The sequence below is a fragment of the Chiloscyllium punctatum genome, chromosome 41 (genome assembly GCF_047496795.1).
Source record: "Chiloscyllium punctatum isolate Juve2018m chromosome 41, sChiPun1.3, whole genome shotgun sequence".
Lineage (NCBI taxonomy): Eukaryota > Metazoa > Chordata > Chondrichthyes > Orectolobiformes > Hemiscylliidae > Chiloscyllium > Chiloscyllium punctatum.
In genome coordinates this window covers 16,990,136-17,134,314 of record NC_092779.1, presented here as the reverse complement: position 1 = coordinate 17,134,314, position 144,179 = coordinate 16,990,136, and the positions used below count along the sequence as shown (strand labels likewise).

General features: G+C 39.9%; 2 protein-coding genes across 7 annotated transcripts; one reads left to right on the top strand and one right to left on the bottom strand.

Moving 5' to 3' along the window:
• Positions 1-32,091: 32,091 nt before the first annotated feature.
• LOC140464880 (uncharacterized) lies at positions 32,092-69,912 on the bottom strand. The gene is made up of 7 exons (XM_072560451.1): positions 69,802-69,912; positions 62,014-63,174; positions 53,887-53,983; positions 50,755-50,997; positions 40,693-40,826; positions 38,954-39,077; positions 32,092-35,248 (listed from the first exon to the last, which is right to left on the bottom strand). Exons 2-7 carry the CDS (start codon positions 63,152-63,154, stop codon positions 35,011-35,013), a joined length of 1,977 nt encoding a protein of 658 aa, XP_072416552.1. The 5' UTR covers positions 63,155-63,174; positions 69,802-69,912; the 3' UTR covers positions 32,092-35,010.
• A 13,210-nt stretch (positions 69,913-83,122) lies between these two features.
• LOC140464879 (serine/threonine-protein kinase PRP4 homolog) lies at positions 83,123-133,380 on the top strand. 6 transcript variants are annotated; one of them, XR_011955006.1, is made up of 17 exons: positions 83,123-83,272; positions 94,847-96,073; positions 98,869-99,039; positions 102,938-103,099; positions 104,761-104,842; positions 106,372-106,582; positions 109,117-109,190; positions 111,324-111,414; positions 115,069-115,216; positions 118,236-118,373; positions 119,686-119,839; positions 121,507-121,621; positions 122,429-122,580; positions 124,180-124,266; positions 129,242-129,990; positions 130,497-131,737; positions 132,053-133,380. XR_011955006.1 is itself a non-coding variant. In XM_072560450.1 (15 exons), the coding sequence occupies exons 1-15, from the start codon at positions 83,172-83,174 to the stop codon at positions 129,443-129,445; spliced, it is 3,117 nt and encodes a 1,038-aa protein (XP_072416551.1). In that variant the 5' UTR covers positions 83,123-83,171; the 3' UTR covers positions 129,446-133,380. The 6 variants fall into 6 exon arrangements, 1 of the variants encoding a protein (XP_072416551.1); XR_011955008.1 differs by having other exon boundaries at positions 129,242-131,737; positions 132,053-132,106; positions 132,910-133,380; XR_011955009.1 differs by having other exon boundaries at positions 129,242-131,737; positions 132,053-132,145; positions 132,910-133,380.
• Positions 133,381-144,179: the final 10,799 nt, after the last annotated feature.

Here is a 144,179-nt window from a genome sequence, read left to right as displayed (position 1 = left end):
ACATAGGCATTTTCACTCGCATTCTATCACTTTCAAACCTTCTTACACTACATCTACCCTCAAAGTCTTTATTCTGACTACCATTGTCCATGTACTGATTTTTGTGATTGCATTTTATTATTGCCCCATCTCCTCCGGGTCTCTGATGTCATAGATTTAATCTGTCAGCAGGTTCCTTCAGTCTCCGTGATTATGTTTTTGATGAACCTGGATGATCAATACTATTTCTTTATAACTCCTTTCTCTCTTGGTTTGAAGGTTTTCATTGGAATCTATAGAAAATGCTTCTTTCTGGTTTTAGGTTCATCCAAATAGATGCTTGCTGTGTTTCAAAATATTGGAGTAAAATTTCACCTATCACTTAGAGTCATTGAGTAATAGAGATGTACAGCATGGAAACAGACCTTTCGGTCCAACCCATCCATGCCGACCAGATATCCCAACCCAATCTAGTCCCACCTGCCAGCACCCGGCCCATATCCCTCCAAACCCTTCCTTCTTATTATACCTTTTGGTGTGAGTTCCAAGAAAGATTGTTGTTGATTTAAATCTCTCCGGACAATAAACCTTTCTCTGATTTGATTTCTGATCCATAGTCTTTGACATCATTTAGTTTTGGTAGGTTCCTAGCATGGTATCTCCTATTGTAGCTTTTAGCTTGGGGAGTTCGGGAAGATTTCTCTTTGTCTTGCACACTTCAATAAACTTGGATGTTTAGACTCAGAGAAACTTCTATGTTGTTTTGAACCTCTGATTGACTCACTGGTTATATTGGTTTGTTTTCAGAGTGAGATCTTCTTTTGACTGTAATAAGTCTGAGAGAGATGCATCAGCTTTTCAAACAATAATGCAGTTGCTAAAAAATTCTTTTTCAAATCTCCATAGTTGCATTCACCCAAATAATCTATATGAATCATTGATTAAAATCTGCTATTGATTCACCTGGATGCAGAATTCTTCTATTAAACATGTGTGTTTCCAAAAGTTTACTTGCTCTGAGGCTGAAATAACTATCAAAGGCTTTTAAAGCTTCCTTAAATTGGTCTGATTCTTGCTTGAATTGCCATCATATCTCCGATGGAGTAAGTCTGTATGTTAACGCATGCTTCAGATTTGTTGTCTTGAAACAGTATTATATTCCAAGAATCACTTTCTGCTCAATGTGCAATCTTATGTCAGATTTGTTTTATCTTTGTGTTTAAATCCTCTTTTTTGAAATTGCTTCTTTCTTTATCTGGCATTTTAGTAATGGAATTTCTTCCTTGTTTCTGAGTTTCACTTTGGCTATCAGTTTTTTCATTTAGATTGTCACTGTTGGATCATGTTCTTCACTCAAAAAGCCATGAATGCTTTAAAAGCTTTACTGAACTTATGAAACATTAATCTTATTTTGCCTTATGCTTACAGCAACATTCTAAACTGCCCTTCTTTATGATATTCCGAACTACACTTTATATGCCAACTGTAGTCATCTTTATGTTTTGCTCCACCAGTTCAGTCTCATGGGTTTGACGAGATTTTAAATTTTTAAAGTATAACTTTTCAGCCTGGGTATTTTGTGTTGTTTTCCAAGCTGTTTTGTTTAAAAATTATTTTATATTTTTACTTTTTTATTTAAATGTCTGTTTGAGGTTTCTTACCCAGACCTCAACCTTTGTCTCACCAATATTCATCTGGGATCAGGATCTTTCTGTTCAGTTGAATGTTTATGTTTCATGTGTTTTTCTCTTCGGGTCTGTTGTTGGTTCGCCTTTCCTATAGGGTCCATGCATTTTCCCAAATCAACTTATCTTTTATGGGTATCAAAGGAATGTTCGGAGACATTGTAATGATACTGTGGCTTTAAGAAGTATGTTTTGTCTTGGTTTCTTTTAAAGAGAGACTGAGGGACAGGCAAAGAGCAGTTTATGAGAAGATAAACCACTTGTGTGGCCTTGGGGATATTTGCAAAAATTGGAACAATAGAAGTGGCCTGAGTGAGTGTGGTCACGTTCTCACAGATCCAGAATTTCTTGCTAGCTTTCTGCCATTATTGCTGGGGTCTCAGCAGAGTTGGAAGGCAATGAATCTCTCCCAGCTGCTACATTCTGTCTCTGAGTTTTCTTTGCATGTTATCCCTCCTGGGAGTAACATGTGAGACAATTCTGTCTTCTGAATTTGCCTTTTTGCCAAGGGTGTGTTAATGGGATGTTGCCATATTGGAACAGTTAATTAGTAATAGTTACTGTATCTATTATTCTGTTAAGTTTTCCAGTAGAGTTAAGTTATTCCAATTCCTTCTTTCTTTTGTTGTATTTTAACTACAGTGTTTGAATAAATTACACTTTGCTTAATGTTAACTAGTTTGACCAATTGAATTACATCTGGAACACAGCACCTTGTATTTACCTTGTAAATAAGAAAACGTTAGGGTCTTGGCTACCTTCTTAATATATTTTGAGGGGCTCTGGTCTGGTCTGGTCCATAACAATACAGCTTAAATATCTGAAATCAGCCATTCATCTGTGACTTCCAATGATCTGCCATCAATGTTTTGGCAGCTTAATGGGAATTCAGAAATGTTCTCTTTACACAGAGGGAGGTTAGGGTGTGAACTCCTCTGCTACAAGCTGCAATTCAAACAGAAATGGTCCAAATATGTAATTGAATTGACAACATTGTCAAATTCAGCAGCAAAATTGCATTCAACTTGTGGCTGACTTTGAGGAAAGCATTAGCACAGTCTAGATACCTGCAGAATGCCAATTGTGCCACGTCCATTTCTCAGGCACAAGAAGCACACCCAGGCACAGTGGGCTCAATTTTGTTCAATGCCTCCGAAATGCAAAGAAGATAAACACCAGGTTAAATATCTGAACAGGAGCTTGACTTTAAAATCCTGCTCTGATGCTTAATTAATCACACAGAGTGAGCAGGCAAAGGCAATGAAACACTGAAGAGTTGAACAATGCAGGCAGGCCATAGACTCTCATAGAGAGCTGGCAAAGCACTGCTTTCCATATTGGATCAGACCGAGTCATGGGGATTCAGAACTGTTTCAGTCTCTGATTAATATATTCATATTAGAATCCTACACTTGTTATAGAATCCCCATGTGAAATTGAGCTGGAAAATAGCTGACTCTCCCAGAAACTAGTGGCAGTAATAGACAGGAGGGGCCTGCAGCATTTACTATTTTAAGGGCTTATCCACTAATTGCAGGCCAGTTACTAGTCTATCATTTGACGTTGCTGGCTGACCTCCAAGTGTATTTTGGCTTGTTTCTGAACAGAGGACTGATTCCTGACTCATTAGAGCCATAGAACCATAGAAATAGTACAGCAGAGAAGGAGGCCATTTGGCCAGTTTGTCCAGGAGAAAGTGAGGACTGCAGATGCTAGAGACCAGAGTTGAAAAGTATGGTGCTGGAAAAGCGCAGCAGGCCAGGCAGCATCCAAGGAGCAGGAGAATCGATGTTTCGGGTATAAACCCTTCTTCAGGAATGAGGCTGGTGTGCCAAGCGGGCTGAGATAAAAGATGGGGGGTGGGGGGGGCTGAGTTTGGGGGAGTGGCGCTGGGAATACGATAGGTGGAAGGAGGTGAGGGTGAGGGTGATAGGCCGGAGAGGGGGTGGGGGCGGAGAGGTCGGGAAGAAGATTGCAGGTCAAGAGGGCGGTGCTGAATCCGGGGGTTGGGACTGAGATAAGGTGGGGGGAGGGGAAATGAGGAAGCTGGAGAAATCTACATTCATCCCGTGTGGTTGGAGGGTTCCTAGGTGGAAGATGAGGCGCTCTTCCTCCAGGCGTTGTGTGGCCAGGGTCTAGCGATGGAGGAGGCCAAGGACCTGCATGTCCTTGGCGGAGTGGGAGGGGGAGTTAAAGTGTTCAGCCACGGGGCGGTGCGTTGGTTGGTGCTGGTGTCCCAGAGGTGTTCCCTGAAACGTTCCGCAAGTAGGCGGCCTGTCTCCCCAATGTAGAGGAGACATCGGGTGCAGTGGATACAGTGAATGATGTGTGTGGAGGTGCAGGTGAATTTGCGACAGATATGGAAGGATCCATTGGGGCCTTGGAGGGAGGTGAGGGGGAAGGTGTGGGCGCAAGTTTTGCACTTCTTGCGGTTGCAGGGGAAGGTGCCGGGAGTGGAGGTTGGGTTGGTAGGGGGTGTGGACCTGACGAGGGAGTCGCAGAGGGAGTGGTCTCTCCGGAACGCTGATAGGGGTGGGGAGGGAAATATATTCCTGGTGGTGGGGTCTGTTTGGAGGTGGCGGAAATGACGGACGATGAAACAATGTATCCGAAGGTTGGTGGGGTGGAAGGTGAGGACCAGTGGGGTTCTGTCCTGGTGGCGATTGGAGGGGCGGGGTTCAAGGGCGGAGGTGCGGGAATTGGAGGAGATGCGGTGGAGAGCATCGTTGACCACGTCGGAGGGGAAATTGCGGTCTTTGAAGAAGGAGGCCATTTGGGCTGTTCGGTAGTGGAGACTCGATGTTTCGAGCATAAGCTCTTCATCAGGAATGTGGGGAAGGCCCCAGGGGGCTGACAGGTAAGTAGGAGGGGGATGGGGCTAAGACACCTAAATGCCCTTCCTAATCACATCTTCCTGCACATGGCCCATAGCCCTGCAGTTCAGGCAGCATCCAACGAGCAGCGAAATCGACATTTCGGGCAAAAGCCCTTCAGGCTTTTGCCCGAAACGTCGATTTTGCTGCTCGTTGGATGCTGCCTGAACTGCTGTGCTCTTCCAGCACCACTAATCCAGTATTTGCTTTCCAGCATCTGCAGTCATTGTTTTTACCCCATAGCCCTGCAGCTTACTGCACTTAAGGTGCAGATACAAGTACTTTTTCAAAGATTTTAAGGTTTCTGCCTCCACCACCAACTCAAGCAACAAATTCTGGACGCCCACCACCCTCTGCATGAACAAGCTTTTCTTCCTGTCCCCTCTCATCCTTCTGCCACCTAACTTGAATCTAAATGACTGCCCATTTTTGAACTCTCTGTATCTCTATCCCTCGTAATTTTGTATACCTCAATCATATCACCCCTCGGACCTCATCCCAGATCCAACCCTCCATCTTGGCACCACCCTCCTGAACTGTCCTATCTGTCCATCTATCTGCTCCCCCTTCCACCTATCACCATCGCTTCTCACCTTCATCTACCTATTGCATTCCCAGCTACCTTGCCCTCAGCCCCATCCCCCTCCCATTTACATCTCAGCCTCATGGGGCCTCCCCCACATTCCTGATGAAGAGTTTATGCTCGAAACATCAAGTCTCCTCCTCCTCGGATGCTGCCTGACCAGCTGTGCTTTCCCAGCACCACACATTTTGACTCTGATCTCCAGCAGCTGCAGTCCTCACTTTCTCCAACATTCTAGTAAATCTGTTCTGCACCTTCTCCAGAGCAATTACATCCTTCCTGTCATGTGGTGACCAGAACTGCACACAATATTCTAGTTATGGCCTCACCAGTGTCTTACACAATTTCATTATTATATTCCTACTTCTGTATTCTATACCTCTGTCAGTGAAGGAAAGCATTCCATCTGCCTTCTTTACGACTTTATCTTCCTGTACTGTTACCTTTAGAGACCGGTGCATTTGCACACCAAGATCTCTCACTTCACCTACCTCTCTCAGTAAATTTCCATTTCTTGTGTATTCCCTTTTCCTGTTTGACCTTCTTAAATTCATCACCTCACACTTATCAGAGATGAACTCCATCAGCCACCTTCCTGCCCACTTCACCAGCCCTCCTGTATCATACTGGACCTTACAGCTATACTCTACACTGTCCGCTACAAAACCAATTTTTGTGTCTTCTTCAAATTTCTCAGTTGTACCCCCACATCCAAGTTCAAATTGTTAATGCATAAAACAACAGCAAAGGTCCAACACTGAGTCTTGTGGAACATCCCTTGTGGAATGTCCGATCCCTTGTCCTGGATTTTCTACAGGCTGAATGCTGAGCAGTTTTATTGCGGTTATGGGTTAAGCAAACCAGGCCCTGCTGGGAGACAAGGCAGAGTTGGAGCATGATGTGTAGGAGAGAGAGGACAGTAGGGGGGCACACCAATTTCAGGTCTTGTGGAAGCACCATGCCAACATGAACTATCTTGGCAATACCCTCTTGAATGCCTCAGTTGAACCTGCCTCCACCACATTTCCATGCCCTAAATATTTACTTGTTTCTGTTATCACTCGTGCTTTTTGCAAATCTCTTTAAATCTATGCCCTCTCATTCTTGTTCCTTTCACCAGCAGAAATAGTTTGGCCCTATCTTCTCAATTCAGCCTATACATGATTTTGAAAACCTCTATCTTTTTAGCAATCTTCTGTCAAAGGTGAGGAGTCCCAAATTCTTCAATTTGTCCTCTTAAGTGAAGTTTCTCATAACTGGAGCCACCCTTATAAATCACTTCTGGACTCCCTCCAATGCGTTCACATCCCTCCTATAATATGGTGCCCAGCACAGTTCAGAATATTCCCTTTGAGGTCTAACAGGTGTCCTACGCGAGTTCAACATCAGCTCCATACTCTTGTACTCTGTCCCCCTATTAAGAAAACTGAGGATATTGTAGGCTTCATTAAGTGGTCTCTCCACCTGTTCTGCCACCTTCAATGATCTGTGCACATCTGCACCCAGATCCCTGTGCTCCTGTGCTCCCTTTGGGATTGTACCCACTATTTTATATTGTCTGCTAATGTTCTTCCAGCAAAATGCAGAACCTCACACTTCTCTGCAGTGAACTTCATTTGGCACGATGTATTCACTCCACCAACCTTTCAACGCCTTTTTGAAGTTCCACACTCTTCTCATCACAGTTTTACAATTCTTTCAAGTTCATTGAAAACATTGAAATCGCACACCAAGATGCCAATCATTAACAGACATCAGGCAAAGCAAGGGACCCAATACCGATCCCCTAGGGAAGTCCACTACAAACCTTGTCCCAACCCAAACAAAATCCAATGTACATTACCCTGTTTCCCATCACTTAGCCACATGAATTTTGCTTTTATTCAATTACCTGTAACATTCCTCACAAAGACGTCATGTGGAAAATCTGAAAGCACTTAGTATGTAGCTTCAGCTTCACTCAAAGGTTTTTGGTGCCACTGCTCTGTCTCATAAAGTATCCACCTCCTACTTCTCTGAAAAGTAACAGAGAGGCTGAATGCTCTTGGCCTTTGAAAGGAACTGGGTAATGATGAGTTAGTTGGGAAAATACGGCGAGATCAGAAAAATAATACTCCCAACATTAATGAGAAAAGTATGCAGATTGGAGGGTGGCTAATGTTGTCCCACTTTTTAAGAAAGGTGGGAGAGAGAAAACAGGGGATTATAGACCAGTCAGTCTGACCTCAGTGGTGGGAAAGATGCTGGAGTCAATTATAAAGGATGAAATTACAACACATCTGGATAGCAGTAACAGGATAGCTCAGAGTCAGCATGGATTTATGAAGAGGAAATCATGTTTGACTAATCTTCTGGAATTTTTTGAGGATGTAACTCTGAAGATGGACAAGGGAGATCCAGTGGATGTAGTGTACCTGGACTTTCAGAAAGCCTTTGATAAAGTCCCACATAGGAGGTTAGTGAGCAAAATTAGAGCGCATGGTATTGGGGGCAAAATACTGACTTGGATTGATAATTGGTTGGCTGAGAGGAAACAAAGAGTAGTGATAAATGGCTCCCTTTTGGAATGGCAGGCAGTGACCAGTGGGGTACCGCAGGGATCAATGCTGGGACCGCAGCTTTTTACAGTATACATTAATGATATAGATGATGGTATTAAAAGTAATATTAGCAAATTTGTTGATGATACAAAGCTGGGTGGCAGGGCGAAATGTGAGGAGGATGTTAGCAGATTACAGGGTGACCTTAACAGGCTAGGTAAGTGGACAGATGCATGGCAGATGCAGTTTAATGTGGATAAATGTGTGGTTATCCACTTTGGTGGAAAGAACAGGAAGGCAGATTACTACCTAAATGGAGTCAAGTTAGGTAAAGGGGTAGTACAACGAGATCTGGGTGTTCTTGTACATCAGTCAATGAAGGTAAGCATGCAGGTACAGCAGGTAGTGAAGAAGGCTAATAGCATGCTGGCCTTCATAACAAGAGGAATTGAGTATAGAATCAAAGAGGTTCTTCTGCAGCTGTACAGGGTCCTGGTGAGACTGCACCTGGAATATTGTGCACAGTTTTGGTCTCCAAATTTGAGGAAAGACATTCTGGCTATTGAGGGAATGCAGCGTAGGTTCACGAGGTCAATTCCTGGAATGGCGGAACTATCTTACGTTGAAAGATTGGAGAGACTGGGCTTGTATACCCTTGAGTTTAGAAGGCTGAGAGGGGATCTGATTGAGACATGTAAGATTATTAAAGGATTGGACACTCTGGAGGCAGGAAGCATGTTTCCATTGATGGGTGAGTCCCAAACCAGAGGACACAGTTTAAAAATAGGGAGTAGGCCATTTAGGACAGAGATGAGGAGAAACATCTTCACCCAGAGAGTGGTGGGTGTGTGGAATGCTCTGCCCCAGAAGGCTGTGGAGGCCCAGTCTCTGGATACTTTCAAGAAAGAGTTGGATAGAGCTCTTAAGGATAGTGGAATCAAGGGTTATGGGGATACGGCAGGAACAGGATACTGGTTGAGGATGATCAGCCATGATCATAATGAATGGTGGTGCTGGCTCAAAGAGGAGAATGGCCTACTCCTGCACCTATTGTCTGTTGTCTATTGATTTTACATTCAAAGTTTAATTGGTGTGATGAGAATCTTGCTGCTGAGCTATGAGAGTTCTATTTGAAACAAAAACAGAAATTGCTGGAGAAACTCAGCAGGTCTGGCAGCAGAGAGAAATCAAAGTTAATATTTTGAGTCCAGTGACCATTCTGAAGAAGTTGACAGATTTTCCAGCACCACTGTAATCTAGACTCTGGCTTCCAGCATCTGCAGTCTTTGCTTTTATCTTGATGACAGATCCTGCTGGACCTCCTGAACTTCTCCTACAATTTCTGTTTTTCTTTCAGATTTCCAGTTCTTTGCTTGATTTGAGTTCTATTTGCAAACATTTACATCTCATTGGTACCTAATCTCGTGTCATTTACACGCACTTTGCTATTCGCCCCTGTAGTAGAGAGAAACAGGACAGAAATGGCATCAACGTCAGACTGGGTACCCAGCAGCGGCAGCAAATTTATGGGGAATGGTGCTTGGTCAGGTCAAAGGTCATTAGTCAGGTGGTGTCACCACAGTCAATCGATAGCAGTGTGTGATCTCAGTCCAGGGCTTGGACACAGTCAGTTGGCGGCTTGGGGAAGACCAGGATCAGAGGTTCTGTATTGGTGCAGTCCAGGGAGTCACAGTAAGTCAGTTGGGAAACTGCACAGAGATCAATCAGAGCTGTCTGTCCAAGCTGGGAGTTGAGGCGGGGGAAGGGGGCAGAGTGGGTATCAGGCAGTCTGAGGGGTTTGCACCATGAAAGTCAAGGGGTGAGGCCGAAGTATCAGAGGCCACTGTTGCGGTCGAACGTTGGGAAGTTAATTGTGGGGATTGGAGGCAGTGTATGGGGACACATAGGGGGCCATAACCCTGGTTTCTCACACAGTTTCATCTTCTCCAGTAAAACCATACACCAAACTTGATTTTCAAGTTGCAGACAAAAACAAATTGTCCTGGTGTATGTAGTGATATAGCGGTCTGCAGCTTCCATTTTCTAATTTGTGGGCAGGAAGAGATAATGTCAGAAGGAGCTGTATTTCCAGGAAGGGAATGGAAATAAAGGTGAGGAAGATCCAATGTGAGGGGTTTGAATTGTTTGGGATGGGGAGAGGTTGAAGTCCCGGCACTGGGACTAAAAGTGAGAGCGTCTCCCATTCTGCCAGCAGCAGTCAATTAACAGGCCACGAGGACCAGTGAGCATCCAATGGAGGATGGTGACAGGTCCCTAAGAAGTGCAGGCTCAACCGAAAGACCAGCACTGCCACTACTAGTGGTGGCCATTGCTGGGACTGCACCTCCAGGATACTGGCTCCTCAGTTCAGTAATGAAAGTCCCTTAATGATAGATACCATTGGAGTGGTTAGCGCCTGACCGACAAGTCCTGGTGACAAGGTGAAGGAATTGGTGATGCTGCCTTGGCATGGGGGCAGCCATAGCCATTGGAAGGCCTGTGACTCGGCCATGGATGCTCCTTAAGGAAAGCACCTATTTCCATCTTAAAGTTGCAGGGAAAGGGCAGGGGATTGTCACTAAATGATTTGATCTTTCACAGAAACAGCATGGACATGACAGAATTTCACGGTTCCAACTCATGTTTTCACAAAAAAAACTTGTTTGCAATACCACTACACACACCTACATACACACACACACACGTGCACATATTCACACACAGATACATATACTGACAGACATGCATACACACACACAGAGACAAACACACATACTCACACACATACTTACAGACACACACAGACACACATATACATACACACAGACTCACATACATACAGCCAAACACACACACACATATACAGACAGGTGTAGAAATGCTTACAAACACTTGAAATGAGGCATTTTAGTTAATCTTTATGTAACTGCTGCACCATGGGTAAAAGATTCCATGTCTCTATTTTGAAGAAGAGTTGTGAGTTAACCCTTTTGCCCTCGCCAATACTTATTCTTCAACAATCCCAAAAAATAAGATTATCTACTCATTATCACATGATTGCAGGTGAGAGTTGGCTGTGAACAAGTTGGCTGCTATGTTTCAAATATTAGGGGGTTGCTCAGTGGTTGGTACTGCTGCCTCACAGCGCCAAGAACCTGGGTTCGATTCCAGTCTCAGGCGACTGTCTGTGTGGAGTTTGCACATTCTCCCCGTGTCTGCGTGGGTTTCCTCCGGATGCTCCGGTTTCCTCTCACAATGTGCAGGTCAGGTGAATTGGCCATGCTAAATTGCCCATAGTGTCGGGTGCATTAGTCAGGGGTAAATGTAGGAGAATGGTTCTGGATGGGTTACTCTTCAGAGGGTCAGTGTGGACCTGTTGGACCAAATGGCTTGTTTCCACGCAGTAGGGAATCTAAAAAAAAGTCACTACATTTCAAAAAGTAATTAATTTGTTGTAAAGCACTTTGGGATATTTTAAGGACATGAAAGGCACTATATAAGTGCAAGAAAGATTTTTATTCGTCTCATATACTTGAATCCAACAAAATGAAAATGTTAGAATGAATTGAACACAATAAAGAAGAAAGTTAGATACAAACAGCAAAATTGAGAATAAATCAGGCTGTATTGAACCATAACAGAATGTGAATAAAGTCAGCAGAGCTTGGCGTTTAAATGATAATGTGTGTTTTCAATGTCACTGTCAAGCTGTGCTGGAAATAGTCTGTGGGATGAGTATGCTAGTTGGTGGGTGTATGCTGGAAAGCAAGGCTGAAGCATCAGTTTAGGCAGAGTAACCGCCAATTGCTCTCACTCATACAGTAGCAAACAACATAATGTTGTGTCTTCTTACTGTGTGTGAGGACAGAAGCATTGTCAGCGATAACTAGGATCAGTGACAATTTTTTTATTGATCTTTACTGAACAATTATTCATGAATTACTGGTAAAAGGTTGGGGTGAGGGGTGTGGGGATGAAACCACACATCGTGCAACCATTGAGAAAATCATAACCTGCAAACTATTTGATTGTACAAACAACTGTTAGCGGGGGAATGGAAGATTAAAAATACAAAAAGAATACAAAATAGCTCACACAAAGAAAAAGTCATGGAAAATTGCTCTCTTTCAACATCTTCCATCATGGAGAAGGAGGTCATGTTGCGGCTGTACAGGACATTGGTTAGGCCACTGTTGGAATATTGCGTGCAATTCTGGTCTCCTTCCGATCGGAAAGGTGTTGTGAAACTTGAAAGGGTTCAGAAAAGATTGGAGCGTCTGAGGCTGAGGGGTGACCTTATAGAGGTTTACAAAATTATGAGGGGCATGGGTAGGGTAAATAGGCAAAGTCTTTTCCTTGGGGTAGCGGAGTCCAGAACTAGAGGGCATAGGTTTAGGGTGAGAGGGGAAAGATATAAAAGAGATCGAAGGGGCATCCTTTTCACGCAGAGGGTGGTATGTATGTGGAATGAGCTGCCAGAGGAAGTGGTGGAGGCTGATATAATTGCAACATTTAAGAGACATTTGGATGGGTATATGAAAAGGAAGAGTTTGGAGGGATATGGACCGGGTGCTGGCAGGTGGGACTAGATTGGATTGGGATATCTGGTCGGCATGGATGGGTTGGACTGAAGGGTCTGTTTCCATGCTGTACATCTCTATGACTCTATGACTCTATGGAGAAGATACAGAAGCTTGAACATATGCACCAACAAGTTCAGGAACAGGTTCTTCCCTGCCGATATCAGACTGATGAATGGATCTCTTTAATTTCAAATATAATGTTGACCTTGCTTTGTGCACTTCCTGTGCAGCCGTAACATTGTATATCTCACTCTGTCTAAGCACCCTATGATCTGTATGTCCTTGTTTGCTATGATCTGCCTGCACTGTTTGCAAAACAAAACTTTTCGCTGTACTCAGGTATTGGAGGCAGCACAGTAGCTCAGTGGTTAGCACTGCTGCCTCACAGTGTATGGGACCTGGGTTTGATTCCAGCCTTAGGTCTCTGTCTCTGTGGACTTTACACATTCCCCTGTGCGGGTTTTCTCTGGGTTCTCTGGTTTCCTCCTACTGTACAAAGATATGCAGGTTAGGTGCATTGGCCATGCTAAATCACCCACAGTGTGCAAGGCTATGCAGGCTAGATGGATTATCCATGAGAAAATGTGGGAGATAGAGGAGGCAAGGTGGCTGTTCGGAGGGGCGGTACAGACTCGATGGGCTGAATGGTCTGCTTTCACACCGTAGGGCTTCTACAATCTATGACACATGACGACAATAAATCAAAACAAAAAAATTGGTGAAAATGAAAAATAAAACTGAAATTTAGAAGTTCTGTCATGCAAGAAGAGAAAACTGCTGGGAAATCAGGAGGTGCTAGCGTCAAAGATTAAAAAGAGGTCAACTCCATGATGCAAAATTCGTAACAACTTGCATTTATTTCGTGCCTCTCATGAGGAAAAGATCTCAAGGTGTTTCACATGAGTGAAGTTGACAAAATTTGATGTTAAACCACACAGGGAGATCTTCGGACCGATCACCAAAAGCTTCCTCAATGATCTACTTTCAGGGGTTTCCTAAAAGAAGAGGGATAGAGATGGAGAGATTTAGGAATAGAATCCCAGAGTTTAGGCTTGGCAGCAGTAGGCATGGTTGTGAATGGTGGGGACATTAGTCCTCATTATTTCTGATGAAGTATCTAATCCTTTCCCAGACCCACACCATCGCATCACTCGCTCTTCCTACTGAGAGGAACTGGAAAGGGTGATAAGCATGTTCATGTACTCACGTCAATATTCAGAACAGAGGGCTGCACAGTGTCCACACAAATACAATTCCTGAAGCGAGCAGTAGGATAGGAGGCTAAAGACAGAGATCAAGGTGGGAGTGGGAGAAGAAATCAACTATTCATGCCCTAAGAGCTGGAATCCAGAAAACCGCCTTAACTGGTCTTTTTGACATGTGACTCCAGACCTACAGCAATGATTGACTCTTAATTCCCTCTGGGCATCAAATGCTGGACCAGAAAGCAATGCCCACATCCTGCGAATGAATTTTTAAAAAATTTCTGTCCCAAAACTTCTCCACTTCTGTACCTCACTAAATACTGGAATTCCATTCCTTTCCTCCTCATTTCCTCCTTAAGACACATCTCAAAAACTGCCTGTCCGAGCGAAACTTTGGGTCATCTGTCCTAATATCTCCTTATGCTTAGGGGCCAATTACTCCTGTAACATATTATTCATTAAAGACCCTATCTGAACCGATATTAAAATAATGAGTTGGGTCAGGATCACACACTTGTAGATAAACCAGGTATTTGGCAAAACAATCATCAAATATACACCATAGTTAGATCATTCATTTCCACTCAATGGAGTGGAACATCTTTCTATTTTAATGTATCTGCATTTCATCCATAAACAAATGTTTACTAATGCCAATCTTCCTACTCTGTGACCCAAAATGTTAACTAGTCTTTTCTCTTTCCTGAGATTGACTTGCTGGGGGAAACAGTATTTTAATTTCAAATTTGCAGCACTTGCAGATCGGTTTTCTTCTTTACATTTCAGTAATGTCTCTTAACCTGCCAAATAAATACATACTTAACTAAAGCCCCCATTAGGATTGAATGGTCTAGATTTTTGTTTCTGGGAGCTGTGCCAGTGTAACTGTGGTAGAGCAAGACTTCTGTCTGCCTCACCGATTCACCTCTGACTCTGGGTTATTCTGAGTAAGTGAGCTTCCAGTGGTGTTTTAGCACATTTTGGGAAGGGGGGTGCTGAGAGATGGCAGATGGAGTTTAATTTAGATAAATATGAGATGTAGTATTTTGGGAAAGTAACTGAAGTCTGGACTTATACACTTAATGGTAAGAACAAAGTGACCTTGGGGTACAGGCTCATAGTTCCTTGAAAGTGGAGTCACAGGTAGATAGGATGATGAAGAAGGTCCGCTTGTCTTCATTGGTCAGTGCATTGAGTACAGTGCATTGGCAGGTCATGTTACGGCTGTCCAGGACATCGGTTAGGCCAATTTTGGAATACTGCATTTACTTCTGTTCACTCTGCTATAGGAAGCATGCTGTTAAACTTGAAAGGGTTCATAAAAGACTTACAAGGATGTTGCCAAGGTTGGAGGGTTTGTGTTATAGGGAGAGGCTAAATAGGCTGGGGCTGTTTTTCCTGGTCTATTAGAAGCTGAGGGGTTTATAAAATCATGACGGGCATGGTTGGGTGAATAGATAAGGTCTTTTCCCCAGGATAGGGGAGTCCAATGATTTAAAAAGGACCCAAGGAGCAACTTTTTCATGCAGAGGGTAGTACATGTATGGAATAAGCTGTCAGAGGAAGTGGTGGAGGCTGGTACAATTACAACATTTAACAGGCATCTGGTTGAGTACATGAATAGGAAGGGTTTTGAGGGATATGGGCTAAGTGCTGGCAAATGGGACTAGATCAGTTTAGGATATCTGGTTGGCATAGACAAGTTGGATTGAAGGGCCTGTTTCTATGCTGTATAGCTCTACGACTCTATGTATCATGTGGAAGGGGAGATGTGGAGGATTCCCGGATCTGTACCAGAAAACAGAAGTTGTTGCTCTCCCAGTACCAGGACCTTTGGGCTCTGGCAGATCCTTGTGAAGTCTCACTGGGAACTATAAATAAATCACCTCACAACAGGTACAATCATTATGAATGGCTTTTATCTGTTTAAAAAAATAATGTGCATATAAATGTTCCTTAAATGCAATATTGATATTGTGATACTGACAAAGAATATGCCATTTGCACCTTATTTTAGGTCACATTGTCACTACATCTTTGCGTTACACCCTATGTCAAAGTTACCCAAACCTTTCCCACTAGGACCCTATTCTCAGACTTGAAAACCATCACAAACCCCTCAATGAGGACTGGGAGAGTAGGGGCATGTTAGAATGGACTTCATTGCAGCCATTGTTGCCCGGGAACTTGTGAACACAAAACCTCAGCTCGGAGGCCTGGACCCCAATCCCTTGTTCCAAGGGAGAACGATACCATCTGGGCAGGGGTCCTTTCCAAATTTCCATTCTGAGCAAAAGTTATGCTGCAAAACTGGTGTCACTTCAGTGGAAAATTCTCTCTGTGCATTAGGACAAAATGGACCCTTCAGTGTGAGTGCAGCTTGTTTTATACAGGATCCTACTTACTCTGTATTGAGAAGGAAACTGATGTCCTGACACAGAGACAAAACTGTTTCAATTTTGTCAGCTATGCTGTTACAGATCTCCATGTCAGTTCAGCACTGCCTTGTTCATTAACTGGGAGCATGTTCAAAATTACCTAATTCAACTGAGTGAATGAAGACTTTCAGAGATTTATTCAAAAATGCACCCAGGTTATCTAATTCGATAGTGGGAATTAACAAATTCAATAATAAACCTTCCTCTATTCACCTAAAAACCTGGCTCGGAGAGGAAAGTCTCAGTTGGAACATTTGTTCTTTTGGAACGCTTGTCTTTTTGGAAACCATACGAGACAGACACTGTTTTTAATAACAGTTTCAAATATTTCCTTTTTTAGTTTTCTTCTGGAAGCCGGCTTTTGTTTGAAGAGAGACAAAATACATTCTTTGTGGGATAGTCTATTAGAATTAGATGACATGTCAGTCCAGCACTGGAAGGGCATTCAATTGAAATTAGAGAAAATTATAAGATGACAAGACCTTCCTACTTTCCCCGAAAGAACTGGGGTTAATTTCCAACAAGGCAGGGCTTATTCATCCCAGACAGCTGAAATGAGCATTGCTCTTAATAAATGGGCCTGACAACACTTATATTTGATACACATGTCCCTGGGCCTCTGCCAGAGAATGGCACAAGTCTGAGAGTTGTCAGAGGTTTGCCTCTTTAAAATAAATGTTTGTCGAAAAACACTCTCAAAGCGTGTACAACCTATATGGGCACTCGTCTCCCCTAGTGCAGCTTCTGTTGATCTCACAATTTTTTATTAACCTTTCATTGGAAGTACATATCATTGCCAAGCTGCCTGAATGGTACGCTGGACTACTTCAGAGGGTAGCCAAGGTTTAACCACATTGCCATGGGTTGTTGGAGTCACATATAAACGTGGCAGATTTCCTTTCCAAAAGTCCTTTGGTGAACCAAATGAGTTTTTCCAGTAATTGCGGATAGCTGTCATTGTCACCATCACTGAGACTCACTTGCAATTCCAGATTAATTCATTGGTGTTCAAATTCTATTAGTTACCAAGGGATTTGAACCCAAGCCTGGTGTTAGTCTGGCTCCTTGCTTTGCCAGTTAGGTGACATTACTGCTGTATCACCATCCACCCCTTTACAGGATGATCAGGGCGAGAAGGCAGCCCTACTATTCGGCCAGTGCGACAACTCAAACCATTCGGAACACAGCAGGTGTGGTTAGTACAACAAGGCTAGTCAAGACTCACACCAGAGAGGCAGCAACACAGCAAAGTGTGTTCTCTGTCCAGGGACAGGGACAGAAATCATGGGGTCCAGTGCTGCTCAGAGGCCCTATCTCCCACACTTCACCCCAATCCCAGCTCCATCCCTGACCTGAGCACAACAGGCCCTGCTCATAGGCCCTGAGCCTTAGGCCCGGTTTCTGCTCACTCCAACTTCACCATAAATGCCTCCATAGATTCAGCGCCAGGGGTAAGATGTATAAGAAAATAAATAAGCATTGCTGATACAAGACAGCAACAGGGCTGTCTGGCTGATATCGCAGTCAACCTTCGACTGCCCATTAGCCAAGTAGCCTCCTGGGAAGGAGTGTTTAGTATAAATGATGTTCCACTGGAATGTAATCCATTCTTGGTCATTACAACTAATGGGTTCAACAAGAGAGTACTGACGCCACAAAATGATTTGTTTATTCCATCCTCTTTCGATCCTCTTCCTTTTCTGAAAGCATCGACACCTAGCTGGAGTATGGTTCCCCCATAAGTCCTGGATGTTCTCTGATATTTCTCCAAATTGTCCAGTCTTCATACAGGAGTCTGGTGAGTGGACATGGGTAATTTGACATGGAAAGTATTGGATGCCAGGTCAGCCATTTGCACAGCCAGCCTCTATGTGCATTTGTACAAAATGTCAGAGGGGACAGCCCTGGCTGGTTTGTCGTTGCCTATTTACAGGAGATTGAGGTCAACAGTATCACACTTTAACCCCACCTGCTAAGATCAGCTAATGCAACCCAAGACAGAAATGTGCAGGGGACTGTTCAACTGGAAGGGTTCAGTATCAGAATGTCTCAACCAAATGAATGATGTGGATTCACAAACGTAGTCCATTTGTTGATGTGAATCCCTCGCAAAAAACAATCATCATGCTAAAGGAACAACAAGGTCTGATAGACTAGGAACTCTGAACATTATTTGCTGCAAGTAATGACACCAAGATTGCTGGAGAAAATAGAAAGAAAGTTATTTAACTGCATCACAAGGAAGAGTTTGAAGACTGCAGGTTGGTCAGTGCAGCATTCCTTTTGCCTTTTAAACCATCAGGAGAGAAACAGAGTCGCTTTACTTCAACCAGTCCGCTGTTCCAGGAGCTCGATGGAGAATCACAATGAAAGTATTTAACTTATTTAACTCGGACAAGTTGGTGAATGAGGCTGATCTTTTTCAAAAACCTAGTTAAATTTTCTTTATAACATTTAAAAGAAATGTCCATATCATCTTGAAAAATGATCATATCATCCTGATAAATGTCCATATTACAAAGGAGGAAGTGATGGATATCTTAAAATGCATAAAAGTGGATAAATCCCCCAGGACCTGATCAGGTGTACCCTAGAACTCTATGGGAAGCTAGAGAAGTGATTGCTGGGCCAACAGGCCGAGGAGTGGCAGGTGGAGTTTAATTTAGATAAATGCAAAGTGCTGCATTTTGGAAAGGCAAATTAATGCACAATTCATACATTAAAGGTAAGATCCTGGAGAGTGTTGCTGAACAAAGAGACCTTGGAGTGCAGGTTCCTTGAAAGTGCAGCCACAGGTAGATAGGATAATGATGAATGTGTTTGGTATGTTTTCCTTTACTGGTGAGAGCATTCAGTAACTGAGTTGGGAGATCATGTTGCAGCTGTACAGGACATTGGTTAGGCCACTTTTGGAATATTGTGAACAATTACGGTCTCCCTGCTATAGGAAGGATGTTGTGAAACTTGAAAGGGTTCAGAAAAGATTTACAAGGATGTTGCCAGGGTTGAAAGATTTGGAAGAGGCTGAATAGGCTAGGGCTGTTTTCCCTGGAGCGTTGGAGGCTGAGGTTTATAAAATCATGAGGGGCATGGACAGGGTAAATAGACATGGTATTTTCCCCAGGATGGGTGAGTCCAAAAATAGAGGGCCTAGGTTTAAAGTGAGAGCGGAGAGATTTAAAAGGGGCCTAAGGGGCAACATTTTCATGCAGAGGGTGGTGCGTGTATGAAATGAGCTGCCAGAGGAAGTGGTAGAGGCTGGTACAATAACAACATTAAAAAGGCATCTGCATGGGTATATGAATAGAAAGGGTTTAGAGGGATATAGACCAAATGCTGGCAATTGGGACTAGATTAGGTTAGGATATCTGGTCGCCGTGGGCTAGTTGGACTGAGGGGTCTGTTTCTGTGGTGGACATCTCTATGACTCTATGATGATATTTAACTTTGTTTGCCACAAAGACTGAAACAAATTAACCTCGTGGCAGCTGTACAGTTAGAAATTAGGTGCAGAAACAGAACTTGCTGGAAAAGCTCAGAAGGTCTGGCAGCATCTGTGCAAAGAAATCAGAGTTAACATTTTGGAACCAATAACCCTTCTTCAGAACATTTTATAATTATCTCAAATGATGATAACACTGGACAACTCAGATTCTAGAATGGAACCTGGCCTGATAGATCATATGTTTACATTTGCATGAAGGAACCTTAGCATCAATCTGCATCTATTATCATAGAGGGAGAGCCGTACAGCACAGATACAGGCCCTTTGGCACACCTGGGAAGGAGTGTTTAGTATAAATGATGTTCCATGTCTATGTTGACAAACAAACAGCAAACTCATTCCATTTATCTGTATTTGGTCCATAGCTTACTATGCCCTGAAATTGTAAGGGCTCACCCAGATGCTTCTTAAACATTGCAAGAGTACCTACCTTCACTTGCTTCTCAGACAGCGCATTCAATATGTCTACCAATATTTGGGTGAAAACATTTTTTCTCAGATTTCCTCTAAATCACTTAGTCCTCACCTTAATCCTAATCCCTCTGGTTTTATATACGTCTGCCACAGAGAAGAGATTCTCATGATCTACTCTGTCTCTGCCTTTCATGATTTTAAAAACCACACGACACCATGTTATAGTCCAACAACTAGCGACCTAATGAAGGAGCAGCGCTCCGAAAGCTAGTGCTTCCAAATAAACCTGTTGGATGATAACCTGGTGTTGTCTGATTTTTAACTTTGTCCATCCCAGTCCAACACCAGCAAGTCCACAACATTTCATAATTTTGTATACCTCAATCAGATTCCTCCCTTGGCCTCTTCTGCTTCACGATTAAACAAACCCAGTTGATCCAGTCTCTCCTCATAACCAAGGCTTTCCATTCCAGGCAACATCCTGATGAATCCCCTCTGTACCCTCTTCATTGCAATCATGTCCTCCCAATTGTGTGGTGACCACACCTGCACACAGTATTCCATCCGTGGCCTAACCAATATTTTATAAAGTTGTAACAAGACTTCCTTAGTCCTATATTCTATGCCCTGGCTAATGAAAGCAATCATCCCATATGCCTTCTTCACCACCCTGTTGATCTGTGCTAACACCTTCAAGGATGTCTGCACTTGTACACCATGGTCTCTCTGTTCCTCAATAGTCTACCATTCATTGTCCATATCCTTCCCATGTTAGAGATCACAAAATCCTACACTGTTCAGGATTAATTTCCATCTGCCATTGCTCTGCCCTATATATCAGCTGATCAATATCAGACTGTAGCCTGACATTCATCCTCCTAACAATTTGCATGTCATCTGTCAACTTACTAACTATACCTTCTCCATCCACATCCAAGTTGACTTGACGTGAACTTGACGATTTGCTCTTCTCCTCTCCTGCTGCTGCTACAACTGGAGTTTCAAAGAAAAAGAGATGACCAGATTGAAAAACATAAGATTGTGAAGGAGCTTGTTGGAGCAGACAGTAAGAGGTTGCTCCTGCAGGCTGGGTAACCTAGAGCGTGCAGGCAGACTCATACAAGGGGCTGATCATTTAGGACTGAGATGAAGAGAAACTTCTTCATTCCGAGGATTGTGAATTATTGGCATTCTTAATTCTGGCAGACTCAGGATGCTCCATCACTGAATACATTCAAAACTGAGACTGACAGATCTTTGATCCTTCAGAGAATCAGAAAGTGGCGTTCAGTCTGAAGATAAGCCATGATGGTACTGAATGATGGAACAGGCACAAAAGGTGAATAGTTTAGTCCTGCTTGTTTTTTTCACGTTCAGGAGAAGGAACATAAAATTAAAATAAATCAGTAGTAGAATTAGGTGGGCTTCATTCAGGTCAGAGAATATTTCACAAATCCAATTTAGAGTCTCTGCTCATTGTTTATGCCTGGACAATAGAATTGGACACTTCTGCCATCAAGTCAAAGTTATTTCAACAACAGGGAAATATAACCCAATTTTCTTCATGCTGCTGAAGGTGAGATAGCTTTCTGGTATGAGGCGGGTTGCAGACAACGTAACAGCCATAACATGGAATTAAAATTAAAACCACAATTGCCGTGTCAGCAGTAGCAACATAGACAGCAGCCCATTCTGTACATAGTAATTTTTCTCTGATGAGGTAAAATGCTGTTTTCAAATCAAACACAAAATATTGTTACTCTGACCCTACTCAGTTAGCAAGAGGGTGTGTGAGAATTGTGAATCATTTAATTTTGTACTTTTTATTTCAAATGACTAAGAAATGAGTTCACCACAACACCATAATGGCCATTTTACTGAATTTTACATGCAATTACTTTTGTATGTATTCATATAAAATGTTATGGGACAAGTTAAGTGGCTGTGTATTTCAGTTAGAGAAGTAGAGATTACAATAGGGCAAGTCAGTCTGAAGCCTATTTCAGAAAATGTTGACAGGCACCTATTCTGCAGCCAGGCTATGATTTAAGAGCAATAAGTGATTTCCATTTTCCAGATAACTTCTTAATTAAACCATTGAATATCCTACTCTAATTTAAAGTACATATTGCCGTTTGGATGTTCAGTACCCTTGTGAGTATCCTTCAGACGTTTTGGTCACAGCACCTAAGAAGGCAATTTGTTTTGCGTCAGCACTTGGTTTATAGTGTTGGCATGTATAGTGCTTTGCTTTTTCTGGATCTGTCTCTGACTCCACCTGCAGCTTGTTAACTTTCTGGAGTTTAAAGTCCATGCATAACATCAATGGACACCCCATCGAATTTACTTTTCTGTCAACTGGCCATTTGCATCTACAGATCCAAAAGCAGCTGCTTGGCAGTGTCATAATAGAACTGCCTTTTCATCCTTTACAGAATTTGAGACACAGACCCAATAATATTTGCCAAACCTCAAAATGTGTACCAAGACAGGAAAGTGTTCAATATTTTTTTTAAGGGGCTGCATCATTTTCTCTGCTACTGGATTGTGACAATTTGTTTTCCAAGTTGGCAATTAGCAATGCACTTAATTCATCCAGCGAATGGCAGATATAGGGCTAAATCTTTCTGAAGTGCCGGTCTGTCCGATGCATAGCGGTAATATCCACGTTAAGTCCAGAAAAGTGGACTGTAACACATTCATGCCTTCTGCTCTGCATTAGTCCTGTCATTTTAAAAAAAAAAATAGGTACATTCCCTGAGAATGCAGCACAGATTGGCAATGATCCATCTCCAGATCTGAAAAGCTAAATGGCTGGCTGTTCAGTGTCAATATCTGCCAGCCATAAAGAAAGTGATCTAGTGATTCCTTGTGCTGAGTAATGAGATGGCTGTCCAATTGTTGTCAACTGATTCTAACTCATTTGAATGGAGTTACTGGAATATCCTCTTATCTAAAGAAAAATATACAGGGGTTCCCCCACATTCGCAGGTGATATGTTCCAAGACCTATCGTGGATGCCCGAAACTGTGAATATTAGCGAACCTATCATTCAAACGGTAAAGTCACCTTCACGACAGTCCCCTGGAATTTTTTCTGCAATGTTCCATGTAATACTTTTGGGCTGTGGTAACCACAGATAACCGAAGCCATGGAAACCAAATTCACGGATATGGGGGTTCTACTGTACTGGCACTGGAGACAGACCAGAGAAGGCTCACTCAGTTGATCCTAGTTTTGGAGGCATTTTCTTCCGAGGAAAGATTAAGTTGGGCTTGTATTCATTGGAATTTAGAAGAACAAGAGGAGAAGTCACTGAAAAATATAAGATTTTTAGGGAGCTTGACATGGTAGATGCAGCAAAGTTGATTCCCATTTATTCGATTTACTATTGTCACATGTACCAAGACACAGTGAAAAATATTGTTTTGCGTGCTGTCCAGACAAATCATCCCTTACATAAGTACATCAGTGTAATAGAACAGAATGCAGAATATAGTACTGCAGTTACAGAGAAGGTGAAGAGAGAGATCAACTTTAATATGTGAGAAGAAGCTGTTCTTGAATCTGTTGGTAGATATTTTCAAACGTTTGTATCTTCTGCCTGATGGAAGAAGTTGGAAGAGAGTATGACAAGGGTGAATGAGTCTTTGATTATGTTAGCTGCTTTCCCAAGGCAGTGAGATGTGTAGACAGAGTCAATGGAAGGAAGGCTGACTTTCATGATGGACTAGGCTGTGTTCACAACTCTCGATAATTTCTTGTAGATTTAGGCAGAGCAGTTGCAAGACCAAGCTGTGATGCATCGGGTAGGATATTTTCTATGATGCATCTATAAACATTGGTGAGTCATCGTGGACATGTGGAATTTCCTTAGCCTCCTGAGCAAGTAGAGGCATTGGTGTGCTTTCTTGACTATAGTGTCGATGTGGCTAGACCAGGATAGATCATTGGTGATACTTACACTTGAAGGTCTTGACCACCTCTGCCTCAGCACCACTGATAAAAACAGGGGAGGGGGCATCCTCCATTCCACTTCCTGATGTCAATGACCATCTCCTTCCTTTTGCTGACATTGAGGGAGATATTGTTGTCTTTACACCATGCCACTAAACTCTAAACTCTTACTTATACTCTGCCTTATTGTTGTTTGAGATCCAACCCACTATGGTGGTGTCATCAGCAAATTTATAAATGGAGTTAGCACAGAATTTGGCTGCACTCTCATGGGCATATAAGGAGCACAGTGACTAATGTAACTGCCCTGTGGGAGAATCCACAAACAGAGGGCAGAAACTCAGCATAAGTTTAAGACAGAGATGTGGAGCAATTCTTTTCTTTCAGAGGGTAGTGAATTTGTAGAACTCGTTATTGAACAGAGCTGTTAAGGTAATCATTAAGGCGGTCAAGGGCGATTGGGAAACAACAGCAATGTGGAATTGAGAATGATCAAATCAGCCTGATCTCATTAAATGGCAAGGCAGACTGGAGGGGCTAAATATCCCACATCTGCTCTTATATATTATACAGCGTTGCTCTGTGAGAAATATTCAATACCTCCACTGATTCCTGTGTCTCCCCTACTGCCGCCCACGCTCCCTCATCACATCCAGAAATCTCCGTGGAAAATCAATACCCCAGCACTTTGTAACCAGGTGAGGAAGATGCTATAGTTTGGCACCCAATCTAGCTATAAGCACAACCCGAGGTGCTTCAAAGAGCAGAATTATCGGTATTGCAGTACTCAACATCACAGCTCAACTCAGCTGGAGTGCACATAGGAGCACCAGAAATAGGAACAGGTGTAGGCCATTTAATCCATTGATGCTGCTCCACTAATCAACTAGATCAAAATTGATCCTGTACCTCACTGCCATTTTCCCCATTGCTCCCTATACCCCTTGATATCTTTAATATTTAGAAATTTATCTGTCTGAAATAAACTCAATGATTGAATCTCCATACACCTCTGAGACATTGAATTCCAAAGATTCATTACTCTGAGTAAAGGAATCACTCCTTATCTTAGTGCTAAATGGCCTACCTTGTATTCTGATACTGTAACCTTTGCTTCAAGGTTCTCCCAACTTGAGGAAACATCCTTCTTGTATCTACTCTGTTGAATCCTATAAGAACTTTGTATGCTTCAATTCAATCTTCTCTGATCCTTCTAAATTTTGGAAATTATAGGCTCAATCTCCTCATAGGATAATCATGTCACCCCAGGAATCAGTCAGGCGAATCTTCATTGCACTTCCTCAAAGGGAGTACATTCTTCCTCGAGAATAAGACAAAACGCTACATAATACTCCGAGTCTGGATTACAGTGGTGCTGGAAAAGCACAGCAGGTCAGGCAGCATCTGAGGAGCAGGAAAATCGACATTTCGGGCAAAAGCCCTTCATCATGAATAGAGGCAGGGTGCCTGCAGAGTGGAGAGATAATACAACAGTTTGATGAAAAATGAAGGAGAGCATGCAGACCTAAACATGAGCTGCCATGTTGGGAAAGTTGCAAGACAGGGCTCATTTTTGATTTCTTGCTCATGTATGGTCATCTGTTGGACTTCCTATTTTATCTCTCCACTCTGCAGGCACCCTGCCTCTATTCCTGATGAAGGGCTTTTGCCTGAAACTTCGATTTTCCTGCCCCTTGGATGCTGCCTGACCTGCTGTGCTTTTCCAGCACCACTCTAGTCTGGACTCTGGTTTCCAGCAACTGCAGTCCTTGCTTTTACCTATAATACTCCAAGTGCATGTTCATCAAAGGTCTACACAACAGCAAGATTTCTTTGCGTCTGTACTCAGAATGACAATAAAATCTCTAAGGCAGTTAAGTGCTCACTACTTAAACTTTGGCACGAACTGCACAATAGGGCGAGATTAAAGCTAAGGACTCCTTGGAGGTGAATTCAGGAAATGCTGCATAATTAGCACAGACTCTAATAAAAATGCACAAGAAAAGCCACCTGGGGAGTGATCTCAAGTAGTCACATTACTTTCTTTGAATAGTAAAGAATGCAGGCAGCTAGGGATCAAAAGACAAACTAGAAAAAATGGGTGATGCAATATCAGACAATTTGTCCTTACAAGCATTGTGAAAAGCCATGTCAGTCTGCAATTGGACTCAACAGACACAATAGAAAGTCCAACAGATGACCATACGTGAGCAAGAAATCAAAAATGAGCCCTGTCTTGCAACTTTCCCAACATGGCAGCTCATGTTTAGGTCTGCATGCTCTCCTTCATTTTTCATCAAATTGTTATATGAGAGATCTGGCTCTATGGAGGACAAAAGGGAATTTGATGTCATTGGTCAGAGATCAGTTAAAAACTGGTCCATAGGTGCAAAAGTTGCCAAAAAGACTAATGGGATGTTAGCTATTGACCTAAAATTAGTTGGAAAACAAAGTTTTGCCCCACTTGCTTTTTTTGCCTTCCTAAGCTGGTTGATAAAAATCGGGGAAAATAATAGTTTTTTTAAGAAAGCATGGTTCATTTTTAATTGTGAGCAACAGGCGATTGAAAGTTGTCGACCTTCAGGTGTCATGGCTTACAACTGTAGCTGTGTGCCTGTATGTATGCTAATCTGCTCAGGAAGTGCAGTGAAATTAATTTCAAAATAAAGTGTATTCAGCCCTTTGTGTAATTTACACTCCAGTCATACAGGGAGTAAATTTCACTTCAGACATTGTTACTTTATTGCTTTTGTTTTATTCCTTTCTGGGATCTTTTCATTTTATTTTTTTTTCCCCACTGCTTCCTCCTTTTGTCCAAAATCGTCACTGTATGAGTCAGTAAGACAGATGGAACACAGACTCAGAGAATGCTGGAGAAACTCAGCAGGCCTGTCAGCATCTGTGCTTTGAGTCTTGTATGACTTCTTCAGAACTTCAGATGAGGGATGTGTCTATGCATTTTGTCTGTTTACGTTCAGACCCTAAACAGAGATAAGTAGCTCATTGAAAGGCTATATCCGAAGTACAGCATTCCTGCAGGGTACACTCCACTACAGTAGTTGTAGAATGAAGTGAACATCATTGGAGCTGGATTTATTGGCAATTTTGCAATAAATTTTACTCGTTATATCTTACATAGGTTTTAAAAGACATCCGGGGAAGTGACTGCTAAATGTTGGAGGCCTACTTTACTTTGGTAAAATATGGAATAAAATTGGAAAGAAATGAATCAGAATTTTATTAAATGGCAAAAAGATTAAAGAACAAAAATGTTGAAAAGGTCCAGCTGTGACATAATGTGAACAGTAAACATGATAAAATCATTAGAAAGATATAAGTATTTATGTACACAGCCTTCAAAATTGCCAAAAGCATATTATATTCGAGGCAACTATTTGGTATAACATGGAAAAAAAGTTTTGAAAGATACTGTGATCCAAAGCTTGCTGTAGTCCTTTTTTTCACTATTCCTTTTCTGTTTCTGTAGTGCTCTGTGATTTTCCTTAAACAGCTCCTTCTGCTGCCAATTCACAAGCTCCATACACTTCCTACCCCCCTTTGACCAGAAGCCCCTGAGACCTTTTTCTCAAACACTGCTAATTATGAAGAACTGGATTACATTCCAGTCAGGGTCAACACTGCTGTTGTACAATGTTCCTTGCTACACGTCAGTATAAATTCACCAAGGGCTCTTTGTGTTGTTTAAACAATACAGCAACTTGTGCAAACAAGGAATTCAAATTAAAGCTGCCTAACTTGGGTTTTACTTTGTCTCTCCTAATAAAAATCACCTTGTTCAGTTGAAATGACAAATTCTAGTTATTTTGTACATTTTCAGACAACAGAGAAGGAGTAGCTCAAAACGTTCACTTGATTCCAAACATGCTTTTTCATGCCAGTTACAAGGTATTAATGTGATATATTAAAGAGAAATATTGTCACATATGAGATTTCTAGAAACACTTTATCGATCGGTAAAAATCATTTTCACATAAATTGTTAATCAGATCAATTCGTTAGCCTCCTAACATACCCATTCAATAGAGAACAAACAATTACAGTCACAAATCTTAATGAGCGCAGTTGATCAATTAACATGATGAATCACCCCAACTTCAAATAGAAACACTGCTGACACCACGTAATTAATGTGCAATTGTAACATAACATTTCCCATTAAGATCTCGCCATGTTGTGGCCTGACAGTATATCTATTGTTTCAGAAACCTGATGCTCACACATTTAGGTTTCAATGAGCACAGATAGGAATTATTTATTCCTGACTTTGTCAGTCTCAAGGATCCAGGCAGGGGTAAAAGTTGTTTGTTTTGATGAAGATGACAGAAAACAGACAGAACAGGAACTCAGTTTCTTGTTTATTCATTCATGGGATGTGAACATCACTGGCTGGACCAGCCACCAGTCATAGTTGCCCAGAGGACAGTTCAGAGTCAACCATATTGCTGTGGGTCTGGGATCCCATGAAGGAAAGACTAGATGTGGATGGCAGCTTTCCTTCCTTGAAGGACATTAGTGAACCAGATGAACTTACTTTTAATGACAATTGGTTTCATGGTTATCATTAGGCTATCTTCTTATTCTAGATTTATATTTATTTCAAATGTCACCATCTACCATATCACCAGATTGTTTGCCTAGATTTCTGGATTACTAGTCCAGTGACATTACCATTACACCACTGCCTCTTACCAGGGGTAACTCTGCTAACCTTCTCTGTAAGATGACCACAATGCCACTCGTCATTAGTTTCAGATTATTTTATGTTCAACTACAAAAGGAGCATAGATATATAAGAGTTGCATAATTGTATCACATACAAACAGCAAAATACTGTGCAAACTGGAAATCTGAAATAAACGCTGCAAGGACGAGCTAACAGACCAGACAGAATCGGTGGAGATTAACAAAGTTAATGTTTCAGGTTGACATGGCTTTTCATCAGAACCAAATACATTAGATTCCCTAGAGTGTGGAAGCAGGCCCTTCAGCCCAACAAGTCCACACCAACCCTACGAAGAGACCCATTTCCCTCTGACTAATGCACCTAACACTATGGGGCAATTTAGCATGGCCAATTCACCTGACCTGCACATCTTTGGACTGTGGGAGGAAACCCACGCAGATACGGGGAGAATGTGCAAACTCCACACAAAGGGTCACCAGAGGCTGGAATCGAACCTGGGTTCCTGGCGCTGTGAGGCAGCAGTACTAACCACTGAGCCACCGTGCCACCCAAGTCCGTTACTACAGAGAAAGTTACATAAAAAGTGTTAGTAGCTATCATCTCTTCACGGAATTCTTAAGCTAGAAGAAAGGAAATTAAAATATCCAGACCTAAAAATGTGAGATTAGATAATTTCCTGACAACTTGTCTGCTAATGCGTCATAAAGTGGCATTCAATCAGATTCATCCATCCTGCTCCTCTCCCAGTTTGACTGTTGTTAACATGATGCCCAAAGTGGCATAAAGATTGCTAGACATATATACCCCTACACTCCCTTATAGACGTGATCTATATGGACTTCAGTAAGGCATTCAACAAGGTTCCCCATGGGACACTGGTTAGCAAGGTTAGATCTCATGGAATACAGGGAACTTCTGCATCCAGTTCTGACATCTGGATACAGAACTGGCTCAAAGGTAGAAGACAGAGGGTGGTGGTGGAGGGTTGTTTTTCAGACTGGAGGCCTGTGACCAGTGGAGTGCCACAAGGATCAGTGCTGGGTTCACTAGTTTTCATCATTTATGTAAATGATTTTGATGTGAGCGTAAGAGGTATAGTTAATAAGTTTGCAGATGACACTAAAATTGGAGGAATAGTGGACAGCGAAGAAGGTTACCTCAGATTACAATGGGATCTTGCTCAGATGGGCCAATGGGCTCAGGATGGCAGGTGGAGTTTAACTTAGATAAATGCAGGGTGTTGCATTTTGGGAAAGCAAATCTTAGCTGGGCTTCTACACGTAATAGTAAGGTCCTAGGGAGTGTTGCTGAACAAAGAGACCTTGGAGTTCAGGTTCATAGCTCCTCAAAAGTAGTCACAGATAGATAGGATAGTGAAGGCGGTGTTTGGTATGCTTTCCTTTATTGGTCAGCGTATTGAGTATAGGGGTTGGAAGGTCATGTTGCGGCCGTACATGACACTGGTTAAGCCACTGTTGGAATCTTGCGTGCAATTCCGGTCTCCTTCCTATCGGAAAGATTTGTGAAACTTGAAAGGGTTCAGAAAAGATTTACAAGGATGTTGCCAGGGTTGGAGGATTTGAGCTAATGGGAGAGGTTGAAGAGGGTGGGGCTGTTTTCCCTGGAGTGTTGGAGGCTGAGGGGTGACCTTATAGAGGTTTAGAAAATCATGAAGGGCATGGATAGGGTAAATAGACAAAGTCTTTTCCCTGGGGTGAAGGAGTCCAGAACTGGAGGGCATAGTTTAGGGTGAGAGGGGAAAAATATTAAAAAAGACCTAAGGGGCAACTGTTTCACACAGAGGGTGGTACGTGAATGGAATGAGCTGCCAGAGGAAGTGGTGGAGGCTGGTACAATTGCAACATTTAAAAGGCATTTGGATGGGTATATAAATAGGAAGGGTTTGGAGGGATATGGGCCACGTGCTGGCAAATGGGACTAGATTAGGTTGGGATATCTGGTTGGCGTGGACGAGTTGGACCAAAGGGTCTGTTTCCGTGCTGTACACCTCTATGACTCTAAATGTGTATTGTGAATGCTTTGTGGAACACCAACGTTCCGTCCGTAAAATGATCCCAAGCTTCCAGTTGTCTGCCTCTTCAACACTCCACAGTGCTCCCAATGCCAACATTTCTGTCTCAGGCCTGCTGCAGTTTCCAGCAAGACTCAGTGCAAACTGGAAGGAAAAACCTCCTCTTCCGCTTGGGGACCTTTCGGACTTCAGGACTCAACATTGAGTTTAATAATGTTAATGCATGAATACCTCTTTCCATGTCTTTTACCCATCCTACAACACAGGCCCTGTCATGACATGGGTTGCTTGCAGCTAAACCAACCCTATCCCAAAAGCCCTGTCATAGAATCACAGAATCTCGACAGTATAGAACAGCCCATTCAGCCCATCGAGTCAACACCAACCCTCGGAAGAGCATCTCAATCAGACCTACCTTGTACTCTAACCCTGTAACAGTATATTTCCCATGGTTAATCCACCTAGCCTGCACATCCCTGGACAAAAATGGGCAATTTAGCATGGCCAATCTATCTAACCTGCATTTCTTTGGACTGTGGGAGGAAACCGGAACACCTGGAGGAAACCCATGCAGACATGGGGAGAATGTGGAAACTCCATACAGTTGCCTTCGGGTGGAATTGAATCTGAGTCCCTGCTAAACACTGAGCCACCATGCTGCCCACATCATCAGCATAAATACTACCTTGTCCTGTCTACTATCAGTTCTGAAGAAAGGTCACTGGACTTGAAACATTAACTCTGCTTCCTCTCCACAGATGCTGCCAAACCTGCTGAGTTTTTGCAGCTACCTTGGTTTTGTTTCACATCTCCAGCACGTGCAGTTTTTTTGGTTAATTTAAAAGATTGCTAGAACTGAGCAACTAGTTGGGGATTCCTGCAGCATAAACAACCAGAGCCCTTACCTATAATCACAACGACACAGCATTCTCAGTCATATGGCATCCAACATACTTTTACTTCTATTTAAGTGAATGGTTGACCCACCTCCTCAGAATTGTTGCATCCAAGAAATTCTTTCGGTTCTTTTTTGCAAAGCAAAATCTTTTGGGGAAATTAATGCATAATGCCTATGGAACTGTACACCAAGAGAAGTCAAAATCTTCAGGGAGAAGGGGACACTAGTACCACAGTGTTCTTCAAACTGTTCATCAAAGCCAATCATGCTATAAAAACAATCATTTATTTGAGATACTGGGCAGAGATCCTGTCTGCCCTCAAGTCAAAGAAAAAGTAAAAGACTTCCACTTGTAAAATATCACAGAACATCCCAAAATGCTTCATATCCAAGTAAACACTTCTGAAGTGTAATCATTGTTATGATGTAGGAAAATCAGCAGCCAATTTGCACACAGCAAACTCAGACCAGCAGCAAAGTGAGAGTGAACAGACAATCTGTTATTCTGATGCACAGAATTTTTTAGATTAGATTAGATTAGATTAGATTACTTACAGTGTGGAAACAGGCCCTTCGGCCCAACAAGTCCACACCGCCCCGCCGAAGCGCAACCCACCCATACCCCTACATCTACCCCTTACCTAACACTACGGGCAATTTAGCATGGCCAATGCACCTGACCTGCACATCTTTGGAGTGTGGGAGGAAACCGGAGCACCCGGAGGAAACCCACGCAGACACTGGGAGAATGTGCAAACTCCACACAGTCAGTCGCCTGAGGCGGGAATTGAACCCGGGTCTCTGGCGCTGTGAGGCAGCAGTGCTAACCACTGTGCCACCGTGCCGCCCACGAATGTTGACTAACAGCCCTGCTCTCCTTTGAATTGGTGACGAGATTGTTTACTTTAATGTCTGATCCAAAAGATGCAGCTGAGACTGTGCAGCACCATTCAGTATGCTATCAGAATGCTAGTCTAAATTTCTGCACCAAAACTGACATGGAAGATCCCATGGTAGTATCTGAAGAAGGATTCTCCTGGTGTTCTGGAAGATATTTTTTCCTCAGTTAATGTCTAAAACTGATGATCTGGTTATTTGATAACCATTTGCATGGAGGTGGCTATGTGCAAATTGGCAGCAATGCTTCCTACATTATAATAGTGACTGCACTTCAAAATCATTATAAAATTGACTACAAAGTGGTTGGAATGATCTGAAAGTCACCATTATAAGTTCATTTTCCATTCCTCAAGCTACCATTTAGGAATGAAAAATAACTTTCCTGGCATTTGTCTCATTGCATGAACAAAATAAACTTTCATTCCAGCTAAGATCAATTTGTGCAACTCAGGCTAAATACTGAACCTAGGGCCTTTTTTTATCACTGTGTATTAGCAGTCCATATACTATTTAGCTCCAAATTTTATAGAAAGCATTTAATACATAGAATATATTCTGAAAGATGCTAAACATTGCAAAGATTACTGCTTGTTTGTATGTCTTTTTCCAGCTTTGTAAACAAAATATTCTAAGCATGCATCATTTCCCAAAAGCATAGAAGGAATTCATTTCGAATATCTCATTTGAATAAATACCCTCGGTTGGGAACATTAATCTGTAAAATACGGATGGCTACAGGTTCTCTCTCTCTTCTCTGCTGACTTAGTTGAGCAGCTGAAGGCTGGCTGAGGAAAATTTACAATCAACACCAGCCTGCCCAGATGGTTCGATGGGTGAATTCACTGCCTCGTGTGGTATCTAGCCACACAGATTAGAAAGTTCACATCTTCAGCCAGCTTAGGACATTCTTAAGACCCTTGGTAGAGACATTAGTGTTAGATCAGGGGGCCTGCAGTCATGTGGACACCACAATATTTTTGTTTCTTCAGTGCTGTCAATTGTGCACGGAGTGCAGAGAGAACTAATGTAAGGCAACAGACTTGAGTTGTTTCAGAAATGAGAAGCAACAATGGAGCTGGGTCTTTGCCAACTCCAAATGCATGGACTCTCAGGGATGAGGTTTGCTTCTTTCTGTATTTCATAAAAGATGCTGAAATCAGCAAATTAGTATGCAAATGTAACTTCCCTTCAGAATACTAAATACTGTCTTACAGAACTGAAAGCCAAGCTTCAAACAAAACAAACCTATACAAATACGTGAAACTGTTCCAAAACCTTAAAAGGAGAAAACACAATGGTTTTGCAGGGTAGCTCTCGTGGGCACATTAAGTTAATGACTTAAACCAGATTGCTGTCAACTTCACCACTGGACTTTTACATCTTTGCCTGGAATACGACATCAGAACTCTGCATTTCACCTTTATCTACAACTCCACTGTTTCCACATTTCTTACCATTTCACTTCTCTGGATTGCAAGTGTAGTATTAATGATCAACTGAACTAAAGGTTGATCCCCTTTGGAGTGTGGCCCATCTTTCATATTAAGGTCAAATAGATAATAATTTCTACCACTGAATTTTGCATTTGTTTGCAATCCTATTCTTCATCAACAGGGAGAGCATTCCAAGAAACTTTTAAAGGAACTGATCCACCAAAGAGAACAAACAAGGCCTTTCTTTAACCTCCATCAGTGCAGTGTTCTCTCAGTAGTGTACCATGCTAGATTATAAATTCAAGTGCCTATGATGAAACCTGAATCCAGGACATTCTAACTCCGAGGTCAGAGCTACTACCAAGTCAACACGGACATCAACAAACCAAGACATTCAGTGCTTGAATAATATTACCCAATGTAATTTTTAGGCTATTCTTTTTCAGGTAAAAATGCATTTTAAAATCTAGCACCTCATAGTCTATTGCTTGTAATTCTGTTTAAGTGCCTATACACATATTTTTTTAAATTAATAGCTTTACTGCATTTGGTGATTCAGATAATAATGAGATTATTAAACTCTAAAGCAATTTTGCAATTTCATGCAACTAACCCATATTCAATTGTAGGCTGCGTTGGTGGAAACATTTTACAGCTGTGTCTGACGTAACAGCAGAAGGTTTAACAGTTGGACCATCAGAATGCATGATGAAACCAAACGTGGCAGAAAAGCTCCAGAGAAAGTCAAACTGCTCCTTTGTTTTAAAATGCACATGCATTGGGAAACACTGTTTATTAACAACATGCTGAAAGTATAGAGCAGTGGGCTTGATCAAGAGGCTTCTTCAATCTTTGGTTTAAATTTTAATTCATTCTCTAACTTCTTGAGGCAGCCTCAGTGCAAATACAGTCCTTATAAAACTAAACCCATCACTTCAGCGCTTCCTTGAAAAGTAAATATGTGGTGGGTTAACACTGGGGTCGAGCATGCTCAGTTGGAAAAGGTCTAAAAGGCTGGAAAACAGAGACACTGGGTTTTTGTAAGCATAAAGGATTGTGCAGTTAACTTTCTCACAGTTCACTGGCACATTCTAACTCTGACATACCAAAGCTCCTTTCAGAATGCTAACAATCTTGGAACACACTCTGAGCCATCAGTGAATTTCATTATGTTGCCAGCTCCTTCAGTATTGAGATAGTAATATCTAATATAGGCCCAGCTAACCTATTAGAAATAATGGGGAGAAACCTCTAGTTTCCAGACATCTGAACATGGCTTCTTAAGGTTTGCCAGTTTGCAGGATGTTACAGGCTCCCACAAAATGTTCGGTTGTAAATGGCTCCACTCTAGGGCTTGTTTGAATGCTCCTTAAAGTTTCTTCCATCTCCTTCTGGTGTTTCTTCAGATGCTTTTGCAAAAGCTGTTTGTCAGGAGAGGAGTAGACACATAAATGGCACCCAAAGGTCTCACCCGTGTGATGCCTACGCACATGAAGGTCCAAACTCTTCTTTTGGATGCTGCACAACAGAGGGAGAATCAAAATTAATTAAATTTATCATTTCAATAGACATTTGTACTGTATAATCTATGATGCGGAGGAGCCAGTGTTGGACTGGGATGGACAAAGTTAAATATCACACAACACCAGGCTATAGTCCAAAGGATTTATTTGGAAATACTAGCTAACTAGTTACCTGATGAAGGAGCAGCACTCTGAAAGCTAGTATTTCCAAATAAACCTGTTGGACTATAACCTGGTATTGTGTGATTTTTAACTATATAATTTTGACAGAAGCAGTGCCATTTTGCCTGGTTTTTGCAATTTCCCCCACTTACAGTATTTGGGATACATTCCAAAGCTCCATGGCAACACAAAAACACCCTGCACTAGTGAGCATGCCTGTTCCCAAGTCTGCTTGCTCAGAAAGATCTGTACAGCTGGACAATGAAAGAACAGCATTGGTGGGCTAAATGGACAATCCACAACAACCAGAAAAATGGCAGCTTACACCATTAACCATGCAGTGGATAACAAGGTACACTTTTTTTGTAAGTTCTATTGCTTTTTGTGAACATAAGAACAGGAAAGGCCATTCAGTGCATCGAGCATTCCCCCATCATTCATATCGATCCTGTTGGTTATCTACCCTCAGCGCAGGAAAATGGCAATATCTTCATACCCCTTGTGTCATTAGATTCCAGAAATCTATTGATCTCTGCCTTGAACATGCTCAATGATTGAACCTCCACATTGATCGAGTCCTCTGGGATACAGAATTCCAAAGATTTTCAAAGTTTTGGACTTATTGTTTTTTGCTACTATAAAAGTAAATAAGCATTTAGAACGAATGCAGGGACGTTACAACCTGCTAATTATATAATTGAAATTCAACCAGTTTTAAAATCTAAACTTTGCAGAGTTAAACAGAAGAACTCCATTTTGAGAAACATCTCTGCATTAAATAACCCCTCTCCTTATTGAAGTCAGAATGTTGACTTATTCTTCAGTTCTAATAATTTCCAGCATTATTTTTCATTTGATTGGTCACTTTTCATTTATTATTTCATATTAATCCACTTCCAAGTAAGTATAAAAGTCAAATGTAAGCTTGAAAATAAGGTTGGAAAGAAAACCTCAAGAAGAGTCAAATCCACTGATTTTCTCTTAAGATATGAGCAATTCGGTTTTGAGGAAACTCATTGAAGTGAAATCCAAAAAAATAGCATTGAGCACCAAAGGCATGTCAAATGCCACATAAAAATTCACCCTCACCAGTCAGAATTCTGTCATGGAAGCTGAAAATGAAGACTGTTAATCAGCAGTGAGTAAAAAATCACAGATGAGTCATTAAAGTAAATTCAAAAGTATCGGTGAGAGAAAATTATGATATTCTGCGGTTGCTAAGCAACAACATGTTCTCATTACATTAATGCTTTTGGGTATATGGTTGTTTCCCCAATATAAATCTTGTTTTATTAACAACTATTTCTATAATAGATTCATTTTTATTGCCTCTCATTTTGCTGGTGTTACAGGAGCAGAAGATAAAAGACGATTCACGATTCCCAAAAGAGAATAGGAGGGGCACACAACAAAATCAAGAGAGCAGCAAAGTGGGATGCAGAGATCGTGAGTGAGAAAAATAAATAACAAATGAAGAAATATGAGAACAAAGAAACAGACAGCAAAGTAATCAGAATGTAAAACACAAAAGCAAATGTTCACAAGGCCAAGAGTGCAACTTAAATCAGAATTGACAAAGGAGAGAGTAAACAAACAAGAGATGGTTACACAAAAAGAGACAAAATACAAATAGGTGTCAGATTAAAAGCCTATAGGTGAGTGTACACATAACTTCCCATTTACTAACTGATAATAGAATGTTTTTGGTACTACATTTTGCAAGTCCACCCCACAGTTGCAGGAGGGTGGGCCTGGGATAAAGTGGTTGACAGTGAACCTCCGTCCATCAGTTGAGAGGAATCCTACCCTCAAGAGTTGCGATAGAATTGGTAACATCAAAACCCAGTAGTGAAGGAAGGAGCAGGGTGATGAGATGCCTTCCTCAGAAAGGAGTTTTGTGGCAGGAGGAATCAGGGAGGGAAAGGAGGGAGTTTGGGGCTATGTTTTGGGAGGAAGGTGGGGGATGCCTCCAATGTGCTCAGGATACACACCTAATGGAGATATCTTCACCCATTCTCCCTTTTTTCACTAGGCCATGAAAAACAAATAGGATGCCAACCACATTACTTGAATGGACACTATATTATCATAGTTAATAGCCTCACTAACAAGCCTCACTGTCTTTTACTTATTCATTTATTACAATTATTTATTTCCATATATCAGACAGGCTGCTGAATTTTATGCCCAGCCTAGTTTGTGTATTGTGGAGAATAGTTTAAAGGTTGGACGGAAATGTGGTAGATTATGCAGCTGACCTATTTTATGTGCTGCCCCGGTTAAAGATACACGTGGAAGGGTCACTTAAAATCAAATTTGAGGCTTCTTCCCCTATGGAAAAAAAAAGGTAAATCTAATCCACTTGTTAGAGAAAAAAGTCTTTAGGCCTATGCAAAAATAAATCTCTTACTGTTAAATGAAGAATCAAACAGAGAGCTGTAGAGTTCCAGAACAATTTCCTTTAGCATTTTCTTTCTGAATGACAATCATTTATGTAATTTTTAGACCTAGGTTTTAAGTTTGTAATATCAACCATCTCATTTTAAATCAGTATGATAATTGGAGGAGTATACCAATGCATCAGCAGGGTATTAGCTAGACAAGTATACTACAGTTCAAGCTACTGAAAAGATGGCAAAACAGAGTCCATAAATGTTTCCTAACTTCTTTTTAACAACGACGCTGAATAAAATACCTCCACTGACACCCAACTGTGACCAGCGAACTCAGCACAGATCAAAGTCTAAACATTGATCCAGAGATCAATAACATTCCACACAATACATTTAACTACAGAGTTGGCATTTAATGTGCAATATTAATAAACAAATTAATTAACAAAGTACAAATTTTACCACACAGGAAAACATTTTTTTTTAAGGGTTGTTGATATATTTTCCTGCAATATATCAACACTGTAGCTAAGATCTACAGGATCGGAGTGCCAGAAGGCCTTTTGTTTCCTTCCGGCTTTAATGTTAATCACGGAGCTGCCTGATTTATTTTAATTTTTGTAAGAAAGACAAGTCATTCTCAACTTTAGAAATGAGCACTAAAACTGAATACAATGAAGGAAAAGCAATATAAACTGAAACCAAAATGGAGACAAAGAGAAACAATACTTGTGTTTGACCATTAAAGCAATCTTGTAATGGGAAAGGAGGCTCCCTACAGCAGCTGGAGTGGAATCCACCCAGACAAAGAATGATGCAATTGATTTCTGAAATTGCCACTCCAGTGGCCAGGCTTAGGTAGGCCTCTTTGTAGAAATTGATATATTTTCTGACTCCACGCTCACCATGGACTGTCAAAGATCTTCTCACACACAACTTCTGACTTCAGAATGCTCCTCAAGGAAATGCAAACTTTCAACAATGTTAAGCAGCAAAATGTTCTTCAAGAGTCATCAATTTCATTGGCCATTACAATCAAATATTTATTGAGGGTTGGGTTCATGGCCCTGTTCCTGCTGCTAGGCCAATTGAAATGGGAAGGCTAAATAAAGTCAGGAATATATTTTGATAATGTGTCTACTCACCAACTATAAGTGCACAGCTGGCATTTGTAAGGTTTCTCAGTAGAATGTGTGCGGGAATGCCGCCTTAGAGAGCTGGCATCAATGGAAGCATATTGGCAGATTGTACACTTGAAGGGCTTCTCACCTTTGGAAAGGGAGAAAAAAATACGACAGGTCTTATAAAACAACCTCATTCGGATGTTCTTGTGCACTTCAGAAGTACAATTGTTTCCCCATTTCTTCTCCCTCATAAACATAGAACTTTCAACCTCAGTAGGGCTTTGACATGTAGACTCAGCCTCCTGTATTTCATTATTGTAGACTTCATTTTTATTGCTCTTTGCTCTCCTGAGTTTTGAACAGAGTAAGTATTGCAGTAACAAATCACACTGTACTCAATATGTTCACCTCCCTGACAACCATCCTTGTTCATGCATCAAACTGAAGAAGTAAACTCTCAGAACCCAAATACTTGCTGCTCAGCAAAGGTCCGGCACAGACCTAATAGATCATGTACAAGAAATATATGAGCAGTAACTCAACAGCTCACACACAGTGATTGCCATTGCCTGAATGATATGGATCACGGTTAGTGAAATACAATTTGCAAATATAGTAAACCTTCAAACTTTTCTAAATGAGGGCTACTATTACACTCTGGGAGCTAAGTACCATTCAGGACAAAATAGCTGCTTCATCCATGTCCTATCCTACATTTTAAACAGTCACTCCCTCCAGCATTGGTGCACATGATTGCCATGTGTAATATTTATAGGTTACATTACAGCAACTCCCCACCGTTTCTTTGATGGTAGCCTTCAAATGCCTAGATTGAGAACAAAGTGTTCTTTGCTGCCACTCACAAATCATGTATTACCCTGTCTTTGAAATATATTGCTGTTCCTCCGTCGTTGCTTGTGCAAATTATATCCTGTACCCCCAGCCATACCAGCACTGCAGGTGTACCTACATTGCATGGACTGCAATGTTTCCAGAAGGTGGGACACCACCACAAGGGTGGCAAGGGATGGAAAGAAAGTGCAGGCAACACAGTATCCCATGACACACAGATTTACCAAATAAGCTGATATACAGCTGCAAGTGGAAAGGAGGAAAAAAAAAGTTGTGTGCTTCCCTAACAGAATTTTTAAAATATTGATTCCCTATCCATTCTCCTTCAATTTTTCCTTCTATTTCCTGTCCCCATTCAAAGCTATCTCCTCCACCTTGTTGTCTCTCAAAACGTAATCAACGTCAAGGCCATTCTTTACAATTTCTTTGTGTCACTGTCACCCACATCCTCCCCATTCTTTTCAAACAGCACTTCCTTCTACATCCACTCCAATAAAGAACAGTCCCCAAGGTCTCTGCAGCTACACTTTTAAACTGCTAAGTGTCATGTCTTTGACCCTTCACTTGCTATTGTTCATTGGCTCGACCACTTCCCCAAATCTGACACCCTGACAGGAGATAATCATTATGACAAGTTCTGAGAGGGGTTATTGCAGTCATTTCCAGGACAATTCCTGAATCTACCACAATAGAATTATTGAATAAAAAATTGACAGTATGTTGGTCCTGCTGCTTGGGCTTCCAGATCCATAGAAAACATGAGGGAAACTGGAGAGAAAACATTGAGAGAGAACTTCACACCTTACAATGGAATAGCACAGTTAAAATCATTTCAATTTTTACTTGGATAAACGCCGACAAAAGTTTACAGCACATATTAGGCAACAAAAAACACTTGCGATTCTTACCTGTGTGAACTCTCATGTGCTGTATCAGTGATGCCTTTAGCCTGGTTTTATAATCACAGTGCTGACAATGAAATGGTTTTATACCAGTATGTGTTCCCATGTGTCTCTGTAGTGCCAACTTGGAGGAGCATTTCCTGTCCAACAGGAAACAGACTTGTCACCATCACAAAGCACCTCACTGCACTCCTCATTCACAATTCAAAGTTATAATTGCTTAGTGCCATTTAATAAGCATGGCTTTATTTAACTCTCATCCTACTGGTTAAAATTGAGAGCTCTAAATTATTAACATTAACAAAAATAGCACTACATAAACAACTTGCATTTAAAAAGTATGCATATGCCTCAAAATACTTAAACATTACCAAAATATACATGCAAATATCATTACCAATAATATTACAGACATTTTTATTACAATCAACTTTTCCACATATTCCCCACAAATTTATTCAAACTTGCTAAATTAATCTGCTTTTCTATCCAATGATATTTGGCTTTAATAGTTTTATCGGTGCATATAATTACACAACACAAGCATCTACCAGACAACGTTGAAAAATGCTCAGCTTGGTCTTGTGCACAAAAAAATGACAAATCCAATACAACTAATTACCGCTCTGTCAATCTACTCTTATTCTTCAGTAAAGTGATGGAGGATGGTATGAAGCAGCTACTCCTCATCAATAACCTCCTCTGTGATACCCAGTTTGGGTTCTGGCAGGGCCACTTGGCTCCTAACCTTATTACAGCCTTGGGTTTTCAAATGTGGACAAAAGAGCCGAATTCCAGAGGTGACATGGGGGCATGCACCCAGATGTTAGGTGATCACAAGAGTGGTTCGGCTGCATGATCAAACAATGCTTCAAACTCCATCATTTACCTCCTAAATAAGGCATGCTATCAGAGGACAAACAGCATTCAAAGAACTATAACAGTCTGTGGGGGCTTTGGGAAAGGTGAGGTAAAAGGAGAAGGATGAAACAAGATAAAAGTGGACAATTTGGTACAGTCATTTCACAAGATCATATATGTTATGACAGTGCAGGAGGTAGCCATTCCATCCACTGTGTACGTGTCAGCTTTCCGAACAAACAATTCACTTAAGTGCCATCCTCAGCCTGCTCCCTGTAGCCCTGCACATTCTTCCTTTTCAGATAACAATCGAATCCCTCAAAAATACCTCAACTGAACCTGCCTCCATCACATGCTCAGCCAATATATGTTAAACCCTAACCACACGCTGCATGGAAATATGTCTCCATTGCTTGTTTTGTCAATCATCTTAATAGTGTGGCCTCTTGTTTTAAATTCTTCTAACAATGGGAACAATTTCTCCCTATCCACTCTGTCCAGTATCCTCATGATTTGAGTACCTCTATCAAACCTTCTCAAGTACTTTTGAATCAGACATCTTGTAGTGAAGGAAACATGAAAACCTATTTACACACAGTAAGATCCCATGAACATCAATGCAATAATGGCCAGCTATACATGGTTAAGATAAATTATTGTCTGGAATATCAGCAGAGTACTTTTCTTGGATATGACCATGAGATCTGTTATATTTATCTGACAGCAACTAGGGTTTTGATTTACTATCTCATCATAAAGATGGTACCATCGACAATGCGACAGTGCCTCTGGACTGAGGTGCAGTTTCTGCCTAAGACAGGTGCTCCAATCTTTGGAACGGGGCCTTATATCTATCTCCACCTTATTCAAAAGCAAGAGTACAACCATCGAGTCAAGGTTGACTCTCTTTGTACTAACTCTGCAAAACAAATTGATCTCTAGGTGAGTTATCTTGATTGTCAGATCTATTAAGTAAATAGAAGTTTGATGAATAACCAGTATGAAGGCAAAGATCAAGGAGCTTAAACACATTACCTCACCTGCACAGTTGAAACAACAGCTTTTTTTTTGGTAAAACACATCCAAAAGAAATCTGGCAAAAGTCCGAGAATCAGCCACATAATTGCTACTTAAAAAGGGAATTCGTAAGGTCAGAAGACAGTAATTCAATTAGGACCAAGAGGAAAACTAATTAAGGCAGGAGTCAAACATGACATGCATCATCAAGGTAGCAGAAAGAGACTCAGTTAGTGTGTTATTCCTTTGCAAGTTCCACTTAATAGCACTATCAAAAGCTCTTCCCATCACTTTGCTGATGACCAAGAGCAGACTGATTGGACGGCAATTGACCAGATTTGCCCTGCTTTCCTGTTTTTAGAGCACAGGACACACCTGGCCAATTTTACATATTTCCAGTAGATACCAGTGTCTTGACTCTGGGCTCGAGGCGTAGCTAGTTTTGGAACACAAGTCTTCACCAATATTGATGAACTGTTGTCATAAGCATCTTCAGAGAAAGCAGAAAAGACTGGGTGGGGGGGAGCAGGAGAACATCTTTATTGATGTCATGTGTGAGGTAAATGTGTCCAGTCTCATTATAGAAGGTTATTTCTATATGCACAAATTCAATATCAAACCAACTGTGAGCAACAAGATACAAGCCATATTCTATTACTGTGTCAAATATTAGTCTCAACGTGAAAATCTGAAAGCACAACTTGGTTTGACATGATAAGGGACACTTTTCTGGGACAAAGTTTTCAACTTATCCATAAAAAAAAGTTTTAACAAATTTTGGTTACAGGGACTCTTTGAAACCTAAATTATAATCATAGTTAATGAAAAATGGTCCCAAGACAATAGAAACTGCAGTACAGAAACAGACCATTCAGCTCACGTGTTTATGCTCTACACAAGTCTTCTCCAACCTGACCCCATCAACTGCAGTTCCAGCTATGCCTATCTCCTTCTTTTACCTGCATTGTCCAGATTAATTCATCTGGTTGGATTCAAACTTTATGCCCAATTAACATCATTTATTCTTCCTGCACTTATCTAGCTTCCCCTTAAATGCATTTTCACTACTCTCAGAGCACAGCTCTTCATTAAATTTGTTACCACTTTCTATCCAGTAGAACCAACCATACAGGTAACTAGGGAGCAGGGGGTGGGGGGGGGACAGCAATGTTTAATTTTATTACAAAGTAAAGTTTTGTGGAATAATTGTCTTCATATTGAATTGGGAGGGACTGATAAGGAGAGCATGGAAGAGTTATCCTTTGCTGCCCTCTACTGGAAATGCACTAAACAACAAAAATAGCTGCCGCATGCCCAAACTCAACGATATGACATACATCACTGTTTACATTAATGAGCAGTTTCTTTAATGAATGCAGATATTCTCTTACACGACCTGTGTGGAGCTTTCACTGGCACATTCTTACAGAAACACAAAATTATTTGATAAGTATTATGGAAGATTTCCAACCCTCTGCAATTTCTTTTTAAAAAGTTCAAATGTGTAGATTTTCCAATAGAGTAATAAGGGAGGCAGGCCAAGGCATGCACTAACGCATGCAGTAATGCACTGCCACTGGTGTGACTCACACCACGGATGAAGCAAGGGGCAGCAATATTTTCCATGTTTAATTACATAATTGTGGAATGCTGGGAGTGTGGAGACTATGAAGCAACAGGATATATGGAACAATTCAAGAACAGCTGTTGCCTCATCCTTAAGGGCCTTTGGCACTTCCTTTTGCAATGAAACACTCGCTGGAATTTCATTTTAGTTTGGAGTTTTCTGAGGATGTCGAGAGTGTTGTGGGAAAAGGCAGACCATTCCTTTTTCTGAAATAAAGCTGAGGAATACGTTCCAAGGATAGATCGGTATGTTTGTTCAGAAGAGAAACTTCCTCAGAGGGAGCTGTACAGGTAACCCTGATGCAATGCAGGACCAAGATAATGATTAGCTGAACAATTTGTTTCCATTGTTCTTCTGTATGAGAGTAATACTGAGCATTAATACCATAGTTTGAATATACAAGTAGTATTCTTGTTTCTCTTTTGGGAACTCTGGCCTGTCCACCACTATTAACACCTAAAAAGGTTCAAGATACTGTCGAATGTAAATATAACACATATAATGATGCAGAGACAAGTGGGAAAATTTAAAGTACAAGAGAAAGCAAGTCAGAAACATAAAAACAAATAGTTCAGAGTTGCTATATTTAAAAAAAAGACAAATTAAAGCTAACAAGTGAATCTGGAGAATGGATAATTGGAAATAAAGAGATGGCAGTTGAATTGAACAGGTCATTTGTATCAGAGTTAGGAAGAAGTCATAGAAGGATACAGCACAGAAAGGGGCTATTCAATACCTCATGTCAGCACTGGTTAAATGAACTAGCTGTCTAATCTAATCCAATTTTCCTGCACTTGCTCTTTAGCCTTTCAGGTTATAGTGTTTGAGGTGTGGATCCAGGTTCCTTTTCAATGCATTGGGGGTTTCTGTCTCAACCACCAAAAAGGGCAATAAATTTTAGGTAGCTATCATGTCCTTCAATCTATCCACTCAATTTTTTGGCCTCCTTGCTAGGGGGTACAGTTCTAACTTGTCCACTCCTTCCAGGTACCTCATTATTCTGGACATCTTGTTTAAGTCACCTCTCAGCCTCCTGCATTCTAAACAAAATAACTCAGCCTATTCAATCTTTCCTCATAGCTACAACTTCAAGCAGTGGCAATATTTTCATAAATCTCCTCTGTACAGTATCTAGTGCAATCAGGTCGTTCCTGTTATGTGATGACCAGAACTTGTACACAAAACTCCAGTTATGGCCTCACAAGTGTCTTGTATTGTTCCAGCATTGCATCCCTGCTTTTGTATTCAGTAGCTCACCCAATGAAATGAAGTATCCCATGTGCCTTGTTTATTATCTTATCCAACTGCCCTGCAACCTTCAAGTGCCTGTGGGCATGCACTCCAAGGTCTCATTTCCTCCACCTACCTAAAGACCCACTTCTTTATTGTCCATTCCTTTGCTTTCCTTGCCTCCCTTTCTCCTCCATCCTCCACCCCCATCACCCACCCAAATGAATAGCTTTACTCTTCTCAAGATTGAAACCCATTTTCCACTTTTCTGCCCAATCAAACCATTGATGTTATCCTGCAGCAAACAGACATCCTCTTCATCATCACTATTCAACCAAACTGAGTGTCATCTGCAAATTTGCCAACCATGTCTCCGACATTGTATTCTAAATTATTAATAAATATCACATCAGCAACCAACCCAACAATGAGCCCTGTGGAACAAAATTGGACATCACTTTCCATTTGGCAACCAATACCCTTTGGTTCCTAAGTCTGAACCAATTTTGGATTCAACTTACTACATTCCCATGTTTCACAAAAGGTTTAATTTTTATTTACAGTCTGTCATGTCGAACCGTGTCAAATGTCTTACTAAAATCCACGTAGACAACTAGTTAAAAAGATCAATTAACTTAGTAAGAGACAACCTTCCCCGATTAATCGGTGCCATTTCAGGCAACAGTTAATCCTCTCTTCTCAATATTGACCCTGATACTTATCCACCAATGAGGTCAGACTGACCAGACTATAGTTATTTGGTCTACCCCTCTCACCATTTTTGAATCAGCAACATTCACAGATCTTCAATCATCTTTCTTTTGGAATCCCTCTGCCTTCTTACTCCTTTACACGGGGATGTATGACACAGAAATGGATCATTCAACCCAACCTGTCCATCACTAATTTCATTCTCAAAGCCAACTTTTTAATCAGCCTTTCAATTTCCTCTCCTAGATCTCTTACTGTGATTCACGGTATACTGTTTTTATAAATACTGCAGAATTCATTCCACTAAGTGCTTAGACATTTTTCCGTAATGTGTACTACCATGGTGAATTGAAGGTTATTCTTTAATAACAGCAATAACTTTAGAAAAATTAATTGGAACTTTTATGTGTGGGTTTATAAAAGATAAATTTTAAGATTTACTGTACTTGTGCAGTAAAACTTTCAGAAGTATTGCTTCTTCCTATACATTTCTGTATTAATTATTAAATCATTAAATTCAGCTCAATCTTCATCTATCTACATAGTAATAAATGTTAGGAGTGACATTTCTGATCAGCAAGAAAAATGCATATTAGGAGAATACCTTCTCTCAGGGCACAGCAAACTTGTGGAATTTTTACAGCAGAGGGCTGTATCGTGATAAATGTTAGGAGTGACATTTTGTATCAGCAAGAGCGATGCATATTAGGAGATCTTCTCTCAAGGGCAGAGAATCTGTGGAATTTTTTAATGCTGTAGAGGTTGGGTCATTAAGCATATTCAAAGTCGAGATAAATAGTTTTTATTCAGTAAGGGATTCAAAGTTTGTGGAGAAAGTGTAGGAAAGTGGAGTTGACGATGGAAGGGTTACACCTGAAGCGTTGGACTTCTCCACCTCCTGATGCTGCCTGGTTTGCCTCCTGCTTATCTACTTTTCTTTGTCTCTCACTAAATAACACAGCAAGCTTGATGGGCTGAATGGCATGCCTCTGCTCCCGAGTATTATGGTCTTGCATATTTGAATGCAAATGACTGTGCTGTTTGTCCCAACAGGCATTACAATATGTGAGTGATCTTCCTCCTTGTGTCCTTGCATCCCTGTGTTGTATTGCAAGACCCCGATAAATGAACAGACTGCTGGAACTGACGCAAAATTGCATCCTGAGATTGAGTTAAATAGCACCACCTCTAGCAACCTTACTTCACAGTGACCACTTATTATGCAAGGTTTACAAAAGGCATGGGCACACCCAGCAGGAGAGACGGAGTTGCATAATTATATTTAAATTAGGAGAATGATTAGATTAGATTAGATTACTTACAGTGTGGAAACAGGCCCTTCGGCCCAACAAGTCCACATCGCCCCGCCGAAGCGCAACCCACCCATACCCCTTACCTAACACTACGGGCAATTTAGCATGGCCAATTCACCTGACTTGCACATCTTTGGACTGTGGGAGGAAACCGGAGCACCCGGAGGAAACCCACGCAGACACGGGGAGAATGTGCAAACTCCACACAGTCAGTTGCCTGAGGCGGGAATTGAACCCGGGTCTCTGGCGCTGTGAGGCAGCAGTGCTAACCACTGTGCCACCGTGCCGTACCAATTATGGCAGAATTGTCACCTTTGAGTGTATAGAGTAGTTTGTAATTTCTCCTGACCTGATTGTCAGTTACCGAAATGCTCAGTTCCTTGGAGGATTGCCAGTGACTTTTATTGAAAGTCCTCAGGTTCTTTTCCTCTCACTCTCTGGATTGTTGTGCTGTCAATAGCAGGGGAATGTGAATGACCCAACTGTCACTCCTAATCACCGGAAGGCCTAAAAGGATATGCATGGTGAAGAGCCCGAAAAAAAACCCCATAAAACCCAGCTTCAAGGCACACAAGAAAAACTGATAACCTTGACAGAGATTGGATTTTGATGACCGAATCTGAAGGACAGTTTCTGAAAGGACAAAGGCAACTTATGGGCAAGTTTGATTACATTGATTTATTTAGGGCTTGCATTTTTTTTTAATGATATAAACCTTTTACCTTTAAGAGGCACATAATGAGATACAGAAACAAGAACAGAAGTTGTTGAGAAAGCTTAGCGGGTCTGGCAGCATCGGAGTTCTGAGGAGGGGTCACCAGACCCGAAACTAAGAGAAAGTGAGGACTGCAGATGCTGGAGAGTCAGAGTGAGAGTCAGAAGTGTGGTGCTGGAAAACCACAGCAGGTCAGGCAGCATCCAAGGAGCTTATATTCAAAACGTCAACTCTCCTGCTGCCTGATCTGCTGTGCTTTTTCAGCGCTACACTTCTCATAGAATCCCTACGTGTGGAAGTCCACCCCGACCCTCCAAAGAGTATCCCACCTAAACCCATTCCCCCACTTTATTACTCTACGTTTTTACCCCTGACCAATGCACTTAACCTACACATCCCTGAAAATGATGGGCAATTTAGCATGGCCAATTCACCTAATCTGCATATCTTTGGATTGTGGGAGGAAACCAGAGTACCTAGAAGAAACCCATGTAGACACGGGGAGAATGTGCAAACGCCCACAGTCATTCAAGGTTGGAATCGAACCCAGGTCCCTAGAGCTGGGAGGCAGCAGCTAACCACTGAGCCACCGTGCCGCCCTGGCACTGGATCAGAAACGTTAATGCTGATTTCTTTTCACAGATGCTCCCAGACCTGCTGAGCTTTTCCAGAAGCTTCTGTTTTGTTTCTGATTTACAGGATCCACAGATGTTTTTGTTTTTTTACATAATGAGATTGTTGGGGAAGGATGTGATCAAAGAGAGAGAGTTGAGAAGATAACCAAGCATCATGCTCCAGAGAATTGGCCAACACTGCTGTGATGCAGCTGGGAACTTTCAGCTCCCACACCAAGGGGAAGCAAATGGCTATCACCGAGGACCTTCCTGTATCTGACTGAATTCTGAGAAACTACTAGTGTATCCCAGTATGAAATTACAACTCAGAATGTTGCTGTAACAGACCGCACTGTTTTTAATCACCAAGAATAATGATGTGTTGGTTTCCGAGGAAATTGAAGTACTAAAGAAATGCAGGGGCTGCAGGGAGTGAATTATAAACTATATCCTTAGCAATTATTCAGCAAGTTAACATACTGTTAACTTAAAGGTAAATTGTTACATCAATAATTTCAAAAGTTCTGTACACTAATGATTTCAATAATTAACATTTCCAGAAAAGAGGAGCCAATTTCCCTGTAGCATATATCATCATTAGCTGCTGTGATAAATTATGTCTGAGTCAGAATCAGAATTTTTGACTTAATGACATGTTAAAAAGCTTATATTATTCTGTGACAGCAGATACAATAACCACCCAATTAGCTGAAATGAGGCCACCAAATCTTGCAAGTGCAATTCTTGACAGTTGCTGAACAGGCCTGATTTAGAACCGGACTCATTCAGGCTAATTAATCTGGGGAAGGTTGAACAATCAAACCATTTTTATTTATGTAACTTGAGAGAAGATGATTTCTGAAGTATAACTGTACTAGTTAGTGATATCACTGCAGTGCTGTTCCTACTGAAGTTTGTGCACAAATATGTACAAGGTCTGGCTACTTTCAAAGTAGATTTTAGGCCTAAATTCTTCTAACAGATCAGATACAGAGAAGGACAAAATGAATCTCATTGTTTAAAAAGGGGGTAATGTTAACTTTGCATTAATGTTGCAAAATAGGTGATAACACACCTGAAGTTTAAAGATAGAAATTGCACACAATGTCTTCAAAACTGTACGTACATGTGAAAACCTACACTGTGCTTTTAGATGGCATCCCCATTAGATGAAAAATAGGAACAGAAAAAGTAATTTTTTTTGAGGAATGCCTTAAGTGAAACAATGCAAAGCATGGCATTTTGAGAAATCAATATTATTGTGATTAAAAGTTTTTGAAAATTTTTAAAATTATACTTCCATTGTACAGGTATCTCCGATTTAACGTGAGCTCTTTAATGCAATTTGAAGAACTTACTTAAACAGTGTGTTTTAGCACGGGTTCTGAACACTGTTGTTGATTTTCTAGTACACATACTCACCAAGAAGCACTATGGATATCACCACAAGCCATGCACCAGCAACCATGCTTATCAAGAGGCATTGCACATGGAATAGTCAAAAAGATGTGGCTCGTGGAGAAGGAGAAGCATAGGGCCTTAAGGAGGAGTTCCAAAGATTAAAAACCCAGGCAGTCAGCAGCTCTCACATAAATGATAGGCAAAGGGAGGCCAAGGAGGAAAACAGTGACAAGAGACCTTACGATTCAAGAGGAAATACTAAAATTCGCAGGTCTAGGTGAGAGAGACTCGGAACTTTAAGCCTGAAGATTTTAAATTACAGACTTATGAATTACAGACCGATGTATGTCAGTGGAGATGGGATGGTAGGACTTAGAGGAGGACATAAGGACAGCTTAGATTTGGAACTGTTGGGTTCTGTGGAGCAAGGGAACTCGAGGCCAGGAGGAAGAATGGGAGAAACCATGACCTAAGAAAATAAAAATGCAGGTAAGTATGTCTGAAATATCCCCTATGTTTCAAGAGACAATAAATGCTTTTTAAAGGCCCTTAGTATTTCATAGTATGGTAAGTTAATACCTGGTACAAATACTGCAGTCAAATTCTTTATTTGGCTTTTTTGACTTATTTTGAGGCTCCTTCTTCACGTGCTGTTTATTTGTTGAATCATTTTCATGTTCTCTCCTTTTTTCCTTTGCCATCTGATGGACATGTCTGTGATGTTTATTCATCTGCCTTCTATACTTGAATGTCCGTCCACAAAACTGGCAGAGAAAAGGTCTTGCTTCGTTATGCCTCGCCATATGTTCCTTCAGTTCAACTCTGACAAAAGCAGAAAATAATTCCATCTCATGCTGCAAAAAAAGAAGCACATCACCCTGCTCATACTTATATTGCTATACTTTGAACAGATTTACAGTTCATTGAAGTATAAGGTCCAACGATTGAACATAAAGCTTATTAAAAATTGGATTCACTCTAGAAAAACATTAATTTTCTCTCCAGTTTTTTGTCTCTGTTCTGCCGAAAGACATACATCCTTGGTATGATATGGTTCCACAGATAGTCTATTACCCCTCATACCACTGTCTGAACGTTGTTGAGAAATTAATATTATCTGAGGCAGTTAGGATTAGGCAGGCAGATAAAATCTTCGAGGCAACAAGGTCTCTAATGCTCCACTTGTACCTGCCCTTCTGAGATGGTAGAAAGGGGAGGGGGGACTCTTTGTTAAATATACAGATCCTACTCCCCATGGCTTTATTAGCATCTGACTACTGTTTAAACTGTGTTTCTGAGCAGGGAAGCCATTGTAACTTTCTCAGGAGGTCAAATCTGTAGAAGAGCCAGAATCAGTAGAGACCCAAAGAAGTTGATCTCTTAAATAATCCCTATGTGGGCCGATGGAGTTTATGGGGTTTTACTTAAATTTCAGTCTAGGATTTCTTGTGCCAAATAAGCAGGTTACAGCCCTTGAGATTTGACACTGAGTGCAAAAACTTCCAGCTATAACCTTTGCCCCAATTTCTTTCCTGTTTTTAGGCAGTTACTGTTTGCAATGATTATGCTTCTCTGTACATCTTCTCTGGATTCATCTTTTACTGCAAGTCCTCATTTAATGTTGTGGATGCTTTCCTGAAAATCCCAACCTTGAGTCAATGTGAAAGTCAGACTTGGGAAATTTCTTACCAAATTACCAAAAAGCAGGTTCAAATGAGGCACCAAATATGAATCGCACTGTGCATTCCCAACTGAAATAAATCGCAAGACAAAATGCACCATTGAACATACAATGAAATAAATACATACAGTTGCCTTCCATCCAATTAGAGGTTTCTCCCTTCGTTCCCCTACCTTTATACTTACTTAAAGCCTTCTACATTTCTAACTTTTTCCAGTTTTGATGAAAGGTCTTTGGTCTGTAACAATAACGCTGTCTTTCTCCCTTTACGATGCAGCACAACCCATTCAAAGTACCCAGCATTTTCTGTTTTTATTTAAAACAGGAATCGTGTTTTACACGTGTTGAGAATGCATTTTATAAACGATAGAAATAGGTGCATTTTCATGGGCAATATTATCTTCCCTGATATTTGCTTCTGACATGCGGAGTGGTATTGACTGCTCTTTTGGCTGTAGGTCTTGTGTGATGGCTCATGTTGCCTCGTTTTAATTGCAGTACATTAAGCTGATTTTACTGCAATTAAAAAATAGGCATCAAATGCCTTGAAATAGTTGTAAAACACATACAACATAGAACAATACAGCGCAGAACAGGCCCTTTGGCCCTTGATGTTATGCCGACCTGTGAACTAATCTAAGCCAATCCCCCTACATTATCCCACCATCATCCATGTGTTTATCCAAGACTACATTTTAATTTTATTGGACCATAAATTGAAATGGTACTTGGACTGCTACAACTGAAATAAAGTGAGGATTTCAGATGCTGGAAATTGGAGGCGAAAAGTGTGGTGCTGGAAAAGCACAGCAAGTCAGGCAGCATCCGAGGAGCAAGAGAATCGACGTTTTGGGCATAAGCTGTTCATCAGGAATGTATTCCTGATGGAGGGCGTATGCCCAAAACACCGATTCTCCTGCTCCTCAGATGCTCCCTGACCTGCTGTGCTTGTCCAGCATCACACTTTTCAACAGTTATAACTGAAATACCAGGACAATTTAAAAAATATGAAGTGCTGCATATATTGAGTTGTAAAAGGAGAATTTGAAATTGAATGGCTGAAAGAATCTTTTGAGTTAAGGAAATTCTGAGTTGCAACACCCTCTGATTGGTTGAGCTGCAGCTTGTTGAAAAGTGCCAAAAGCTACAGAGGAGGAGAAATATTCAGTCTGCAGACAGAAAACACCCACCTCTCCCACTCTCTCACCATGTGGGGAAAAGACAGAAAAAACAAGAAAGCTTAAAAGAAAGGATTCATACAAGACTTGAGTGCATCAGATCAACTATTGAATCAAAGGATGACTTTCACCATTCACACAACAGAGGGTCATCATTGCTGAAATCAAAAGAGAAATTTTGATCTTGAGAATTTTATTAACTATGTCTATATTTTTTTTCCAACCGCAGTACGTTGGAAACAGTTTTCTTTTGTCTATCTTAATTGTGAATGTGTGTGCTCGTGTATTTGGGGTTTTGAAGTTTAAGTATAGTTTAAGTTGCATTGTAGATTAGAAATCTTTTATTTTCACTGCTGTTGTCCAAATTAAGTATGTTACAATACAGTTATTTTTCTATTACTGACAAAACCTAATATGAATTTGTCCCAAACATCAGTTAGCAAATTGGTCATCTTGACTGGTCTCATTGGAAGTTTATACATTTATACATCTGTGATGGCTTGCGGAATGGGGCACAACTATTGGTATATGCTTCCCAGTCATGTCTCGACATAGTATATAGCACTTTGAATGGCAGAAAGGAAATGCAGAAAATGTTTTATGACCACTGTCAAACCGTATCAGGATTCGAGCAGTATTTAAATTGTACTATTAAACAAATGGGAACATGAGATTTTCATTGCAAAAGATCTTGCTTTTTGGGAACATCAAATTATTAGGAAAATGGGAAGCTTTGGCACATGCTTTACTGGTAGTTTAACTATGTAATCAATTCTTCCACAATCTCCATTCCGTTCCTGGCTCAGGAGTAAGGAAAATCTAGTTACACTATTAAGTATATGAAACACTTACGTTCTGAAGAATCTCTTGCCACAATCAGTACATCCATGTGGCTTAATACTATTGTCATGGTTGCATAGATGTTTATAAACCTTGGTCCATACTTCATCTAATGAAAAATAACGAAAACACAGTTTGTTGTAAATCATTACAGTGCTTATACTTTGATCAATATCTTAAATGTGAAGGCAATGCTATTCTGAGGGATAGGAAAGTATTTCTGCTTAGTACAAGGAAAATACGTGTGGTCATATAAATAGCTATGCACCTTTTTCTCTAAAGCCTTTGTGCTGAGGAGCGGTTCTCAGTGAGAGTAGGCAATTTAAGTGGTGTTACTGCTTAGAGGAGGAAGGTATCCATGATTCCTGTGTCTCATCACTGTCTGGCAATTCTAATTTGATTCGTGAATGTTTGGGCAGGGTGGATTGCAATGGCATCCACAGTTCTGTCTGTCTGTTATAGTTCATCGAGGAGTTATAATAACTTGAATGTAGCACTACAGGATAGCAGTGCTACATTTTAAATGTGGCAATTGTACCATCCTCCACAACATCCTCTGACAGCTCATTCCATATACGTACCACCCTCTGCGTGAAAAAGTTGCCACTTAGGTCTCTTTTATATCTTTCCCCTCTCATCCTAAACCTATGCCCTCTAGTTCTGGACTCTCCGACCCAGGGAAAAGACTTTGCCTACTTATCCTATCCATGCCCCTCATGATTTTGTAAACCTCTATAAGGTCACCCTTCAACCTCCGACGCTGCAGGGAAAATAGCCCCAGCCTGTTCAGCCTCTTCCTATAGCTCAAATCCTCCAACCTTGGCAACATCCTTGCAAAATCTTTTCTGAACCCTTTCAAGTTTCACAACATCCTTCTGATAGGAAGGAGACCAGAATTGCACGCAATATTCCAACAGTGGCCTAACCATGTCCTGTACAGCCGCAACATGACCTCCCAACTGCTGTACTCAATACTCTGACCAATAAAGGAAAGCATACCAAACGCCTTCTTCACTATCCTATCTACCTGCAACTCCACTTTCAAGGAGCTATGAACCTGCACTCCAAGGTCTCCTTGTTCAGCAACACTCCCATTATACCATTAAAAGTGTATAAGTCCTGCTAAGATTTGCTTTCCCAAAATGCAGCACCTCACATTTATCTGAATTAAACTCCATCTGCCACTTCTCAGCCCATTAGCCCATCTGGTCCAGATCCTGTTGTAAAATGAGGTAATCTTCTTCGCTGTCCACTACACCTTTGGCGTCATCTGCAAACTTACTAACTGTACCTCTTATGCTCACATCCAAATCATTTATATAAATGACAAAGAGTAGTGGACCCAGCACCAATCCTTGTGGCACTCCATTGGTCACAGGCCTCCAGTCTGAAAAACAACCCTCTGTCTTCTACCTTTGAGCCAGTTATGTATTCAAATGGCTAGCTCTCCCTGTATTGTGTGAGATCTAACCTTGCTAACCAGTCTCCCATGGGGAACCTTGTCGAATGCCTTACTGAAGTCCATATAGATCACATCTATCGCTCTGCCCTCATCAATCCTCTTTGTTACTTCTTCAAAAAACTCAATCAAGTTTGTGAGACATGATTTCCCAAGCACAAAGCTATGTTTACTATCCTTAATCAGTCCTTGCCTTTCCAAATACATGGACATCCTGTCCCTCAGGATTCCCTCCAACAACTTGCCCACCACCGGTCTATAGTTCCCTGGCTTGTCCTTGCTGCCCTTCTTAAACAGTGGCACCATGTTAGCCAACCTCCAGTCTTCCGGCACCTCACCTGTGACTATCGATGATACAAATATCTCAGCAAGAGGCCCAGCAATCACTTCTCTAGCTTCCCACAGAGTTCTAGGGTACACCTGATCAGGTCCTGGGGATTTATCCACTTTTATGCATTTCAAGACATCCAGCACTTCCTCTTCTGTAATATGGACATTTTGAAAGGTGTCACTATCTATTTCCCTACAGTCTATATCTTCCATATCCTTTTCCACAGTAAATACTGATGCAAAAAAGTCTTTTAGTATCTCCCCTATTTTCTGAGGCTCCACACAAAGGCTGCCTTGCTGATCTTTGAGGGCCCTATTCTCTCCCTAGTTACCCTTTTGTCCTTAATATATTTGTAAAAACCCTTTGGATTCTCCTTAATTCTATTTGCCAAAGCTATTTCATGTCCCCTTTTTGCTCTCCTGATTTCCCTCTTAAGTATACTCCTACTGCCTTTATACTCTAAGGATTCACTCGATCTATCCTGTTTATACCTGACATATGCTTCCTTCTTTTTCTTAACCAAACCCTCAATTTCTTTAGTCATCCAGCATTCCCTATACTACCAGCCTTTCCTTTCACCCTAACAGGAATATACTTTCTCTGGATTCTCGTTATCTCATTCCTGAAGGCTTCCCATTTTCCAGCCGTCCCTTTACTTGTGAACATCCGCCTCCCAAACAGCTTTCGAAAGTTCTTGCCTAAAACCGTCAAAATTGGCTTTTCTCTAATTTAGAACACCAACTTTTAGACTGGTCTATCCTTTTCCATCACTATTTTAAATCTAATGGAATTATGGTCGCTGACCCCAAAGTGCTCCCCCACTGACACCTCAGTCACCTGCCCTGCCTTATTTCCCAAGAGTAGGTCACGTTTTGCACCTTCTCTAGTGGGTACATCCACATACTGAATCAGAAAATTGTCATGTACGCACTTAACAAATTCCTCTCCATCTAAACCCTTAACACTATGGCAGTCCCAGTTAATGTTTGGAAAGTTAAAATCCCTTACCATAACCACACTAATATTCTTACAGATACCTGAGATCTCCTTACAAGTTTGTTTTTCAATTTCCCTCTGACTATTAGGGGGTCTATAATACAATCTCAATAAATTGATCATCCTTTTCTTATTTCTCATTTCCACCCAAATAACTTCCCTTGATGTGTTTCCAGGAATATCCTCCCTCAGCACAGCTGTAATGCTATCCCTTATCAAAAACGCCACTCTTCCTCCTCTCTTGCCTCCCTTTCTATACTTCCTGTAGCATTTATATAATTTATTTTATGACGGCAGGATTTTCCTAAAACTTTTTCACCCAATTAAGGCACTGTTGGAATTTAGGCAAATACTGTATAGCAAAGTCCCATAATGAACCAAATGACAACATAATTTCTTTTTAGAGACGTTGATTGAGAGATAAATACTGATCAGAGCTGTACTTCTTTTCAAACTGCGGCATGAGATCCTTTACATCCAAGGTGGCAGACAGAATTTCTGTTTAAAAAGCCCATCCAAATGCCAGCATCTCTGACAGTGTAGCATTTCCTCAGTACCACACTGCAGTGTACACTGTACTCAAGTCCCTGGAATGATCTTGAATTCATGACCTTTTGATTTAGGTGGAAGTGTTATCCACAGAGCTAAGGTCATTGGCCCCACTTGCATATTGTTGGTCATATTAAAATAGACAACTTTTGTAGCACTAGATATTAAATTAACTTACACAGTATTTAACTTGGGCAGTACCACAGCATGTTGCTGTCCCACGGATTTGTTAACTGCATGTCAATTGTGGTCAACTATATGCAGATGGTGAGCACACTGGTTGTTACGTAAACACATATAAGGAGAAAGTTCCTGACCCTTTTGTAGCTGACAGCAAGAACTTGTAATATTTCACTGTATGAATAAATCTAAACTGAATATACAGGTTGTGGTTTTAACAATGGCCATCAGGAGTTTAATTTGATATAGCACCCGCATCTCATTATTAATTCTTTTGGCAGATGTAAATATAGACTAAGGCAAGATGCTATATCCTAGCAAACCAGAAAAATAAAGCCAAGTGAATCATTACAAAATCATTTGGAAATCTTTTAGTTATGGAATGATTTTCATTGACCCAGACAGAACAGTCTGAATTCACTATTACGCAATGCATAATTAACAAAAACAAAGCAGAAATATAAACTGGGCAGCAGTAGAACAGGATAACTGATCAGAAGTACAGCTCAAATTGTTGCCATTGTGACAATCTGGCAATGTTCAAACCATACTTTCTTGAATGTATGAACTTATTTTCTCACAAAGAAATTTAAAAATACTATTGCAATGCTGTGAAGTAAAAATTGAACTTCTAAGGTACAAATAATCTGCTCCTATTTTTTGTGTTTCCAATACAATATTATACTGGCATCCCATTGGTGAATTTATATTCTGAGAAAGACATTGAACAGTAAAATGAGGTTTAAGATTTTTTTAAAAGGAGAAAGTGAGGACTGCAGATGCTGGAGATTATAGCTGATAAAGTGCCTATGTTTGAAACATTGACTCTCCTGTTCCTCGGATGCTGCCTGACCTGCTGTGCTTCTCCAACTATGATTTTTTTTTAAAGTGTTGGCAGGACTGAAATGTAATATTTTTCCACGATCCAAAAGTTGATGGTGAACTATCAACTTTAAAAAAAGCAAGACCCAACAATTATCTAGCTTATATTATTTCTAGGTGATCTTAACTGTCATTGCTCAAGCTAGAAGTTCCAAGTTTGAGTCCCACCACAGGACTTGATTACTAAGGAAACTGAGCTCACAGCCCAGCCAGAGAGGTTGCATATTAACTTGCAAACCCTTCAAACTCTCGCCAAGACAGACAATAAGAGCAAAAGCGAATCGTGGTTAGCAATGTTATGGAAAGAAATTGGAGCCTCTGCTACGACTGTCCAGAACTCCAGGCCACAACATGCACATAAAAACATATGTTTCCGCAGCAATGTAGAATTCTTAGGGAGCCAGGTAGCTTGAAGACCGGTGTGTACCAACTCAGCGCCAATATGACTTGAATATATTTTAAACAAGAGTTGCATTGGACCTGAAGTGCTAACTCTATCTCTTTCCACAATCCTGCTGATTTTTTTCCAGCTATACTTCTTTTTATCCTGCTTTCTATAAATGCTCCATTCTCAGTTTCTCCCCATCTTTGTCAGAATGATTGTTAGTACAATGGCTCAAAGAATCTTTGATATCAATTTGTTCTCTCCACCTAGCTGGGCTATGAATGTTTTGGCAATTCTTTGTATTCTCCTTTTCAACCACCTCTTTCTCTATTCACACTGTCAGTGTCTCATGGACCTCACTTTTTCTTGTGTGATACTTCCTATCATCTGTTTACATCATTTCGGTCATTGGCCTATTTCTATTTGTATATGCAGTAAACCACAGAAATATAGAAAAGTTATAAACGAATAATGGCTTTTTAGCCCATCATGTGATTTGGCATCTACTTCTTTTTCTCAGCTCCTCTTCTACCAGGTTCTGTTTCATTTTAAAATCTACTCATTAATAACTATTTCCAGTTTTGATGAAGATCCTAACCAGAAACACTTAGAGTAATTTATCTGTTGTCTTTTGTTTCCAGCTTTTTCTGTTTCAACTCTGGATTTTCAACTTCTGCAATACTTTTCATCAGTGTTTAAGGCTGCATTTCCAGCTTATTCCAGACTGTGGGCACTATGATTTGTTTTACTGCTTTCATGAAGAACATTATGATGTGTGAGATCTTTTGCACAACCATTCTCTTCCCCGTTCCCACACCCCTCACCAATGCTGAAGAATTGTCCTATGGGTCTTTACTGTTTTCTGGTTGCGCAGGCACATGACCAAGCTTTATTTAGAAATGTGGATTATATGTTGAGGAGCCAGAGAGAAGAAAGAAGGCTGCAAAAATCAAAGTCTAGTGCTGCGCCCACATGTGTGCATTTCTCAACAAGAATTACTGGAAAGCGAGCAGCAGAGGAATCTTTACTGCTTTCAAATACTGAGGTCAATTGTAGCTACCCAATTACTACTCTAGCTGAGATAAGTGATTAGACACCAGACAGGCACCAAACTAGGAAGCATCTGACCTAAAAGTTGAGTTTCAAAGCTTAAAATCTGTTTACCCATTGAATACTCAAAATAATTCAAAAGATAGTAAAGAAATTCAAAGCATCTGAGTCACAATGACTTATTGAAATATTGTGAAGAGATATTCTCCAAGCACTATCACTTACAAAATTGGAAGCTCATATTTTTAAGAACAGGCTTCAGTACCGTTTCATCAGAAGCAATGAATAAAACACATTTAATATGTCAGTATATAAAGTCTAGATGATGGCTGACTGCAAATAAAATGCAATGAGTTAGAGAGTTTTTGCCAGTTTTCTGAGGAGAGAGGAGCCACAGAAAATGGGGGAGATACTAAATGAATATTTTGGATCAGTATTTACTGTGGAAAAGGATATGGAAGATATAGACTGTAGGGAAATAGATGGTGACATCTTGCAAAATGTCCAGATTTCAGAGGACGAAGTGCTGGATGTGTTGAATCAGTTAAAGGTGGATAAATCCCCAGGATCTGATCAGGTGTATCCGAAAACTCTGTGGGAAGCTAGAGAAGTGATTGCTGGGCCTCTTGCTGAGATACTTGTATCATCGATAGTCACAGGTGAGGTGCCGGAAGACTGGAGGTTGGTAAACGTGGTACCACTGTTTAAGAAGGGCGGTAACGACAAGCCAGGGAACTATAGACCGGTGAGCCTGACCTCGGTGATGGGCAAGTTGTTGGAGGGAATCCTGAGGGACAGGATGTACATGTATTTGGAAAGGCAAGGATTGATTTGGGATCATCAACATGGCTTTGTGCGTGGGAAATCATGTCTCGCAAACTTGATTGAGGTTTTTGAAGAAGTAACAAAGAAGATTGATGATGGCAGAGCGGTAGATGTGATCTATATAGACTTCAGTAAGGCGTTCGACAAAGTTCACCATGGGAAACTGATTAGCAAGGTTAGATCTCATGGAATACAGGGAGAACTAGCCATGTGGATACAGAACTGGCTCAAAGGTAGAAGACAGAGGGTGGTGGTGGAGGGTTGTTTTTCAGACTGGAGGCCTGTGACCAGTGGAGTGCCACAAGATTCAGTGCTGGGCCCTCTACTTTTTGTCATTTACATAAACGATTTGGATGCGAGCATAAGAGATAGAGTTAGTAAGTTTGCAGATGACACCAAAATTGGAGGTGTAGTGGACAGCGAAGAGGTTTACCTCAGATTACAATAGGATCTGGATCATATGGGCCAAAGGGGTGAGAAGTGGCAGATGGAGTTTAATTCAGATAAATGCGAGGTGCTGCATTTTGGGAAAGCAAATCTTAGCAGGACTTAATGGTATAATGGGAGTTGCTGAACAAGGAGACCTTGGAGTGCAGGTTCATAGCTCCTTGAAAGTGGAGTCGCAGGTAGATAGGATAGTGAAGAAGGCGTATGGTATGCTTTCCTTTATTGGTCAGAGTATTGAGTACAGGGATTGGGAACTGAAAATGTGTTGCTGGAAAAGCGCAGCAGGTCAGGCAGCATCCAAGGAACAGGAGAATCGACGTTTCGGGCATCAGCCCTTCTTTAGGAATTTTAACCTACTGCGAATCCTCTTACAAGGATGCCTTCCTTGAAGAAGGTCTCTTCCTCCCCCTACAAAAATTTTAACCAACAGGAGTTGGGAAGTCATGTTGCGGCTGTACAGGACATTGGTTAGGCCACTGTTGGAATATTGCGTGCAATTCTGGTCTCCTTCCTATCGGAAAGATGTTGTGAAACTTGAAAGGGTTCAGAAAAGATTTACAAGGATGTTGCCAGGATTGGAGGATCTGAGCTACAGGGAGAGGCTGAACAGGCTGGGGCTGTTTTCCCTGGAGCGTTGGAGGCTGACCTTAGAGAGGTTTACAAAATTATGAGGGGCATGGATAGGATAAATAGACAAAGTCTTTTTCCTGGGATCAGGGAGTCCAGAACTAGAGGGCATAGGTTTAGGGTGAGAAGGTAAAGATATAAAAGAGACCTAAGGGGCAACTTTTTCACGCAGAGGGTGGTACGTGTATGGAATGAGCTGCCAGAGGATGTGGTGGAGGCTGGTACAATTGAAACATTTAAGAGGCATTTGGATGTGTATATGAATAGGAAGGGTTTGGAGGGATATGGGCCGGGTACTGGCAGGTGGGACTAGATTGGGTTGGGATATCTGGTCGACATGGACAGGTTGGACCAAAGGTCTGATTCCATGCTGTACATCTCTATGACTCTACGAATGAATAAGCCTACCTGTAAAGTCACACTCTGTACACTTAAAAACGTCTTCATAATGGCAAGCAGAATGCATATCTCTCACATGCTCAGAAGAATAGAAGGATGGGCACTTTGAACAGTAGAACAGGCCTGGCTTTTGTTGATGGGTGACTTCATGCAGTTTCCAATCATTCCGCTTGGTGAAACCCTTCTTGCAAACTGAGCAACTGTAGCTCAAGCTTTTGGGATTGTGGCCCTTGAGGTGCTGTTCCATCAAGGTCCACTCAGTCATGCAGGAGCTGCAGTACATGCATTTAAAACCTGTACCACGATCATGACAGTTCAAGTGAAGGTTATAAATATCTTTTGACTTAAAGACTAGTTTGCACATCTTGCAAATATAACATTTATTTTTCAAGCCAGTTTGAGAGTTACCAGCATTATTGGAATGTCGGTTTTCACTCCGCTTTTTCTTACTGAGATGCCTTTGCTTCTTCAGAATGATATGATCATCATTGGTTTCCATGTTCATTGTATGAGTTTTATTACTGTTGGATATTCGGCAAAGGCCTAGTGACATAAGGTGTTCTGACTGAGCTTCCTCATCATCCTCAGGCACAGCTGTCCCAATGGACCCTGGTACCACAGAGTGAGGTCCATCCAACTGAAAAGGTGTAGACTCCACTTCAAACAGTGTACTGACCTCACATGCATCAGCAGAGTGAAGATTATCATTGTGCCCTCCCAGTCCCATTTCACAGGACACTGGGCTAATGTTGTGAAACATTCTGTACATAGGAAGAAGAAATGACATCCTCTCCAGATTATCCACAATAATGTCCTCAGCCACTTTACTTTCAGTGTCAATTTCTACATCAGTACTGTATGAGGAGTCATGTTCTGTGTGACATGTGCTCATCACTTTCTTTGAAAACTGATCATTTCTTTTGGGTTTATGAAGGTTTTCAACATGAGAGTTCATTTTGACCTTCAGGCTACTGGTGAATGTGCAGATTTTACATCTGTAAACTTCGACAAGGAATATTTCCACAAAGTCTTTAAACTGGTTCTCAATGTCTTCCATATTCCTTACACATAAACTGCACGTGGTAGTCTCTTCTGACAAATGTAAAGTCACTGGTGGAATGTTCTGGTACACAAATTTAGCTTCATTCATCTTCTTTAAAATGATAGTATCTGCAAATACAGAACACAAATTGAAATGGCAAACTGTAAAAGCCTCCACAAGTCTAGTTGTCACTGCTGTGTAAATCCTTCATCAAAGTTTATGATGTGGAAAATTGTCGAATATAGCTTTTAAAATACAATTCGTGAAGGAAAATATATTAAACAAACAATTAACTTTGCATTTTTTGATTATGAAGTTAGATTATGATATTAGTTATAGTGGCGGCTAAAAATGAGGCAATTAAATAAATCAAAATGGCAAAGCAATCAGGGATTGAAATTCCTTGTGTCAATAACTTCAGCAAGGATGCTGGCACGATTACAGGATGAGGTTTTCCATTATTAATCACAATGAATTTATCTTTGGAATTAACTAGATCTTATTTTTCTTTTATCCTACACTCAAAGTATGGTGCATGGTGTAAAGCTGTATATTTCCTTGGTTTATGAAACTTTCAGGATTAGAAAATGTGGGTTACATAGGTTGCTCTTCTGTATATTCGTCATCATAAAGACAAACTTAGATCCCAATACTGATTTAAAATCATGCATGTAAAGATCATGGCAGACATTTCCTTTCATGCCAGTGCCACAACCTAGGGTCAATACAGTTGGAGCCTGGTTACTGATGCTTGCAAAAGATGGAGAGTGTGAAGATAAAATCCAATACCAGGGTCCTGTGCGTAAACAACAGGAGACTACAATAGGAGGAGGGATGACTTGGCTAAAGTAGACTGGAAACAAAGACTTTATGGTGGGACAGCTGACGAACAGCGGAGGACTTTTAAAGCAAAAGTATATTCCAGTGAAAATGAAGGACTATAAGAAAAGGGGTATTCTGCCATGGGCGTCTAACGATATAAAGGAGGCTATCAATTTGAAAGGGAAGGCATACAAAGTGGCCAAGATCAGCAGAAAATTAGAAGATTGGGAAAGCTTATAAAGGTCAACAGAAAGCCGCAAAAAGAGCTACAAAGAAAAGTAAGATAGAACATGAGAAAAAACTAGCACAGAATATAAAGACAGATACCAAAGGTTTCTATAAATATATAAAATGAAGAAGAGTGACTAAAGTAAACAATGGTCCTTTAGAGGATGAGAAGTGGCATTTAGTCATGGGATATGATGAAATGGCCAAGGCATTGAATAGGTATTTTGTGTCGGTGTTCACAGTGGAGGACACTAATAACATACCAAAGAGACTAAGATAGGTGATGACCTGGAAACAGTCATTATTACAGAAGAGGTAGTGGTGGGCAAGCAAATGGATCTAAAGATAGACAAGTCCCCTGGCCCTGCTGGAATGCATCCCAGGGTATTAAAAGAGATGGCGGGAGAAATAACAAGTGCACTTGTGGTAATTTTTTCAAACTTTGCAGGACAGATTGGGACAGTTTGCTGGACAGTTCCAACATATTGGGAAACAGCAAATGTGAAGCCACTGTTTAAAAAGGGCAGTAGACAAAAAAAAGGGGAATTATAGACTGGTTAGCTTAACTCCTGTCGTGAGGAAGATGCTTGAGTCTATCATTAAGGAGGAAATAACAAGGAATCTAGATAGAAATTGTCCTGTTAGACAGATGCAGCATGAATTCATGAAGGGCAGGTCATGGTTAACTAATCTTTTGGAATTCTATGAAGACATTATCAGCACGGTGGGCAACAGGGACCCAGTGGATGTGATGTACCTAGATTTCCAAAAGGCCTTCAACAAGGTGACACACAAGAAGCTGCTACATAAGATAAGGATACATGGCGCAATGGGTAAAGTATTAGCACAGACAAAGGTTGACTAACAAGAAGCAAAGAGTAGTGATTAGGAGTGCTATTCTGGCTGGAAATCAGTAACTAGTGGCATGCCACAGGGATCAGTGTTGGGAACACAATTATTCACAATTTATATAGATGATTTGGAGTTGTGGACATGTGTAGTGTGTCAAAGTTTGCAGATGACACTAAGATGGGTGGCAGAGCAAAGTGTGCAGAGGACTGTGAAACTTTGCAGAGGAACACAGATACTTTAAGTGAGTGGGCAAAGGTCTGGCAGATGAAATACAATGTTAATCAATGTGAAATCATCCATTTTGGTAGGAATAACAGGAAAAAAGGACTATTACTTGAATGGTACAAAGTTATAGCATGCTGCTGTGCACAGGGGGCTGGGTGTCCTAACGCATGAATCACATGGTCTGTAGGTACAACAGGTAATTAGGAAGGCAAATCGACTCTTGTCCTTCATTGCTAAAGGGATTGAGTTAAAAGCAGGGAGGTTATGTTGCAGCTGTATAGGGTGTGGCCACACCTGGAGTACTGCATGCAGTTTTTGTCTCCTTATTTGAGAAAGGATGCACTGTCACTGGAGGGGGTGCAGAGTAGATTCACTAGGTTGATTCTGGGAGTTGGTGGGGTTGGCTTATGAGGAGAGACTGAGTAGACTGGGACCATATTCATTGGAATTTAGAAGAATGAGGGGGGAATCAAACAGATAAAATTATGAAGGGGATAGATAGGATAGACGTAGATAGGATGTTTCCACTGGCAGGTGAAACTAGTAAAAGAGGGCATAGCCTCAAAATTAGGGGGAGCAGGTTTAGGACTGAACTGAGAAAGAACCTCTTCACCCAGAGGGTTGTGAATCTATGGAACTCCCTGCCCAGTGAAGTAGTTGATGCTACTTCAGTAAAAGTTTTTAAAGCTAAGATAGATTTTTTTTGAACCATGAAAGGATTAAGGGTGATAGTGAGAGGGCGAGTAAGTGGAGCTAAGGCCATGAAAAGATCAGCCATGATCTTATTGAATGGCAGAGCAGGCTCAAAGAGTCAGATGACCTACTCCTGCTCCTAGTTCTTATGTTCTGCCAGACCCTTATTATCATTCGCAACACTATACAAGATGCATTACTGATAAAAGGATTCACAGTTCAATTTATAACTTCAGTACAACCTGTGGTCAAGGTGACACAATATTTATGGTTTATGACATAATTTTAACAATAACTGTTCCAAGGGACAAACAGAGAGTTAAAACAGAAATAATGTTTTTGTCATTGAAGTAACAGGGTTGAGTCATTTCAAGTATTCAGACCTTCCTCTTGAAATCCTAATTTTACTCCTGGTGGTAACATGTATCATATAATCTGTGAACATATAACAGGACTCATAGATGGGAGGTTGTGGGCAGTGGCAGTGTTTCTATCATATAGTGTGGGTTCAAGTCAGACCTTTTTTTTAAAACTTATTCACTCCTGGGACATTGCTGATCGGCCATCCCTGGCTGTTCTTGAGAAGGTATGGTGAGCTGCCTTCTTGAACTGCTGCAGTCCACATGTTGCAGGTTAACCCAAAATGCCCTTAGGCAGGAAATTCCAGGATTTTGACCCAGAGACAATGAAGGAACAGTGATATATTTCCACATCAGGATGGTGAGTGGCTTGAAGGGGAATTTGCAGTTGATAATGTTCCCATTTATCCGCTCCCTTTGTCCTTCCAGACGGAAGTGGCTATGGATTTAGAAGGAACTGTCTGAGAATCTTTGCTGAATTTTTGTAGTGCATTTTGTAAATACACACTGCTGTACTGAGAGACGGTGGTGACAGTGTGAATGTGGTGCTATTCAAGTGGGCTTCTTTGTCCTGAATGGTGCAAAGCTTCTTGAGTATTGTTGAAGCTGAACCCAGCTAGGCAAATAGGGAGTATTTCATCATATTCTTGACTTGTACTTTGAGGAATCAGGAGATGAGTTACTCCCTGCAGTATTCCTAGCCCCTGACCTGCTGTTGTAGTTACTATGTTTATGTGGAGAGTCCAGTTGAATTTCTGGTCAGTGGTAATCGCAAGGATGTTGATAGAGGGGATTCACTGAGGGCAACACCACTGAATCTCAAGGGGCGGTGGTTGGATTGTCTCTGATTGGAGATGATCATTCCCTGGCATTTGTGTGGCATGGAAATTACTTGCCGCTTGTCAGCCCAAGCCGGAATATTGTCCACATTTTATTACATTTGAACATTGACTGATTCATATCTGAGGAGTTGCAAATGGTGCTGCACAGTATGCAATTTTCAGCAATCATCCTTATTATGGAGGGCATGTAATTGGTGCAGCAGCTAAACACAGTTGGGCCTAGGACACTAACCTGAGCAATTCCTGCAGAGTTGCCCTGCAGGTGAAATGACTGGTCTCCAAAAGCTACAACCATCTTCCTGCATGTCAGGTATGTTATGGACTAGACCAGACCACTGAAAACATTCTTAAGCAGGCAGCCCACACCATAATTTTGCAATTTATTTCAGTAAGTGTACAGTGAAAATTACCCAGGTAGCTAGGTTGACTACCAGGTTTTAAAAGAGACAAAAATTTATTCACAGAATTATACAATGAAACACAAAGAACAGAATAAAGAAACCCTACAGAAATCAGTCTATCCAAACTAGACTTAATTTTGCTGTTCCGAATATACACAACAGTCCCAATAAGCAAACCCTCTAGAAACACAGCTAAAAAATGGAACAAATGCTTACAGGTTGAAGTTAGAAGGGCAGAGAGAGAGAGAGAGAGAGAGAGAAAGAGTTTGTTTCCACACAGCTCACTGTTGAACTCGCAACAGATCTGGACTGAACTAAACTGCTCAGCTCGAGAGATGACCACTCCCCTTTCATTATACAGATCACTTCTAAAACATGACGACTTTGGCCTTAAGTCTCAGCTATTTACATATAAACAAAAAGACCTTTCAATACCCTTTAACCTCTCTAACAAACCAGACTATTCGGAACCGAGAGCAGTTTATTACCCCTCTGGAAAAAACACCAAGGACATAGTAACCTTGAGAAAAGAAACCAGCTTTGTGACACGTTTAACTCCAACAAACAGAGATTTTTGCCCCAATACCCACTGATTTCAGTTTTGCTAGGGCTCCTCCATGATAAAAGGTGTTACTCTCCCTCCACCTCTGGAATTCAGCTCTTTTGTCCATGTTTGAACCAAGGCTATAATGAGGTCAAGAGCTGAATGGTCCTGGCAGAACCCAAACTGGGTGTCACTGATCAGGTTGTATCTGAGCAGGAACCCATCACTTTACTGAATATCAAAAATAAACTGATGAGGCAGTAATTGGCCAGGATGGATTTGTCTTTCTTTTTATGTACAGGACATACTTGGACAGTTTTCCACATTGTCAGTAGATGCCAGTGTTGTAACTGTACTGGAAGAGCTTGGCTAGGGGAGCGTGAAGTTCCAGAGCACAAGTCTTCAGTACTATCGCTGAAATGTTGTCAGAGCCCATAGTCGCTGTAGCATCCAGTGCCTCCAACCATTTCATGATATCAAGTTGAGTCAATTGAAATGACTGAAGTCTGGGATCTATAATCATAGAACCCCTACACTGTGAAAAGAAGCCATTTAGCCCATCAAGACTGGATCAACCATCTAAACAGCATCCCACCCAGATCCAGCACCACCCCAATCCCTGTAAACCTGATTTATTATGGCTAACCTACCTAGTGTATACAGCTCTGGACACTTGGGGCAATTTACCATGGCTAATCCACCTAATCTGCACATCCTTGGACTGAGGGAGAAAACCTGGAGGAAACTCACACAGACACAGAGAGAATGTATAAACTCCCCAAAGACAGTCACCCAAGGATGGAATCAAATCAAGGTTCCCTGATGCTGTGAGACAGCAGTGCTAACTATGCCACTAGTGCTGGGGACTACTGCAGGAGACTGAGATGGATCATCCACTTGGCACTTCTGGCCGAAGATTACTGTGAATGCTTCAACTTTAACTTTTCACATTGATGTGCTCAGCTCTTCCATCACTGAGGATGGGAATACTTGCGCAGCATCCTTTTCCAGTGAATTATTAATTGCCCACCACCATTCACGACTACGTGCTGCAGGACTGCACAGCTCAGATCTGATCTGTTGCTTGAGGGATTACGTAGTGGTCTATCATTTGTTGCTTATGCTGTTTGGCATGCAAGAAGTCCTGTCCGGTAGCTTCACCAGGTTGAAACCTCATTTTTAGGTATGTTTGGTGCTGCTCCTGCACACATACCTCCCTGCACTCTCCATTTAACCAAGGTTTGATGGTAATGGTTGAATGGGGGAATATGTCAGGTCATGAGGTTGCAGATTGTGTTGGGAGACACGATATCCCACAGCACCTCATAGGTGTCCAGTCTTGAGTTACTGCATCTGTTCGAAGTCTACCACACTTAGCATAGTGACAGTGCCACACGACAGAATGGAGGGTTGGCTGTGACATAACATGCCTGAGCAGATTGATGAAAAATATTTTTAATAATATTTTTCCTGTGCAAAGAGACTGGAGTTCTACTGCACGACCTGGTGTAATGATATGCTGAAAAAAAGGTCTGTGACCCTTAGTGAAAAAAGCTGGCCTGCAATGCCAACATATTTAAACATAAACATTTGGAAAATAGCTGTGCTTACAGTAACATAAGAGAGTGATGCAGATATTAAGCAGCACTCCCAGCAACAAAACATCTGGAAAACTACCAGTAACCAGGGCAACAGGAAATGCTGACCCTCGCACCCCAGAGATGGATAAAGGAAGATCATAAGATAGCAGTTTAAATTCTTGTCGACAATCAGCTTATGGATTACAGACCTCAGGTAGAATCTATCGTCATGAAACGGAAACTTTCCACATTGACACTTGCTCCGCTTGGACCAACGATAAATCAGACAGCATCACCCTCTCCCACTGAACTGCCGGAAGCTGAGCCTGGCGCATGCGCTCTGGTGGATTGTTGGTCGGTGACGTCACCAACCCACGGCAAGGACTTCAAGTCCCAGAATGCAACCGTACTAGACCTAACGACGTCACAGATCTGACGTCTTCCCTCCCCAACCCCCACCACCCAAAAGTCAGGACATATGCAAAGAGACTGATTCTGCAATAACTTGGTTTATAACTTTTTGGTGAGCTCGAGTAATAAACAACTACATTGATTTCTGTAAACAGTTGTGCGGTGTTTGCTTTTGTTAAGATAACTGCAAATCTTTTCCTTCAGAATCCCAACATTTTTCCAGACTATTCAGGAATGATTTTAGGAAATACAATTGCACACAATGTGGCACAGTAATTTGGATCTTTTAGAGGGTTCTTGTAGTGCAATGGTAGTGCCCCTACCAGAAGACATGGGTTCAAATCCCATCCTCTCAAAAGATGTTGTAATAACATCTCTAGGTGGTATAGTGGTTCAGTGGTTTGCACTGCTGCCTTACAGTACCAAGGAGCTGGGTTCAGTTCCTACCTCAGGCGACTATCTGTGTGGAGTTTGTACATTCTCCCTGTGTCTGTGTGGGTTTCCTCTCTGTGCACTAGTTTCTTCCCACAATACAAAGATTTGCAGGTCAGGTGAATTGGCCATGCTAAATTGCACCTACTGATCGGTGTGTTAAATGGGGGTTACGCTTCAGAGGGTCAGTGTGGACTTGTTGGGCCAAAGACACCGTTTCCATACTAATCTTTCTAAGCAGGCTGATTAGGAAAATATTTGGAATTGTCTTCAGACAGAAATGGAACAGAGCATGTCAATTTAGCAACTCAAGCCTGCTGTATTTCAGGGCTAATCTGCAGCCCAATTACATACATTACATTACATCTCATCAAGGCACTGCACAGCTGCAGTAAAGCTTCTCCTTTAATTTCATTTATCATGCAACAAATGACATTACATTTGCATTCCCAATCACTTGCTATAACTGAACAGTAACTCTTTGTGATTCTACAGCCAGGACACCCAGATTCATCTAAACTACCCAGATGCGGTTCCTTTCAATACACTATACTGCTTTTGTATTCTTCCTGCCAAAGTGGACCAGTTCATATTCATGGAATCCCTACAGTGCAGAAAGAGGACATTAGGCGCATCAAGTCTGCACTGGTCCTCCAAAGAACATCCCACCCAGAACCAGTTCCTAAACTATCTCCATAACCGCGCATTAACCATGGCTAATCTACCATATCCCTGGATACCACAGACAATTTGGTGTAGCCATTCAAGTTAACCTGCACATCTTTGGACTGTGGGAGAAAACCAGAGCACCATGTAGACATAGAGCGAATGTGCAAATTCCACACAGACAACCTGGGTCCCTGGTGTTGTGAGGCAGCAATGCTAATGACTAAGCCACCAACCTGCTCCCATTTTATATTTTCTCACAATATACTTCATCCAATAAATTTTTGCTCATTTACCATCTGTCTTTGTGCCTTTGTATAATCTTCAACTCCTGATGACTGGAGTTTTTCAGACTGGAAGTCTTCGACTAGTGGAGTACCACAAGGAACGGTGCTGGGTCCACGACTTTTCATCACTTATGTAAATGATTTGGATGTGAACATAAGAGGTATAGTTAGTAAGTTTGCACATGACACTAAAATTGGAGGTGTACTGGACAGCAAAGGTTATCTCAGTTTACAACGGGATCTTGATCAGATGGGCTAATGGGCTGAGGAGTGGCAGATGGAGTTTAATTTAGATAAATGTGAGGTGCTGCATTTTGGGAAAGCAAATCTTAGCAGGACTTATACACTTAATGGTAAGGTCCTAAGGGAGTGTTGCTGAATGAAGAGACCTTGGAATGCAGGTTCATAACTCCTTGAAAGTGGAATCACGGGTAGATAGGACAGTGAAGAAAGCATTTGGTATGCTTTCCTTTATTGGTCAGAGTATTGAGTACAAGAATTGGGAGGTCATGTTGCGGCTGTACAGGACATTGGTTTACAACGGGATCTTGATCAGATGGGCCAATGGGCTGAGAAGTGGCAGATGGAGTTTAATTTAGATAAATGTGAGGTGCTGCATTTTGGGAAAGCAAATCTTAGCAGGATTTATACACTTAATGGTAAGGTCCTAGGGAATATTGCATGCAATTCTGGTCTCCTTCCTATCAGAAGGATGTTGTGAAACTTGAAAGGGTTCAGAAAGGATTTACAAGTGTTTTGCCAGGGTTGGAGGATTTGAGCTAGAAGGAGAGGTTGAATAGGGAGGGGCTGTTTTCTATGGAGCGTCGAAGGCTGAGGGATGACCTTATAGAGGTTTATAAAATCATGAGGGGCATGGATAGGATAAATAGACAAAGTCTTTTCACCTGCACATCCACCAATATCATTTATTGTATCCGTTGCTCCCGATGCGGTCTCCTCTACATTGGGGAGACTGGGCGCCTCCTAGCAGAGCGCTTTAGGGAACATCTCCGAGACACCCGTACCAATCAACCAAACCGCCCCGTGGCCCAACATTTCAACTCCCCCTCCCACTCTGCCGAGGACATGGAGGTCCTGGGCCTCCTTCACCGCCGCTCCCTCACCACCAGATGCCTGGAGGAAGAACGCCTCATCTTCCGCCTCGGAACACTTCAACCCCAGGGCATCAATGTGGACTTCAATAGTTTCCTCATTTCCCCTTCCCCCACCTCATCCTAGTTTCAAACTTCCAGCTCAGTTACTGCCTCCTTGACTTGTCCGACCTGCCTATCTTCTTTTCCACCTATCCACTCCACCCTCTCCTCCTTGACCTATCACCTTCATCTCCTCCCCCACTCACCCATTGTACTCTATGCTACTCTCTCCCCACCCCCACCCTCCTCTAGCTTATCTCTCCATGCTTCAGGCTCACTGCCTTTATTCCTGATGAAGGGCTTTTGCCCGAAACGTTGATTTCGCTGCTCGTTGGATGCTGCCTGAACTGCTGTGCTCTTCCAGCACCACTAATCCAGTATTTGATTTTCAGCATCTGCAGTCATTGTTTTTACCAAAGTCTTTTCCCTGGATGGGGAGTCCAGAACTAGAGGGCATAGGTTTAGGGTGAGAGGGGAAAGATATAAAAGGCCTAAGTAGCAGAGACCTAAGTGGCAACTTTTTCATGCATAGGGTGGTACACGTATGGAATGAGCTGTCAGAGGATGTGGTGGAGGCTGGTACAATTGCAACATTTAAAAGGCATCTGGATAGGCATATGAAAAGGATGGGTTTGGAGGGATATGGGCCGGGCGCTGGCAGGTGGGACTAGATTTCATTAGGATATCTGGTCGGCATGATCAAGTTGAACCGAAGGGTCTGTTTCCATACTGTACATCTCTATGACTCTATGACAACTTACCTTCCTATTTATCTTGGTGCCATCAGCAAATTAGCAGCCACACATCTGGTCCTGCCATAAAAAGTCAATGACATATTATTACAAATAGTTGAGGCCCCAGCACAGATGCCTGTGGCATTTCACTAGTTGCTGTTTGTCAACTGAAAAATATTCTTAGCTCTCTGCATCCTGTCAGCTAATCAATCTTTTCTCTATGCTAATATGTTACTCCCTATATCATGTACTCTTGAGTAATAACCTCAGATGTGGCACATTATCAAATGCTTTGGAAATCCTATTACACCACATATTTTATTCACTTTCCTTGTCACTCCCTCAAGAAGCTCCAATAAATAAGGTAAACACTACTTCCCTTTCACACAGCCTCTCAGCCCTACTCTGCATGATCATATTCTGACTTGCTTGCTTTATATTGGATTCTACCGGCTGTGACAGATGCTAGGTTAATGAACCTATTGTTCTCTGCATTTTGTCTCTTTTCCTTGAAGGCAAAGTATTACATTAGTTACTTTCTAATCCATTGGGACGTTTTGGAATCCAGGTCACCAATCAACGTACCCTTTTATTACACAAACTAAACTCTTTTAATAACTTTAAATTTGTCATTCGTGTGTTTGTCGTGATGAGTGCAACATGAACATTTTCAGTAAATGTGTCTCTCTTTTCAGCAATGCAGAGTTCATTATTTAGCAAACCAAAAGAATATTGATAAGATTATAGATTGGCTACATTCATCGTCAATAAGTATAAAGTGACGAAAAACATAAAAATGGAACATGTATAGCAGACACCTCAAATCCCTGGAGAGTTATCAACAGTGCAAAACTCAACAACAATGTCCACTGGCAGGACAGATTTACCAGTGTTACAATCCTGTCCCATGCCAATAGCCCAGTATTAAGGCACTGTTCCCGCTAAACCAACTGAGATGGCTGGTCCGCGTTGTCTGCATTGTCCAACGCAAAACATTCTAAACATGTGGGAGAAAGTGAGGACTGCAGATGCTGGAGATCAGAGTTGAAAGGTGTGGTGCTAGAAAAGCACAGCAGGTCAGGCAGCATCCTAGGAGCAGGAGAATTGACATTTTGGGCTAAGTATTTCATTAGGAAGGGCTTATTTCTGATGAAAGGATTATGCCTGAAACCTCGATTCTCCTGCTCCTCAGATGCTGCCTGACCTGCAGTGCTTTTTCAATGCCATGTTTTTCGATTCTAAATGAGTGCTCTACTCCAAGTTCTGCAATGGTAAGTGATCACTAGGAAGGCAAAGGGAACAGTATGAGGACATCTTGAAAGCCTCCCTAAATAAATCTGACATCTCCACTAACACTTAGGAATCGCTTGACCTAGAAAACACAAACTATCGAAGAAGCATCTGCCAAGGAGACAACCACTCTCAGCATCATCAAATGGAGCATGTGGAAGCCAAACACAAGCAGTGGAAAGAGCCTGCAGAAGACACAGTGTCTCATCCATCCTGCTCCCCAACATCACTTGAGGCAGAATCTGTGGCTGTAGGTTTTCAGCCACTGAAGAACCACCCCTTTAGAGTGAAAGCATGTCATCCTAGATAGTGAGGGAATGCCAAAGAATAAGAAGGTATACTCACACTCTTCCAGGTTTTTGCCCCATAGACTGTGAAGGAACAAAGATATATTTGAAAGTCAGGAAGATGTGTGACTTGGAGACATTGCAGGTGATAGTATTGCCATTTGTTTGTTGTCCTTGTCCTTCCGGGTGGCTGAGATTGGCTGCATCCATGCATGACCAAATAATTCAGGGCATACTCCTGAATCTCTCAAATGAGTAGACAATATTCAAAAACCAGGACTCATGTGATGTCTTAACTGATACCAGGTGAGGAAACCAATAGATTTGTTGCAACCTGATGTCAGTGTCTTTGGGTTAAAAATTGGTCAGATTTTTCTTCCCGATTCCTACTTGATGATTGAAGCCAAGGAGGAGTGAAAAACCTTGCATTTAAAAGCATGAGGAACAGAAAGTTAAATGACAGAAGAGACAAGTTTCAAGATCAATAGAGTGATGAGAGACAACAATAGATCCAAGACAGTGCCAACTTTATAAAAATTTACTAATGGGATATGGGCATTACTGGGTGGCCAGCATTTATTGGCCATCTCTTGTTGTCCTTGAGAAGATGGTGGTGAGCTGCTTTTTTGAACTGCTGCAGTCCACAATGCCGTTAGGGAGAGAATTCCATAATTTTGACCCAGGAACTGTAAAGTAATTGCGATATATTCCAAGTCAGGATGTTGGAGGGGAACTTGCAGTGGTCATGTTCCCATATCTCTGCTGCTCTTTACCTCCCATGGAAGTGGTTGTGGATTTGGAGGTTCATCTAAGGATCATAGGTGAATTTCTGCAGTCCCTCTTGTAGACAGTACAAACTGCTGCAGCATTAATGGTGGAGGCAGTAGATGTTTGTAGATGAGGTGCCAATCAAATGGGCTGCTTTCTCCTAGATGATGTCCAGTTTCATGAGTGTTGTTCAAATTGCACTCATCAAGGAAAATGGGTAGTAGTCCATCACATTCCTGACTTGTGTCTTGCAGATGGTGGACAGGTTTTGGGAGTCAGGAGGTAAGCTATCTGCTGCAGTATTCCTAATCTCTGATTTGCTCTTGTATCCACAGTCTTTATATATCAAAAACAGTTGAATTTCTGGTCAATGGTAACCCCCAAGATTTGGTCGTGGGGGATTCAGTGATGGTAATGCCATTAACTGCCATGATGGTTAGATCATTTGATATTGGAGATGATCTTTGCCTGATATTTGTGTGCTTCAAAAGTTACTTTCCACTTTTCAGCCCATGTCCGGATATTGTCAAAGTTCTATTGCATTTGAGAATGGACTACTTCAGTACCTGAAGAACTGTGAATGTTACTGAACACTGCAATCATTATAGTTAATATCCCCACTTTTGACCTTATGGTGGAGGAAAAGTCATTGATGAAGCAGCCGAAGGTGGTTGGGCCTGGGACACTAACCTGAGGAACTCCTGCAGAAATGTCATAGAGCTGGGATAACTGACCTCCAACAACCACTATCATCTTTCATTGTGCCAGGTTTGACTTAAACCAGCAGGGAGATTGCCTCTTGATCCCCATTGATTCCAATATAGCAGAGCTATTGAGCTGAGCTACTTCTTTGTGATATTTAGTAGCATCACACAGCTATGATCATCACCTTCAACTAATTAAAGTATTTGACCTCATACTTACAATATAAGTAGTCCTGAAACATGCTTGCTGATCCAAAATTCCTGATTCAACACATTTCAGTTCCTACAGGCAATGTAAAAGTTCACAATTTACTTAATTAAGCCAAGTATTTTTGAGTTAAGAATCTCTCCTCCACCTAATTCCATTGCCCATCGTTCTCCCCTTTCTGGCCTCTGATGCCTCTCTATCCTGCCTCTTTCTTCCATGTGTGACTATGTACTGCAAACTTTGCCACATGCATGACCAGCTAGAAAACAGAAATGTTTAAATTGTTGTCTAAGGTAATGGTTCTGAAAGAGTTAATGTTTAAGCTGCATTAGTTCTGCTCTACCTGATATCACACACAGTCTTTGTGTAGAGACAGGGAGTTTGACACTAGACTTCTTAGGGAGCAGGCATATTTTTACAGATCCCGAGAGTCTTTAGAAATTATGCCTGACTAGTAATACAAAATGTAGTTATGTTATTATGTAATAAATCATCTTGTTAGTTTTGATATGGCTCTTCTATTTAGACAAATCAGTGAGTTATCTTCTACTACTAATAATTAGACTAAATACTCTTTAAACAAAGGAGGATTGGTGGTGGCCAACTATGGCAAACAAATCTTACCCTGTATCACATACTGGCAGAAGTGACAGATACCATGAGGTACCAGCTGTGGCAACCAAGTCAGATGCCACATAAATAATGGTTAAATTTGCCAGGACTTTGAGTCACTTGCATCTTTGTTTTCTTGAGTGGCTTTGATCCCTGTTTCTTCATAAATATTGAGTTCACATTTAATTTACGGTACTGATTTAATTTGAGCTCAATGGTTTGATTTCCCCAATTAAGCAATTGCAAAAGTTAATGAGGACAATTGTAGATTTGTTTAATCAACCATTTCAAATGCAATATGACCTAAGTCTTTTAACCCAGAGGTACGGACATTACTGATGTACCAAAAGTGCCCCAAAGCTTCAGTGAATTAGACCAATTGTAGACTGAGAGATTCCAAAGATGTGTCCCAATTTGAAAGCTTGGAATGTTACATTGAACTGGCTAAGTGCGAATCTTCCCCTTCCCAAATTAGTTGTTGTGGTGTGTTAACCTTGATTTCAACACCTGGCCTCTAAGGAAGTCTGACCAACCAATCAAAGTTCTTGTTTTTACCAGCAATTCTATTAACAGTGAAATCTCTTGTGTTCTCAAGGAACAAAAATAGTCAGCGTTTCCGACCCTACCAGTTTATGAGCCAACACTTAAACCAGAAATTAATTTTAAATAGTTACATGCTGCAAGAGATTATGCACTCACAGTTGTCTTTCTGTTGTCCCAACTATAGGTGAATTTTCCCAATACTTTTTCCAGCAAATTAAACAATACTGCAGAATTAAAGTTTTGAAGTTATTTTTGGTTCATAACGGGCCCTAGTGTAACTCACCCCTTTATGGTGATACTGATTTTAAATTGATAATTATCAGTTATAAAAAGGAGCTGCTATACAAGTGCATTTTTTTAAAACATGAAAGCATGTTAACTTGTATTAACTTGAATATTGTGAAATTCTCTCACAAGATAATAAATATTTTTAAGAACCCAAAAGGGAATTGAATAAAATGGCAGATCTAGTTAAGTCAGTAGATAACAATTAGTAGAGACCAGTTTTCCTCTTCTCTATTCGATAAGTCTTCTTTCAACATTCACAGTTGTTGGGATGAAAACAACTGTGCATTTGTTTTTGCGATTCTCTTTTCCTTTCTGCACTACTGAAGGTTTTCCTTTTCCTGAGCAGTGCCTCTTTTGTTCTTGGTGCTATTATACTGTTGATAAGTTTCCTCATAGTTGAATCTAACTTTATGCTGGAATAGGCATAAATCTTCTTTTTAACTTATAGATATTAAGAGAATTGCTGTGAGCCTTCCTACCTGTAACTCAGCTGCTTACACATTTAATGAGATGAGCCACTGGGGAAAACTGAGGTAATTAGGCAGGTTAACATAAATGAGAAATCTGAAATAAAAGCAGACAATGTTGAGAAAGAAAATACAGCAAGTGTATTGGTATTTTTAATCTGAAAGTAAATTACATACAAATAAACAAATACGGCTCAATATTAAAATGCTCTATGGTGAGAGACTGCTAGATGTTTGTCAATATTAGGTTGTATTTATCATGCACTCCCAACCAATTAAATGTTTCATTGTTTACCTATGCAGTCTGCAGCACCTAGTTTCTTGCTCCTCTAAGACCAAAACTGGACACAGGACCGAAGATGCAGCCTGATCAGAGCGCAACACAATTTGATTACAGCTTCACCTAACATGTCTTCTACCATTTCAACTATGCAGTACAGGTATATCATTATATTGATTTTGTTGGTTGCCACTGTGCATTTGTCAGATGTATTATGTTTTGAATTTATATCATCTTTAACAGGGGTTGTTAATCCTTGAGATTGCCCCAAAATGGGGTATGGATCTCTCAGGTCCTGCTGTTTGCAGCAGTGGCAAACTACATCTTTTGATGATCTGATGGAACATTAAGTGGCCAGTTTGGATACATCCTTTTTAAGGACAGCATGCACCTGGGCAGTTTTTTCATACGATCAGGTTGATATCAGTATTGTACCTTAATGGAACAGTTTGGTCTGGGGTACATCAGAGTACAAGTCTTCAGTCCTATTGTGAGAATGCCATTGCTTATTTGTACGTATGAGTGGAAGGATGCAGGGTGTGGTTGTAGACAGGTAGGTGATATCAACAGATTTCATTGCCTATGTTTTACCCTGTGCTGTGCAACTTAATGAGTTTAGGCTAAGCACTGTCAAAGCCACTTCTTCCTGATTATATACTTCTGCACTGCTATCATTGTCAAGGATCATACCAATCATAGCCGAAGGAAATCCTTGGTTTAAAAAAAAGGAAACATGTTGGAAGAGCTGACATAGAAGGTGGGATGATCTTACGATGGAGCAAAACTGAAAAATATCTCCATCCAACAGACTTGGGGGAAATGAAATCCAGGTAGGCATGGGTTTAGAGTAGATATGAGTTAACAGTCATTGAGAAATTGAGAAGGAGAATTTGATGAAGGGAATGAAGTGAGAGTTGTGAATTGGGAGAGACACCAACAGTATTGGTGATATACTGGATAAAATGAAAAGGGAAGGGTTATGAGTAGGATTGGGTTAAAAATTATGCCACCTATTTCAAACAAAAATTCAGACACAGCCAGGATCCATTGGAATACTTGTTATTTAAATGAAGTGAGTTGAGTCAAAAGAGCAATTGTTCACTGTTCTAGTGTTGGCTGTGACTCAGTTGGTAGCACCCTTACTTCTAGTTGAAATGTTGTGGGCACAAAAATCAAGATGGAAACTTCATTGTTGGAAGTGGTTTATTTTGTATGAGATGTTAAACCAAAGCACATCTCAGGTGGATAAACGTATTGTTTTATTGAAGGATAGGGGTGTTATCTTTGGTGACTAATATTTATTTCTCGATCAAGATCACAAAAACAGATTATCTATCATTTTGACATTGCTTTTTGTGTGGGCTTGCTGTGTGCAAATTGGCTGCTGGATTATAACATTACAACAGTGACACTTTAAAATCATATCATGGGCAGTAAAATACTTTGTGACATTTTGTGGTGATGAGAGTTGCAGTATAAATGCAAGTCTTGTCTTTTTTTCGGTTTTCTTTCTTCCTTTGCACAGAAATAGCCTTCTGATTCTCAAAACCTCTGAGTTTCTGAAGTGAAACTATGTGCAAGTACTCACCACTTGCGAATGGCTTCAATCTTAAGTATATTGTTATCAACTGTCTCTCAATTGGAGGATGACATCTACTCAGAATTGCAAGTTCCTGCTCTTACTGAAGTGTGACTGAAGTGTCCAGTTCTTTGTCTGCTTATATTTTGAGACATCGAGCAGGACACTTCACAAGGTAGTGGGATCCGGAGTGCAGGATTTTCTTCCTTTTCTTTCCTGCTGTTAAGCTGCTCTGCTTCATTAAAGTGTAAAACATTTTGATTAACAACTTGGCACCACTTTAAACAATAGTAAGTTTCTTCCAGTAATCAACGTTAATGCTGGCTGCACTTCAAAGAAAGCTTCTTTAAAGGATTTTCTTTGTCCTCCTCTGGAATGCTGGCTATTAGAGAATTGAAAGAGCAGAATCTGGTAGGGGAGATACTTGATGCAAAGTCCAGTCCATTATGGTGATTTTGCAGGACTCTTGCCTGAATGCTTGTGAAACTGGCTTCAGGGATACCAGCATTTATTCAAGTTTTTCAGTGAATTTGGAAGTTTTGATGGAGGCATTGCTGTTGGGATTCATCTAGCACTTTATATGTGTCACTGACATACATCAGGTCACACTGCAGTGCAAAGTAAGATGATAACTGCTATGTACACTATGACTTTGGAAGTCTTTATTGTCAAATGCTCACTGCCACAGTCTGTCAAAGGCAGAGCTGACACAGCTGATCTGGTGTTGGGATCTCCTCATCAGTATTGATAGAGATGGCTGCAAGGTATGGAAAATGGTCAATGTATTCCGGAATGTCTCCCAATATTTACAGGAGATGTAAACTTTTGACGGACTAGTACTGGGCTAAGTTTTGTTTTGGTAATATTCAAAGACCGGTTGGATCTCTTAAATGTAGAATTAAAAAGCTTGAGACAGATGTGCAAAAGGCAACAACTTAAATCATAAACAATGCAGTCATGACATACTGGCTCTGCCACACATGCATAATCACTTATCCATGGTGGTCAAATTAGTTTTGGCATGGAGTTGAAAAGTTTTCTACCTAGCCAGCATTTAATGCTCACACTGGAGGGCAGATGATCTGTGAGGTGAATAGCCAGTGTCAGTTAAATCTAAACAAGTGGGCTATCATACAGTCTTGTTTACTGCCAGTCGCGATGTTGAATGCAACTATTTCAAATTTCTTATTCCAGGCAGTTGCTGTCACATCATCATGAAGCAGTTACAAGATTGTGATGAAGCTTCTTGGACATCAAATTCTTGGTGCTATTATACTGTTGATAAACAAGGCATCCAGGTGAACGCATGTCTGAATTTTCCCTGCTAAGAACAAGAAAATACTTCAACATTTCCACAGGCATGATTTATCTCCCATCTCAAAGATAGTTACAATTGTTGTATTCCTAAAGTCTGGTGGGTAGCTTTTATTTCTTAACAAATTTGTCGGATTTTGGTCAAACTGCCAAATTTAAGAACCTCACTTGTAAGAGCTTTAGGATTTATGTCTTTCACCTTTTTGATTGCTTGTTGTCACTCTCTCATTAATGGTGGCGCACTCATGGATCCTACTACAAGGTATGACCTGGAGAGTCTCAAATGCCACTATAGTCTCAGTTGAGGTAAATGGAACAACCTTTACTAATATCACTGAGAGAAACAAAGCCCACTCACTTCAATAATTTCAGTCCGAGACAAGATCTGAATCAGTAGTGCCATTTATTTTACACTTGCAAGTGGGTGTGATGTCCACTGTCTACAAGGCAAGGGACATACACACACCAAATTCAATTCATACACAACATTTATATGATTTGATGTCTATTGTTTTACACTGCTCCCTCCCCTGTTTACATCGTCCACTTCCCTTAGACCGGCCCCCATTACCCCTGTTTACCTCTTGCCTTATCCGGCCTTGTCTGTGACAAAATGCTTATTTCTGGTCTCACAAGGCTGTTTGACCTCATCCTGCTGTAGGTCATTGTTAGGCATATTCTTTCTTCATCATTATCTACCCCCTTCATCTGTGCCTTTCCCGAGGCCGTTCTGATCCCTATGACCCTTTTAATTGGGGTTTGTTCCTGTGTTTTTGTAAAAGTGGGAAGCACATGTTTATATCTACTGTTTGTACAGGTGTATCTAGCTTAACTTCATCCCGTCACAACATCTTATCTACTTGCCCATAATGTCTACCTTCTGACATACAGTTTTAGCTAATACAAAAACAATTATATATTTCCTCCACATCGTTTCCATTCTTGTTGACTCAGCTCTTGGCTAAAACAATTACACACTGGTGTGAGTTCATTTTACTTTGTAAGATGGAATTGCAGAAGTAACACTAATTTACCTATATCCCACACTACTCGCCGACATATCCAAAAACACTTTCAAACAGAATTGACAAGCCACCTTTGACTATTCATGAAAATAATCTCACTTTCCCCCCAATTTTTTGTTTGGTTCGATTAAATAGCTCTCTTTTTTAAAATATTGCTTGTCTTTTCTCTTGACAACTTGTGACAGGCCTGCTTTTATACTTTATGCCCAAAATTACCTATTAATTTCACATTTCCAAGTTTATCTACATTTTTGTGGGAGTCTCTAAATTAACCTATGCATTCATGAGAGGGAGAAGTAGTAATCAATAAATGAGTTCTTAACCACTTCTTTATCCTTCTCACCTACAACAACCTCCAGGAATTTAGTCTGAGCAAATGAGTGCATTGTGGGATCGAGGAAGACTGGTGCCATGGGATTATGGGAAGTGTGCAGCGGGATTGTGGGAACTTGGAGGATCTGCACTGTGGGATTGTGGGATGGTGGAGGACGTGCGCGGCGGCATTGTGGGATAGCGGTGGAGGCGAGCGGATGGTGAAAGACGGCCCTGGCGAAATGGCGGACGTTCACAGCCAGGAGGAAGAGGCGGACTGGCGCAGGAACGAGCGACTGACGGCTACTTTGGAGGAAGAGTAAGGGGGGCCTTCATTGCCGATGCGGATAGAATTAAGTTAGCGGCAGCCGTTACAATGAAATGTTCCGGTCACCCTCGTGTGTGAGTGGGAGAGCCGGTATGCGGCGGGCCGCGCTGTATGTGGTTTAAATAATAACGAGTGGCCTCAGTGCTCCATACATGGCCGCGGAAGGCGTTCTCCTCACTCCCACTGCAGGCCCCTGGGCTTTCCGCGCTGCTCTTCCATCTGGGTTTCTGGGACCAAGGTTTGGTTTCCACCTCCCGCCTCTGAAAACTACGAGTGCTTTGGGCCTCCCTCAGCATGTGAGCAACCATCGGGACAAGGTGGTTTGTTCCATGGGGAGAACCGATGCCTCTGCCCTTCACTTTCCTCCCAGATCTCACTTTACTCTCCACCCTTCTCTTTAATGCGTCCCTCTTCGTTAAACCTATCATTCCCCACTTCGACAGACGTTGCCTGAACGTGCGGAGGGTTTCCAGCATTTAAAAAAAAGTCTTCAAATTCTCCCACTTGTTTCTATTCTGAATTGATCATTCTTGCCGTTTACTTTGTCCTATTTGTTTTCCAACTTATGTTTTTTCTTGTTTAACGTGACCTGGCCCTCTTTCAATTGGATCTTCAAATTGGTCTCCTAAACTTTAATGTTTTTTTTCCCTAAACTTTCTTTTTCTATATAAATGAGAATGCTGACAAAGTACACCAATAATCCATGCATTGAATCAAATGAACTTGCTTAAATATTGCTAGATCAGATGCTTGGCATATTTCAAAGTACTTCAAATAATGGATTATATTTGAAGTTTAGGTGTTGCTATTAGTACGTGAAGGTGGCAGCTAGTTTCTGCATAGAGTATTGAGTAGATAATCTGTTTTGGTGGTGTTGGGTGAGTAGCAATTATTTGCTAGAACACTGGAAGAATTTTGCACATTGTACTTTCTGCTGTCGACTGGAGGTAGCTGACAGGATCTCTGTTTAATGTCTAACCTGAAAGGTGACACCACCTGTAATATAATGTACAGTCTCTTGTTAACTTCAATTGCAGATTGGGGTTCATAACCTTGATCAAAAACTACTACAAAAGAAGTCAGGCTGACATTTTAATACACCTAACAGGCAAGTCTGTGAATCACTAGTTTCCACTGTGAAAATAATTACAGCTCACATTTTTGGTTTGATTATACTTTCCTTTTTGTTTGTAAATATCACCAGAACTTTTAATATCATGGCATATATGGTTTTTGTGTAGAAATGGCTTCAGTGGTGCTGAAAAGAGATACTACCAAACATAGTAGTCAAGAAAGGTTACTACTGAAACATCAATTTCTCCACCTAATGCTGCCTGGCTTGCAATGTTCTCCCAGCCTCCTCCTTGCCAAATATGGTACTCGTCAGGAGAAATTTAGTGCCAAAGTTTCAACAAACTCAACAATTTATACTATAGGGACAAGGGTGCAAAAAGGGGGAAATAGCTGCACTGGCAACCAAGCTAAGTTAATTCGTCAAACTTGGAATGTTGCTCAGTTGCACTTGCTAGAAGTGAATACCATGATCTGTAACCAAAACATATGTTCAAGCCTTGCAACTTATTTCCTTAAAACAGGAACTTGAGTGCATGGTTCCTTGTTGCTGTGCAAAAATCAGGATTGACTTTTGAACCAATCAGTTTGTTCTTATTCTTTATAAATTGTTGTGGTTGTTTGAAATTTGTAATTTTTGAGTTTGTCTTGATGAGTGCAGACCAGAAGTCGTCAACATGTTGTTGACCACTACACCACTACATTCACTGCTATCAAGCAACTGCAGAAATTGATTTGGCAATTATGGAAGTTTTTAAAAAACTCTCTGCATCTTAAACCATATCCTATGTATTTTTAAAATTCAGGATTGCCAGAAGCAGCAATTGTGATGAATTAAACATTTTATTGTGAAATTTAATTTTTAGATTTGCTTCAAACTTAGTTTAAATTTGAGCTTGGATTTTTGTTTGTTCAACAAACAGATGATTGATTTTCATATGACTTATTTAGGTTGGGGAACTTGTAATTCACTGGTGAGATGCTTCATTTTCTTTTAGTGTAAATTAATATTTTCTGGTCACAAAGTATTTGTCTTGTTTGAGGATTTGTTTATAAAATATCTCCAGATAACTTGATCAATCTCATCATCCATCATTTCTATAGCCTGTAGGTGTAAATATGTTTTTTTTGTCTTTTCACTGTGCTGTGTTAAAATGCATTGAGTTTCAAACTTATTGCTGATTGATTTGATTTATTATGACATGTGCCTAAGGACAGTGAAAAGCTTTGTTTGCAAGCAGTACAGGCATATCGTAGTAATCAAGGACATACAGATCAGAGAGTGGGGAAAAAAAACTTGGACAGAGTAAGGCATACAAGTTACACCACATGGGTCGTGTGCTCGACAAGATCAACATTAACAAGATCGAATGACACCAGATTATAGTCCAATGAGTTCATTTGAAATTACAAGCTTTTGGAGTGCTGCTTCTTTGTCAGGTAGCTAGTGGGGCAGGATACTGTTGGTCTGGGCTATGCACACAACCTTCTATATGTTTTTTACGGTCCTGGGCAGAACAGTTGCCATTCTAGGCTGTTATGCACTCAAACAATATGCTTTCTGTGGTGCATCTGTAAAAGTTGGTAAGGGACCTTATGGACATGCCAAATGACCTGAGCTCAAAGTTTGTGAGAAAATCTGTAGCTCGGGTGCTCGTTGTTGTGATTCTGTTCACCGAGCTGGGAATTTGTGTTGCAGACGTTTCGTCCCCCGTCTAGGTGACATCCTCAGTGCTTGGGAGCCTCCTGTGAAGCGCTTCTGTGATTTTTTTCTCCGGAGGCTCCCAAGCACTGAGGATGTCACCTAGACAGGGGACGAAACGTCTGCAACACAAATTCCCAGCTCAGTGACCGGAGCTGCCTGAGGAAGAAGTGTTGTTATGCCACCTTGACCGCTGCATCTGCATGGCAAGACTTGGGCAGGTTGTCTGTTATCATCACTCCTAGGAACTTGACGCTGTCAACCACCTCGAACTCCACTCCATTGATGTAAATAGGGGCATGTTCTCCTTCTTTCTTTCTGAAGTCAATGATCAGTTCTTTAATTTTGCCAACATTAAGAGAGTGGTTGTTATTGTACCATGTCACCAGGCTCTCTAATTCCTTTCTGTATCGAGTCATCGTTGTTTGATATGTGTCGTACCTCGGTGGTATAGCCAGCAAACTTGTAAACGGCATTTTGTTTGGAGTTTGGCAATATGGTTGTGCAGGGAGTACAGTAGGTGGCTGAGAACATATCCTTGGTAGGCCTCTGGTGTTGTGTTGTCGTGGAGGAGGTAAAGTTGTTCTGGAGTTTTGAGATCAATTTCGAAGGGATAATGTCTGCAGCTCCACTTTCAATGAGCAGGAGTATGACGTAGGTATCCTTGTTGTCCAGATGGTGCAGGGCTAGAGAAATGGCCTAGCCACTGTCAACCTTTTGCATCAGTAGGCAAATTGCAGTGGATCAAGGCAGCCCAGGAGAATAGAGTTGATCCATACAGGAATCTTGGTCATTTTAAGTTAGAAAAAGTGTTGGACCCAACAATGAGCCTTAAGGCAACCCAGTTTTATAAGTCCTCTGTCTTCTGCCCCTCACTTTTAATCTATTTCTTGCTTCCTTCTTGCTTGGATGATATCTATGCGTTATTTTAAAACATTTATTCCTACATGGGATATGAGCATTTATTGTCAGTATAATGTCTTTGAGAAGGTGGCAAATCTTTGCAGTGCAACTTATACTGAGTGATAAACAAAGAAACCAGTAGGCTATTCAGACACACAAAGATGGGATGTTCCCGATCTGAATCTGTGCTGTCTCATTGAAACTGAATTTAGTGTTGTACAGATGATGCTCAAGCTTACAACCAAATTCTTCCTTTGACCTAAAATAGAAGCAATGCTTCATGGCTGTTTGCACCCTTTTTAATTAGAGACAGCATGTTAAATTGTTTCCTAACATGTTATACTATTTATGTCTCATAATGATTGTCAGTGTTTCACAAATACATCTGAACACTCCTGGATAAATAATGTATGTCTCAAGGACTTAGTTGAGTCCAATTAGCTTGCCTAGACTATAATTTATAACAAGCTTGTGTATTGTCTTTTGAATTGTTTGCTGAATACATGCACAAACTTAGTGGAAATGAATTTAAGGCATTTTCACAATGCAAAGAGGAAGTCATGAATCTGGGACCCTTGAAATAAAGGTCATTCAAACTTAGAAATAGGCTGTATGAATTTTCATTACTTAGAAAGGTAGGTGGTTTTCGTGAATGTTTAACCAGTGTATGTATATATAGAAAACCAGTATTTGATTTTAGCGTTTCATAACGCAGAGAGAAAATTTTGATGGAAGCTGTATCATTCATTAATAATTTTTCCACCCCATCTTCCCTATTCCTGAGAAGCTCAGTGGAGTTTGAATTAGGCCAAACTCGATCTTCAAAAGAGACAAGTGGGGATACATTTCTGATCTTGATTTTCTTTAACACACAAAGCAGGGATACTGCTGGCTGAATTAAAGTTACATTGTGGAAATTTTAAAACTTTAAATTTTCTTCAAACTTGATTGCTATTTGTTGCGATGGTATGGAAGCAGGAAAAACATTGGAGATAGTGATAGGCTTACAACCTGCTTTTCTATTCCATGGAATAATGCAAATATTACAAATCTGTTTTGGTTTCAGTGCTGCTTACAGACCATGTAACACTTGTCATTGCTTTTCTGCCAATATTTGTTTATTACTGTAACCTAGTTATTGATAGCTGGATGACTTTCAGGAAGTGGGGTGAGAATATATTCAGAATCTTTCAATTACAAGATTTTTGTGTGAAATTGAGAGAAATTCTTTATAAAACAAATGGACTACCAGTGCACACTATTTAGACAGTCAGAGGAAGTAGGAAGTGAAATTTATTTTTATCATAGAACAGATTGAGAGATAAAATTTTTTAAGAAAAATGTGGATGGAGGATGTAATGAAGCTAAAGATGGATTATGCAAGTAGCCTTATGCTTCCTTAGCTTTTGCACTTTCAGATCTACCTTAAAATGGTAGTCAAATCTCTGTTTCTAACTATAGTACTGAGTAGTTCACTTGGATAACATAAATAACTCCACAATACTGTAATGGAAACACTTTTAAACTATGCTGGCTGCCAGAAAGAAATTATTGTTAGATTGGACAGTTTGTGTAGGTTAATCAATTAAATTTAGAAATGTTTCGTATTTATTGCTTCTCTTGCATTTAAACACCGCTCTATAGAATTTCAAGGAAAATATGGTTCTGTCTTATTTGAGTACTAGCTTACATTAAAAGTTTTTCACCAAACCTTTTTTTTTTACAGCAGTCTGTATTAAGATTTCTTTTAAAAATCCAGATATGGGGAGATGGTGGCACAGTGATAATGTCACTGGACAAGTAATTCAGAACTCCAGGTTAATGTTCACAGGATGTGGGTTTAAATTCCATCCTTGAATTTGATTTAAAATCTGAAATTAAAAGGTAGTCTAATGGTAACCACTCAATTATTGTAAAAAAAAATTGTCTGGCTCACTAATATCCTCTACTGGAAAGAAATCTTCCTTTAGGGAAAGAAATCTGCTGTACTTGGGGACCACAGTAGTAGGTCAGCAAATTAAATGACAAGGAGTCTGAGACTAAGGCTGGTAAGGTTATGAGGAACAACAGACAGAGCGGTTATTGAATACAGCAGAGTTGGCAATCTAAAGTGTATTTGTTTTAATGCAATGAGTATGATGGATAAGGCAGATGAACTTAGAGCGTGGATTAATGCATATAACGATAGTGTAGCTATTACAGAGATTTGGTTGAGAGAGCAACATTCTGGCAGCTTAATCTTGCAGGATTTAAATGTTTCAGGCTTGACAGAAATGGATGCATAAGACATGGGTGAATTGGATTACTGATTAGGAATAATATCACAGCTGTACTGAGAATCTGACCTTGGGCTTGTCCAGTGGGGTAATATGGGTACAGCTCAGGAATAGGAAGGGTACAGAACCTTTTGGTGGGATTGTATTACAGGCCTTCCAACAGCCCGCGAGTGATATAGAAATAAATATGTGGACAAATTATGGAAAAATGTGAAAATAGGGTTGTTGTAGGTTATTTTAACTTTTCCTGTATTGACTGGGACTCACTGAGCACCAAGGGTTTGGATGAGGCAGAATTTGTTAGATGTTTCAAAATGCCATTCTGGACACGGTATATAAGTAGTCCAGTTAGGGAGGAGGCCATACTGTACTTGGTTTTGGGGAATGAGTCCGGTCAGGTGACCACAGTTTCAGTGGGGGATCATTTCAGGGATAGTCCCCGTAATTCTATTAGTTTTACGTTATATATGGGTAAGGATAAGAGTTGTTCTCTGGTAAAAGGTCTAAATTGGGAGATAGCTAATGACCACAATATTAGGCACGAATCGGGGAATAAAGTTAGGGAGGAGATGTTTGAGGGTAGATCCACATTTGGCATGTGGGAATCTTTTTAAAGGTCACTTGATTGGAGTTCAGGACCAGCATGTTCCTGTGAAAATAAAGGATAAGTATGGCAAGATTCAGGAACCTTAGATGCACCAGAGAAATTTAGAGGTATGTATGATTTCAGAAACTGAAGACACAGAGCCCTCACAGAATACAAAGTTGGCAGGAAAGAACTCGAACAGGAATCAGGAGGGTTAAAAGGAGCCATGAAATAACTTTAGCAAACAGATTAAGGAAAATCCCAAAGCATTTTGTACTTGTATAAGGAGCAAGAGTGTAGCTAGGGAAAGGGGTATGTCCTCTCAAGGACATAGTGAATTTATGGGGCTAGATGTGAGGTTCTTAATAAATACTTGGCATGGTATTCACAAAGGAGAGGCGAACGTGCTGGATGGTGAGTCTCAGGAGGAATATGTTGATATTTTAGGGCAATATAAGAAGTGGTAGTGTTGGGTGTTTTAAAGAGAGTTCAGGAAGACAAATTCCTAGGACCTGATTGGATCCATCCCAGAATGCTGATGTATACAGATGATGGAATTGTAAGAAATCTGTGTATCCTGTTAAGTCACAGGAGAGCTCTCGGAGGAGAATAGCATAACTTGGGGTGTGCATAACATGTAAAAATTTGGAAGTCATGTCGCAGCTGCACAGAGTTTTAGTTAGGCCAAATATTGTTTATAGTGTTAGTTACCACACTACTAGAAGAATGTTGGAGGCTTTGCTGAGGGTGCAGAAACAGTTTACCAGGATGTTGTCTGATTTGGGGGTATTAGCTGTGAGGAGAGATTGGAAAACTTGGTTTGTTTTCACGTGAATGTTGAAGGATATTGGTAACCTGATAATTTTATCAAGTGAGAGGCATGGATAGTTGGAGTCTTTTCCACAGGATAGAAATGTCAATTACAAGGGGATGTAAATTCAATGTAAAAGGGGTTACCTTTAAAGGAGATTGTAGAATACCTACAGCGTATGTAGAGGTTATTCAGTCTATTGGGTTTGCACCAATCCAAACCCAGCTTCTACATTTACCATGTCTAATCCAACTAGCCTGCACATCCCTGGACTCTACAGAGCAACTTAGCACGGTCAGTCCACCTAATCAAACTTTTGTTTTACTCAGTGGTATGTGTGGCCTGGAATGCGTTGCCAGAGGTGGTGATTTAACTGACACAGTAGGGATGTTTAAGATGCATCTTGACAGATATATGAATAGACAAGGAACGGAGGGATGTGGATTGTGTGGAGGCAAGAGGAAACTTTTAGTTTAGAAAGGCATCATGTGTTGGCGCAGACTTGGTGGGCTGAAGGACCATAAATGCTGTGCATAAATATCTTTCTTTTTTTTATTTTACTTATTGTAAAGCCATAGTGTATTGATGAGTATAAAGATGCAACATCTGTATTTTCTTTATAAACTGGAAGTAGAGTTCAGATTTTTAAGAACCTGAAGACAAACCAATGGTAAGTACCAGTGTAGTCCCATTGTACTGCTCTTTGTTTCAGTTAGATCTTTCCTCCATTTTTTTTCGGGGGGACTTTGCTTGGCAGCTTTACCATCTTTTAAGAAAGATGTACAACTGGTATAATTTATTTTAACAATTTAATATATCCTGTTGCTTATTTCCTTGAGTTACTTTGAAATCATCTTAAAGGTTACCTTAGATGCAAATTAATATTGTTTTCAGTGAGGTTGTTCCTCTTTGCAAACACATCTTTTCATTGCTTTCTCGTGAGTTTTTCTAATCTGTCTTCACTGATTCGATCTGCATGGGGAATGATCTGTCTTTCCAATCAGCTCATATTTTCCCAAAGCTTATTTATAAATTGGAAGGGACCAGGTCAGAACACTATATTCCCAAGTCTTGTCTGACAAGTGCATTATGAAGAAATTGCATAAACTTCAACTTAGCTGTTCTAGATATATGGAAGCATTCTTTTCTCTGTCATGTTGAAAGTTACTTGTTGACTATTATTTATATTTTTCTGTAGACATTTGAGCAATCATAGTATCTGTAAAGACAAGTGAGCAGTATTCACATGTTTAAGGCAGTCTAATGTGAAAAATATCAATGATAGTCTTTACCCACGATTACCTTTCCAAGGAAAGCAACTGCCTGTATTAGTTTCCTGATGAGAAACTGGTGTAGTAAAAATCAGTTGTGCTGAGGGATTGTGGGTTTTCATTTGAATTCTTATACTCTGGCAAAATCTTAATGGTGAAGTAAAATTAACAAAATGTACATGGACGTTACTGAGATTGGAAGATTTGAGTTATAAGGAAAGGCTGGATCTGCTAGACCATTTTCCCTGGAGCATAGGAAGCTGAGAATTGACCTTTTGGAGGTTTATAAAACCATGAGGGCAGAGATAAACTGAATAGCCAAGGTCTTTTCCCCATGATGGGGAGTCCAAAACTAAAGGCCATAGGTTTAAGGTAAGAGCATAATATTTAAAAGGGATCTGAGGAGCGACTTTTTCACACACTGGATGGTGCGTATACAGAACAAGCTGCCAGCCAAAGTAGTAGAGGCGAGTACTGTTACAACGTTTAAAAAAATATTTTGGACAGGTACATGAATAGATTTAGAAGGATATGGGCCGAACACAGGCAAATGGCGCTAGTTCAGTTCAGAAAACCTGGTCAGCATGAAGGAGTTGGGCCAAAGGCCCTGTTTCCATGCTATATGACACTATTAACACAATCTGTTTTAAAATGACTTGATTCTGAATTTATTTATTTTATACTCATGGGAATGATTTTGTTTTCTAGGTGTAACGCCCAGTGTCATCAAGTCTCTAAATGTTTTCCTAAATATTTTATGACTATAATATTTTATTTCTGGTAACATTCTTATGAATCTTTTCTGTACTTTCAAAGGTTTTATTGTCTTTCTTATAACGGTGCCTAAAATGTGGTGCAACTGTTGTTATCCAACTGTCAGTTGTTTTTGCGCAAATTCAGCACCTTGCTATTTATATAGTCCCAGTGTGCATCACAGTCAGAAACTCTTGAAAATCTTTTCTTAAAGTCCTTTTTTTAAACAAAATGAAAAACTAATCCCACAGTTAAAGATCCATAGCACTGTTCCCTCCAAGCAGTTGTTTCCTGATCTATTCCACATTGGAAAGCAGACTGTTGTCAATCTCATTGAAGCATGTCAAATTCTTAAGGGCTTTGACAGGGTAAATGCTGAGAGGATGTTTCCCCTCATGGCAAAGCCTAGAACCAGAGGACTTCGTCTCAGAATTACGGAGTGCCAATTTAAGACTGTGATAAGGTGGAATTTCATCTCTTTGGAACTCTCTTACCACAGAGAGTTGTGGGGGCAGAGACCTTGCATATATTTAAGACTGAGATAGATTCTTAATCAGTCAGGGAATCAAGGGTTATAGGGAAAAGGCAGGAAAGTGGATGTGAGGAATGTCAGATCAGCCATGATCCAATGGAATGGTGAAGCAGGCTCAAGAGGCAAAATGGCTTGCTCCTGTTCCTGTTTCTATGGTCTTATAAAATATATCCCTGAAATGTAGCTTTACTTCCAGAATAAAATTTGCAACTATTTTGGTTGATAAGCTAGTCCTGGAATATGTGGGAAAAACTTAGAGAATAATGTATACAGTTTATAATAATGTTTAATTTGAGGTTTGGGAGTTGTCCATTGTCCTGATGTCAAAGGAAAAATTAGCTGATATTGATCATCCATGCCTCAAGCTAATTAACTAGTGTAATTGAAGTGTACTTAAGGTTAGGACCATATCTTAAAATGTTTCATTTTACAAGTTTCACAACTTGTCTTGTGTTCCAAGGTTTTGTGGCTTCTGTATTACAAGCCAACAGTATGAATAGCTCAGTCCAAAATTGCACCAATGCACAAAGCAAATCGAGCTTTTCAAATCCTGTTTTCTAAGATGAACTTCACAGTTACTGTTTCTGTTCATTTTACCAAGTTCAAGAAATTACATTAAATACCCTAATTATATTCTTTCCTGTACAAGTGTTGGAAATTTTTCTTAGTTATACCATGTCAGTATGGCGGTTATGGATATGTCACAATCGAATGGCAGAGAATACTTGATGGGCAAAATGGCCTAAACCTGCAGCTGTATCTTATATATTTAGCTTTGTACAAAAAAGGATGCAAGGTTAATTGAGATTGTTTTCTATTTTCATTCTTTTCTGTTTTAATTTACTATTGTAATATTCTTTATTTTAACTGTATTCAGAAATCTGAGTCCACAATCAATTTCAATACTGCATTTCATTTTTAATATTGAGAGTGAGTGAGGAGTTAAAGAAGAAATCTATTCCAGTATGCTGCTATTTCAGTTCAGTCATGTACAGAATGGCAGTGTCACAAGGCATGCTAAAGTAATGTCAGTTTAATTTCAAGTACAGTACACAGGAAAATAAAGACAATGTGTATTTTTTTTGATTGGGGTACAGGTAGGGTATTCTGGATGCTTCTAAACAGAGTTCGTCCGTATTTTTGATCTAACTGGAGGAATTAACATCAAAACCCCTACTGTAAATGCAGCGAGGTGTTCAATGTGAATGTTAGAAGTTCTGTTCATCCTCAGTTACTAGTTCATTTGCTAATATAGTATAGTTGCATATTCATTATTTTTGAGCAAATTCCAGATGTATATACTTGCAAACTAGAAATTAAGACCCTTAGCAAATGTTGCAGAAACCTTGAATTTTATATGTTCCCAAAAGGTAGCTTATGGGATGGTCTTTGTCTCTACGCAAATCCCCATTGGCATTAGCAGAGGTATGTTACCACTGGAGACCTGTTAGTGATTGGCCAAGAAAGTGTGCAGGCTGGTTTTGGGATCGTGTTCCCTAGACTGTCATTGCTTGGAGGGTTTCTTGTGCAAAAAATATAAATTTGCTGCCAAACTATTACAATGAATATTTAGATTTACAAGTGAGCTCGAGTTGTATTTTTTTTCTCTGCTAAACATCTTTCTCATTGCTTAAGTTGAACATATTTTCCTTTTTTACAGTCCGGAAGCTGCAGATTCTTCTGAAAAAAGTGGGAACGAAGAGAATGGAGAAGTTTCGGATGAAAATAGAGATCCAAATACTGCTGCAGGCAAATCAGTTAAACACAAGAAGAAGAAACACAAGCATCGGAGTAAACACAAGAAGCATAAGCATTCTTCGGAAGATGACAAGGAACGAAAACATAAGCACAAACACAAGCATAAAAAGCATAAAAGGAAAGAGAATGAAATCTTTGAGAAGGATGGTGATCACTCAATAAAAAGACCTAAGTTAGATGATTATGCTCTTTTGGAGGACTTAGAAAAACAAAGGGCAATGATAAAAGCAGAATTGGACAGTGAACTAATGGGAGGGAAAGTTCAATCTGGTATGGGTTTAATTCTGCAGGGTTATGTGTCTGACTCTGAGGAAGAGGGGGAAATCCATGAGAAGACTCGGAATGGTGAAAGAATTGCATCCAATCGGGACGTTTCTGAGATCTTGCCTGTTAGAGACAACAAAGTTAAACGGGAGCCCGTAGAATCTAAGCCTGTTTCAAAGAGGCGAAGTAAAAGCAGATCAAAAGACAGGACTAAACATAGCAAATCTGAGAAAAAGAAAAATAGGCTGAGTTCAGAACACAGAAAAGAGAAAGAGAAAACGAGAAGTAAATCACACGAGCGAAAGCGTTCGAGAAGTCCCATCAAAAGCAGTAAACCTGCAGAAAAGCCAAGGTCCCCAACATCCGTGAAAAGACGATCTCAAGAAAAGAGTAAAAAATCCACTCCGGCAGAAGATGGGACAAAGTCGAAGGATCGCAAGAATGTAACAAATGAAAGCAAAACAAAGGAACGGAATAAAAAATCAAAATCTCCTCCGGTGAAAAGGAGCAAATCGGGAGAGAGAAGTCAGAGATCTAAATCCAAAGACCGTGAGAAGAGATCTAGAAAATCTGAAACGGAAAAGGAAAAGAAATCTCTGAAGTCTCCATCCAAGGATGTTCCTTCTGGGAAGGAGAATCGATCGCCACTCAAGAAACATGCACTTTCTCCTAAACGGAAAAGCCTTTCTCCAAAACAGCATAGAGAAAAGTCATCCAAACATAGCCGATCGCCTATTATTAATGATCGTGCACCTAAAAAGAGTCAGTCTCCCTCACGGAATAAATCCCCACCCAGAAGAGCTAAAAGTAGATCGATAGAACAAAGGCGGAGGGAGAGTGAACGAACAAGAGCTTTATCTCCAAGGTAATGCAGCACCCTTCTTTGAGACACATTCAATTGTACAAGAGTAGTTTACTTGACCTTCAAATATATTAGCTTTCATCATGTATTTCCTCTACAGCTCTTTCCATTGTTACTGTTTTTATTTATACTATTCATACTGTTTTATTCCTGAAGAAGGGTTTATGCCCGAAACATCAATTCTCCTGTTCCTTTGATGCTGCCTGACCTGCTGAGCTTTTCCAGCAACACATTTTTAAGCTCTGATCTCCAGCATCTGCAGTCCTCACTTTCTTCTTACTATTTTTATTGCCTTGTTAACCCATTGTTGAGCAAAGCATTGCACAGTTGTTACTGTCAGCTTGGTTAGCACCTTATGATACTGTAGCACAAATTTGAGGACCCTTGGAATCTACAGTCCCTATGATACTTGCACTGCGGTCTCATACATTGTCCTTTAACCTACTCCAAAAGGCCTCGTGTAACAGAATGGTATCCTGATGAAACAGTATTTAACTTAAATACTGCACAATCTTTTCCTTAGCTCTAGATATTTTGTCTATCTTCAGAAACATCTAATTGAGGGGTAAGGGCAGAGGGTGAGTGAAGAAAGGAAGCATTCAGTCTTGATGCTTTGGCAATCAAACTGTGGAGCAGGCTTGATTCAACTGTTGGTCTTTTCCTACCTGTGAGCAACTATGCGTTATCTTTGAAGGTACTGATGGGACAATACAATCAGCATTTCTGTGCCTCTGAAATGTTTTAAATATCCAGATAAACTAAACTGCTTGCTTAGGCAATTAAATCTATGGTCAAAAGAATTTGAAACAAAATAGAAATTGATGGAAATGCTCAGTGAGTCTAGCAGAGTCGGTGGAGAGAAAGCAGAGTTAAAGTTTCGGTCAGGTGACCCTTCCTTATAATATCTAGTTGGAATTTATCAGGTATAGATGTTGTTAGGAATGAAATGGATGAATTCTGAACACTATCAGGCTAATATTATAGCTGAAGCATTGAGTTCTGTAAAATAATTGCATTAATTTGTAGTTAGTTGGGCAAAACATGCTCATTAGATGCCATTAGTGTAGAGAACGCCTGTGAACAAAAAATTGCCAGGCAGGGAAAGACCAACTGTTTAAGCCTGCTCTATAGTTTGGCCAGAGCATCGAGACTTAAATGCTTCCTTTCTTCGCTCATTCCCCTGCCCTCACTCCTCAGACAAAAGTTTCTGAAGATCATTAAAAAAGTACTAAGGAAAATATTCTTCAAACTCAAGTGATCAAAGTGGTAGGTCACATTGACCTATGGTAGTTACCTGTATTTAATAAAAGACTTATCTTCCGTATCATATAATCACTGCCATTTTTAAGTGGCTCAGCCCTTCAGGGTATGCAGAAATGCCATGCCTGTGCTCTAGCTGACAGTGAATTCCAGAGGCAGACTATCTTCCAGGAAATGGAAAACCAGCTTCCATTGAGTTCATTCCTGTTCTTCCTTAGATTAAATTTATATGCATTATCATCCTCGATCTGTGAAACTGAAATAATCCTTCTCAGTAGGCAAATATCCATCCCAACATTGTTTATAGTTTTTGATCAGATTGCTTCCAACTGTGCTGCTGGAAATTACTATAGTTTTTGAGTCTGCCTTGGGTAGTTAAAGTTCTTTAGTCTACCAATTGTTCCTGTGACTCCTCAGAATCTTTTTTCATGGACAAGCTAACCAAAGGAGACCAACATAGAGGATAGTACTTCAGATGCTGTTTGGCAACCTGTACTATGTTTGTGGTGTCCTTTGACTTGTACTGAATTAGTATATTAATTCAGAAAAGGATCTGTCTACTCTTTCATCTTAATTTGACATGTGTTAATGTACCTGCAAGTGTTTACACAAGTCCTGTTGCTTTGCAGAGGCCTCTGTTGGCAGAGGTGAAGCCATGACATTTTAAATTCTAATGGCTAGTGACGCAACAACAGATCATAGAGAATAAGCTTCCATGTGACCATATTCTGTTAGCAGTTTAGAGTAGGGATCATCCTTCCCTAAGCCAGTTTAATTAACTTCAACCCAGGGACGGGGCACCTGTCAGGATATCAAAGTATAATATTTATTTACTTTCATGCAGATATTGAAAGGTATTAGGAAGTTAGGCTGCATAGTGTTAATTGTTTCATTTGAGAAGGTGTTGTATTGTACATGTTGCTAGGCCCCATTACTGATTGCACATCACTTACAGGGAGCAATGCTGAAAGAGCTTGAATGAAAAGATCTAAGTGATATGGTGCAACAGATTGCTGAAGTTTCATATGTAGCATAAAGAAACTTGGCGAAAGCATACAGGGAATTAGATTATGTTCATGTTTCGATTTTGTTTTGCTCAACAATATACCATTTCTGACTGACTCATTTTAATTCTGAAAAACCTTCCCTTTCAAAATAATGTGACTCAGTATCAGTCCATGGCCTTCTGGTGGTCGAGAAAGTATGTTATCCTGCACTTGCAGGAATTCAAGAGGTTTGAAACAAAGCATTTTTAACTGCAAGTATAAATTGTATTTTCTGGGCCTAGTTTTGAAAAAATTCAATTGTTGCTTTAATATGATTCCTGTTAATGTATGTTCGAGCTAGAGTGCGCTACCATAATTTGATGAAGCATTCACATTGCTTGCAAGTGGCCTCTTGTGAGGGTTTCTCATTATATTCTTGCAATAATGAACAATTAGTGTCTATGGAGCCAACCCACAAAGAATATTCGTGTTTGTATTTTAATATTTCTTTTCCCCTGCGTTTGTTGAAGTATTGTGTTTTCTCAACTTTAGAACAAGGTCGCGAGATGAGCCACCAAATAGGCTAGAGCGATCCAGGGACATAAGCTCCTCTCGCCGGTCTCCTGCAAGGAGAAGGGCCAGCAGATCTCCTATCCGGAGGAGATCTCGTTCACTCCTCAGACGAAGTCGATCTCCAAGGAGACGAAGTCGATCGAGGAGGAGGTAATTAAATATCTTTCTGGAAATATAAACATTTTTAGTAATTGGGGACAAATTGTAGTTTGGGATTGTAAGATTCCCAATATATGAACAATTTGGGTTTGAACTAGTTTTTCTGTCATATCAATATTTCGACATGAATTTTAATCAACATTGAAATGACTGATATGCTTCATCTGATAATTGTATTATAAGATTTCTTCTTTGATCTGTAGAATAAAAGCTTGATCTGAAGAACTTATACACTTAATGGTCAGGTCCTAGAGAGTGTTGCTGAACGAAGAGACCTTGGACTGCAGGTTCATAGCTTCTTGAAAGTGGAGTCGCAGGTAGATAGGATAGTGAAGAAGGCATTTGGTGTGCTTTCCTTTATTGGTCAGAGTATTGAGTACAGGAGTTGGGAGGTCATGTTGCGGCTGTACAGGACATTGGTTAGGCCGCTCTTGGAATGTTGCGTGCAATCCTGGTCTCCTTCCTATCGAAAAGATGTTGTGAAACTTGAAAGGATTCAGAAAAGATTTACAAGGATGTTGCAGGGTTGAGCTACAGGAAGAGGCTGGGGCTGTTTTCCCTGGAGCATCGGAGGCTGAGGGGTGACCTTATAGAGGTTTACAAAATTATGAGGGGCATGAATAGGATAAATAGACAAAGTCTTTTCCCTGGGGTCAGGGAGTCCAGAACTAGAGGGCATAGGTTTAGGGTGAGAGGAGAAAGATATAAAAGAGACCTAAGGGGCAACATTTTCACGCAGAGGGTGGTACATGTATGGAATGAACTGCCAGAGGAAGTGGCGGAGGCTGGTACAATTGCAACATTTAAAAGGGTATATGAATAGGAAGGGTTTGGAGGGATATGGGCCGGGTGCTGGCAGGTGGGACTAGATTGGGTTGGGATATCTGGTCAGAATGGACAGGTTGGACCAAAGGGTCTGTTTCCGTGCTGTACATCTCTTATGACTCTAATGAAATATTTCTGTTCAGGCTCTTCTTGGGTACATTTGAAGTGGTGGTTAAGTTTTCCTATTTTTACCAGATTCATTAATTTTGTTTAAAGTTAACATGAAAAACAATATTTTGAATCAGGTGCAAACTAAATTTGTTTGAGAAATGTCCTAAAATTTGAGTACAATGCCTGGTGAATAATATCCTAGACGTTTCAGTTTAAGTTTCTTTTTGTTTACAGTTGTTTCTAGGGATGATGTTTCCATTTTGCATTGTTAAAATTGTGGACAGAATTTGATTTTTTTTATCTTTCCTGAGGTTAATTGGTTAAAATATTTCCCAGCATGCAAATTTGTTCATTTATTTGAACATCTATCTTTTCTGCACAATGGAAATGGGGAAGAACAGTTTTCTGCATAAACCACAAAATGTTATAAATTCTCCAACCCCTCCTAATTGTGTTGCCTTCTATACTTTGGAATGGATTCTTGAATTGGTGTAATTGCTAAAGTGATATCCGTGAATTTTAATCATGGAGGTATTGTTACCAGTTCACTGGAAGTCTTTTCCAGTTTGTGCTAGACTAAATTCTCTTTCTTAAATAGAAGTCTAATTTCCTTTTATTGCTGCTTCTCATACTGTATCTCATCAGGCATTCCATGTCCTAACAGCCAATGACTGCTCTAAAGTTAACTTGTTCATGGTTTGCATATCTGAATGCTCAGTTCCTTTTAACTTTGTGCTCAGTCATTCATGTGTTGTATTGTAAAGAGTGTGGCACGTGGTACCTTCTGGTTTGCTGCTTACAAGATACATTGATAACAATCTGTATATTCTTCTATACAAAACACAACTTTTTTTGTTATTTTGGTGATGGGTCTATTCTCTGCTTAAAATTTAGTCTCAGTGGAAATGATTATGTACTTTTTAATTAATCCAAGCTCTTCATAACACTTCACCTGACAGCCTCAACTTTTAGTTTCTAGTCTGTTCTAACTAAAACTTCCTGTCATTTAACTTCAAGGCTTTCCCAGAGTAGGACACCTAAACTGAAAGTGAGGCCGTTGTGCTTCAACCACAGATTGTATTGGTTTAGCATTGTGTCTGGAGTTATACTATTTTTACTCTGGATTCTAAAGTTTATTAACAGACTGCTTCTCTTAAAAATATTTGCTGTCTTGCATTTAATGAGAGGTACATGTGAACCATAATTGATTTATTGTTATCACATGTACCGAGGTACTGTGCAAAGTGTTTTGCGTGCTACATCCAGGCAGATCATACCATACAAAAATGCATTAGGATAGCATAACACAGTGCAGAATACTCTGATACAGAGAAGGTGCAAAGAGAGAGAGATCGGAGTTATCATTGAGAGGTCCATTCAAAAACCTTGATAACAGGGAAGAAGCTGTTATTGAATCTATTTAGATGTTTATTTAAACTTTTATGTCTTCTGTCTGATGGAAGAGAGCATGATCAGAGGTCCTTGATTATGTTGGTTGCTTTCCTGTGGCAGTGGGAAGTACAGATAGAATCGATGGATGTAAGGCTGATTTGTGTAGGATGGCCAAATGCTGGTAAATCGGGCTAGAATAATTTTAGGATATCTGGTTGGCGTAGACTAGTTGGATCATAGGGTTGGTTTCTGTGGTCTATATCTCCATGACACACTAACTGGGCTGTGTTAACAACTCTAGTTAGTTGTGATCTTGGGAAGAGCAGTTACCGTACCTTGAAATCAAACTTCTCATAGTTCTTATTGTTTACCCTTCCTTGTACTTCGCAATTCACAGTCTTAGTTTAAATCCTTCATCCATCCTTAATTATTTGTAGTTCTCTTCTCAGTACTGTGTGTGTGTGTGTGTGTGTGTGTGTGTGTGTGTGTGTGTGTGTGTGTGTGTAATACCTTTTGTGTGCAGGTCTCGATTGTGGGTGAGTTGATCTCTTGGGGACACCAAAGTTCAGTCCTCCAGTTTGGAAAAGAGCCACTACTGTGTTCTGTCTCTTATATTCCTATCTCTTGAACTAACTTCATATTTATTTGCACAGTGTCCTGTACTTCAGTTTTACTGAGGTTATCATGTGACACCTTGTCAAATGCTTTTTGCAAATACATACATGATGTCCACTTATTCTTTGCAATGCAGACAGGAAGTTTATTGGTTCTATGTCTGGGCAAGAACTTGGGTCGTTAAGGGAACTGAGAGGTGTAAAGCTATTTTTAAAAAGTAATTTTCTTTCCTCTAGCAACAGTTTTATTACTTCCATCAAAAGAATACTTTTGCAGTTGGCGTGGAGATCTTTGTTAGAACCAAACCTAGCAGTGCAAAAGATATTTTTAATTTTGTTTATTCACTTGTGGGAGTGGGCATTGCTGGCTGAAAGCATTTATTGCCTGTTGCTAGTTGTAATGGGGCGCTACCTCCTTGAGTTGCTGTAGTCTGTGTGCTGTTGGTACATCCACAATGCCATCAGTGAGAGAATTCCTAGATTTTTACCAGTGACCATGAAAGAATGGCAATCTATTACCACTTCAGGACAGTGAGTGGTTTGGAGGGGAGCAAAGAGGTGGGGGTGTTCTTGTGTGTTTACTGTCTTCCTTCTAGAAGGAAAGTACGAAGGGTCTTTGAATTACTGTGGTACACATTGCTGATACTGATCGTTGGTGGTGGAGCATGTGGATACACTTGAGAGCAAGTGGAAAGGTAAAGTTTAATTCAGTGGGAGATCAGGCAGTTGATGAAAAGTAAATCTGTCATGCTCAAAAAACCAGGCGGAACAATATTTGCACTACTTCCTTGGGGTTTTACTTTGTGATGCATTTTAAATGGACAATTTGTGCATTTTAGCATTTCTTGACTTTAATGTTCTGATTGCATTTACGTGTGGCTTCTGGAATTTCACGTTACATCTTGAGACTCTGGTAAAGTTAGCATACCAACCTTTTTGTCTGACAGGTCTCTGGAGAGAGACTGGAATCGAAGAAGCAGGTCTCGCAGAAGGCGATCAAGGTCACGAGGTCGGCGCAGGCGTAGAAGTGGGAGCAGAGACAAAGAAGACAAATTTAAAGGAAGCCTTTCTGAAGGAATGAAAGTTGAACAAGAATCTTCTGATGAAAAGTAAGATTCTTTATTTAAGGTTACAAGGATGTTGCCAGGGTTGGAGGATTTGAGCTACAAAGAGACTGAATAGGCTGGGGCTGTTTTCCCTGGAGGGTCAGAGGCTGAGGGATGACCTTATAGCAGAACTGTAAAACCAAAACTGCCTCAGCAGTCCCAAAAGGAGAAATAGAATTATTCCAGACAAATTAATAAGTTGAGAGGAGTATTTATTTCTGAGATCTTGAGTACAAGGTCATACTGTGGCTGTACAGGACATTGGTTAGGCCACTTTAGCAACACTGAGTTTAATTCTGATCTCTCTGCTCTAGGGAAGATGTTGTGAAACTTGAAAGGGTTCAGAAAAGATTTAGCAGGGTTTGAACTATAGAGAGAAACCGAATAGGCTGGGGCTTTCTTCTCTGGAGCGTTGGAGGCTAAGGGGTAACCATAAACACTTAAGTCATGAGGGGCATGCATAGGGTGAATAAACAGGGTTTTTTTTCCCAGGGTAGGGGAGTCCAAAACTAGAGGGAAAAGATTTAAAATGGACCTGAGGAGCAATTTTTCACGCAGAGGCTTTTTATGGAATGAACTGCCAGAGGAATTGATGGAGGCTGGTCCAATTACAACGCTTAAAAGTCATTTAGATGGGTATGTGAATAGGAAGGGTTTAGAGCGATATGGGCCGAATGGTGGCAAATGGGGCTAGATTAATACTTGGTTGGTGTGGGTGGGTTGGACTAAAGAGTCTATTTTTGTGCTGTACAACTATATCTCTGTCTGTAAAAAGATATTCCTGGCAAACAGGTTGAAACTCATGTTTTCCGTTTATTGTAAAATCTTTCTAAGCTGCCATAAATATAGCTTTGCTTTTCTTTGTTTAGTGGGGTAACCTTGCTTTTGTGTAAACGAACATTGGTAGCCTCAAGCCTCACGTAGTACGTGCAGTGATTAAACACCATGATAACCAACTGCAAAAATTAAATTTGTAATCTATCAAGCCAGGTTTCATTAAGATCTTTCTTGCTCAGTATTGACATCAATTGGGATCATAATACATTTATATGTTAAGAGTGGTCAGCATGGATTTCAAAAAAGATAATGTTTTAACAACCTTATTGAGTTTCTTGAAGAAATAAGAGCAGACTAAAATAGTAGTTTTAGTATATTTGAATTTTTAAAAGGTGTTTGATATGGAAGCATCTAATAGATTCAACACTAAGGTTGCAAAGTAGAATCAAAGGATAGGGAGCAGACTAAGTAGCAAGCTGACTACAGCATAAAACTGGGTAGATATCAAAGGTCACCACTCGGACTGGGAAATGTTGGAAGGTGGTGTTTCAGAAGGGCAAGTGCTGGTATCAATGTTTATCATTTCCACAAAATATTGGGTCTCTAAATCCGAAGTGCAATTTCAAACTTAATAGCTGTTGCTGAATTGGGAAATGTAGTTAATTGTGTAGAGTGTGTGGCAAGTTAATAACATTAATAAAGTTTTGAAATAGAACCATCTCTAAGTTCCCCCTCTAAGCCCTCTTTCATTCTGATTTCGAAGAATATTGCTGTCCAAAACTGGAGTCAATGAATACTGGATAATAAATCAAATGGAGAGTTGCAAGTAATGTTTTAAACTTGTAGTTAGTTTCATTTAATGCTATCTAACTTTTTTATGCATTTAGTCTTGAGGATTTTGATGTAGAGGAGGAAGATGAAGAAGCTGTTATCCAACAAAGGCGTGAACAAAGATTGGCAATTGTTCAGGTATGGTGTCAAGCTTTAGTTTCTAACTTTAAATCAAAACAGAATCTATGATCTGTTCACACTGGTTAGAATTAGTAAATAAAATAATTTATAAAAGCAGTTTTGTAACATCTGATGTTGCTGCAAGCAGCTTCTCTTGGCTCAGGCATTTTGTTAATTTCTAAGTTTTAGAAACTAGAAGATGGTGCACCTTATAGTTGTATCTTGTTTTGTTAAATCCTTTCTTGATTGGTGTGAGATGAATATTTGTGAAAATGTCAGTGGTCTAATTTGGGAGTGGGGTCATTCTCCCTCACTATGACTACTTCCTCCCATCGTGACCTCTTTCCTCCAATCACATCTTCCATGTGTATGTATTATGACTTTATATATTTGCTTAATTTACTTCATGTGAGTTCTACGTTCTTTTCACTAATTTTTAAATTTGATATGTTAGTGGCTATTTTATAACCCCACAAGCAAAAGCAGCTTCTCCACAGGCACCCTTTCAAATCCTTTCATAATTTGAGTTTTGCCACATTTCATGAACTGATTCCCAATTTCATTTTTTGTAATCGTTGCACCTTCTAAATTCTAATCTCAATTTTGATTTTTTTTTTCTTTTTCCTGTGCTTTAATATCCTCCTTCTGCATATGGAGACCAGAGCTGCATATGGTACTACATTGTGTTATTTTGGCCATACAGGGCATTGTTTAAGCTACTTATACTTTTGGAATGTTGCGTGCAATTCTGGTCTCCTTCCTATCAGAAGGATGTGGTGAAACATGAAAGGGTTCAGAAAAGATTTACAAGGATGTTGCCAGGGTTGGAGGGTTTGAACTCCGGCAGAAGCTGAATAGGCTGGAACTGTTTTCCCCTGGACTGAGAGTCTAAGGGGTGACCTGATAGAGGTCTATAAAATTGAGGGTCATGGATAGGGTAAGTAGACAAGGTCTTTTCCCTAGGGTCGGGGTGTCCAAAGCTAGAGGGCAAAGGTTTAAAAGGGACCTAAGGGAGAACGTTTTCACACGGGTGAAGGTATGGAATGAGCTGCCAGAGGAAGTGGTGGAGGATGGTACAATAACAGCATTTAAACGGCATCTGGATGGGTATGTGAATAGGAAGGGTTTAGAGGGATATAGGCCAAGTGCTGGCAAATCGGACAAGATTAAGTTAGGATATCTGATCGGCATGGATGAGTTGGACTGAAGGGTCTGTTTCCATGCTGTACATCCCTCTGACTCTGAGGATGCCACTCATCCCACTCCTCCAAATCTCTCTGGATTTCTATTCATCTTGAACTGAATCTAAATACTTTACAGCTTGTCACCATGAAACAAATTTATGTTTATATGAATCTAATTATGATTTCAATCTACAAACTGTGCATACATTAGGTTTGAGATTTCAAGCCGTTCTTTTCATCTACATGTTCAAGTTTTGAAGGTGGTCTTGCTTTTAAGGCATAAACAAAAAATAAGAACCAAGGATGTGAGGTAACGTTTGTAAATGTTAAGGGATTAAGTTGCAATTCATTTCTCTTTTGTAGAAATATCGAAACCCAAATGAAGACAGCAACATGTCTGGATTGTCTGAACCAAACAGTCCTCAGAGCAGCACTAGAAGTCGCTCTCCCTCTCCTGATGACATTTTTGAGCGAGCTGCAGCTGATGTCAAGGAGTACGAAAGGGAGAATGTTGATACTTTTGAGGCTTCTGTGAATGCCAAACGCAACCTTATGGCACTTGAGCAGAAAGAAGGTGGGATTCTGAAATGAGATTAGGATTGGATTTGCAGTATTTAATGTTTTGCAGCCTGAACGTTATTCCTCCTTTAACTACTTCCTGGCTTCACTTCAAGTTTGCAGCATCCACTCAATTTTTGACAATGAGTCAAACAAAATTGCCATACGTGAATTATTTAGTTACCCCTCTCGTTTAACTCAGTTGTTCCCTTTTGCACTCTAACAATATCAGCTCCATGCAGAGCTACAGTTCTGTGGTGGCCAAGTCCCTTTTCTCCCAAAATCATAATATTTCAAGTTTGTGCTTCATATAGGTTTTTGCAGTGCGAGTATCTAACCAAGCCCAGTACTGTCTTCAACACTAATTGGTAGTTGCTTATGACTGGAACCCCATTTTCTGGCACCCAATCTAGGGGTGCTGAAACCAGCATTCCTAAGTTCCTGTCTTGTCTGAGAACAGCAGCTCAGTCCTGACTGAGAATGGAATCTGGGACCAAAAAAACTTTCAGTTACTTAATGTGAATTGTTCTATATCCTCTCCTGTTATCTTCCTGAGTTTTAAAAAAAAGTCTGGATTATTTGATTTTAATTTGTTGCTCTGTCGGGTTATTTGATAATTTTTTGAGATATTTTACTTTGTAGTCTGCTAAGGGATAAGAAGTTAGTTGGATTGACTTTGAGTGTCGAGCTACTTGATTCTGGTTTCCAGATTTAAAATATCCTTCATGTGCAGCGTACCTTTAAAGTTACTGATTCCCATGGCATCTTTCTTCTTTAATTATGATTTTACAGTGAAATTAAGTTCTCATCTGAGTAGACACAAGAAACCTATTTTCTCTGAAAAGTCATCTCTTGGCTGCTAAACTGTCATCCATATTTGGATCATTCTTATGCAGAAATCAGAAACTGCTGATGGGCAGGAAACCTTCCTCAGTCCATCAAGGGATCATGCAGATGGGATTGTTACATGATCATTTCACTAAAGATATGTTAGTAAATGAAACTTTGAAGCCTTATCGGGGCTTTCATAATTCCTTCAGCATTTAGAGGTTGTAATGGAAAATTAACGTTTATTCTGAAATCCATTCACTCTGAAATCTGAAAGAGAATGCTTTACTAAATTTAAAACTTTTCTGACACTTTGCAACTTTGCTGAAGTCTGCAGTCAAGGGACAGCTTGTCTCTGCGGAACATTGTAAACATTAAAACTGGCCTTGTGAGCAGTCAATTTCAGATTTGAGCTAAGGAAAACATAAAGACAGTTATGTCCACAGCAAGGGAATGGAAAAAAAACAAGGACTCGACTGTTCCCTGCCCCTGTCCTTGAGCGGGTGATTAGAATGGTATAAGAAGAATGTGAACCTGGTTCGAAGCCCTTACATGAGGCATTTCTGCCAAGTGCATTGGCCCTGCATGCAGCTTTTTCTTTGCTCTTGCTAACATCTGAGTCGAATCAGTTTAATTTCCATGATAAGGTTCAGCTTGCATTCCAGGTTTTACCTCTGGCCCAGTTAGTGCTCTGAAACAGATTTGTAAACATTGTTTCCTGTATCACCCGATTCATTCTAGACCCTAGAACTCTTAGTCGTTTAAGACTATGCCATTACCGCAGAGATGAAGTTTCCATTTTGTAACTTATTCAAGAGGTGTCCACCAAAGAGAGAGCTCCTAATTAATCTGAGAAAGAAATTGAGAAAGCAGCCTGAGGCCTTATTCCCACTTGCTGCATGTGGCTTCATGTAAAACCTAGCAAAATCTATTCACCAAGGTAACTTTACCAAGTGTAAAGTTAACCATTGCCAAGAATTTTACCAGGTGCAAATAAATGGTGATGCATCACCACCCAGTCAAGTTGGTTCAGTAGTCAATCATGGATGCCCTCAAGTAAGGGCCATTGTGGATATCTAATGATCTCCCCATTTCAACTGGTAATGTACAGTGTTCTGTCTGGTATGTGTCAAAGAATAATGGAGTTACTGTTGACACCAAGTTCTGGGTGAAATCTGTGCTGGGTATTTTTAGGAGTCATCATAGGAAAGGTCTACCCTCAAAATTCGTAATAAACTCATCCCTCCCTGTTCAAGCCACTGCTGTTATTTTTGATCAAACATTCATCGCAGAAATAAACATTCCTACCCAAAATTCAAGGAAGCACATTAAAAGGGTTTTAAATAAAAGTCATAATGCACCATTTTTAATTTGTGTGCATAACTTAAAGCAGTGATAATGTAAGTGTGTCCAATTGCAATCAGTGCAATATGTTTACTGTATCCAGCAGCAAGAAATGTGATGTGAATTGTGTGTTGGAGAATCTAAGTCCCTTGTGCCTGTATTTTGCCTCCAAACATCTTTTTCAAGTCTGCACAATGTTTTCCAGCAATTTGATTTTTAAAATATGGCATGTAACGTTTTTTAAAAGGTGGTATTTTTCCTGATGGTTGAAATGTGCAGATTACGCTTTCTCAGTGCTGTCTGTGGTAGTGAATTTGGCATATTAGCAGTGTTAGATTTGTATTTGAAGATCTTGTCTGAACTTAATTTTATTTGCAGGAGCTACTTTGAAAAAGCCAACGGTTCCAGATATGTTTACTGAATCTGATGACATGTTTGCTGCCTACTTTGATGTATGTATGTTCTACCTTTCTTTTAGAAAACACAGAATTCATGTGCTGCCAAAGGTTGTGGTCAAGCTAGTTCCAATTCACCTCTTTTAGAGTGTAAATGATGAATGTTAACTGTTTTTGTTAATAGTTTGTCTGATAATCATCTGTAGGTCTAATATGATGCTTAGATTATGTTGAGCAGAATGTTTTGAAGCTGGGGGCATTATAATTTTCAACCTGGCCATCTTAGAACAAATGTAAGCACAATATTTAAAGCTTTGTTGCTACCAAATTTAATGTTGTGATCCCTGCAATTATTGCGGTTTATTGGTTGATAAGCTAGAATTATATCATGTCTAAAATTTGAAGTTTCAAGAGAGTGCTACTTCCAAACTTCAGACCAAGAGTGTACACAATCAAAACTTGTAACTGGGTTAATTTCTGTTTCCAAAATGGTTTCTTTTATAGTTGTTTTGACCTTTTGGCTTTTCTCTTTAAATCTTATGCCATACAATTTCTATCTTTACGTTTTTCTGGTTTTAAAGATGTTCGTACTTATTTAGAAACAAAATCTGAAGTGCTGGGGAAAAATAATATTTGTTTTATATTTTAATCTCGCCTTTTGCACCCCATTTTTACAATAAATGCAACTCAGATGTGTTAATTCTAATTAACTGCCAAAGCAACGCACACCAGAGAAACAAATTAATGTTGTATGCATCACTGAGTCAAGTAACTTGCTTCGAAAATCTGTAGGGGACCCTTAAATTTTAGTTCAACATCATTAAAAAATAATTTAGAAACTTGCTAACTTACTATGCAGTGCCAGGTAGCCACTTGTCACGTTTGAGATACTTTAATTCTCATCTCATAACTGCCATTGAGTAACACTTATAGTTGTTGGATTATGTCTGTTTCCTCCTGAGTGAACCTAAATTATTCCAACTAAATGCAATGTCCAAGCAGTTTCACAAAATCCTAGTGAAAAACTTTGGTGACCCTGCCGTGCACTATGATGAATTAAAGGTATCGCAAATGTTGATGGAATGTAAAAGGCTTGCATGGGAAAACATACATGGTAGATGTGGTTCAATATACATTTTAAAAGAAAAATACATTTTGGAACCGGTACAACATCCTTAACTTGCAGGATTTTTAGTGGAATGTTACAGATAGATGTTGATATGCAAATGTAGCCGAAGAACTGGGTGCAATCATAACAACATTTAGTTTTCAAATGGAAACATATAAACCAAAAAAAATGGTGGTAATAAACTTGTGCAAAGCTTTAGATTACTGCTGAAGGTTGAGAGAAGTTTTGGGCATCCTTCCTCAAAGCTGTGAAGACCATTTTAAAATTGCAGGATAGATTCCTTAAGCTGTTGCCAGGGATATGGGAATCATTTTCAAAAGAGACTGAAGAATGAGTTGGTTATTTCTACTGGGGCTGAAATGTTCTATGCCCACCTTTAAGAAGAAGATAGGCTGTGATAGCATTATAGATTGTCAGGAGTTAAACTGATAAGAAGCACAGATTTGCATGTGAATTAGAGAAAGGTTTATGTGAAAGATGGTAAGGATACACCGTTTTCTGCCACAAGTATTTTGAACACAATGATCATGATTCTTTTGAACAGCTGTTAGATATCAGCTTAAAAAGGGACTTTCGGCGAGAGATTAGAGTGGATAACTGGTAGAGAGAAACAATACTTAATGTGTCAAATGATACATTTTTCTGCTGTAATGCTATGTCCACATAATGTAGAAGTCCCAAAATGCATATCCTCAGTTGGCACAGCTTTCCATTTTGTTGCCTGCAACAATTTGCCTTAAATTTACTTGATCGTTATGAGCCATAGATATCACTTGACATTGTGTTTTAGAAAAGCTGATTTTGAAAATAAAACATTTCTAGAGATGTCTACTGAGAGAGAATTGTATGCACTTGGTCCAAGATAATATACCTTTCACAAATCTACACTGACTGGTTTTCAACATAGTGTTTCAAAGTATTTATTAACTTAATCTTGTATTGTCGACATGTATTATTGGGGGAAGAAATAATGTTTGATTTAATGAGTCTCAAGTATACCAACTTGGGAGCATAAATGATCAATAGAACCTTAATTTAAAGAATATTATGTTTGTCTTTAGAGTGCTCATCTGAGAGCTGCTGGATTTGGAAAAGATTTCAAAGAAAATCCTAATCTCAGGGATAACTGGACTGATGCAGAAGGCTACTATCGTGAGTATTTAGAAATAATTACCCTGTAAATATTGAAAAGGGGATGAGCAGGCTAAATGAAATGATGTACGCTCTGTCTAAATCACCTAATTTTGCTGTCACTTCATTGCTGTACTGGGTGAAATGCTGACATGTTAATCAGAGGCTTCACCTGTCCTGTCAGATGGAGGTGAAAGTTATTTGAAGAGCAAGGCAGATCTGGTGTTCTGGCTAATATTTCTCCCTCAAAACACCACCATTGCTAAAGTAGATTTCTGTTCATTTATCTTCAAATTCAAAAGTAACTGTGATCAAAAGTACATAAATTTCACTGAAAAGCTTTGGTAACTCCTAAGGTCATAAAAGCAATATAAATGCCATGTCTTCACTTTTTGTTTTGCTGCCAGACCTTGCGTTCCAGTTTTTATTTCTTCTTTGATTTCTTGGCTTTAGAAGAAAATTTTGGGTGAAAGTGACTGTGTATAATATTCTTCAAATAAAACAGGGAACTGGGTATTTTGGAAATCTGAAACACTCAAACAGAAATTGCTGGAGAAACGCAGCAGGTCTGGTAGTATCTGTGGAGAGAAACCAGAGTTAATGTTTCAGGTGCAGTGTTGAAGAAGGGTGACTGAACTCGATGTTAACTCTCTTTCTGATCTGATCTGAGATGCTACCAGACTTGCTGAGTTTCTCCAGCAATTTTTGTTTGAGTGTTTCAGATTTGTAATATTTTTGTGTGTAATATTTTTATTTTACCAAGTTTAGTAAAATAGTGTTCTGATAAATGTATTGAGATGTTTAATCTCCAGTGTAATTTCTTTTGCAGTAGTAGGAGTATTGAATGCTTGATGTTTTTCCACATCTGTATTTTGCTGGTCAGGATCAAGCAGATGCAAGTTGATACCTAGAGTTGAGCTTTCACTGTTCATATAATCAGAGGAACATGGTTGTATTATATTCTTCTGTTTTGTTTTCTTTCTAAACTATGTACAGTTAATTTAGTATTGCTAAGCTGGTAGTCATCCTGTCGGACTATCTGTTGGAGCTTAGAGGCTGTGAACGGCTTCAGAGTGTGACTTTGTTAGAATATAGGATTGTTGGCTTACTTTAAGTGGCCATATCTGCTGTTTTTGTGATGAAAATGTGCTGCCTCCTAATTTCTTAATCTGTACCTGCTGTCATTATAACCCAATAAATAAACTGTAGCCATTAGTATTGATTGTAAGAGAATGCCATGCACTATTTCTGTCCGTGCAACAATGTCACTTTTCCAATCTAGGATCATCCACTAGCTCCTGATCAATTCCTTAGTTTCGCAACAAAATTGCAAAAGGGCAGTTGTGGTGCAGTGTAGTGCCTGTACCTCTGGACTGAGAGCCCCAGGTTGAAGCCTCACCTGCTCCAGAGAGGTGTAATAACATCGTGGGAAAATATTTACCTTGAGGTTGCTGCAATCCAGGTGCTCTGAATTTTAGTATGTCAATCTTGAGCATACTTACACAAATTTTCAGAGGCTATTTGAATAAGTGATATTGATGAACCTTTGTCACCTGAAGTAGCTATCTATGTTGAAATAAAAACAAAATACTGTGGGTCCTTGAAATCTTAAATCAAAGCAAAGTGCTAGGGAAATTGAGTAGATTTGGCAAGATAAGTATATGAATAGGAAGGGTTTAGAGGGATGGACCGAGTGCTGGCAAATGGGACTAGATTAATTTTGGATATCTTATCGGCATGGACAAGTTGGACCAAAGGATCTGTTTCTGTACTGTACATCTCTATAACTCTGTAACTCTATCTGAAAAAGGTGGAATTATGCTGGGCTCTCAACAGTGAGTCTTTCTCTTCAAATGTTGCCATATCTTCTGAGTTTCATCAGCACTTTCTATTGATATTGCCTACATTTAATGCTTGCTCCCTTCTGATTCTCTGGTGTTGTCTCTGAATTCATGGATCTTTGAAAGATTATAACGCATCCCCATTCATTGCTTTTTTTTCTTCAATGTACAAACCTACATCCAGAACCTCAACCTGAGTAACAACCTTCTCAAAACTTGCTATTGCCTTTTTCTTTTAGTAATTTATGCAAGATCTCCAGACTAGTAATTCTTGTGTTTAGTTAATTCCCATTAAGTCACCATGACTGCTTTTCTGTTGTATTCTAATTCCTGAGAGTTTATCCTCTGCATTACTATCTAACTTTCCCTGAACCTCTGATATTACATTAGTTTTAATTGAAGACTGAAGAAAAAATATTTCTTTAGGTTGAAATCTGTTCTTTTGAATCAATGTTTTTCTTTTCACAAATTTAAGCTTGTTTCCTTTTATACTTGAACAAAACATTACGTTCTGTAGTTAAATACGTGATTCAGTCACTAGTTGCCTTGTTACTATCCGACAGACTATAATTTTAATGATGAATCGAAAAGATATTTCTTTCCTTGACGCTATGTTGGTGAAGGCAGAAGTTCTTAAAATTTAACCATTTTGCTCAAAATATAATTCCCAGTGAAATTTTGGACTTGTTTCAGTAATTTAGAATTTCCATTATAAACCAGAATTAATTTGTGATAAGACTTGAGGCAAGCTAAATATGCCAAGCTATGTTGTCTGACATGCCTACATCCTTGTTGTGGTTCTGTTCGCCGAGCTGGAAATTTGTGTTGCAGACTTTTTGTCCCCTGTCTAGGTGACATCCTCAGTGCTTGGGAGCCTCCTGTGAAGCGCTTCTGTAATGTTTCCTCCGGTATTTATAGTGGTTTGTCTCTGCCGCTTCTGGTTGTCAGTTCCAGCTGTCCGTATCAGTGGTCGGTATATTGGATCCAGGTCGATGTGCTTATTGATTGAATCTGTGGATGAGTGCCATGCCTCTAGGAATTCCCTGGCTGTTGTCAGTTTGGCTTATCCTATAATAGTAGTGTTGTCCCAGTCGAACTCATGTTGCTTGTCATTGATTGTCATGACAAGCAACATGAAGGCACATAAGAGTCCCCTGGTGACTTCTCTCTGCCACAACCCCACATTTGACTATACTTTGATAATGAGCTTTCAGGCTCTAAATTGGTGTAAAACTGTGCAGCGAATGATATTAAAGAATTAGAACAGATCTAGTTTTGGGTTAAACTGAACTAAGACCTTGCTGATCATTTCAGTTGATCACAATGTGAAAAGTTATAACATCTGCACTAAATATCAAACCACAGTTCTTTAGTTGAAACTTTGATCATTTTCAAATGCCAATTTTAATGTTTTGGTTGGGTATGCTTATTGACAGTGGAACATTATACTTGTTCTCCATGATATTCTGCATAATTCAAACTGGCTGTTAGCCATGTTGACATTACCTAATGAAATTCTTCCCAAAATGGAGATAAGTTGGTCCACTTATGAAACATAGGAACTAATTCAGGTGCTTTCCTTGGTGAATAATGACACTAGGGATCTAATGGGGAGAGAAACTGTTGAAGAAAGAACACAAAATAAATCAGTCAGAGAAAGTATTAATAAATAGCTATGACACCTTTTAAAATAAATCAGTTTAGATTAGAGGGAAGCTGTAGATTCTTTTGATCAGACCATGCGATAATTAGTCATTTTGAAGAAAGGTTCTCACCTTCACCAATATCACGACTTAGTTTATAACCTATTGTAAATATTCATCTTGTTTTGCAGGTGTAAATATTGGGGAAGTTCTTGATAAACGTTACAGTGTATATGGCTACACTGGTCAAGGAGTTTTCAGTAATGTTGTACGTGCCAGAGACATGGCAAGAGCTAGCCAGGAGGTGGCAGTCAAAATCATCAGGAACAATGAACTCATGTAAGTCTGTTTTGATGGGAACTTTGGATTGTGTCAAAATATTGACTTGAGATCATAGATATGGTGCTGTACTACAGTCTGAAGTGTGATTTTGGTTAATTGCTGCAATCTGCAACCAACATTCCTGTAGTAACAGCATCAAAACCAAGAATGATGCAATAGCGTACATGACAACTGGTTAGGGGTAAGAGTGGAGGAAGAGCTCTAAAATAATTCCCCTTTCATATAGAAGACTTGTGTCAGTTAAAAGAGACAAATGCAGCACTCTGGCACTTAACCATGCAGAGCGGCATGATCCACGTATTTGTATAGTAAGAGTGCTACATTTTTCTGAAAGCCTGTATAAACGAATTATACTAGAATTCATTGCTGGCTGAGGAAAAGGAAGAAGTGGGTCTAGGTGTAACATTAAAATTAATCAATGACTTGCTGATTCATTTTGAACTATATTTCCCTAATTATGTTTGGGTGACCAGTAGCCAGTTTTATTTATCTTGCACATGGTTTATAGGATCATATAGCATAGATAGTTGTTCTAGCTAGCCATCTCTTCAAAAGAGCATTTTTCATTTAATCTGACACTGCAACATTCCCCATAACCCTCCAAATGTGTCTGTTTCATGTACGTGCGAATTACTTTTTGCAAATTCCAATGGAATTTGTTTTCAACACTCTTTCCATAGTGTGACCCAGAGCTCAACTATCCTCCTGAGATTTGTCTTGTTTACCCACTAATTCTTCTGGCAATTATTTTAAACCATTAACCTGATTTCTGAATCACCTGCTGGAGAAAACTTTAATTTGACCTTGAAGAATATTTCTCCCCAGCACCTTTTGGTTTAGCATCCTGTCATAGAATTTAGATTATACTGCCTGTCCATTTTGAGTCTTCCAGACTGCTTCATTACATAATTATAAGTAATAATTGTATTTGCACAAGCTATCCATTTCACCAGTCTGTCATCCTGAATTGTGCAAATGTCCTTCTCACTATTTAATATATTGTTAAATATACTCAAACAATGAGCCCCTGGCATCCTCACTGCATACTGCTATCCAGTTGGATAAGCATCCCTTCCCCACTATTCTTTACCTCCTGCCCTTTAGCCAAAAATGTTCTGTCCCTTAACCAACACACAATTGTTTAAATTGCATTAGGAGAAGCAATGTGGGGCCCTTAAACTGTGGTGATGCTTCCCAGTGATAAGGGAATAGTGGCCGTACTGAATTGTTTGCGTTAATGTTTGCCAGAGGAAGAGGTCAGCAAGGCAGATAACCTTGAAAGCTATCTCTGGGATATGGACCCATCTAAATTAACATAACCAAGTTAGCAGCAGTTGTAAAACTGATGGCGCTAAAGAATGGCTGATCCTCAAGACCAGGTGGATTCTGTTCCAGGGTTTAAAAAGTAGGGCAATGTTGTAGGTGCCTGAACTAATATTCTCCAAATTAAAGCATAAATTACTTGAGAAATTTAGCAGGTACTGACAGCATATGTAGGAAGAAAGCAGAATGAACTTTTTGAATCCAGTGACTCTTCATCAGAACATCCTCCAAAGTTGTCTTGCCTCGAGCACTTGCATTTGGATTGGAAAGTTGTGCAAGTCAATCACTATTAAGAAAACTGGGATTGGCTGGCTAGCCTGCATCAAATTTGTTGTTATAAATTGTTAGTGTCGACATGGTCACTGAACACTGAAAATTTTCATGTGATCAGACAGAGCAAGCATAGTTTTTTTCTTGTCAGGTCATGGGATATGGGTGTCGCTGGCAGGGTCAGTATTTATTGCCTATCCCATGTTACTCTTAAGGTGGTGGTGAGCTACTGTTCTTGAACTACTGCAGCCCATGTGCTTTTACTTGATCCAAAATGCTGTTAAGGAGTAAGTTCCAGGAATTTGACCTAGGGACAGTGAAAGAATGACGATATATTTCCAACTCAGGATGGTGAGTGGATCAGAGGGTAATTTGCAAGGGATAGTTTTACCATGCATTTTGCTGTCCTACTGGATGATGGTGGTCATGGGTTTGGAAGGTGCTAAGGATCGTTGACAAATTTCTGCAGTGCATCTTGCTATTTATACACATTGCTCCTGAGCATTGGTTGTGGAAGCTGTGGGTGTTTATGGTCTTGGTGCCAGTCAAGTAGGCTACTTTGTCCTGGATGGTGTCAAGCTTCTTGTGTTGCAGCTGCACTCCTCCTGGCAAGGATGGAATTTTCCATTTCGCTCCTGACGTGTGCCATTAGATGGTGGACAGGCTTTGCAGAGTCAGGAGGTGAATTACTTAGTGCAGTATTCTGTATGACTTGCTCTTGTAGCCTCTTTATAAGGAACTTTGGCATTTATAAAATGCAAAACAAAATGTGATACTATGATTAGGTAGGATCTATCAAACAATGCCCTGTGTGCTAATAGCTGCACTAACCAGTTTACCACAACCAGTTGTCACAGCATGACTCATTTTATGCTCACTAAAAGCAATATAAAATGATGCACAGGACTTGTTCCATACGAGCAAAGGTATTATGTTCATGCTTTATGTCACTTTGGAATTCTCAGGAGAATTTTTGCTTTCTCAATGGCACAGCCTTGACTATCATAGTTCACTGTAGTGTAAATTGTTTGAATTTGGTGTTCTTATGTTTATCTTGATGAGTGCAAGTCAAACACCTTTGATCTGTCTCGTTTTCTATTTCAGCATGACTTAGATTTTCCAAATAAGGTTGTTACACAGTTCTTGACCTGCAGTGTGGGCTCTGGTGGTGTGTTAACTCATTAATTGTAGGACGTATCACAGTTCAGTGTCATTCAGTCGTACCTCAACACTTTAGTGGATTCCCAGCAGAAACGTGGACTGCTTTCAGTCTCCTTTTTGACAGAGGGAATTTGTTGTCAGTTGTATCACTAGCACCTCCAACTGTATTGTATTTTTGTGTTTTCCTTGTAAAATATAATGCATTTCATTGTAGTTCATTTTCTTGAATAAAATGGAGGTTGATTGATGCTTGTGTTGATAGGCAAAAGACTGGTTTGAAGGAGCTCGAGTTCCTGAAGAAGTTGAATGATGCAGATCCTGATGATAAGTTCCATTGCCTGAGACTTTTTAGACACTTCTACCACAAGCAACATCTCTGCTTGGTCTTTGAGCCTCTGAGGTAACTGGTTACTGCATAACTCTGTAAATATAAATGTTTTTCTCACCCACCACTGCTATTACCAATACTTCATTAAGAAATATCAGTTATTGGAATTGAGGCAAGCAAACAAACTGCTGTGACCAGTGTTGTTCAGATTTCTATGGTCAGCGCAAAGTATGGCCACAGTCCTTGGATGACCGTTGTGTTTGAACAAGATTTTGCATTCCAATCTAATTATTAACATGATGTACTATTGAAGCCAAAATGGTTACAAATTCCTTGATAGGCTGTAGTCTGCTGTCAAAATTCAAAGTATTTCACTATTTTCAGGCATGTAACTTTTGCTTCTCCTTCATTTTGACATTAGAGATTTCAGTGCTGGCCATTGACCTTTTCACAATAGCTTTATGCTATGAACCCCAGTCCTGAGGGGTCAGTAGAAGGGGAATCTTAAATTGCTTCATTTGCACCTTGCTTTTGACTGGTAATCTATCTTTTTTTGTTCATTCTCAACACAAGCTTGTAACCATAGGAAGAAGAGTAAAGAGACCACACTCGAGTTGTGACATTCTGTCTCATAATGTCTTTCAGGTGCATTGTTTCGTCATTCTTCTTAGTGGTAACTAGAGGTGATCCTCGTGGTAAGTGGAGGATGCCTTTATATTTAAAGAACTTTAGAAGTATGTATTTTCATTCTCCTGGTCTTGACAAATGAATTCAGAGGCAGTGTATTATTTACGAAGTCAGTGGTCTTAAGCTTTTTAAAATTTCAAAACCAATCTATCCCCATTTTGTTTAGAAGCAAATATTAGTGCTTTTTTCCCCCACTGCCTTTCTCCAGCAAAAGGAAGCTGAGAATTTAAAAGCATGACCAATGCTTGGTGCTTGTGACAAAGCTATTGTGAAAATGGGAATCAACTATCTTTACTGTAGGAGAGGTTAAAATGGAATTACTTACTCACTGCACAGTTCGCACTTGACCATAGTGTTAGTATTATGACAACACAAAGGGATTGTTTGACATCTCTTCTGAAGCAACGTTTAAACTATTATGGGTTTTTTGAATTGGAACAGAAAGACCAAATGGATATGAAGTAGTATTTTGGCTTCAGTTGAGCATCACTTGCTATATTTTTTGGAAAAAAAAATGTTTTGTCCATTTTTTTTACTAAACAAGTAAAAAGGATATAAATTGCGTTATCTTACTTATAACATTGCTTAAAATTAGTTGTGTGCTCTAAAAATTGTATTATTGAATGACACCAATATTTTTATCATTTATATTTATTTCATTTTGAGTATTAAAACATTTTGCTCCCCTTTTGCACAGTATGAACTTACGTGAGGTGTTGAAAAAATATGGGAAAGATGTTGGTCTTCATATAAAGGCTGTAAGATCATACAGTCAGCAACTTTTCCTGGCTCTGAAATTGTTGAAGAGATGTAACATCCTTCATGCTGATATCAAACCTGACAACATTCTGGTAAATTGTAACCTTTTTTGCTAATATAAGCTTAAAATAGGGTATTGCATGAAAAGATTGTGATATCTTGATAATGTTGGGCTATGGATATGTAAATTTCTTCTTCAAATCAATCGCATAAATCAGGTTTATGTTGAGCTCTCCTTGTCTGTTGAGTTTTGTAATTTCTTGGATTCATCAGTCGACATTTGTGTTTGAAATCAAAATGCAATGATGGAAAAGGAGGAGTAGAAGATAATGACTAAATTAGTTTGGGGCACAACGTGGATTTAAGGTTTGAGATGTGCATTTTAATTTACTGATGCAAACACTCATTCCTTTTCCAGATTAACAGCATTTTTAGTGTTTTAGTTCATTTGCATAGGGATTTTATTGCCTTTGGTGAGTGAACGTTAGGGTGTATATCTCTTTTGCAGAGAGAGAGTTTTCTGTGAAACTTATGAAAAAGTCTCCGTGTTGGATGTAAGGATTATTTAAGTAGTGTGCTTCTTCACTGAGGCAACATGACTAAAATGTTGTGGAAAATTCAGAAAGATGGTCTCAACCTGTCTGAACATTTTATTTTCAGAGATGTAGACTCTTCCTACTACTTGCTGTGAAACTATTCATGTACCAATATGTCTCTTTTGCCAAGATGTAAATTTTGTGACATTGTGTTTTAACACCATCCTGGTCCGATTTTACTGAACCCTTGTAATCAATACGTTTGAAGTCTTCATTTTACACCTGAAGTACATTGCTCCATGGCAGTCAGCTACCAGTTTAAGTTGATTTGATGTTCTTGAAATCGCAAGTATATGAAGGTGGCGATTATGAATTTCATAGAACTGAAGTAAACATCTGAAATCAGTAAATATTTCAAAAGTAATGTATTGTTATGCACTGAAATATTTTGTTAGCGAGTTTTGAGATGATTTGTAACTCAGGTTGAGGTTCTGGATGTAGGTTTGCTTGCTGAGCTGTAAGGTTCGCTTTTAGATGTTTTGTCAACATACAAGGTAACATCATCAATGAACCTCCGAATGAAGCACTGGTGGTGTGGCCTGCTTTTTCTTTGTTTAGGCTTCCTTGGGTTGGCGACGTCATTTCCTGTTCTTTTTCTATCGGGGTGCTAAATATCCCGGACAAGTCAAACAGAGACACATGTGAGAATTCCTAGAAACATAGCATTCCAACCGGAACTCTATCAACAAACACATTGACTTGGATCCCATTTACCACCCCCGAGAGAGGAAAAAAAACAGGAAATGACATCACGTGAAATGGTGTCACCACAGGGGAAATATCACTGTGGGAAATGACGTCACCAACCCAAAAAACCTAAACACAAAAAGCAGGCCATACCACCAGTATTTCACCCCAAGGGTCACTGATGATGATACCTAGTATGGTGATGAAACATCTGAAAACAAACCTTCCAGCTCAGTGAGCTAACCTACATCCATATTTTGTTGTGAACAGGTATATGATAAATGCAGTGGTGTAAGATTGCAAACTGTTTCCTCTGAAATAGTGTCACCAGAATAGTTCAACATTTCCAATCATGTTATTGTGCTGAAATTATTTAACTTAAAATTTAATTACAATTTGTGCTGTCAAAAATGGATCTGAAATTTCTGTGTAGGCTCTTAGAGATTGATTGCTAAGTAAAACTTGTTTCTTTAAAGGTAAATGAATCCAAAACCATCCTGAAGCTTTGTGACTTTGGCTCAGCTTCACATGTAGCTGATAACGATATAACACCATACCTCGTCAGCAGATTTTATCGAGCACCTGAAATTAGTAAGTTTTACATGTTTATTTAAAATCTGAAGCAGATGAGAATTTGCACATTTAGTCGTGGTACTTAGATTTCTTTCCTTTGGGTTATCGTTGATCTCATTTACTGTGGCCAAGAAAGTAAATTGGTGCGAGCACCAACCCTCCAGAAACACAAACACCTGCACACATCCAAAATGAAATCTTATAGCTACGATAATAGGACCCGTTGGTGGTTGAGAAGTCCAAGCAGACTTCATAGCACCACAGAACAAGAAATTCTGTTCAGCAACATAACCTGGGTAAATTATAGATACAAGCTTGCATATTGTGTTTACATGCTGGAATTTATTATGCACCTTTATTGTTGTCCTATCCACTAAACTCTTAACAGAATTGTACTTCCTTTGATCTGTTAACTTGCACTTTCCTCACCACAAAAGTATTTTCCAATGCTTTGGGACGTTTTACTGATGAAAGGTCTATAAATCTAGGCTGTTGCTGGTCAGTCATCACATTAAGGGAACAGTCTGAGTCAATTTCTTTTATTTTTTTCTCTGCTTTGTGTTTTGCTCCAGTGATTTAGCTAAATATGCCTGTTTGCTTTAAAAATTATACATATAATCTGCAGTTTTGTTATTATTTTAAAGAGTTCCTTAATGCAGTGTCAGTTGTGTGCAGTGAAAATGTACTTAGAGTGTGTGACCTGTTTATTTACAATACTGATTATGAAATTTTGTTTTATTTCTAACACTTTGATCAAAATGCACTAAACATAAGCAAGAATACTTCAGTATCCAAGCTTAAGCACTTTCTGTTTATCTCTTGCAGTTATTGGGAAAGTTTATGATTATGCCATAGACTTGTGGTCTGTTGGTTGCACACTTTATGAGCTTTACACAGGAAAAATTCTATTTCCTGGCAAAACTAATAATCATATGCTGAAACTCATGATGGATTTAAAGGGCAAGATGCCAAATAAGGTAGGTGAATTAATCTTAGATTTATTTTAATTTGATAACGAACATTTTAACTTGCAAGTATTTTATACTTTATTGATCATTTGAATTTAATATTTTTGACAATAAATTATTTTAATTTCTTTATGATGTCAAATTGGTAAGGAAAACCAAATTTTAAAATTGAAACTTTATATGTGGGATAAAATATTTAATTTTCCTATTAAAGTATATTGACCACTGGTTCATGCTCTGTGTATGGATATTATCATATTTGTTTATACATGTGCCTTAATGAATCAGTTGTATATCAGTTTGTATAAGACTGACACAGAACATGTAGAAAGATTTGCGGATTAAACTGACACTTTTGCTTTTGAAACTGAAAAGAAGATATTCTTCCACTGTTTATTTTTAATTCATTCATGGAATGTGGATGTTGTTACAAGACCAGCTTTATTGCCCTGAGGCTTTATTTTGTATTTATCCTGTAGTGGCCCTGTCCTGGGATTGTTTCATGAGAATGTTGTCAAGGGAGCTTTACTTTGGGTTTAATTGAGCAGAGGAGCCTTCGCTCTGTTTCTAACCCTATGCTGTAGCAGTTCTGGGAGGCTTTAATGGGGGAAAGTTTCAGTTTAGAAGATCTTAAGTTTAGTAGAGCAGTGTTCTACCACCTTGAACAGCTGCAGTCTGTGAGATGACGTTGCAATCACAATCCTGTTAGCAAGTTCCAGGATTTTGACCCAGCAATTAATGTGCTTTAAACAGCTGGATGGCTAAAAGCCATCTTTATCTTTCTTTATGTTGCCAGAAAGCCAAAAGTCTTACTGGCTCATTGCTAACATTAAAAACTTTATTGGTGCTTGGATACTGAAGTGCAGGATTCAGTATGTTTGGAATTTTGAATTTTTGGTGGAGGTTGAACAACATCCACTGAGTTTGGAAGGTTGGCCTCAAGATCGGTATGTTAGTGATTTTCCTGTTTCTTGAATCCTTTACTAGTTTGTGACCTTCACTAGAACTGTCTTCAGGTTTTATTTTGTTTTTAAAGTTCCATTCTGTGGCTGCTGTATCTTTAAAAATTATAAAATCACTGTCAGAGAAACCTTCAGCAGTATCACCTTGTATATTTATAAATTATATATCCTGCCATATTTTGAAACTGATGCAATGGCAGTATTTGAATCATTGTTTTTTTTTCCCCTATAAGATCTTATATTTTTAAAATTTTCCCATTAAATTATAATGACCATTTGTTCATGCTCTCTGGGCATTATCATATTTGTATATGTATGTGCCTTAATGAATCAGTTGTATATCAGTTTGTATAAGACTGATACAGAACATGTAGAAAGATTTGTGGATTAAACTGGCACTTTTGCAATTAATTCTGAAAATTAAACAGAAAATCTTTACTTTCTGTAACTTTCTCCTTTGTCATCCTTAAAATGCTATTGGTTTGCACAATATTGTGGGGAAAGGAAACCATTGCACAGACCTTTTGCAGTGACGCTTCTACGTTTTTCTATGATCCATAAAAGATCAGGGTCTTCAAGTGGTAAAATGTATCATTGATTGTCTTGCACATTTGTATAATTGTGAAATATATTTAATTATTTTCAGATGATCCGGAAAGGTGTTTTCAAGGACCAGCACTTTGATCAGAATCTGAACTTCATGTACATTGAGGTGGATAAAGTGACAGAAAGGGTTTGTATTCTTCACCTAATGTATTCCAGAGTGTAGTCCTTAGTACATTTGCACAAAGGAACTGATTTTTGAAGGAAAAGACTTTGGGAAATTTTGAATTTAAAAGTATTGTGTTTTTTCAGTTTGCCAGCTTGAATTGTACCCTCCATTTTCCTGATCTTAGACTGCAGCACAAAGCAACTTGCTGCTTTTATTAAAACGATAAAACATGTAATTCAGATCAATGTATTCCTTCTTGTGTTGCTAACGGCAGGCAAATCTTTAGTTGAAATTAATGGAGACCTTGAATATTATGCTGAATGTTAGCCTTTGTGCACCACCATAAACATTGAATTTGAAGATGTAATATAAAAAGATGAACAATTGATACTTCAGATGGAACAACTATGAGAGAGATGTAAAAACAATGACTGCAGATGCTGAAAATCAAATACTGGATTAGTGGTGCTGGAAGAGCACAGCAGTTCAGGCAGCATCCAACGAGCAGCGAAATCAACGTTTCGGGCAAAAGCCCTTCATCAGGAATAAATATGAAGGGCTTTTGCCCGAAACGTTGATTTCGCTGCTCGTTGGATGCTGCCTGAACTGCTGTGCTCTTCCAGCACCACTAATCCAGTATGAGAGAGATGTTCTGAGTCCTATTTTGGGCCTCATCATTTTGCAGTGGGTTCAGAGATATGTGGCATTCATGGCTGCTAACAAAGTAAAAAATTGACAATTTTTTAGTAATATTTTGTCATCACTTTTGTATCCCTTTCCGTTTTCTGACCATGAAAGTGAGTAGGTGACCCACTCTAGTCTTTAAAAATGTCTGTTCGTAATTACCAATTGGAAATATGTAGAAACAGTTCACCTTACCCATGTGAATAAAGCTTCTCCAGGGTATTCCAAGCTGGTACATAGCTTTGGAATTGTGGCAACATTTTATTTAACTCTGCATTATATTGGAGTTTCTTTTCTCTTCAATCTCGTGCACAGCCACAACATACTGAAAATGGCAGATTACCTTAACCAAGAAAATACTGAAAATGGAATATTTTATTTTTCTGATTAAAGAAAAATAAAAATAGAAAGTTACTTCAGTTTTTTAAAGGTGAATGTTAATCTCAGCAGTCAGCTAAAAATGATCCTAAATGGGGAATACCACTGTGCTTACAACACCAGCAAAAAGACCCAAAATAATCCACTTGGCTACTTTATGCAAAGAATGAATTTTGTTTCCATTTATGTTCATCATAACTTGCTATCTTTGAGCCAAGTGCTACAGAAATTGCAGCTGTTAATATTTATTGTCTGATTTGAGTAAGAAGCCTTTCTACTTTCTTAATCCAAAAATAACACATTGTGAAATGCAGTCAATATTTTGTGCATACATAGTGTTTCAAAATGTGTCACTGTGCCAAATTTTCACTAACTCATGAAGCTGAATTTGGAAGTTTTTGATGCAACTAATGCTGGATGGAATCAGTCTGGGAATGCTGTTTTGCATAACAGCTGTGGCTTTCAGAAGGTTACGAGTAACAGAGCCGATAGCAGTTGTGTAAGGTAGAAGTGTTGAGTGGGTGGTATTTCAAGTGGGAATATTTTGTAAAATTGGTTTGTGAGATTATATCAATCACTAGATTGAATGAGGAAATACACCACTTCTTGTACCCTGTTTAAGCTGCAGGTCTATTGAAGTTAGATAACTTTATTGACTAATTCATGACAATTTTCTTGTCATACCTAGTATATAGGGAATCTTCATATAAAGTTGTGGCTGCATTCCTGAAAATAGCTACGTAAAAGGAAAGACTTCAAACGAAGCATCAATTTGCATTGGGATGAATGTTAAAATTGCTATCGGGTTCTGTGTGGCCTGTCTTAGCAGAAAAAGCATTATATCTGTAAAAATATTGTTGTATGCAGTATTTTAAATTGTTGAATTCCTACATTGGTAAATGAAATAAATTCTTTTAAAATAGAAAAGAAAACTTATTTTGCATTTCTGAGTGGAGCACAGGATGCCACTTCCCAGAATCTGAACCAGGGGCATTTGCTCATTGGGTTCCTGTGAGGCCTTCACTTGTCCTGACCACATCCTCATCACTACCTCATAGAGGAATCATGTAACTAATTGCCAGTATCTGTTAGTGTTTGTCGATATCAGTGTTGCTTTAGTGTGGCAAAAAATAATAGTTATAAATCTTGTCTGAATATGATTTCTCATGGGCATCATTCAGATCGTGGACTATTGTACGTTTTGACATATTGTGCGCAAAAGAAACTTGTGGAATGATACGCTGCAGGTGGTGAGATCTGCAAAGACATGGATTTTACCTGATATCAATAATTAAAAGATGTTTTAATAAGTTGAAAATGTAGAACACAATATGAACCTTTTAACTGGAACACGGCAGAAAGCAAATATTACTATACCTTATTCAGCAACAATAGCATGAGCATGGATTGGTACCTGAGCTGCCATATCCTTGCGATGAAATGAATGAGACTAAACTCCATTTTGAGATTCAATGGAAAAGCATATACTGCCTGGTAGATTGCCCTAAGTTCAGTGTATTCTGCTTCATTACTATTCAGCTGTGTTGCCATAGCACATTATACTTTTTTCTCTCTGTTTGCAGCTAGGTTTACAAATCAGTAAGAAATTAGTGGTTAATTTAAATTTTAACTCTAAATCAAAATGTTACAATGTTGCAGGCTAATTGTATTCAACTTTAAGCTTGTTTCACTTTTGGCTATAATGCTTTAAAATCGATAAATTGTAATTAGTAATGATGAAAACTCACTGGGGGGATTAGCAAGTCTGTGTCCTGATAGACTTCATTCTCTGGTCTTAACAGGGTGGCTGATGAATTAAATGTGTTCGTGTTAAATGTTCTAAAATTCACAATTTTATGGGAGGGAGATAGAAAGCAGGAAACTAGGCTGGTTAGCTTTGGATGTCTGTGGGGAATATGTTACAAATAATGATTAAGGAGGCTGTATATGGAAAAAAAACCTAAGGTAATTGGCAAGAGCTTGCATCATGTTGAGGGGAATATGCTGTTTAACAAATATATTGGAGTTTTTTGGAGGGTATGATGTGCTGTATATAAAGAGGTGCCTGTTGTACTTAAATTTCTAGAAAAAGCATTTGACAAGGAATCATGTAAAATTAGAAGCTGAGACAAATTTACCTGCAAGGAAGATTGGCTGGCTGGAAAAAATCAGTAGGAATTAATGGGTCCGTTTCTGATTAATGGGATGTGAGGAGTAGAGTCCCATAAGGATCTGTGCTGGGGCCTTAGCTTCTTACAATTTACATTGATGACTTAAAGGTGCAAAGGTTTGACAGCAGTACTTGCAGATGACATAAAAATAAGTAGCAGAATATGTTGTGAAAGAAATGTGGTGGAATCAAACGTTTATGTTTTGAGTGAGCAGCAAAGATCTGGCCAATGGAGGATCATGTGAAGTTTGCTTTGACAGGAAGGATACAAAAAGTGGTTATTTGTCAACACCATGCACTAAGTAGCACAGTGGTTGGTGATCTCCAAAGATCTGTAGTGGTGTGCTGTAGGGTGAGCCGGGAGTGGGAGGTTTGCAGGATGACTGTCAGAAGGTTTTGTCATGAGGCTGTGTTGTGATGCTCTGTCTTCAATGCGACCACCTGTGCATGCATTGGAAACTCAAATGTGTACGCTGTTTAAAATAAAAACAGTATTACTTAAATGGAATGACTGCAGAATTCTGAGATGGAAGGGGATGAGATATTCTAGTTTTGAGTCATGAAAAATTAGTTTGCGGGTGTAGCAAGTAATTAAGGTTGAAAGATTGCTATTGTTTGTTTCTGTAGGAAATGAACATTGAAGTAAGGATATTGTGCTTCATTTATACAGGACATAATCTGATATCTTGAATACTGTGCGCATTTTAGTATCCTTATTTAAAGAAGGATTAAATGCATTGGACATGTTTCATGGGGGTCGACTAGATTGACACTTAGAATGAACAGGTTTGTCCTAAGGAAAGACTGATAGACTGGGCTTGTTTCCTTGAGTTTATAACAGCTGATGGGTAATGATCCCAGGTATAGAATGGACATCACACGGTGAATGTGGAAAGGATATTTATTCTTGCATCCAAGACTAAAAAGTGTTGTTTAAAAATTAGGTGCTGCATTTTTTAAGACTGAGATGAGGAACAGTTATTTCTCCCAAGGTCTTGTGGCTTTTGACAGAAGGCAATGGAGGTGAACTAATTAATATTTTTAAGGCAGTAGACAAGATTCTTGTTTGATAAGCTTTTGAAGTAAAAAATCACACAACACCAGGTTATAGTCCAACAGGTTTATTTAAAACTGCACGCCTTTGGAGCCCTTCTTCCTCAGGCAGCCTGAGGAGGGAGCAGAGGCTCCAAAAGCTTGTGGTTTCAAATAAACCTGTTGGACTATCATAGAATCCCCACAGTGTGGAAACACTCCTTTCGGCTCAACAAGCCCACACTGACTCTCCAAGAAGTATCCCACCAGATCCATTCCCCTACCCTATTACTCTAATTTAACCCTGACCAATGCACCAACCTACACATTCCTGAACACTATGGGCTATTTAGCATACTTCACTCTAACCCCTGCACATCTTTGGATTGTGGGAGGAAACCCGCGCAGACACTGGAAAAATATGCAAACTCCACAGTCCCCGAGGCTGGAATTGAACCCAGGTCCCTGGCGCTGAAAGGCAGCAGTGCTAACCATTGATCCACTGTACCACCCTAACCTAGTGTTGTGCTTTTTCTGACTTTGTCCACCTCTGTCCAATACCGGTACCTCTGCACCAAAGCTTTTGAAGGTCACCGAAGTAGACAGGGATATGGAATGGTGGAGGCTTGAAGTACTGTATGTGTCCTACTTCTAATTTGTGTGCGTGTATATGTAAATATTAAAGCACCACGCATTTGGACTAAGACTGATTTTCTTTTTGTTTTACTTTAGGAGAAAGTCACTGTTATGAGCACTATTAATTCTACTAAGGACCTGCTGTCTGACATGATTGGTTGTCAGCGTTTGCCAGAAGACCAGCGTAAAAAAGTTCACCAGCTCAAAGACTTGCTGGAACAGATTCTTATGTTAGATCCAGCCAAACGTGTCAGCATTAATCAGGCACTGCAGCACCCATTCATTCAGGAGAAGATTTAATCGGAGGATTTAACGGGTTTGAGCAATTAAACAAAGACTGGAAAAGTCAGAGAAAAGTATTTTAGTATATGTGAAACACGATGTTTACCATGAAATATGCATGAAGTTAAGTTAAAAGAGAAATGTTATTTCTAGTAGGAATTTGAGTCACTGTAAATATATTGATTTGTTTTTTCCAAATGTTTTCTTCATACTTTCACTGTAGTTTTGTTGAATTGTTTTAACAGCTAAGGCTGCACACAAACTGTTTATAAAGAAAAATTATTTTAAGATCTTGTAATAATGGTGTTTTTGGAGAAGAATTTTGGCTGCAGTTCTTCAAAATACACCTTTTTTGTTTTTGTGCAGGCTTAGCCCATCCTTGTCTCTGTACCAATGGCCAAGGTAAAATGATGTTTATATTCACGTTTTCCTAGGTGTGTGTACGCAGGCCAGCATGCCCTTGGTGTACTCAGTGCCGAAGGGGTCTGTCCCTACCTGTGCCTGCTCGCAGGGATGGTCACATCATTTAAAGCAGGTTGTGTACCACTTTCAGTACACTGAAGGTAAGCTAAACCATCAACATTACTGGTGTATTAGCATTCATTGTCACAAATAGGCACAGCTCATGAATGGGAAGTAGTAGCATCATGGCAGAATGCCTTGCATGCTGGCGAATGTAATGATATTAACTAGCTTGTGAATTTGCTAATGTAGTGCTGAAACTATGCCAATTTATAGACTTGAGTGCAGGGAAGCTTGATGATATAGCACCTTCAGTGTACTGTTTTTCACCATTTGACACTGTTATAGAATTGTGGTAGAAATTTGTCAATGCCATAAAATTCTGTTTTAGTAAATCTGTACCTATAGTCCATTAATAAACAAACAGTTTCATTTAGTCATTGAAATGGAAAAAAATTGGGATTTTATATTTCTTTGTAGATGGCTAAAATATGACACTTGCTGAATTTTTAAAAATTAAAGTTAAATTGTTTTACAGTAAGAATTTCCTTTGCTACGTTATGTGCATTGGTTTCATTATTTGTGATCATGTTGTCTCTCAATACAGGCATACATAACCTTCCACTCTTGAGCAAAGAAGCTGCTTTTTAAAGCGGTAATTGCTTCTTTACCTTTTTTCTTTTGTACATTTAATTTGGCATTTATTTTTTTTAAGATGAGTTGTGATGACTTTGAATTGTAGCTCTGCACTTAGCCCCTTCACTGGCGCAAGTCAACACCTGGCTTCAGCCTGACAGGATCTGTGAAGCCGTGGGTTTCTGATTGCATGGTAGCTTGTTTTTGATTCAGTAAAGCCATTGTGCTTATGGGGGACAATTAATTTTTAATGGGCATAAATGTTCGTATTCCCCTTGATGAAATCAACCCACAAAGGCATACAAAACCTTCAATAGTTCATCAGAGCTTAGTGCTGTACTAATGCCTTCTTACACTTAAGAACCAGTGAAGGAGCTAAAATAATTGCACAATGCCTTTGCTTATGTATAGAAAAGGTAAGTCGGGGCATTTTGTCAGACAGCAGCACACTCCACCTGCACCTAAAGTTACCCATGCAGAATACTGAAGGATTTTGGTTGTGCATTTATAAATACACTGGTAAATAGTGTTTGTTTTGAACAAGCATTATAGCCATTTCACAGTGGTCCAGACGTGCAGTCAAGTCTCTGTACAACAATAAAACTACAGTGGTGACTTGCTGATCTGATCTGTTTTTTTTAAATTTTATTTTATTATCCCAATTGTTTTCGTATGAGATGTTTAACAAACGTCATTTTCTATGTAAATGTGACATTTTTATCCAACTACCTTTTGTACAAAGTAAAAAAAAGATTATCAAGTCACAAATCAATGCACTCAACGTAAATTGCCTTTAGTTGCTGTAAGCCTTTCACTTACTATTTCAAAAAAAAATAAAAACTGGTAAAAGAAATGATTTATGCAAAGGAGTAGTTGATCAGTTTTCTAGTGTCTCTTCTTCACATCAGTTCAGTTAATGTTCTAACATATTGTGGAAGTAACTGTTAAAAGTGGATGTTGCTTATTGGAGATCAGTGTCTCAGTTAATGCCAGTTAAAGGTCACCACAATTCACAAAGCTGTTTGGAAGTCTGATCCAGTTATCCTGTTATTGCAAAATAACTAATGTTTTGTACTGTTTTCTTACTTCCCTTCGATGGTGCTGAGAGAGAAAGGAAAGCAAGTTATGTTGCTATGCTGGGAGGCAACAGCCCACGCCGCCTATTCCATGGGCCTACTTTGAATGAGACACCTCCTTCACCTTCTCCACAAGGTCATTTCTGACGGCATGCCTAGATAAGCATTTCATACCAGATGAAAAGTGCATTTCTTGCAACTATTATCTTTAAAGAAATGTTTTGAATAGCTGACACTTCTAAGGATTCTTTGCTTTGCTGCAGTTGAATTGTGATGTATGTTAAAAAAAAAAGTAAAGTTAAGTTAGCATCAGACTTTGAGGTGTTTATTCAAGAAAATTATTTACGTTCCTTATTGTTATGCGGAATTTTTTCACAGGCATTTTTTGTAAAAAAATCACAGCAAAACATAAGGGATCAAGGTGTTTCTTTACTTGTTCTCTGTCTCTTAGGTGCACCCTGATGGGAGACGATGCATATTGCAAGAAAATGAAGACTGACTTAAGGTTTCTGTCCCCTAAAGACAACATTTACAGTGACTTTAAGTAACTGGAATATCACTGTTTACTGGTGATTTTTCAATAAATATAGTGTCTTTACAGTCCTTCAGTGCTAAATTTCAGCGGGCAAGGACCATTATTTTATCGTTATTGTTGCCCTTCTGCTGAAAGATTGATAATTTAGTTACAGATTTAAAGGAATCGTGCAGACTTTAAATTGAATTTAGTTCTTGGGTAGTTCATTTGACAAAGAATGCTAGTGCAAGCTTGACATAGTTAATTTTTTTTAATATCAAGGAGCCTGACACTTAGATCTTTACCAATTATTAATGATTTCAGAAACCAAAGTACTCCTTTTTGTTATTGTTGCCTTTTATGAAGGAAATTATTTACTTCAATAAGATTTTTATAAGCGATAATTCTATAAGCCCAAAGTGAAAATTGCATGCAATCTTTGGTAAATTTGGCTATCTTAAGGCTTCTGTTTTCTTAAGGATATGGCATCACTAGTGATATTCTTTTTGCAGGATCTTTTTAGGTTGTACATGAAAACTTTTTAATGTACATCAGAACTAATAGAGTTAATCCACATCTCAATTATAATTCTGAATGACCTAACTACCATTATATCAGATAATATCCAATTTTCACCTGCATTTCTCATTGATTCAGTTAAATATTTATTATAAAGGACTTTTTGGTGCAGAGATTCTATTATAACCAGGCAAGTTGAGAAGGGTTCATAAGTAAACTTGTTTAATGTTTGAATCATGTTATACTATTTTCTTATTTTGTGTTTTATTTCATAGGTAGGGATCACAAATGTAAAATGCCTGCTCCTGCGAATGATGATTCATTATCTTAGCTTCAACACGCGTTACTGACAGCAAAGAATTCTTCAGTACTCAATGAAAGTGAAGATGGTGGTTTCACAGCTTATTTTTCAATACAGTTATGCATAAGAGTACAATTGTATCGGTGTATGTTGAGATATTTGCTTTAAATTATAGAAATGTAAATGTATTATTGTAAGAATTTGACTGTTTTACTAATCTTGGAAACTGATCATTTTGAAACACAAGAAGCCCCAAAAACTGAACAAGAAATCTTAAACTTAACATCTTGGTGGTGAACTTGAATGCCCATTTCTAGGTGTTGAAACCACAATGTGTGCATTTTGTATTGTCTAACTGGAATATTGTAAATTTAACACTTTGGCAACACAAAATATTTTGTTAATTGCTTTGAGTGCGTTTCATTAAAAATAATTTGGTATCAAAGTGGTTGTTTCCAATGAAAAATGCGCAATGTTTAATTCCCAGTCGAGGAAGGAAATTTCCTGTGGCGTTTTTGCAAAGCATGTTCATTTTCTCCAATCAATCATAAAATTCCTACAGTGTGGAAACAGGCTATTTGATTCTAGTCCATACCAACCCTCTGAAGACCATCCCACCTAGACGCAACCCCTGTACTTCCCTGAACTTCCCAAGGTCAATCTGCCTAACCTGCATATCTTTGGATGGAGGAAACCTGCTCAGACGCCCAAGGGTGAAATTGAACCCAGGTCCCTGGCACTGTGAGGCAGCAGTACTAACCACTGAGTTACTGTGCTACCCTACTAATGTTAATACTGGGGGAAAGAGAATCTGTTTTCTATCACCTTTTGGCTTGCTTCTCTGTACAGTCTAATTACTTACATCACGACTCTACTTACAGAAGAACTAGGAGTGGGAATGGGTAAATTTTCTGTCAACCTGAATTTTGACATTGATCTCCTCTCAACCTCAACTGCACTTTGCTGCTTGCTCCCTGTAACTCTTTAACTGAATACTAATTAAACATCTATTGATCTCAAATTTATTCAGTGTCCCAACATCCCACCACAATTTGGAATAGTGAATTCCACAAATTAATGACCCTTTGCAAGGAGTAGTTCTCAGAACTCGTTGGGTCTTCCACCCCTTAATGCTATCGCCTCTTGTTCTTGATAGAGCAGATTTTTCCCCTTATGGAGCTATGTCTACTTTGTCAATCTCCTTAACATATTTATATCTCAATTAGATTGCCTCTCGTCATTCTAAACTATAGTGAGTGTGTGCCTAAATTACTTGAACTCTCTTCATAAGAAAAGCCTTTCATGGCTGGAATCAGTTTAGTGAACCTTCTCTGAATTGCCTGCATCTTCGCTCATGTAAGGGGACCAAAGCTATTGTGCTCCAGTAGCAGACTCATCACTATATAGTACAATTGCAATAATACTTTCTTGCTTTACTATTCCACCCCTTTAACAGTAGAAGCCACTATTCCATTAGTTGCTGTTGTGATGCAAGCAATACCTCAAAAAGAACATACTTCACACTGTAGTATTTTGCTACATTCTGTTTCATGAGGGGAACCTTGTCTTACAATGAGCTCCCTACAAGCCGGTTTGCAGGATTCTATATGGTTTCATAATGCGTTTGAGGGTGGATGATATCTATAGCAGGCAGACTTCAATAAGCAGTTTAACTATTAATGGAATTCTGACCCCAATGCATTCAATGTGACCAAGACCATGCATATTTTCACACACTTGCTTTAACAAATGACTCTGTGAGGCTGCATTTGTTTAGCTACAAACTGTAACTGAGGAGGAGGGATGCCTCTGATCAATCAGGACTGTTACATAATGAACCAAGGACAGCAGCTGAGGATTAGACCTTAAATAAGACAACGAATTGCAGATTCTGGAGACCTGAAACAAACAAAAAAAAACACAGCAATGAAGGGGCATTCTTAAGAGGGAAATCAGGAAGGCAATGAGTGGATATGAGTTAGCTTTGATGAGTAAGATTAAGGCTAAAGAGATTCTACAAGTTCACTGAACAAAACAGCAACTAGAGAGAGAGTAGGGCCTCTTAAATATCAACAAGGTCATCTCTGTGTTGAACCTTGAGATGGAGAGATTAAATTAGTATTTTGCGTCAGTTGTTTTTACTGTGGAGAAAGAAATGGAGACTAGAGAATGGAGGGAAATATTGATGTTTTCAAAACGTTCCACAGATCAGAAGAGGAAGTGCTGGAGGCCTTAGAAAACAAAGGTGGACAAATCTCTGGGACCCGATGAAATGCATCCCAGGATGTTGTGGGAAGTTAGGGAGGAAATTGAGACCCCTAGCAGAAATATTTGTATCACCATGATGCTGCCAGGCCCACTGATACCTACCAATACCAACTAAAATAATGCAACTTTTCAGATAGTATTTATCTAATAAGTACTGCAGTGTATAATGCTGCTTACTGCAAGGCTGTGACCTGTAAATGTTATCTGTATGTTGTAGCCCATCCTTCTGCTCTTTTACCCCAAAGTAAATGTTGTGGTTTGTGTGTACTGCTCTGCCATGAACACCGGCAACTATTAAACTAGTTTGTTCATGAATGGAATTATTTACGAGTGAACAGTATTACCAGAATTTGGAGTGTACTGTTCAAACTCAGATGTGGACCCAGTTTTCAATGGATTAATTAAGCAAGCAAGAAAAGTCCCTTCAAGCTAGAGTTTACTTTGACCAAATTAATTAGCCCTGTGAAAGTAAAATGCAGCTGTTTGAATTGCACAAACATGAACTTACAGGGGCCAAGTTCATTACAGTTCACCATATGCTGATATACTGGATGAACTGTGAGGGAGTTTATCTTTCATATTCACTGCAAATGAGCAGGCTGTTGGTAAAGCAGCTATTGTTTCTGCCTGAGGCAGACGGGACAGGCTGCACCCCATTATCATCTACTGTTCATATGCTCTTGCACCAAGCTGAGCAGTCAGTCGGCACAGTTTGAAAGCCAAATCTGATTCCGCAAGGAACAAGCATGGGCTAACTCTAGGCCACTGCATCTTCAAGTAGCCAGAAGCAGGACTCTTGCTCCTTTTAGACCCATTGGAAGAAAGTGTTTGCTAATGTGGTGACTATTATGCCAACCCAATATGCGATGGACAGAGCACATTCCAAACATTTGCATTGGAGCTTGTTGGTACACCTGTGGGACTCTGATTTTCATATGGAAAGCATCCTGCTCACGTTGGGTGCCCATTTATAAGCCTGCCTAAAAACTGGTTAAGGGGGAACCTTGAGGAGAGGTCCCACAGATGGCATTGTGTTAAGGAAACCTAAACGCACAAATAGAAAGCCAGTCACTAACAACGGTGCTTCATTGGAGGCTCATTGATGATGTTAGCTAGTTTGGTGATGAAACATCTGAAAATGAACTTTCCAGCTCAGTGAGCAAACTTACATACAGGCATTGTGCCTGTCCATAAAGGTGCCTCTCCAAAAGTCAACTGTCAGGCATCAGGCAGGAAATGGGCAGCAGGCAGTAGAGAATCACTGTGGGGAAAGACCATTGCTGATCATCCTTTTCAGAAATAGAAACTTGTCTTATCTAATAAAGGCTTAGTCCTAGTCCATGTATTAGCAATGTCAAACATGCTTCTGGTCTTGCCAAGATAATAGATGAGAGCTACGTCTTGGCTATGTGTCTTGGTGTTGAGTTGCCAAAATTTGCTGAATATATTCCTGGAGATACGATAGCGTGCATTTAAAAGCAAGAATAGGCCACGTGGCCGCTCAAGCCTGCAAGAACGGTCTCTCTTTATTTCCGTGTCTTGTACTGCAAGGAGAAAGAAGTTCTTTTGTTTAAAAAAAAGGGATTTACCATCACTTCACAACAACAAACTTGGTACCAATTGTGAAGTCCGTTTTCTGGCTATGGGCTCCTGCTATATGCAGACAGTTGCCAAGAAGTTGTTTACAAGTAAAGCTGATTGGTTCTCAGCTATTTCAGCACATTGGAACTGCAAACAAGTTAGAGAGACATAAAGAAAGATATGGAGGAGCGTACTGATATTCTTCCCCAGCAGCTGACTGCTCTCTGCAGTAAAACAAACCTTGGTTGAAACTTGAAAGCCAGCTATCTTTCCTGCAGAAAGCTGCTGCGAGCTCTGACATTTTGAACTGATAAATCAGATATGTTTTCCAAGTAAATTTGTCACTCTGTACTACTTACAAACAGAGGTTTGTATGTGTGTAAAGAGGTATTTGTAAGGAGATTAGAGTTTTAATAGTGTTATATGCCAATAGGCTATATTTATTTACTTTATCTGTAGTAAAATAATAATATTTAGTACAAAAATCTGGTCCATGTTTGCTGTCAACCTTTGTCTGAAAGTCATGTAAATGGGGTGCTGTATGTAATTTTCTAAAAAGCATTAATGTTTGGTATGATTCAGGAAATAGCAGGGTTCGGTTTGCATCGTACCACTCCAATGGTTTGTGACAAGTCTGTTACACCATTCAATAAGATCTTGGTTGATCTGATTCTAGCCTCAACTTCACTTTCTCTCCTTCACCTCCTCACTTTCACCATAAAACTATTCAATGACCTCCACTGTCCTCTTGGGAAGAATGTTCCACAAATTCACAACATGATCTGCATCCTGACTCGGAGAGATTTTTTAAAGAAGAATTCATTTACGGGACGTGGATGTGACTGGCCAGGACCAGGGTTCAGTTGAGAGTCACTGCTATCGGTCTGAAGTCACATGTAAGCCAGACCTGACCAGGTAAAAACAGCAGTTTCTGTCCCTAAAAGGCATGAGTGAACCAGATGAGTTTGTCCTCACAATTGACAGTGGTTTTATAATTATCATTAGACTTTTAATTCCAGGTTTTTATTGAATTCAAATTGCACCATTTGCCTCGGTGGGATTTGCATCCAGGTCTCCCAGAACATTAGCTGGGTTTCTGGATTAATAATCCAGTACTAACCTTGGAAGGTTCTCCCCTAGAGGACAGTGTAGAAAAGGTTCCTCAACAATCAGGAGGTAAACAATCTCAGTTTCTATTACAATCACTGTCAAACATTCTTTTTCTTCTTTTAATATTTTTAGAACAAATAAATGAAGTAGAATAGAAACACCTTTAAACCAAAATGCCAAGGACTTGGTAGCAGATAATTGTGTAATTCGTGAAGGTTCTATATCCTACTGCAAAATGTTTTTTTTGTGGATTAATGTTGGAAACTATATTTTCTTTTAAAAGGCAAAAAGAAACAGTGAAATGATGTACATAGTCTATTTTTTGTCACACTATTGAGTTCTGAAAGTTGAAAGGGGGTGGAGAAAGAAAATGGGGCAGATATTTGGGCAGGACTCAAAAGGGGAAGCTGGCAGTTGGTTAGACTGTGCTTCAGAATCACGTTAACAGTGTAGCCTCTGTTCCTGTTTCAGCCAAGACAATCTTGGGATCTGCCTCCTCACCCTGCCTCTGAAGATGGAAGGCAATTACTAACTGCTGCAAAACAGCCCAGGATGAAGCATTAGCAGACGTTGAGCCAAGGACCCACCTTCCTGCAGATGTGGGAATTGACAGCAAAGCCAGCATTTGTTACCCACCCTTAATTACCATTGAATTGATTGACTTTCTTGAAAATTTTAGAGTCAAAATACATGTAGGTCTGACCATGTCAGAAAGACACATTTCCTTCCTTAAAGCAGATTAGTGGACCAGGTGGGTTTTCTAAAACATCAAAATGGCTTCAAAGCTATTACTGAGACTTGCTTAACATTTCAGATTTATAAATTGAAATTCTAACAGCTCATGTGGTGGGATTTTAACCCATGGACCATAGAGTATTAGCTTGGATCTCTAGGTTACTATAGTCCATTGACAAAACCACTGCACTGCCCTTTCCCCATTTTTGTCCACTTATAGCAGGCTTTGATCTCTGTCCTTCAGTTGGGCTTAGTTTAGGAATCAGAGGGTCTTAGTGATTTTTTTTTCAACAGAAAGGACAAGTTTTTTAAACCTCTGCACTGACTGATTAATTTAGTATCTTGGGACTGTCAGTTGGATCAGCGGGAATTTTCAGCTGCTCCCAGCACATACACAATTTTCCACTTTGCTCCACTCAGGCACTGTTGGTTTTGTGTTAGCAATTATGCATGTGGCATAAGGGGTCATTGTTTTTTTTTACTGGAATCAACACAAAATGCTGCCATTGCCAATTTAATTTGGCCCAGGGAGTGATTTAAACATCATTAATAATTGATTTTGTATTTTTGTAAATACATTAATCTTCCTCGAAGAAACTTCCAAAATTGAATAAAAGTACAAAAAATATTTGTTCATCAGAATCTGCTGCTTCTGATTTATTAGATGTTTAAATAGTTTCATCATAACTTGAGATTGGAGTCTCATTGCAGGAATGTGTCAGACCGCCAACTGCATGCCTTTGTGATCTTACTGTAACTAATTCTCAACCCAGGACAACCTGTACTCAACGTAGGATATGTTAATTCCAAAACCATTAATTAAACAACGTAACTGCACAAAAATGAAGATATTAGGTTATTTGGATATCCAAGTTATTACATACTGTACACCACAATTATGTTCAATTTGGCTAATTGTCCTAATTTATTTCAGCCAAATCATTACTCTGGGTGTTTTTGGATCCAGTGTGTCATTTAGGAAATTGCAGCAGCCAGTTTGTACAGACCCAACTCCCACAAACAAAATGAGCTGAGCAGTCAGCTAACTGGGCGGCACGGTGGCACAGTGGTTAGCACTGCTGCCTCACAGTGCCAGAGACCCGGGTTCAATTCCTGACTCAGGCGACTGACTGTGTGGAGTTTGCACATTCTCCCCGTGTCTGCGAGGGTTTCCTCCGGGTGCTCCGGTTTCCTCCCACAGTCCAAAGATGTGCAGGTCAGGTGAATTGGCCATGCTAAATTGTCCGTAGTGTAGGGGTATGGGTGGGTTGCGCTTCGGCGGGTCGGTGTAGACTTGTTGAGCTGAAAGGCCTGTTTCCACACTAAGTAATCTAATCTAATCTAATCTAAACTTGGTTTAGTTAAGAAACTAAGAAACAAGACAAGAAATCTGTTCTTCATCAAACAGTATCAATAATTGAGACATCGAGCAAGATTTCAGTATCACATTGTAACTTGTCAGCAAATCTCTAACTGTAACACTCCCCCAGCAATACAGTAATATGTCAGCCTGTGTTATGTGCTTAAGTCTATGGACCATGGTTTGAATGAATAATCCTCTGAACCAAAGGAAGAGTGGTGTCACTGTCTAAGGCTTCATGTGTATACTTTCGCTGACTGAAAAATTACCCAGTCTTGAATGCTTCAAAGATTTTAAAGTATTAACATTCATCTTTATTTCCAGCATCAAAAGTACATTATATAAGTTTTCTTTAAAAAGTATACAGTTTTCATTCTAAATGTCTGTTAAAAGCAACATTTGGTTTACTTGGCCTATTTGCCTCAGAAATTGAGCAGATAAGTTTGATAATGTGATTAGTGGTGTTTCTCAGAAGAATCAATTAATAACTTTCTCTGCTGAGAAAACAATGTTTTGCTCTACCTTCTGCAGACCTTCCCAATGCTGCTTGGATATATTTCTGTTTCTTTTTGTACTTACAAGGACTGTTGCCTGAAGACTTCTGTCCAGGCAGTGGATTCACAGATTTCACTGCAGCAAAAGCTTGACTGTTAGCATAGTTTGAGGCAGTCCTACTCAATATTATCTGGTTTGAACTGTACATGGACCTTCTGAAATGTTTATACACATTACAGTTTGCTCTAAGTCGCCTCTTGAATTTCACATCGTCGTTAGATAATTGAAAATCTGGGGATTCATCGCACGAGTGGCTGGAGCCTATTCGGTACAAGTATTTGCGTTTTTCAAGTTTGCCAGGAGTGGCTTTCTTAAAGCAAACCTCAACATGTGGCGGCTGCATGCAAAGAAGATCACACTGACGAGATTTTCTACTTCTCTTTGAACTTTTCCTCGAGCTGGAAGTGTTTGCAGCAGCGCTTGGCAACATCCCAGCAACTTTGCTTTTCTCCTTCTGAATTGTCATAAACTGAATCTTTTCCATCTGCACAATACGATCAATTAGCTGTTCCAGAGGTCTGTTTGGCCTTGCCGGCAGAGCTTCTTTCCACTTACAGTCCTCCAGCATTGACAGCTCACTGAAATCTATTCTGTTAAATGGCGGTGGGAGAAAGTCAGGGTAGGGGTACAAATTGGCTTCTTGTTCACGATTTGAGCTGGGAGATAGACTCTCAGGGTCAATAATCTCTGGTCTAAAGTCTAAACATGGTTGCTGGTAACAACTGGGAGGAAAGGTTTCTGACTGATCAATCTCCAAATAGTTTGTTTCAGTAGGTTTCAATATCCAAAGGGGAAAAAAGAAATTCTGATTATTTCTCCTGATGTTAATAGGTGCTGTACCATAACGAAAGTTTTCAATAGGCTTACTTTCAACTTTATGGCAGTCATTTTCCATCATTATTTCTCTTCGATTGCTGTTCAGAGTAGACACATTGGAGCAGAATCCTGAAAGTTCATCCACCCTTCTAAGTGGATCTAAAGTTGTCAGGCTGTTGGATAAGTGTTTGAGTTTCTCCTGGTCAGAAATGATTAAAATTTCTCTCTCATTTTTTCCAGGTCCCTCTCTCGAATAACCTCTGAAGATGGAATTTTTGTATGACACATCAGTTAGACAAGGACATACTGTAAAAGGTGTGTACCACACCTTACAAACATTGAATTGCTCATACAAAATCTATCCCTAAAACAGCAATAGATGCATTCTATATTTATTGTGTTCAGTTCTGGTTGCTTTATTATAGAAAAGGTTTGGAAGCTTTAGAGAGGGTGCAGCGGAGACATACCAGGATGCTGCCCTGGATTGGAGGGGATGTCTTATGAAGAAAGGTTGAGGGAGCTGGGGCTTTTCTTATTGGAGCAAAGGAGGATGAGAGGGGACTTGATAGAGATGTACAAGATGTTGGGAGGCATAGATAGAGTGGATAGCCAGCGACTTTTTCCCCCATAGTGAAAATGTCTATCACAAGGGGGCACAATTTTAAGGTAATTGGAGAAAGGTTGAGGAGAGATGTCAGAGGTAGGTTCATTACACAGAGAATGGTGGGTGCATGGAATGCATTGCCAGCAGTGGTAGTAGAGTCAGCTACAGTAGGGACATTTAAGTGACTCTTGGATAGGCACATAAAAGATAGTACAATGAAGGGTATGTAGGTTAGTCTGATTAGAATTAGAATTAGAATTCCTACAATATGGAAACAGCCCCTTTGGCCCTACATGTCCACACCAACCATCTGAAGAGTATCCCACCCAGACCCATTACCCTACTACTCTACATTTCCCCTGACTAATGCACCTAACTTACACATCTCTAAACACAATGGGCAACTTAGCTCGGCCAATCCACCTGACCTGCACACCTTTGGACTGTGGGAGGAAACCAGAGTACCCGGAGGCAACTCACGCAGACACGGGGAGAATGTGCAAACTCCACACAGACAGTCACCTGAGGCTGGAATCGAATCCATATCCCTGGCGTTGTGGGGTGGCAGTGCTAACCACTGTGCCACCCTAGATCTTAGAGTAGGATAAAAGACCGGCACAACATCGAGGACTGAAGGGCCTGTACTGTGCTGTCATGTTGTATGTTTTTTATATGTCTTCATGAAGAATAAAACCCCACTGATTTAATGGGCTTGTTAACATGGCGCGAACTGTGAAATTTAATCCAAAGAATTCAATGAAAATAAGATTTATTCAGTTACTAATTCAGCTAAATGGTCAGATACATGGAAACACCACTATGTACATGTCCCTCTCTAAACCACATATTCTGACTTCAAAATGAATCACCATTCCATTACTGTTCCTAGGTCAAAATCTTAGAACTTCCTTCCTAACAGCACAAGGACTGCAGCAATTCAAGAAAGCAGCCCAGCACTCTCTCCAGGGCATAGTAGGATGGATACTAAATGCTGATCCAGCTAGCAATGCCCACATCTCTAACATAGAGACTAAGGAACAAGAATATGCCATTCATCGCACTGTACTTGCCCCACTATTCAAAACGATCACGGCGGATCAAATACTTTTACTCACCCCTGACATGGAGGTGCCAGTGTTGGACTGGGGTGGACAAAGTCAGAAATCACACAATGCAAGGTTTTAGTTCAACAGGTTTATTTGAAATCACAAGCTTTCGGAGTGAAGGAGCCCCTTAGTCATGTGCAGTGAGAGGTAAGCATAGAATTTATGGGCAGAGACATCAAAAGATCATATAAATGATGTGAGTGGAGGGTCGAATAATAAGTCTCTGCAGGTGACCAAGAGTGTTAAACAGTGAGTAAAGTGTCAACAGCTGAATATCAACCAAGGGGAGACCTATAATCTGAGATTAAATGAGGCAGAGAGATGAATATAAAAAATTAAAATAAGGTGGTGCTGGAGACAAACCAAATGACTGGAATAACACGGAACACAAACAGATGCTGCTGGAAAAGCCCCGCAGGTCCAGCTGCATCTGTGAAGAGAAACCAGAGGAAGGGTCGCCAGACCCGAAACGCTAACTCTGATTATTCTTCACAGATACCACCAGACCTGCTGAGCCCCCTCTCCCCCCATCAAACCTTCCCATTACCCCAATCTACAGCATCCAGAGTTTTTTCAGTTTTTAAAAGAGTTGCAGGCTGAGGGTCTAACCAAAGTAATAAGTAATCCAAAACTCTACAAACTAATTAAGGTAGAGAGTTCATAACAATTTATCAGGGTGATGGTGTCAAAACAGATCAGTCCGGAAGATTTTACTGATTTAGAACAGTATAGTGGGGTCACATGAACCCAAGATCACAGTTGAGGCCGTCTTCATGGGTATGGAACTTGGCTATCAGTTTCTGCTCAGCGATTCTGTGTTGTTGTGCATCTCGAAAGCCAGAGCTGAAAAATGTGTTGCTAGAAAAGCGCAGCAGGTCAGGCAGCATCCAAGGAGCAGGAGAATCGACATTTCGGGCATAAGCCCTTCTTCAGGAATCTCGAAAGCCACCTTGGAGAACACTTACCTGAAGATCAGGAGCTGAATGTCCTTGACTGCTGAAATGTTCCCCGACTAGAAGGGGACATATCCTGTCTGGTGATAGTTGTGCAGTGTCCATTCATCTGTTGTAGTAGCGATTGCTGAGTCTCGCCGATTAGCGTGCCTTAGG

Excerpts from the sequence above, each read along its gene's own strand:
- LOC140464879 (XM_072560450.1), top strand. The coding sequence starts at position 83,172 with ATGGTGAAAGACGGCCCTGGCGAAATGGCGGACGTTCACAGCCAGGAG. Across the intron at positions 103,100-104,760 it reads CAAGAATCTTCTGATGAAAA|TCTTGAGGATTTTGATGTAG; the intron begins GTAAGATTCTTT and ends TTATGCATTTAG. Across the intron at positions 111,415-115,068 it reads TGATGCAGAAGGCTACTATC|GTGTAAATATTGGGGAAGTT; the intron begins GTGAGTATTTAG and ends CTTGTTTTGCAG.
- LOC140464880 (XM_072560451.1), bottom strand. The coding sequence starts at position 63,154 with ATGAATGAAGCTAAATTTGTGTACCAGAACATTCCACCAGTGACTTTA. Across the intron at positions 40,827-50,754 it reads GACTGCAGTATTTGTACCAG|GAAATGCTCCTCCAAGTTGG; the intron begins GTATTAACTTAC and ends CCTGTTGGACAG. Across the intron at positions 35,249-38,953 it reads CAGCTGTGCACTTATAGTTG|CATCCAAAAGAAGAGTTTGG; the intron begins GTGAGTAGACAC and ends TCTGTTGTGCAG.